We start from the raw sequence: 144179 nt of genomic DNA, 5'->3' as shown, positions 1-144179 counted from the left end.
ATAGCATAACCCCACCTCCCTTCCTATCCTGTCTATCCTTTCTGTACACGTTGTACTCCCCAAATTCCAGTTCTGCATTCCTTATTTCTATGTGACACCGCGTCTCTGATATCCCAACAATATCTGCCTTTGATGTATTGAGCAATACCTCAAATTCATCAAATTTATTTACCAAACTCCTAGCATTGCTGTACATGCAAGTATATATGCACCTGTTCCTACTCTTAGCTACCCTAACACAATCCATGTGTTTACTTGTACCGCAATGACTCCCAGCAGTCTCTTAAATATCCTGCATCTTGTTTTCCAGGCTGCTACTCATTCCAATAGAAGCAGTGCAAGAATCTCTTTCACCTCTGCCAGTGGCTACTGTTAATCTATTAGTCCTTGTATCCCCCAAGCTAGCAGTTTTCCGACCCACCTAACACTGCCTCGATTTCATCAGGAAATATTCTTGCACCCTTTCTATTTAAGTGTATCCCAACCCTGTAGAAGCAGTCTCTCCTGTTAACAAGTACAGACCAGGCTGAAAAAATTCTACCCCTTGAGCTTTGGACAATCTTTCCAGGGCTGTATTGATCGACAAGGCTCTCATCATATACTCTCTCCTATCGTGTCTGGGCAGAATTGCAGACACTTTCAAATTCAACCTTAATTCCCTTTTTCAACCTCAAATTCAACCTTTTTTCAACAGTGACCTGTAATTGTAAAGTAATTCTGCCGGTCTCCTACTCTTAATATCATTAGTGCCAACGTGTACAACAATATCACCTTTTGTGCCCTTAAAAGATGATATCCGCTCTACAACGTCATCAACCTTTGCTCCTGGCAGACATGCCCTGGTCCTGTTCCACCTATCCTTTTTACAAAGCATGTTTCCCGTTTCCCTGACAATAGTCACCAACAACTACTAGTTCCTTTGGGACCAGCGCATTCTGCCTTGTGGGTTGCAGCTGTGTTGCGTGATGACCAAGTGCAAGCTGTGGCGTTGATGTGGGCAGCTGATAGCTTTATGGGCTCCTCAATTTAGATCCTTCGAGGGCATCCACCCTGTCCTTCAAGCTCTCATATAGGTCCACAACAACGCTGAGATGTCGTCTGATTTCCTTACACTCCTTACATCGCGCAGTATCATGTCCCATACCCGATTGTCCACAAACATCATGCAAGCAGTGCATTTTAAAAGGCTGTGATTCAGAGGGCAACTGTCTCCCTCAGTTCTCCTCTGAGCCACTGCACTCTCATTAGCTTGTGCCTTTTGCTTTGCTGCTCTGGTCTGGTCTGAGTCATGATTTCGATTTAATTTCAATAAAATTTCAATTTCAGTACAAAATGATAACCCTAAACTTGTATCCCAACACAGTTATAACGCTATATATATTTTTTCAGTATCGAGTATTATCTACGAGTTCTGTTTATATAAGTTCCGTATCAAGTTATGTATTAATTAGTTACGTTTGTAATCTAATTCGTTATATGTATTTAGTTAAAAGTGCAATTAAAATGACAACGAAGTTTAACAAAATTAATAGATTTTACTGATTAATTGACAATATTATATTATATACTGTATTATATTAAGCTTACGCTATCTAGTTCGGGATATAACGTTGTATCGTATAACAAAGGCAGCAAGTTAATAACGGTAAATCTACAGACACTTAAGTATTAATTAACTTCCAAATCTCGCTGTCTCAATTCAGAATAACTAACGATCCTGACTAGGTCTATAAGCTACTTATAGAAAATAATTTGATGTATCAATTGGTCAATAGAGCGGCTAAATATGGCTAAAAACGTCTTATTCAGTGGAGCTGCAACTTGTAACACTTGGATTTGATACCCTTTCCGATACTTTTATGCAATTACAAGGCCGAGTAAAGAATAAATGCACCAGATTAATCTTAAAATCATAAAATAATGCTATACTACTAAATTTAAACCAAAAGTTTTAGAAAAACAAGAATTTCAAATCAATAAATAAGAAAATCCACTTTATTTAGCGGCTTTGAACACTTCTGTCTCCCTCTAGCCTCGTAATGATCAATATCTGCTAAGATATATAATATATAAAATATCCAGAGATTATATAATTTGAATCTAAACCAATTAAAGGTAGTTAAAAATTTTTGACTCAAAAGGAAGATCTTATAAATGTAAGCATATATTGAACATCGTTGACTCGACAGAGAACGTAATTTAATAATTAAAATAAGAATAAATATAAAGCATATCTACCGTATCCAGGACATAATATAACAACTAGTCATTATGAAATAATAATCCCTCTATTGAGGATATGGTAAAAATAAATAATAATTAATTAATTAATTAAAGTTAAGTTAAAGCAAAGAGAAACATGCAGATAGTAAGAATAAAAACGAATAGAATAGTAATAATAGAACCTGACCTCCATAAAGGCGAAAATATAGAAGTACAAATAAGAAATAGTTTCTCCTCCATCCTCAGATTACCCTAATAATTTCGGAGAAATAAGAACAAAGAGTGTAGGACAGCTTAAAGACAATACAAGATATAAGTTGTTTCTCGGGTATGCCGTATATTCTCTAGGTTTAATTCTATAAATAAATCTCCTTCACACGTTCTACTTATAATATTTTATACACAAAAAAATTATATATATTATATATTTTACATATATAATATATATATATAATATATATTAGCATTAGCATTAGTAGAGGCATTTGATGCAAGAAAGCAAGCTTATGCAGCATCAGCCAAAAAAAAAAAAAAAAACCACTTCCACTTCACCCCTCTGTTCGTTCAAAATACCTGTCCAGCTGAGCCTTAAACTTATTTAGGCTATCAACCTCCACCACAAGGGATGGAAGTCTGTTCCACCAACCAACCACCCGCTGGCTAAAGGCAAATTTCCGCACGTCTATCCTACATCTGTCTTTCCTCAATTTGAATTTATGCCCTCTCAGGTGATTATTCTGAGCTAGAGGAAGAATCCCATCAGCATTGAGCATGCTTAAACCATTCAAGGCTTTATACACCTCTCTATCAGATCTCTATCAGATCACCTCGCTGGTGCCTAGTCTCCAGACACTGTAATTTGCAAAACTTAAGCCTTTCTTCGTAAGAGCACCCCTTTGTTCCATTCACTAATCTTGTTGCCCTTCTCTGTACTCGTTCCAGCAGCTCTACATCCTTCTTGAAATGAGGCCTCCAGACCTGTATACAGTACTCTAGGTGTGGCCTGACCATCGCCTTATACAATGGAATAATCAGCTCCTAATCCCTGCTGGAAAAATTCCTGTATATCATTGACAATACTCCAGGAGCTACTCTTGCAGCCCGTCTGCACTGCTCAGAGAACTTCATATCTGCCTTCACAATCACCCCCAAGTCCCTTTCATTCTCTACCACTGTCAGTGTTGTACCACTGAGTTGATACGTTGCTCTGGGGTTGCTGTTTCCCATGTGTAGTACTTTACATTTGTCAATGTTAAACTTCATTTGCCACCTCTCAGCCCATCTGCTCAACCTTTCCAGATCCTGTTGCAGCAGCATAGTGTCAGTAGTGTCCTTGACAACCCTGCCAACCTTTGTATCGTCTGCAAACTTGGACATTAATCCCGATATACCATCATCAATATCATTTATAAATACAGAAAACAATAATGGACCCAACACTGAGCCCGGAGGGACTCCACTAATAACATCAGTCCACGATGAGCAGTGTCCATTGATTACCACTCTCTGTCTTCTCCCACTCAACCATCCCTTTATCCACAGCAGCAATTTGCCTCCAATGTCACACTGCTCCAATTTGTGCAACAGTCTTCCATGTGCAACAGTATCAAAAGCCTTTCTAAGATCCAAGTATATAATATCAAAGTTATTCCTGCATCCAGTTCTTTTGTGACTGCATCATAGTATCCAATCAAGTTGGTCAGGCAAGACTTCCCCTTAACAAAACCATGCTGTGTCTGAGCTATAACTGAAGTCTTGTCTAAATGATGCTGCAGTGCTTCTTTAACCAGTGCCTCCATTAATTTTCCTGGAACAGAAGTTAAGCTCACAGGTCTATAATTACTTGTGTCAGCCTTTGATCCTCCTTTGTGAATTGGGGTCACATTTGCACATTTCCAGTCTATGGGTACCTCCCCTGAGTCCAAGGAAGCTCTCATAATTATGGCTAAGGGTTTGCTTACTTCCTTTGCTGCCTCCTTTAATATAACTGGATAGATCCCATCCATCCCGGGTGCCTTTCTTGTGTTTATCTTCAACAGTTTCTCCTCCACTTTACTCCCAGTTATTTCAAGATTCTGTAACTTACTGCTAGAGTTGAATACATCTCTGGCATTCCCCTCGCTGAATAACTCCTCATGTGTGAATGTCGATGCAAAATATTCATTTAGTTTGTTAGCCACCTGAGCAGGATCATCAACACTTGACCCATCAATATCAAGTGGACCAATCTGATTCATCCCTTTCCTTCTAGAGTTTACATAAGTAAAGAACTCTTTGCTGTTTTTCTTTGCATCCCTTGCCAAGGATTTCTTGTAATCTGCCTTCGCCTGCCTAACCTCCTTTGTAACTTGGTTGCATATCAACTTGTATCTATCATAGGCTTCTGTGTCATGTGTTAATTTGTAAGTATCCCATGCATTTTTCTTCTCTGCCATATGCCTCATTAGTTCATCTGACAACCATTTTGGCCTAAACCTTGAACAATGTTTCTTAGTTGGTATGTAAAGCCTAGTAGCTTCCAAGATAAGTTCTTTGAATGCTTCCCATTTTGAATTTGCTGTTGGTAACATCATCAGTTGGTCCCACTGTATAGAATTTAAATACTGTCTCAGTCCATCGTAGTCGCCTTTACGGAAGCAATAACCCTTCCCTTTACCCCTAATGGTAGTTACCTCTTTGAGTAAATCCCACTTCAGCACAATGTGATCACTGCCACCAAGCGGTTCATTTATCTGCAGATTCTTAATGCATGAAGAATCACTGCTGATAATCAAATCAAGAGTATTACTCCCTCTAGTTGCCTCCTGAACATGCTGATGTAGAAAACAATCATCCAATAAATCCACAAAAGCCCTGCTAGTGTGTGAGTATCCAGTCCCCAAATTACAGTCAATATCTGGGAAATTAAAATCTCCCATTATAAGACACTGATTTACTGGCCCACTCTATTTCCGTGTACAGTTCCTTATTATACTCATCAGAGTCATTAGGCCTATAGCACACTCCTACTCTCAATTTTGATCTCCCAATGCTTATGTCACACCAAACTGACTCAACACTGCACTGTCCGGCGATGTCGACTGGCTTCACTTCCTTGGTTTTTATGGTTTTTATGTGTTTCTTAACTAATATCATAACCCCTCCCCCCTTCCTATCTTATCTATCCTTTCTGTAGACGTTGTACTCCCCAAATTGCAGTTCCGCATCCCTTATATCTGTGTGACACCACGTCTCTGATATCCCAACAATATCTGCCTTCGATGTTTTGAGCAATACCTCAAATTCATCAAATTTATTTACTAAACTCCTAGCATTGGTGTACACGCAAGTATGCCTGCACCTGTTTCTATTCTTAGCTACCCTAACACAACCCATGTGTTTACTTGTACCACAATGGCTCCCAGCAGTCTCTGAAATACCATGCATCTTGTTTTTCAGGCTTCGGCTCATTCTAATAGAAGCAGTGCAAGAATCTCTTTCACCTCTGCCAGTGGCTACTGTCAATCTATTGGTCTTTGTCTCCCCCCAAGCTAGCAGTTTTCCGACCCACCTAACACTGCCGCGATAGCATCAGCAAATATTCTTGCACCCTTTCTATTTAAGTGTATCCCATCCCTGTAGAAGCAATCTCTCCTGTTAAAAAGTACAGTCCAGGCTGAAAAAAATTCTACCCCTTGAGCCTTGCACAATCTTTCCAGGGCCGAATTGATCGACAAGGCTCTCATCATATACTCCCTCCTATCGTGTCTGGGCAGAATTGCAGACACTTACAAATTCAACCCTAATTCCTCGGCTTTTGTTCAACAGTGACCTGTACTTGTTAAGTAATTCTGCCGGTCTCCTACTCTTAATATTATTAGTGCCAACGTGTACAACTATATCACCTTTTGCGCCCTTAAAAGATGATATTCGCTCTACAACGTCATCAACCTTTGCCCCTAGCAGACATACCCTGGTCCTGTTCCACCTATCTTTTTTACAAAGCATGTTCCCCGTTTCCCTGACAATAGAGTCACCAACAACTACTAGTTCCTTCGGGACCAGCGCATTCTGCCTTGGGGGTTGTCTCTGTGTCAAGCTCTGGCGTTAATCTGGGCAGCTGAGAGCTTGATGGGCCCCTCAATTTTGTTTCTTCGAGGGCATCCACCCTGTCCTTCAAGCTCTCATATAGGCCCATAAGAACGCCGAGTTGTTTCCTGATATCGATACACTCCTTGCATCGCGCACACACAAAGACATCCCCCTTGGCAGTATCATGTCCCGTACCCGATTGCTCTGCAAACATCAAGCAAACAGTGCATTTTATAAAGCTGTGAGTCAGAGGACAACTGCCCCCCTCAGTTCTGCTCTGAGCCACAGCGCTTCCATTAGCTTGAGCCTTTTGCTTTGCTGCTCTGGTCTGAGTCATGATTCTATTAATTTATTAATTAATTATGTTATGTTATTAATTATATTACGTTTGTAATCTAAGTCGTTATATGTATTTATTTAAACGTACAATTTAACTGCTAACGAAGTTCAACTAACGCTATCTAGTACGGTATATCGAGTACGGTATCACAATGGCGGGAAAGTTAATAACGGTAGCGGTAGTTACGAACACGTGGAAACCCTTACCGATACTTTTACAAGGCCGAGTAAAGAATAAATACACCAAATTAATCAAAAGATCACAAAATAATGTTATACTACTAAATTTAAATCAAAAGTTTTAGAAAAACAATAATTTCAAATCAATAAATAAGAAAAATCCACTTAGCGGCTTGGAACCCGACCATCTCTAGTAGCCTCGTCAGCAGACTCCGTATATTATATATGATGGTAGCTATGTTGTTCTTTAACAGAATATCCAGATCCAGGAAATGGGCTGTAGTATCATTGTTATTTGTTTTCTCCAGTATGAGTTCATTGGGGTATAAGTGTCCATAATCCTTGATGAAATTAAGGCAGTTGATCACTATGAGGTCATCTATATATCTGTAGAGGTTAAGGTCCTGTGGAAATGAGATTTCTGACCAATATAGATATAGGTTGGCTATTAAGCATGAGGCAGGGCTGCCCATAGGTGTTCCATTGGTTTGTTGATACACTGTTTTACCGTCGTATACAAAATTATTGGAGATACACAAGTTCAGTAGATTGTTCCAGTAGTAGGTATTGCAGATTATATACTCTTTATATTTAGCATAAATATCTTTGAGTACTGTTTTTAGTTTGGTTTGGTTGATACTTGTAATTAGGCTGTGGAAGTCAAAGGTTTGTATATTGGTAACATTATTATTCTGAAAGAAATTTAACACTGGTAGGTTGTTGCCTATGATTCTGCTGTTATATATGATATTTAACAGTGGTTTCAGTAGTTGTTCAAGTGTTTTTTCCCGGTTTGTGTACATTAATGCCATTGTATTTTTGCCATAGGCCGATTGTACATTATACGCGCCAGTATATATTCGTTTAATTGTAGATTGCCATCGATTAATGGTGTTTTTCATACATAAGTGTTAGTGTTCATACAAATTTGTAATCAAGTTAACCTAGTTTGGTTATCTTCATTCCATATGGCCTATACATTTTGAGTTAAGATAAAAAGTATAATGCTAAATGATAATGATTTTTCATAACATTTTACTAATGAAAACATTTTATCTATAGCAAGATAATTATTAAATCTTAATTTCTGTATAAATTTATATAATAATACTAAATCTTAAAGACTGTACAAATTTATATAATAATAAAAGTATTGCATTACACCACAGAAGAACTCGCAAATCTAAAAGAATACATACATATAAACGTAATAACCACATAATATTTACTCTGTTCGTACCCGTGCATTGCTAAAACAGCTACTGGGACAACAGAAAAGTTAGAAAGAAATTAAATAAATAAATAAATTAAAACCAATATATTAGGATATTAATAATAAAAAACGAGATAAACCATCATAAAAAATTCATACATCTAGGTATTACGGTACATACATAATGGGCCTTAAATTAAATACAAAATGCACAATAAATAACAACATGGAAGCTAAAACAAATATGAATAACATGCTGTACGGGTATCACAGCATAAATGGCACCCCGGGACCAAAAATGACCACACGGGACCCGTATCTTCATAACAAAGGTCACTTAGCATACAATGCCGCCACACCACTAGGGAATAAAAACATAAGTAAAGAAACAAATAACCTTAAACAACTAAACAATGAAAATATCGGGATACACACATGCAAGAAATAAAACAACTCAAATTCAAAAAATGCAATAGCAAACTCTGTAAAACCTGTCCCAACATGCACAGCATACACCATATAAATTCTAAAGACGCACCAACATTCTGTTACACCAAAAATGTAATTTACCTAATCACATGCAGGATATGTGGGATACAATACATTGGACAAACAAGTACAGAGCTCCACCTTCGGATGAATCTTCACAGATCGCAAATAAACAAATACGATGAAAACGCCTCAAAAGACGGCAAGCAAAACAGGACAGACAAATACATCAACGAAATCGAATACAGACATTTCCAAATGGATGCCAACGCATCCATTGCCATTCTGACCATTATTAATAACAACACACAAAGAGGAATCATGGAAGATACGTTCATTCTACTATATAAATCCCTATATCCATATGGATTGAACAATCGATTCAACGGAAGGAACTTCGCATTCACCAGCCCAGAAATATGTACTTACAGCATTTTCCAGATCAGTAAAAACTGGTAATATAACGGGATTGAAAACGGAAAAATACAAGAATACAATGAAAACAACTGCAAAATACCATTAAATATCAATGATTTCGAAAAACTCCTAACAGAATGGGACACAGACCCTATAAACATTAAAAATATACACAATACACTACACTATTCTCCCTTAAAAAAAAGTAAACTTAGAGCACTTAGCAAAATATACCAAAGGCAAAAAACCCAGAACATACACCTGAACCAAATACTTGAAGACATATTTAAATTTAGAATAGGCATAAAATTCAACGAACACACTAAAAACAAACAATTAATAATAACAATAGTTACCTACCCATCAAAAACACACAAATAAAAATTAGATACAGATACACCAAGCCAATAGGACTAACTATCTGCAATTACAAAAACACCATTGATAAAATGAATGAAGAAGAACAACCATGTCACTGCCAGGAAAGTAGATATAAAAAATTCATCAATACACATTACAAGCATATAGTAACAGGAGACCTCCATATCGTCGAAGACAAAACACTAAGAGAAACAATGAAAAAGGGTGTAAAATTCAGACCAAACACCCCAATTAGGCTGGAATATATAAAAAAATCAATATACACAGATCTGCTACAATTTGCATTCAAAGCCGCATACAAAAACAACGAACCTATAGAATCATTTCAAAGCTGGATAAACGCCAATACTGAAAACATATTAGACCATTTCAGGGAAAACACAACACTACAAAAACATGATAAAAATAACAAGCAATTAAATTTAAGAACTATCAACAACAAAATTAAAGAAATACAAAACAAATTCGTGATCACTAGAACTGACAAAGCAAACAATAATTTCAGTATTATTTGCAAAAGATTCTACGTTGAAGCTATTAAGGACGAACTGCATAACAATGAAACATACAAGTACATAACAATGAAACAAACATAACAATGAAACATACACGTACATAACAATGAAACAAACATAACAATGAAACATACAAGACACCAATGCAAACAGCATCAGCAAAAAAATTTTGGCCATGCATAAAAAACTTAAAATTAAAATAGACAGGATGCAATACCCCTACATATACTGGATTCCAAAATATCACAAGATGCCTACAGGAAAAAGATTCATTACTTCAGGCAAAAATAGCTACATCAGGTATACCAGTAAGATCATGGAAGATAAATTAAAAAACATCACCAAGGAAATCAAGAACACCAGAATTATCAACAACAACAAAGAATATTTGGACGACATTAAAAAACATAACAATAGTATAAAAAGTATAAACACATACGATTTCGAAAACCTCTTTTCAAGCATAGCACACGACAATCTAATAGAAGTACTACAAATATATTTCCAAAAATATCACAATATCTTACAATGCAAAAAACAATACTGGAATGACCTCACAAAAATCAGTGTCAAGGCAACTACATACTAATGGGAGGCAAAACATATATGCAATGCAAGGGGATGGCTATGGGATCCAGCAGTTCGTGCGCCATAGCTAACCTCTACCTACACCACTATGAAAGTAACATCACAGAAAATATTAAATTCTATAGATATATAGATGACGTACTCGTGATCAACTATGACAACTTTACAAATGTAGCAAAGAATACCTACCCAACAGACTTAAAAATTGAATGTACAAATCCGGATAACAACCTACAAGCTGTCTACTTAGACAGCGAAATTGCCATCAACCCAGACAAAATATATACACATCACCATGATAAAAAGAGACCATTTTAATTTCGAAACAATAAAACTCACACACTCGGAGAGTAACATAGCAAAGCATATGGCAATACAAAAACTCATCAAAACTCTGGATACAGTCTTGAAGATTTAGTATTATTATATAAATTTATACAGAAATTAAGATTTAATAATTATCTTGCTACAGATAAAATGTTTTCATTAGTAAAATGTTATGAAAAATCATTATCATTTAGCATTATACTTTTTATCTGAACTCAAAATGTATAGGCCATATGGAATGAAGATAACCAAACTAGGTTAACTTGATTACAAATTTGTATGAACACTAATACTTATATGAAAAACACCAATAATCGGTAACAATCTACAATTAAACGTGTATATATATATATATATATATAATTATTATATAATAAAATATGATAGAGTGAAAATATATCAGATTAGCAATGAGGTAGCAGGTTGAGTGAGATAAGGTGCCGTCTTCACTTAGATGGCATTAATCGGTGCTGATCTCATTAACAACCTTAAGTTATTTATAACGTTACAATTTACAAATATTCTTCGCCTAATACGGATATATATATTTGAATAACGTTTAAATATAGTTTGAAACGGAATCTTTCATAATAAAAATAAAAGGGGTACAGCATACATCAGGAGCAGCAAAAAAGCATAACCTCTACATGATGCTTGAAATATAACCATACAAATAAATTAGAATAAGGATAAAAATAATATATGTATATATTATATTTTGCTGATATTTAAAGCCATTCTCAACTCTTCAACATGGCACCTAAAAAAGCGGTTTCATGCAATATATGTCAAAAAAACAGTACGAAATTGGGTTATCTGCAAGGGAATTTGCAGTATGTTTTTTTGTGATGCGTGGTCATTCATAAAAAACTTTTCTAAATCCAGTAATTTAAAAAACAAATTCAGATGCCCTTCATGCAAAAGTGCTAACAAAGGAAGTGCAAACTTAGTCTCCTAGTCAGTATAAGCTGATTTCCCAGGATACCCCAACAGATGCTGATCTCCTTTGCAACGTTGACCATCCCTCGTCTCCCCCCGTCAATATAGTTCAATCTCCTAAACCCTCAGACCATACAAGGAAGTCAACTAAAGATGCCTCCGCCAAAACGGATGACGCTTCCTCTCTGTCCCCCCTGCCTTCAACAGCCCAAACAATGATCGCTCATCTGCTTCCCTGGAACAAATGCTGAGGAAACAATTTAGAGAAAATGAAGATATTAAACAGCATCTTTTTCGAATAGAAGATCAGCAATGTAAATTCTACCACTTGCTTCTCGAACTAAAGGCTATGGTCGAAAGCTATCCGGTGCCTCACCCTTCTTTTCATCAGGCTTCTGCAGTTCCAGTCCTCAGTCCAGATGCTGAAGAATTTGTTCCAGAAAAAACAGCTGCGCGATCCCAAAAATCAAGCTTTAGCTCTCTTTCTATCCGAGAACACAATCGTGCTTCCTCGCAACGTGTTGACACAGGCAGACAACCGATATCTACCACTATTAGTAATCAACAAAAACAGAGCAATTTGAATGTGCACTGTCAAAATGATCGCTCTGAGCATTATCTTGAAGTGCCTTTCCATAATGGCTTGCCTACAAACTCCCCAGGTTTTAAGTTTCCCCGCAGAAACAACAGATATGCAAGCGTAATAGGAACAAGAAATATGCAGTCCTCTTTTAAAATTAGAAACAGAAATAGTTCGCCGCCTAGACGTAGTAACATTTTTGTTAGCAGGCTAGACCCCAATACTACTTCCCAGCAGATGGACCAGCTACTATTAGAACTAGAAATTCCAGGTAGAGCGTTCAAAATAAGAACGAAATATCCCACATATTCCATCATTTAGAATTGAGATAAAGAATTGTGACCCACAACAAAATCTAATTCCTGATATCTGGCCAAATGGTCCACTCGTCATGCCATCCATTTTATGGAGCTATTGGAGGATCGGTCAACAACTCTAGTGAAAAGTTACCAACTAATTCTCAATCTGCTGAATTCCCTGCATAGCTAGAGAATGATACAAGGAATTCCCTGCATCATTTAACTTGCCACCTAATACATCTGTTTGCAATCATTCTTTTAACACAAATGTCCATCTCAGCATTTTTCTTCAAAATGTAAGAAGCATAACAAATAAACTGTCTACTCTTATTTCATTAATGGTTTAAGAATCGCATGACATCATATGTTTAGTTGAAACGTGGATGCAGGAATCTTTACAAGATGTTTTCCTACTGCCGAAGAATCTCAGCTACACGCCATTCATGACATCAAGAATTAATCGTAGTGGGACAGCAATAATTTTAAAATCCAATATTAAAGTTTTGAACACATACAACTCCAATACTTTCAACTTTGAAGGAATTTCCCTACTAATCCAAGTTAAGGATTCTCTGCTTCAAATCTATAATATTTATATTCCGCCTGGACCTACTGATGACATCATTAATGAAGTAATAACCTGGATCACTACTATTCTTAAGCCTCAAACTAACATCATTATAATGAGCGACTTTAACGTTCCCCTGCCCAAATATAATCTACAGATGAAGCTGCTGCCCGACTCATTTTTAGTTCTAGGAGCTAAAGAAATCAACGTCCCTGTTACAAGAGGTAATCAAGCGCATGAAAAACTTAGCAGGAACATTACATTTAATCTGACCACAAAAGTATAGAACTGCAAGCAACAATTTGCTGCGGGAATCCTCGCCCCCTCTGGAAATCACTAAAAGAATATCATCAATTAAATTCCTTCAGAAAGAAAAGTTTTTGCAGCTCTTAAAATACTATCAATGGGATTCTCTCAAAAATATTCCTATACAGGACGCCACCTTTCTTCTTATAAAATGGCTGAATCAATTGAAAACAGAGTCGGCATCCAAACTTGTTAGAATATCTTCTCACTCCAAACCTTAGTTCAAATCCCACCTGAAACCATACTTTAAAAGTAAGCGAAAATACCACAGACAGTGGAAGAAATACGGCACTTCATCAGCACACATAAAATACAAAAATAGCAGAGCTTTGTTTCAACTCCAAAAAATTCAGTCATACAAATATTATGTTATGTCCACGCTAAAGCACAATAAAAGAGCACTTTCTACAAAAACAACAGCTACCTTACAGCACGATCTAGTTTCTGAATGGATAAGATGCAATATCGAAACAAGCAGATTTGACATTTTCACTTAAGGTATACAAAACAGATTTATAGCATTTAATTCTTACGAACAAGCAGACAAAGTGCAACATGATGTGTCTCCGGATCAAGCCCTGATAATTAACCAACTTGTGAACAAGAATACAGTTCAGCGTGCAGTTAACCAAATACGCCCTGATAGTAGTGAAGGTCCTGACGGCATCCCTGGTTTTATTATTAGATTGTCCAGCGTATATCTTATTGATTCGTTAGTGTATATCATTTCCAGGTGCATCTGCCAGCCATTCCTTCCAAGACAGTGGAAAACTTTCAGGATTACGCTGATTCCTAAAAAAGCTTGCAGAAATAACCATCCCGGTCATCGACCAATTGCTGTTTCGCCAATAATTACTAAAATTATTGAAAAAATCATGCTCCCATATCTTCAACATGCAATCTTCGCTAATGCACCTGTCAATATGCATTTTGGTCCTAGAGGGCGCTCCACAACAACAAGCTTAGCTGACGCCATTGTACGCATCCAAACTGCGTTTCAAGATAAGGCACAATGCGATGTATTTTATTTTGACATCAAAGGTGCTTTCGACAACATAGATCTCAAAAAAGCTTTTGAAATACTAAAAAATCATTTTCTCGTTGACACAATGATTATTTCCTATCTTCAATACAGCCTAAATCGCAGACTTCTCCTCTTCCCCACTAGTACTGACGATATTCTCGTCACAACCTCAACAGGCATTCCCCAAGGAGCCGTTCTCTCCAGTACTATATTTTCAGCATCTCTTCAACCACTTCTACAAGAAAATTCAAATATACTGGCATATGCCGATGATTTAAAGTTATTTATAATCTCCAAAGCCAGTGATGATAATGGCAAAGTTATCAATGATGCGAATTCACAGATTTGTGAAATCATCGAGTACCTGAAAGATCTCAACCTGAATATAAATGAAAACAAATCTGCTCAAATTACTTATTCCCTTCAGAAACAACCCAACCACACAGAAATAAAAATTGCAGATGTCCCAATCCCAAATGTTTACGCTCACAAAGATCTTGGAGTTGTTTTTGATAAAAATCTCTCCTTTAATGCCCACTATTTATATGTTGCTCAAAAAATTCAAAAAGCAAAATGGTTAATCGAACAAGAAACAGCAGCGATTCAAGACAGAAAAACAGTCATTAAGCATGTTCAAAGATGCATCTTTCCCATTCTGCCCTATGCTTCCGAAATCTGGTCTGGTGCTCCTCAAGTAACCGTCAAGGAATTCCTTGCCCTAGAATATTGGGTTCTTAGATAGCTCAATAGTAAGCTTCGTTTTCCCCATTCAATATCCAGGCAACGGCTTTATAAAAACCTAAAAACAAAGCCTCTGCAACATGTGATCAACGAGTCTGGAGTCATGCTTCTTGCAAAGTTAATCACCTCTGCATGCGTTTCACCAAACTTAGCCAATACAATAGCTATCCCCAACAGGGAAAATTCAAGAAACCAGCAATTCAAATCCAACCTCTCCAGGCTCAAACAAATGGACAGAATGTTCTCCAATGCATCTCTTCACCTCATAAATCATCACAACATTAATTGCAACAGGTTAATCAACTCTGAAGCCTACAGGAGTCAGATCTCCGATAAAATGAAGAAAAATAATCCAACCCAGTAATTGCAACTGAAAGCCAAATGTCCTGTTCTGCAATTTTTTTAAAATCATAACTAAAATTCCTAGCCATTGTTAATATCTATATAAAATCTGCTATGTACATATACTCGATTATTTTATGTCATTCCCGTTGTATTTTTACCTGCCCCTAGCCATGTGCTGTGATTTATTGGTCACACATACCTCACTCACAGTTATTTATTTAGAAAGGAAGATGCCCCACAATGCAGTAACATGTCCACTCACTGTAAAGCATGTCGTTTTCGAATGCCCACTATATCTAAGAGAACTAAAAACTGCTTTCTCCTTACTTTTCAAAAATTGCAATCAATTAACACTACGTAATGTTCTAGAAGATCGTCAGGATATGGATGACGTTTTTGTTTTCCTAAAATCGATTGATAAATATCACCTTGTTTGAATTTTTATCAGAATCAGCATCAGCAACAAAGATATACTAGTCAGAAATCAGAGCATTATAGCTACAGTTGCTGATGCACCAACAAACCTAACAACAACAACATGTGCTGTAATGGGTTTGCTGTATTTGCAATAAATGAATATTTATTTATTTATTTATATATACAGTATTTATATATTCAGACAGAAGAAATCATTTGTTGCATCCTGAAATGTCGCACTCACGCAGAGCTAGTTTGCTCTGCGGGGAAGCGTTGCTCATCATGGAAATAGTTTACGAATAATTCAGGCATAGAAATCATACGAAAATTTTTATTAAAAAATAATAATTAACATTTGGCTTAATATTGCCTTAGCATATTGAAGGTGTATCAACGAGAAAAAATATATATACGCTTTCTCGGAAAACCACCAATCAAAAACACTTTAATATTCCTCTCTGTGACAGATATAAATATCGACCCTAAGGTAATTGAGGAAAAAACACAAGAAAACATATAAACCCAAGCCAGTCGAGGACCGGCTTGGGTTCTTAAAACTCAAAAAGGCTTGGGATGTCGTTTTTAAAACGGCATCTAACAATCCCATGAAAGTCATATTCAGAACCATGCTAATTTCTTGCCAATGATGGGTCCAACTGATAGTTCCAAATCATATTTAGCCTTTGGAGCAGCGGAAGTATTTCCCTCACCTATGATTTCGGCTACCCTTCTACCAGAGTATAATAGTTTCTCAGCAGGACTACATGCAATAAAATTAGATTTAGGAAATCTGAATCGATACCCATCTTAAAAATACATAGTATACGGATCTTTCAGCTCAATTACAGCAATGCATAATTCTTTCTACCTGATTCGTCCTGTGTTAGACCAAATCAGAAGATGCCTATTACAAATTGAATAACGTCATCAAACAGTGACTCAGGTCATTCGTGGAAAAAGGGACATGAACTCGATGACAAAACAGCTAAAAATCCGTAAACTTTTGATTTAACCCACCCCTGTTTCAGACTCTCGCATCATACAAACAGCACGGAAAGAGTGGAAAGAGCTGAAGGAATAGGACATACATATCTGACTTACCTCCATCTACTCAGCGGAGAAGATCCTCCTCAATGTCAGAGTCGGACTAAGGTATTCCGCGTCCCAGGCAGAAAGGTTTTTCGGCGCCCTTTTACTACGGATATATAAATTTCTTGCCTCATCGTTCTTCTGTTTTTTGGCGTAGCTTCAAGATTGGCGTCCCGGGTAAGGGCCCTACTAGTCCGTGCCTCAATCCTGCACTGCTCAGTGTCTGCACTGTTCATCATATTTAACCGTGGAATATATTCTGATTGACTGCCAACAGGACAGAACATCCATCCTGCTTTCCCTCAGAAATCTGCAAGAACTGACAACGCTACAGCATATTATTGGCGACGACGCAATCATCAATCAGTTTTTCTCTTTCTAAATTCTGCATTCTAAAAGATCTGTGTAGTACAAATTAAGTGGGCAGGAGCAGCAGTGCGTAGCACGCGCTTCTTGATTAGACCAGGGTTCGAGCCCGTGACCACCAAATACGGAGGATGCGGAAAGGTCAGGGAAACACCGCGGAACAATGTGGCCTTGGTTGCTAATGCTCCTAAAAACCAAATAACAAACAAACAAACTAAGTGGTTACGCTTGAAATTTTAACGTACATTTTGGTATGAATAGGCGCACTATAGCCACAGCAACTGATGCACCTATAACACACTCTCTCTCTCTGAGAGTGACAGTTACTTTACGGAAGGTCCATTTGGTAAGGCAGAGGCGGAACATTATCGTTTAGATTATCTCGGATAGGTTAAAAGGTTTCTCTGAAATATGACAACATTGAATTCATCCTACCCGCGGGGTAACCTAGTGCTTGCAATCGTTTTCTCCCACACCGTACAAGACTCTTATCTACAATATGCTCGGCAAAATTAGCAGATTTAAATGTTTTTGATGAATTTTAATGTGAACAGTGTTACTGAAGCTGAATATTTGATGTAATATGAACGTTGATATGCAAATTTAAAGTATCCATTAGAAATCGACCTTACAACATTAGAGTCGCACATCTTACAAATTATCCATGCTCATAAAAACACGGATTGCGACTAGATCAATTCATTTCTCTTTTTTGGCTTGCTTAGTGGGATAGCCAATCTCCAATACTCAGGATGGCAAGAAGTCATTTTCGTTTAGATAATTTTTTTGTGATGGACGTTGGACGTGCCGTTGGACGACTTGAAGCGGGGAAGTAGCAACCTCCGTCTGCAATGCACTGGTTTTCGACCTTTTGTTAATATTCATATCTCTTTCTCTCTCTCAGGAGAATTTCAACCTTTTACTTCGTTATTTTGAATGGAATTCCGAACTTTTTTGGAACCGGGCGCTCTTATATTTGTACTGCTTATGTTAAAATAAGAATTTCTGAAAATAAGCAACTGTGTTAGAAATTAATCCAGATGAATATGTATTTTCCATAAAGTGCTAATATTTGGGAACCTGGATTACTTATCAGCACCTTGAATTACATCCATTGTAGCAATGCAAAGAGTGACAGAAATTAATACTAAGTTCTGCATGGTTGCCTAAATTAAAAGTTAAAATAGCAAATATTTATTTTTTTATTCAAGAACAGAATTATAAGAGTGCTTTTTGTAAGATTTGCATCCGTAAGATGCAAATCTTACTTTACGAAATATTTATTCGTGAAAGCTTGAATATTCATCCAATATTTATCGGATATTTTGGGAGAGTTTTTGAAGTATTTTTCGCACTGTCAAAATTATTACAAGTTGTATTTTTTTCGGATCATCAGGCCATTACTTTTGAAGTTTCCTTAGAGAATATCAATTCCTCTTAACTTTAATAAAGTATATCAGAGATTATTCTATACAAATTTTCAAACCAATTGGGGAGATTTATATAAAGATGCACTTAATGAAATTGTTTCATTATTTTTAAAAGCATTCCAAACTAATAGGAGATTATGTACTGCTTGCTTCCCATATGGCGTAGCGCTGAAGTCATCAGTGCCACTAAACTTAAAGAAACATCGTAAAAGTTATAAACGCTTAAAGAATCATGAATCCAAATGAAAATTTTTTCTCATAAGAGAAATTGTTTTAAGTCACTGATTATTAAATCCCGCCAAAATTACCATTCTTAATAATTACTCACCAAGAACAAAAATTCCGATATATCCCCGAGGGAAGTAAATGCCATTAAAATAAAATAATAATATTAAACTGAAATTAAGCTTTATTCAACAAGTTGCCACTTCGCCACAACATATTGCTGACTTATTTGTTATGTACTTTTCTAATATAACCTCCAGTTCTTTTGGGCAACTTTATGACATTCATTCAACCAGTTGTCTGTAAATCCAAAATCACTGTTGCCCCGAAAAAAATTAAAAAATAATTAATCTTGCGTTCCGGACGGAATACTTGTCACTTTTTGGAAACACTCTATTGATCTGTGAAGCGATTTAATTTTATATTCAATAATTTTATCTACTGTAGTTCAGATTCCACTTAAAACTTTATTATTCCTATCCACAAAAATGATCTCTATCAGAATAAAAAAAAAATTATAGCCCTTAACCATCTTAAATACTTTGCCTAAAAATAGATACTATTTTACTCCAAAACCTTTCTCTGTATTTTAACCACCCTCTCCCTCTCCTAAAATGCACAGTATCCCGCCTAGATAGATCTATTCAATTTAATGGTTTCTCTCCTGTTTATTTCAAGTTTTCCATCATCAACAACCATCATATGAAAAGGTTTAAGGATTACATTTAGTCATAATTTTCATTTGTTAAGCACGTAAAACATCGCTAAACAATCAGTAAAATTAGTTTCATTAGGCCCTTTTGTTTTCTATATCCAACTCTGAGCTTATAATCGAAATCTTCCAATAACCTTTATCATAGCTGTTTATTGAAATACAAAATGAAACCGTAAGGACTGAAGGACAGAAATTTATCTACAAAATGGACAACAGTTTTGGCAGAAACCATACTTTATTACCTGAAATACCCTTACAGGTAAAAAAGATGCCCTATAAAATCCACTTCATTTTGCTTACAGTTCAGAAATTATTAAGGCAAACATATTCCAATAACTTACCTTACTTTCTTATTAGTTAAGTATGAACTGGATCCTTTTTTTTTTGGCAATTCTAACTTTATTAAACAGCTGGAGGCGATATATCTTGCTTCCGATTCATTACCATCCATGCCACATCTCAATAAGAATATTCACTCCTTCACGTTGTTATTTGTTTTGTTTATTCTTTATTTATTGGTTTGTTTATTTTTCATTTATAGTTTATTCATTGTTTTATTCATTGAAAATAACGCTAATATTTTGCTGTTTCTTCATTCAATAGAATTGATTGCATTTAACGTTGGCTGCATTTTTGCTTTAATATCTACTTTAAATTTATCTACTTGTCGAAATGTGTTCTATTATTTTCAGTTATTTTTTTTTAATTTCAGATTGACATTTCTTTTATTTAATATTTAATGCGATTTCTTGTGCATGTGTTTTCATTTTGTCTTGTGCATGTATGACTCTGCATACTGCTAAAAAAAAATTTAAAAAATGTACATTCATTTGAAATATCTGTGGTATTGGTCATTACAATTAAATCTGTGTGTATATATATATATATATATATATATATATATATATATATATAAATTATGTACCCCGCACAACATCCTCACAAGGGGCCCTAGAACTAGTAGACGAACGAATTTTAATATTTTTTCCTATTCATGCAAAATTAAGCAACTAAAAAACATTTAACTTGTCGAAAGGAAGGTGAACTTGCTTTAATTTTATAATATGAAGTGACAACACTCAAATATGGAATATTTTATTATATTTATTTTAATTTTTAGGATTGACCAGCTATCCATGTCTGATCAATCAAATTTTATTCTGATGGCCCATTCTATTAATTAAGTACAATTTTTAAAATTCCGGCATTTTGGGGACAACGTTTGTAATTAGATTGGAAGCGAATTAAAACATAAGCACATTTTCCAGCATGATTTTCACTCATTCATTTCTATAACTCCTTGAACATAACATTAAGCATAGAAAAGCTGTGGAAAAAACAATGCCTTCAACAATAATTAGCCTATTTTCGAAGAATTAGAAAGCAACATATCCAATATCACTCTCAAGACGCTGCAAATAGTGTTTTTATAATATATTTTGTCGTGCTCAGTCATGTTTTGATCACACTGGCGATCATTTAACATTTTTTGTGACAAATTAAGTAATGCCAGAGAATAAACAACCATACAAAAACTGATCACGATTTGCACGAACTGCAATTACATTTCAGCCTTCACCAGCGTCACAAACTAGCTGATTCCTGCACACGCGATGTGAGATGTTGCTAATTAAAACCGAACTCTGCATCTCATAGCAATTGGTTTGTTGTATAATTTTATACTTGGATGTCTGTTTCTACTCAGCGATGCAATCTTTATTTAAAATATATATATCCCCAGTTTATGTACCAGACTACATTTACTTTATAAAACTTCTTGAATTTCTTCAATGAAAACTCTGATACAATTTCTTGAACTCGATCGATAAGATTCAACATTCAAGTTCACCATGAACATACATTGGAATTTACCTCGTGTTGAGCGCAGTGTATCCTGGCTACTGTCTTTTTGAAAGGGCCTGAGTTCAGTTCTCGTCAATACAGAGGAGCCCCCCCCCTTAAGGGCTATTTTTACTCCTCGGCTAAGTTAGCGAATTCTGGAGCACAACTTCGTACCAGTTAAGACGTCCAGTGCATGCAATTCTTGACGAATACTATTCCTAATTTTAAAAGAAAAAAATTGTGAGCAGCTGTCAAAATGTGAGTTTGAAAAAGCAGAACTGCTGTTTTCCACTGTACTTATTCAATTTTCAATGTACTCGTCCTCCATTATTATGTAGCAAAACATTAATTCAAGTCGCATTATTTTTAATGGAAGAAAAAACGTGTAACGAGAATAACACTCGTCAAATTCAAAAGTGAAGTTAACCATGTTGTAACATTGTATCTTAAACTCCCCACCCAAATTCCCAGTTTGTAAGATTAGAATCAGGTGTTTACTGAATCACATAAATTACGGACTTCTTATTGAATAAATAAAAATAGCTCAAAATAACGTTTTTTCCAAACTAACTGTCGATTTTCATTCATTAACCAAATGTTTTTTTAAAAATATCCCACATTTCATAATGAGATATATTTTTATACTCAGATATATTACAAGATATTTTAGAATGTGTGCTATTAAATGTTAGGTGTTATAACTACAATAGTGATAAAGAAACAGCCAAAAAAATTACCCGCCTCATCAGTTCATTTCCCAAGAATTTGTCTAGTTGTTACTTGAACTCATTCAAAATAAACACCTCCACAACAATGGATTGAAGCCCGTTCCAGGAATGAACCACCCGTTGACTGAAGGTAGACTTACGCACAAATTCTGCAAGCATCCTTCTTCATGCGTATAATCTGAGAAAGAGGAAGAATCCCATCAGCATTCAATATGCTCAAGCAATTCAAAGCCTTAAACACCTCAATCAGATTACCTCGTCTCCAGATGGTGCAATTTGAAGAACTGAAGCCTTTCTTGGTAAGAGAATCCCCTTTCTTCCCCTCACCAATCTCGTTGCCCTTCTCTGCTCCGTTCGAGCAGATTTACATCTTTCCTAAAATGAAGCCTCCAGACCTGTATACAGTAGTGAAGGTGCGACCTAACCATGGCCTTGCACAAGGCGATAATCACTACCTAAACCTGTTAGGAATGTTTCTATACATCTTGGAAAAAAACCTGAGCTGTTTTGGCAGCCTGTCTGCAGTACTCAGAGAACTACATATCTCACTGCGCAAGTACTTCCAGGTTTTTTCGTTTTGCACTACGCTGAGTATCACAATTGGTATGCAAATCTGGGATAACTGATACCCTTATGCAGTACCTTGCATTTGTCAATTTCTTCCACTGCCATATATCAGCCCAACGGCCTATTTTTCCTAGATCTTGTTGCAATAGATGACCTTGATTACTGTCATTAACCATCCTGCCAAACTTTGTATCACCTGCAAACTTAGACATTAATCTGGATATACCTTCATCCATTTCATTAATAATATTGAAAAAACAATGGGCCCAGCACTGAACCCCGGGGAATCCACTACAAACATTAGTTTTAATAATGTATTTCTTCATATAAATTACTAATATTACAATAAAACAAACTCGATTCCTCCTCAAGATTTTCCGAATGATATATTTTTCAATCAGTAAACTCAAGTCCAATTTATTCAATGCTATTGAAATAAATAAACGTTGCATCTTAAAGTTCTATCTCCAAAGAAAAAAGTATCTTATTTATATTATTTCGATCATTTTTGTTGAGATAATCGACTTAGAAAATAAAAACACTGAATGTTCGAATATGGACTGATTGCTTATTAGAATACACGTCACACTGTGCGGAACTCAATTATCTAACATTATTCTAATGTCCTCACACTGCTTACAATAGTGAGCATCCCAACTGCGAAATTGATATTCAATTGCGTAATTTTCTAATCAAGTTTTTTTTTTTTTTTTTTATTTTGGTAGTTGTTGGCGCATCGGCTTCTGTGGCCATATTGCACCTCCCAAGGTTTTTTTTTTTTGCAGTACTTTGATCCAAGCCCGAGGCGGGAATCGAACCCGCGACCTTTGGGTTGCCAGGCAGGTACTTTACCCACTCGGCTAGCCCGGTCGGCTCTAATCAAGTATTAATCAGTTTAATTTTGGTTAATATTGGGCTCTCGATTCCTCCCTGGGTTTTCCGAAAATATATATTTGGAGACACAAAATTCCACGGTCAAAATCTTGGACCTCCAATTATTCCGGCCATATTCAAGAACGGTTTTATTATTTTATAACAAATCAAATGTATGTGTAAAGAAAATAAAAATGTTGAATAGAACTTAGAATTTGTAAAAACACTATTCATAAATTAATGTAACCAACCACATTACATTCAGCTACGGCTAGCTAAAGACTAACAGATTGAATCATATTTGTAACGGCGCAAATATAAACTTATTATTATCCTACAGAAAATCTTAAAATAAAAAAATACTGAATCTAAATATCTATTGCTTAATAGTTGGTGGCAATTTAAATTGCATATGTTACTAGCCTAGTGACCTGGATATCGCACAATTTTGCTTTCATCAGATCCAGAATTTTAACGCACAACGAATAAAAGCGAAAGAATCCATTATAGATTAAATGTATGCCAATTCTCTCGTTATTTGCATATCTTCTAATACAATTTTCTGTCGAAAGGCCCCTTATTCAAACTTTAACAATATCTTCGAACTTACTTGCAGGGGACTATTTGGATAGTTAAATTTCAAACTGAAAAACGATGATAGAGGATTGAAGGGGGATATTTGAACGCAGATAATAAAATCTGACAGATTTGTAGTACATTATTGCAGCTGGTGCACGGGGAGCTTTCCGCTGCCTTGAAAGATCGATACCCTAATCTCGGTGTTAGAACTCTTAGGTCCAACTTAAGGACATAAGATTCCGTTATCAACGGCTCCGTCTAACTTGTTAATATATTTTTAAATTTAATAGCATCATTAAACAGGCGAATTCGCTATGCATTTAAATAGGTGAGTGCACTGTCAGGCTGGTTTGAAGCTTATTAACAGCAGAACTGTGGTCTCTGTTAGGCCATAATCCTGCTGAAATGAGTGAATGGTGCATTTTGTCTTGGTGAAGAGACAATCAGGGCGGTGCATGGAAGATAACTTCCATGTTAAGCACACAACAACAACAGCTATGAACATTCCCCTTTAAAATGCGCTGTAGAGACTGTCTTTTATAGTTTGAGCTTCATTTTGTGTGTGTGTGTCTAGAAATAACAGAGGTTATCATTTTGATTTGCAATTGAAATCGTGTTATTCCAAAGAAAAAGAAAAAACACTTTTTTTTACACTTCCATTAGGTTTATGCTACTTTATCTCAGAAATTTTACTAAAATGTAAAGTTTTGATTTTAAGAAGTTAGCAACAGAAGTTAGTTAACAGAATTCACTAAAATATAAAACTGTACAGCTAATTATAGTAAACTTGAGTTTACAGGAAGCGTGAATTTGGACAAATGAAAGAGGCAAGAAGTGTTAGAAAACTTCTTTACTTTAATTTTAATGAGTAATAAATGCTCTCAAAAATGAGAATTTATTATGTGCACAGAAAAGGGTGACACTTTTGAAAGATATTCGAAAACCAAGCAGATTTTAGAGAATACCCAGCTGAACGGATAGGTGAAACTTTAAACATCACAATTTTGTAACGTATATTCAACAGTCGTAATTTCAAAACACGTGACCTCCTGCATATCACATCTTTTGTTATCCTGTTATCCGAAGTGCATTTTTCATAGTAAAAAACGTGCAAAAGAGAAATCGCACAGAACAGCGGATCTTCCTCGTCAGAGTATAGGCTAACCTGTACTTTCATATTTTGAAGGAATGTTTCAATTTTGCGCCTATATGTTAGCATGCTATAATAAGCTTAAAGCACATATCCAGGACAGAAATCTAAAGCGGGGAGGACGCATTTACACGTCTAGCTTATTATAAACAATCATTTTAGCACGTTTTTATTTTCAAAAGAGGAAATTAAAGTATATAACATCATATGAAAATCACACACACAGACGAAGTGAGGAGGTAATTAATATGATATGTTTAGTGAGAAAACAAACACATCAATTAGAATTATTTTATTTCATAGAAGGTATACATTCAGTGGTTTTGTGCAAATGTCTTATAAATATCATGTCTGTACCGAAATTACAGTTTTGATGAAACAAAAAAAAATTACATGGTTTTTACATTTCACCGAAATTGATCTGTTTGGCGAATACATCAGCAGTGGCAAATATCTCAACAGACAGGGTGTGCATTCATTCAGGCGTTTTATTATTATTATTATTTTCTTCAGAGCACCAGTGTCGCAAGCTGTGCATAGGAGCACATCACAGAATCCTGAAGAAAAGAAATGAACGAAAAATTTATGAAAAATCGGCATTGTAAAATTTCTGTAGTTATTTATTGCTAATCAACTTGACTGGATATTACCACCCCCCCCTCCCACTAAATGTTAGACTTGTCTTCACACCCACAGAGTATATATTTTTCATTTCAATGTCCCTCATATTGTGAAACACAACGTTCTCTGAGCAGTACTGTATTGTGAACCCTACTCTTTAAATTAAGGAAGTGGAGAAACTTTACATTGAGCAATAGTTGGTGCGATAGCTATGTAGTAGTATCACCCTTTTTTTTTTTATTCTGTTCGATTATAAGAAATAATTTCGCTGTGCGGGTCCCAGTCTTGTTTTGCGTTTTGCTGGGTACTATGATAACCTGCGGGTCCTCTAGAGCGTTATGCTCTTTATACATGTGATAAAGTTCAATTAACCAAATATATGATATCAAAATTATTTTTCATACAGTTCCTTTGTTACTGCATCGGAGTAATCAATCAAATTGGTCAGGCAAGATTTCCCTTTAACAAACTCATGCTGTGTCTGAAGTATAACTACAGGTTTTTTTTAGATGATCTTGCAATACTTCCTTAATCAGTGACTTCATTATATTCCCTGGAACAGAAGTTAAGCTAACATGTCTGTAAATACCCATATCACGTTTTGATCTTCTTTGTGAATTTGGGATACAGTTGCATATCTCCGGTCCACGGGGAATTTCCCTGAATCAAACGATGCTCGCATATACAGTTTGAATATACTCCTTAAGAAAAAATCAAATCACGAACCGTTAATTTAATTTCATTTATAATATCACCTATTGTACATTTTGGACTTCCTGATGTATTTGCACGAGTATTTCCTGTTTTTAAACACGGAGCCCAAAATCTTATACCTTTTTTTTTAAATGAAAAGAGCAATGTGCAATAGACAAGCCCAACAAGATAATCTTCCAAAATCTAATAAAATCGTTCCCCTCTGGCGCTATAGAAAAGCGATTTAGTAAAAATAAATTACGGCTCTCTCAGAGCGAATTGTAACAGGTTTAATAAATATACATAAAAACATACAAAGCTTTCGGTTGGTTAGACAACCTTCTTCAGTTGAAACAAAAGCATAAAATGACAGTTAGAATGGAGGCGTGTACTGCCAATCTGGTACGTGAAGCGCGTGGCTAATTTGTTTGAGGTTGAAGTCTGTGGCTGTGACGTATGTGGACGTGGCCAGCGCTTGTCAATGGACAGGACTATTGCTTCGGTGGTAGGGTGGACCGAAAGCTTTGTATGTTTCGATGTATATTTATTAAACCTGTTACAATTCGCTCTGAGAAAGTCGTAATTTATTTTTACTAAGTATGAATCCGGAGCGCATAGGCCTTTTTAACCAGAAAGGCGATTGCAACTAGCAATCAATTGAATAAATAAATAAATAACATATTTTGTCCTGCACTTTATGCCGAGTTTCTAAGTAGGGATCCTCTGTTTAACCACTTCATGCCATATTTTCTAATAAATATGATTAATAGAAACCCCGGAAACAATGATTCTGCATCTCGCAATTAAGCAGACTCACCACAGACATGACACAGTGATATCTCATACACATAAAAGTATTAATATCCTTTTCGTTTAAAGAGTGTGCTGCAATAAAAACGTACATAAATGCGTCTTTATTGCACAGTATCTGATCAGAACAAATACACTTTCCTGTTAGAGAACAAAAGTTTTACAAGTTTGGAAAATATAACAATATTAACATAAAACATACGATTGTATTAAAAATAATTTTAAAAAATAGGAATTGGAAATATTAATTTGGAAAAAATATTGAAAAATGAATAGACATTTAAAAAAAAAACTAACGTAAAGCAGAAACTATATGTAGTTCTTAGTTGCTGGTAAGTTGCATTTCCTGGGTAGGACTGTTGCCATATAAAAGAAAATGTAACACTTTTAAACAACAAAGGCATTCGATAAGTGCAGGATATGTCGTGAAATGAGATGTGGGTGGTAGTACACATATTGCAGATAGAAAGAAACATACAATATAGTTCCTTGCAGATTTAGGTCTGCAATTACTGTTCATGTCAGTATTTATCTTCCCATTTTTCCACGAGACGGATTAAAGGGTCATCTGTTGTCAATATGCAGGATTCTTTGTCTGTTTTTATTCTTCACAGTCTTATACAGAACAGCATGTAGGGCTTGAACTGATAGGAGCATCTTTCTCGAGAGAAACCTGTGGGAAAGTGAAGAACGAGTCTTATGATGGTATGATGAAATTTCATTTAGTCTATTAGAACTAGTTGGTTTCATCTGTAATGGCAAATAGCCTAGTGCAGATCACAGTAGTTCACATGTGTGCAATTCTTTGTTTGTGGGGAGATGCAGTTTGTATTTATCCATAACTTCTGCTATGGATAAATACAAACATTCGGATGAGTAAATTTTCTTTATAATTCTAACTGATGATGTCCAGATTTCAAGTGCATATAATATTATGGAATAAATGTTTAAATCGACGAATCTCCGTATTATCCCATCCCTGCCCTTACAGGGATGGGATACACTTAAATAGAAAGGGTACAAGAACATTTGCTGATGCTATCGAGGCAGTGTTAGGTGGGTCGGAAAACTGCTAGCTTGGGAGGGGGGGGGATTCACAGATTAAAAGGTTAAAAGTAGCCGCAAGCAGAGGTGAAGGTGATTCTTGCACAACTTCTATTAGAATAAGTAGCGACCTGGAGCGAGGGGTGCCGGGGGTTTCAGGGACTGATGGCAGTCATCGTGAAATAGGTGGGTATATATGGGATGTGTTAGGGTAACAAGGAATAGGCATAGGAGCATGTATGCTTGCATGTATACCAATGCTAGAAGTATAGTAAATAAATTTGATGAATTTGAAGTGTTGGTCAAGACATCAAAGGCGGATATTGTTAGGATAGCAGAGACGTGGTGTCACACAGATATAAGGAATGCAGAACTGCAATTTGGGGAGTACAATGTGTACAGAAAGAATAGACAGGATAGGAAGGGAGGTGTTCTGCTGTTAATTAAGAAAAACATAAAATCAAAAGAGGTGCACCCAGTTGATATAGATGAACAGTGCACTGTTGAGTCAGTTTGGTGTGGCATAAGCACTGCGAAAGCAAAAATAAGAGTAGGAGTGTATTATAGGCCTAATGAGTACAATGAACGATTGTACAGAGAAATAGTGGGCTAATAAATCGGAATGTCTTATAATGGAGGATTTTAACTTCCCAGATACTGACTGGAACTTGTGGGTTGGTCACTCACACACTAGTCAGACTTTTGTGGATTTATTGGATGATTGTTTTCTGCAGCAGCGTGTTCGAGAGGCAACCAGAGAGGGTAATACTCTTGAACTGGTTATCAGCAGTGATCATTCGTGTATTAAGAATTTGCAGACAAAGGAACCACTAGGTGGCAGTGATCACAATGTACTGATGTGGGATTTACTTTCCTTTGCCCCTGATGGTAATTAAATCTTTATGCCATCAAGGGCAAAGGAAAGGGTTTTTGCTTCCTTAAAGGTGACTACAGTGGTCTCCAACAGTTTTTAAATTCTGTACAGTGGGATCAACTGACGATGTTACCAACAGTAAATTCTAAGTGGGAAGCATTCAAGGAATTAATCGTGGATGGTACTGAAAGTTTCATATCTATTAAGAAATATTGTTCAAGGTTTAGGCCTAAACGGTTATCAAATCAACTAATGAAACGCGTGACAGAGAAGAAAACTGCATGCGATGCATATAAATTATCAAGCGACTCAGAAGCCTATGGCAGATATAAGCTAGTCTGTAATCAGGTCACAAAGGAGGTTAGGCAGGCGAAGGCAGATTACGAGAACTCCTTGGCAAATGATGCTAAGAAAAACAGCAAGGATTTCTTTACTTATATAAACTCTAAAAGGAAGGGGATTAATCTGATTGGTCCACTTGATATCGATGGTTCGACTGCTGATGATCCTGTTCAGATAGCAAGCAAACTGAATGAGTATTTTGCATCTACATTCACTCATGAGGAGTTAATAAAGGTTTAAAAATGGCAGAAGGTTATCAAATTGTAGCAGGGTGCTTAATGATTTTGTAATAACTGAGAGCAAAATGGAGGAGAAATTGTTGAAGTTAAACATAAGAAAGGCACCTGGGGTGGATGGGATCTATCCAGTTATATTAAAGGAGGCGGCAAAGCAACTAAGCAAACCCTTAGACATAATTATGAGAGCATCCTTGGACTCAGGGTAGGTTCCCACGGACTGGAGATGTGCAAATGTATCCCCAATTCACAAAGGGGAATCGAAGGGTAACACGAGTAATTACAGACCAGTTAGTTTAACTTCTGTTCCGGGTAAAATAATGGAGTCAGTGGTTAAAGATGAATTGCAGGATCATCTAGACAAGACTGCAGCAATAATTCAGACACAGCATGGGTTTGCTTAGTGAAAGTCTTGTCTGACAAATTTGATCGGTTATTATGATGTGGTTACAAAGGATCCGAATGCAAAAACTAATTTTGATATCATATATTTGGATTTCAGGAAAGCTTTTGACACTGTTGCGAATGGAAGACTATTGTACAAATTGGAGCAGAATGGTATTAAGGGTAAGTTGCTACAATGGATAAAAGGATGGTTAAGTGGGAGAAGACAGAGGGTGGTAATCAATGGGTGCTGCTCTTCGTGGACTAATGTTATTAGTGGAGTCCCACAGGGTTCGGTGTTGGGTACTCTGTTGTTTTGTATATTTATCAATGATATTGATGAAGGTATATCAGGATTAGTGTCGAAGTTTGCAGATGATACAAAGTTTGCAGGGTTGTTAATGACAGTAATGGCAGTGTGCTATTGCAACAGGATCTAGATAATTTGGGCAGATGGACTAAGAAGTGGCAACTGAAGTTTAACCTTGACAAATGCAAAGTACTGCATATGGGTAGAAGTAACCCTAGAGAAACGTACCAACTGTGTGGTACTACACTTAAGGTGGTAGAAAATGAAAAAGACCTGGCAGTAATTGTGCAGTCAGATAGGAAGTTTTCTGAGCAATGCTGACAGGCTGCCAGGGCAGGTCATGGGGTTTTGTCAATGATATATAGGAATTTTGCTAGCAGGGAGAAGGAGGTGATTGTCCCTCTGTATAAGGCAATGGTCAGGCCGCGCTTTGAGTACTGCGTACAGGCCTGTCTGGAGGCCTCATTTTAGGAAGGATGTAGATTTGCGTGAGCGTGTACAGAGAAGGGCAACAAGATTGGTGAGAGGAATGAAGGGATCCGCTTACCAAGAAAGGCTTCAGTTCTGAAAATTGCAGTGGCTGGAGACTAGGCACCTGCGCGGTGATCTGATTGAGGTGTATAAAGCCTTGAATGGGTTGAGCACGCTGAATTCTGATGGGATCCTTCCACTTGTTCAGATTACGAACCTAAGGGGGTATAAATTCAAATTAAGAAAGGACAGATGTAGAATAGATGTGAGGGAATTTGCCTTTAGCCAGCGGGTGGTTAATTGCTGGAACAAACTTCCATCTGTCGTTGTGGAAGTTGATAGGTTAAATAAATTTGAGGAGGAACTGGACAGGCATTTGGAGGGAATGGTGTGATATTTTTTTTTTTTTTTTTTTTTTTTTTTGGCTGATGCTGCATAAGCTCATACACTTGCGTTCTTGCATCACATGTCCCTACTACTACTACTACTACTACTACTGGATTGCGTTTATGAAACAGCTGCTCTTTTTCCACCTAAACTCGTAGCGTCTAGCTGAAGTTTTTCTTTGTAGATGTAAAGTTAGTTTAGGTTCTAATGTCATAAGTAATTCAATATGCAACTGCTTTTTGAAGGAAAAAGTGTCTGGGAAGAATTAGCTGGATTGGTGAATAGTGGGAAGCTGTTAAAATACTTTTGAAAACTTGCTAAGTTCTTGATTTAATGCTTTTTGACTTATAAAGTGGGATCGTCTTTCTCATTTAATCTGGGTTCAACTTTTAGGTTATCCGCACAACAAATAATGTCCATTCTGTCTTGTTAGTGTTTATGTTAATAACCAGTTAAATGTTCTCATGGAAGAAGGAGGGGGAGAGGGGAACTGTTGAAAAATAAACAGTTTCATTTACCATAAATGTTCCTCCTTTTCTCAATTGATTGCCTTCTATCAAAAGATAATTCTGAAACAGAGTAGTTATCTGGTCTTTTCTACGAATATCCCATTTATTTCGATATTAAATCATTCTTGATTTAAAGCTTTGTAAGGGAACAGACAGACAGATCAATCTTGTATATGAAATATTGAGTTGTACAGTATAGTGGATTCCTGGTACAAACACATCTACACTGACAGTCAAATAAACTGCATCACCTGCAAAATTTTCCTCCCAAAAGAAGTACTACAATTGAAATAATTGTCCCTATAGACTGAAAATTTGTTAGACATTGATGTAAAATGATTATGCATTTTATTGATATGAAAATAAATTAAAGAAAAAACTTTACATGTTTAATCTCAGAAATACATTGCAGGCCTTTCACGAATGCCTTTTTTATGAATTTTAAATTAACATTATAGGGTTGTGATACCATTGAGACTTCCCTAACAGTTATAAGTAGTACATTATCGCCCCTTCTCCCAATATCTTTATTCTTGATTTAAAGCTTCTGTCGGCGTGCTGTGGTCCAAATCTTGATATAATGATTTATTTTTTCTTGAATAATATTTTTTTTCAATGTTATCTTGCTTCATGGCTTTTCAGCAGTAATATTCTGTCCCATCAAAATACTCCAGTTTTCAATCTGGGTCAAATCCAGATTATTTCCTGGCTCTGATAAGAATTGTATATTGTATTGCGTGAACTTATTTACAAAAAAAATGATAAAATAGTCGGTGTTAAAAACAAGTTAAAATTAGCATACTATAAATTGTTTTAAATGATTTTGAAATGTTGTATTAACTTTATATGCAGTGTGGCAAGGCCTAGAGTCATGTTGGAAACCACCATTTTCTATTTCTTGAGAGAAGTTTCTGATGAAGTGCAGAAGAGCCTTCTTTAAAAGTTTTGCGTAATAGTCACCATTAACATTACGATTTACAAAATGTATTCCGCCCACTCCTTTGCTCATTATGCGTCCTCAAACCATCTTCCAGAGGAAACTTTACTCTTGACTGAATACAGTCAGAGTGACAAGCTTCGTTAGATTTCCGCCAAATATGGCATTTATTTATCCGATTAGTGGAGATTAAATTTGAGTTCATCAGACAATGTTACAGATTTCCATAGCTCAATTGTCCAATTAGCATGTTCTTTAGCCGAAGTTAGTCGATTTCTGCTCACGGATTTTATCAGTAAGGGCTTCTTACGAGGTCGATATACTTTCAAACCACTCATCTGGTATTCATCGGTCAGTTCTATCACATGCATTTCCCGCAGTATCTTCCATCCACACGGATTTTATGTCTGTGGATCATGCACAACTATCATTGGGCGTAGAAGATTCAACTTCTGTTCTGTGCTGCAGTTCTGTTCCGTTTCAGATTTTATTTATACAACACTGTTCTCACGTTTCTTTGACTGATTACAGCCAACGTTTGCAGCTATATGACGATTATAAAAGTTCTCCTTAACATGAGCAATAATTTTAATAACCTTTCTTTCTTGGAATTAAAGTGAAGGCAGATAACAGCAGAATGCTTATAATATATAAACAAAATGATGCATTACACTGAAATATTTCAAAAATGATGATGCAACATCACCCTTCTTTTACGGTGTGATGTCATAGAGTGTTCAGATGACGTAATGTTACATATAGAGTGATTTATTAAGGAAATATTAATCTTTAAGAGGGTTATGCAATTTATGTAGTTGCCACTGTGTACACACACACACACACACACACACACACACACAGAGAGAGAGAGAGAGAGAGACTTACCATAACCATAATTTCTGTATGAAAATCAAGTTCGGGCAGTCCGGATTTTATCACTGTACTGCAGAAATAAAATGATAATATAAATGCTTTCGTATAAACAATTTCCATTAGTTAAAAAATCAATTCAAATTTATTGTCAAAGTAGAATAACAGCTATTTTGTTATTCCCATTTTGAGAAAAAATAGTTGTGAACACTAATTAATTTTTTTGTGATTAAATTAATTTAAATGAAATTATTTTTGTCTGAAAACAGTTTTACAACAATTTGTTCTATTGAAGTTATTTTATATTGAAATCGTAGACATTTGAATACAGACAAATCTCGTAGAAATTTCTACAGACAAATTCTGAAGGCAGTTCGCCTTCAGAATTTTTTGACCGTAGTCATTTCGAAATTTACAAAGAAATAAGAATACGTACAGTGCAGTTACTCAACCTAATTCATGTTAATTAACAGTTCAGTATTGAGATCGAGCTGCTCTATTATATAAGCGACTGTCTGTAAAATTATATTTAAGTGAAGACAATATTTAGTTAAATATGCTTCATCGTTGATTCACAAATTTTAACGAATGCCTCCACACAATTTCCTTATATATTTAAACAAGCTAATGAGTGTATTCAATAGGTAGTATTCATTTGCGCATTCTCCTCCAGGAGGATCAGTTCGTAATTCATATATGGATTTAAGGGTGGAGGATGACATTGTATCATCCAACTTAGTATTAAAAGTGGAAAGCAATGTAAGAAAACCAAGTTATACGCTACTATACAGGGTATCTCGAAAATACATGGCATAACTTCAGGAATGAGTTCCTCATATGTAGACAATAAAAATATTTTATATCAACATAGTTCCGGAAATGCTTGGTTCCCGAGTTATTAACCAGAATGTCTTATCACCCTCAGGTGATTTCCTTCATCACAAGGTACTCACAGAATCTGGTGGTTTTCCATTCCAACCATGTACTTAAACAAGGAGCAAGCGGTTATGCCCTTTATGTACGGTTTGGCAGATGGCAATGCTCTGGAGGCTCGTCGTTTGTACCACGAAATGCTCCCAGAACGAAGATGTCCAGACAGGAAAACGTTTGAAGGTATCCATCGTCGCCTTTGCCTTTGTGAACATGGGACCTTTACACCTCGTATTGCTGACAGAGGACGACTAAGATCTATAATTCCTGAAGTAGAGGAGTAGATTTTGGATGTTCTGCATGCCACTCCTGGAATCAGCACACGAAGAACAGCAATGCAACTGGCTGTTCAACGTTCGACTATTTGGAGAGTGTTGCGAGAACACAAACTGTATCTTTACCATCCGCAACGGATACGACGATGCCAACGGGAATTTGGCATTGTCTTCGCCAGTCCACGAGACGTCGATGTGAGGGCTGTATTCAGGCAGAAGGTGGACATTTTGAACAATTACCATAAGGTGATGTGAACAGTTAAGTGTCATAGACAGACCTTAAAAACTCGGAAACCGAGCATTTCCCGAACTATGTTGATTTAAAATATTTTTATTGTCTACATATGAGGAACTCATTCCTGAAGTTATGCCATGTATTTTTGAGACACCTTGTATATAGAGAATCAGCCAGAAAAAAAAAAAAAATCTGGTATTATCTACCATTTGACCATCTCCTCTAATAGTTTGTTTCCTTCGTCCTTGAATTTAATCAGAAATTACCCACTTCCACAACACCAGATGGAAGTTTGTTCCAACACACAACTACCAGCTGGCTGAAGGCAATTTCCGCACATCTATCCTGCAATACAGGATATATATTTCCTTCTTATATTTTAATTTATGCTCTCTCACCTCAGCAAGAGAAAGAATGCCATCAGTACTGAGCTTATTCGATCCTTTAAAGGCCTTAAAAACTTCACTCAGATCTCTTCGCAATTATATTGCTGGATTTGTCCACCAGGCCTTTCTTGTATTGGAATTTTTTTGGTATCTACAAAGAACAAACATGCGACATGCTGAACGGCATTGTCTCTTTTTTTATTATTTTTTTTGACACTTTCAACTTTGGATACGATGGAATACCATACCTATAAATGAGATAAGTACAACGATAACATACGGCTCGCCTCCACGGGGCAATGAGTAACTAACAGAGTGCAACTTCTACACCCTGCTTGGCTAAGAGGCCGATCACTCAACACGAACAACATGACCCTAAACTACACAGCAGAATCATTTCTCCAATGCACTGATCGGCGAGTTTGGCAAAGTAATCTACAAAAATACTGTAGGGTTGCCATAATTTAGCTCGGTACCGCGTCCACAAGCTGTAACAAAAATGTCCTTTCTCTACATACATATTCAAATTCTGCATCCCTTCAGTCTCAGTGACGCCAAGTCTCCAATATCCTAACAATGTCTGCCTTCAACACACTAAGTGGGACTTGAAATTCATCATGAAATTATACATGCATCGTTTTTATTCCTGTAATCCAAAACAGCTCACATACATTTCTTTTTCTGGAGTTATAACCCAGGTTGGGTCTTAGCCTTCTCAATGATGTTCCACCAGTAAGCCTTTCCAGAAGTCAAACTAATTCAACTTCTTATCCGCATGATATTTAAAAACTCTTCTACGTCATCCATCCATCTTTTCCCCGGTTTTTCTCTCGCCCTCCTACCGGTAGGTTTCCATTTCGTTATACTCTTAGTAGTTCTTCTGTCATCCATTCTCATAACATGTCCTAACCAGGCAAGTTTTTAGCTCTTCACAAATCTGACGATATCCCCACCCTGAATAAGTTGGTCAAGTTCATGGTTTATTGTGATCCTCCACGATCCATCAACGTCTTGTACGGGCCAAAAAACTTTTCATAAAATTCTATGTTCGAACTTTCAAGAACTGCTCATTTTAACTAGTTAATGTTCAAGTTTCACAACCGTATGTCACAACTGGTCTAATGAAACTTTTGTATATTCTTAATTTTATATGTCTGTTCAATACTCTGGACTTCATTAGTTTTTTCACGTGCATAGAAACACCTGTTTTCACTCAGGATGCGGGACTTAATTTCATTAGTAACAGAGGTGGTCTGGTTTATCTACCAGCCTAAATAGGTGAAATTCTGAACATGTTCAAACGAGAAGCCGCTGGTTCTTAAATTTTCCATGTTATCTGCCGTTCTCCGGACTTTCATATATTTTGGTTTCTCTTCGTTTATCCTCTTCTTTGTGCTTCACTATCCAGGCATTGTTTCCTCCAGTGCTCCTTTAGTTCAACTGATAATAGCAACATCATCAGCATATGCTCAGATCTGCACTGTCTTTGTGCCTGTGTCCAATCACCTCTAATTTTCTGACAGCCACATCTAAAACCAAGTTAAATAACACAGTAGAAAGTGCATCGTCTTGTCTAACACCAGCGTTAATGTCAAAGGGAGTCGTAAACTGGTTGTCAATTCTCACCAGTGCTTCGGAGCCAGCCAGGGTTGCTCTTATGAACCTAACTTTCGCTTGAACTATTTTTGGATATTTTGACTGGTGCTTTCATATCAGATTTTTCGAAATGTTATCTAGAAGAAACATTGTAGCACTTGTATTTTATTATATAATTAAAGTAGTACATTTAATCGCGCTTCTCAACCCAACAAAGAAACGTCATTTAACATATCATTCGCATTGTTCTAACCATTTGGAAAGCAGTTCTTCTGTCCACAGCAGAGAGGACAGCATACTTTTCCTGCGCCACAATCTCTGTCTTCAGAACACTTGGGAGGCGTCCGTTTGCTGGGACACGCATTTGGATAACACAAAGATAGAGGACACATTCCTAAGAAATAAATAACTTTATGTAAATAATTTCTTTTATTCTTTAAACTTGATAATAATTTTCCCTTCAAAATGAGTCAAATCGACATTTACATTCGGGAAACAAATTTAATAGAAAGAGCGCACACTCGGTGAATTGAAAGTACATTGTGTTCTTTTTTTTTTTTTTTATGTGTAAACATCATTGGCGGCACCTACTAAATTTCGAACCGAAGTAATATCAATTCATCACGATTTTGCGACGTGGAAATGACGTTTCATAACAAAGAAAACGGAGTGGGGCGAGGATATCGTGCAAAGGATCATGGGAGGTGATCTTGGATTGCTCAGAGCTGGCATAAACCAGCTGGTTACAGAAAAATATCTATGATTCGGGGCATACCATTTAGTTGCTTTAGTGTAACCATTGCTACCCGTGGCAGGAACCTTTTGGTAACCAGAGAAATTAATATATTTTGAAGGCAGTGATCCCGGATGCGCTCAGAGCTGGTATAAACATCTGAGCTGGACCGGTCAAGAATACATGTATGAAAGTAGAGTGTACGTGTGTTTAGTTTCAAACGGCACCAGGGGTTTCCCCAATCTCCGCGTGCTATACATTGTGGGCGTGAAACAGAACACTGTCAATGCCAGAGATTTAAGTGTATGGATTTTGTATATGTGTAGTGTCGTGTACCGTTGTTCCTCTAGGCATTTAGCCGCTGGGCCCCTAATGAGACCCAACGTTGTCCACACTCTGCCTCGTGGAGGCAGACCAGGTACACCACTATTATAGTTATTTACTCTGGCAGGTCCTGCCACCTAATTTCCTGAGATTTCAGTGGCTAGGACTTTAAAAAAATAAATAAATAAAAATAAATAAATAATAAAATAAAATAATAATAAATAAAAAAATAATAATAAAATAAAATAATAATAAATAAAAAAATAATAATAAAATAATAATAAATAAAAATAAAAAACCGTTATAGACAGGAGTCAGCCAAAAGGAGTACTATTTATGCGAATAGATGTTAAGTGGGTGTAGGGCTCAAGCAGTTTAACAATGGTTCAGACACTAGTAATTATTAGTTAGAGAGAGGGGTGGGGAGTCTGAAGGCTGGGGGAAAAGACAGAAATAAGGGGTCCATAGAGAAGGTGACCGCCAAATCAGTGGAGCAGGCCCATGACCCACCAGAGAGAAGAGAGGGGCGGCGAGGGGAGGAGGAGTCCCCAGAAGTTACCTCCCTCCCGTTCGGGGAGTGGAGACAAAGGGCCACGCAAGGGAGCGTGGCTAAAAAAAAAAAAAAAACACTGCAGGGAAGGAAGGGAGGGAAAAAAAAGTCTCCTCCCTCTCCTGCCAGGGGTTTGATAATTAAAAGTGAATACGGTTAGAGCACCCTATTCAGATCGCACAATAGCATTTGGCAGTAGAGGTGCGATCTCTCTGGTTGTTCCAGTCTGATCCCAGCAGGGATCAGACCAATTATGAGGTCATTCGTGGGATAAATCCTATCCGTGCAGTCCAGTGTGTGGAGTCCGTCTGTGGTTTGTGAGGTCCGTGGTATTAATCTTGAGCGGATTCCTTCGCTACCTTGGGTTAGGTCCTGAGAGTTCTTTATTATGCTAGTTCAGTCCCAAAGGAAAGTCTTGTATCTGGGTGAGAGCCAGTTTGGTTGGGTCGAACGATGGTTAGTTTTGTCGTGGTGCCTGTTCTTGATCCCTGTAGATAGCAATAAGTGTCCTCCTTCGGGTGAACAGTCCCTGGGGGAATTTTGTCAACTCCTCTTGTGAGTCAAACAGGTTTGATTCCCTGTTGCGAGGGAAGTAAGTCAGTTTTGTCGTCAGGAGGCAGCGGAGATCCTCATTTTTCACAGTTGTACATTATGTGAGACCATGTCTCCACTTCCCCACAGACACAGCGGGGATCGTTCACTAATTTAAAACTGTTTAGTTTGGCATTCAGGGCCCTATGACCTGTTAAAAGATACGTTGTGTACAGTCCAGGGTGAAACCATGATGGTTCTTTTGGGTATAATCTTCCGACATTAGGCAGAAATTTCCTCGTTATTTCCCCTTTTGTGGATTCTGACCACCTGTCCTGCCAGGCCTGATGCAGGTGGGTGGCGAATTTTGTTTTCTCTCTTTTCAGGTTTCCTGTATGGTCAATGAAGTGGCCCAGGAAGGTGCAGGGAAGCCCTTTTGCGAGATGCTGCACCATGGCACAACGCACCACCTCAAGATCAAGGGGGAGTGCTTCCGCCAGAACCTGCACAGCATGTGTACTCACAGTGCAGCAGGCCCGTGTAATAGAGAGGAGTATTGTCCGTCTGTTAACTGCAGTAGTTGCTTTCTGGAACCAGACGGGTGACGCGTAAGTTATGGCTGGTATAAATGTCGTTTTGTAATACAGTTCCAAGATGTGCCTCTTGAGTCCCCAATCCCTTTTAGCTATTCTTGCAACGGGGGCAGAATATCTCCTGATTTTCTCTCGGATATATTTCAAGTGTGGATTGAAAGATTGGTTCCTGTCCAGTATGACTCCTAGGTATTTCATCTCACCTAGTAGTTTGATAGTTGTGTTTTCTACTTTAATTTGCCGTGGTCTACGGAGATTTAATGTTCCTTTCAGTAGCATTGAGGAGGTTTTTCCCGGTGGGATCTTCATCCACTCTTAAAGAATTTGAATTGCTATTTGCCTGTGTTTCTAATTGAAGTCGATTGTCTGCGGCAACAGTTAGTATCAGGTCATCTGCGAATGCCTGTGAGTGGACTTCCCCCAAGTCGAAGGCCAGAAACTCATCCAATACCATACTCCAGAGGAGCGGTCCCAGTACCGAGCCCTGGGGGCAGCCCCTGTAAACAGGCCTGGTCAGTTTCTTGTACGGAGTCACTACTTGTATTTTTCTCTGGGATAAATATGACTTCATTATTTTGTAAAGGTTGATGGGTGTTTTTGCATTTCGCAGTCTAGCCAGGACGCACGGCCACCAGATGGTGTCGAACGTCCCAGCAAAATCGACCGAAATAACCAAGAAGTACTTCCTATCAAAGGCAGCAGCCGAACTCAGGAGGCTGTCGAGAGCATCCACTGTTGAGGTTCCGGGTTTAAACCCAAACTGTGTGGACATCACGAGATTTGGAGCTTCATAGTGGTGCAGGAGTCGCTTGTGAAGCATCTTTTCAAGGAGTTTACTAGCAAGTGGGAGCAAGGCAATTGGCCGGTATGATTCGGGTTGTTCGAGTGGCTTCATAGGATTTTTTAGAATTAATTTGACGTTGGCCATTTTCCAGTCGGTTGGAAAGACTCCAGTCTTCAGGCATGTGTTAAAGAGGTTTAGTAAAGTCTGCGGAGGGATGTCTACTACTTTTATAATAATTTCCGGCTCCAGAAGATCTGGGCCTGGGCATTTTTTATTCCTTATTTGTTGCGCTGCCTGTTGTATTTTTCTAGGGTAAAAGGTGGTTCTATTTGGTCTATGTGATATGCTTTATTTGCATCGCAGATCTGCAGTCGTTCTGGTAGTTGCGGGTATGCTCGTTTTTGGAAAATCACATTGAGGATGTTGATGATAGACTGTTCCCAGGTGGTGGCCAATGTGTCCGGCGGGGTGCAGGTGGAGGTCATGACCTCACCACTGGGGAACTTATTTGTAGTGACTTTGTACACCACCCCCCAGAGGTCGGCATTTCCAGTTGTGCTGGAAATAACGCGTAGTTAATTTAGTTTTAACGCGTAGTTAATAATAACGCGTAGGCAATTTAGTTTTAACTAAAGGAAATATCTGCTTTAGATCGTCATTCATCTCACTGTTTGGATGACTGTAAGAATTCCGATATAAGTTTATTCTCGCAGTCGCGTTACAAGGCTATGCAAGCCATTACCTCATGCTTCGTCAGGGTCAACGTCGTCGTTGTATTGACACATCGTCTTATATATTTCAATCGTTTTGGGAATGTCCAAGTCCGATTCATACAATTTACGATATAATATAAGATCTTCATTGTCGTCGTAGATCTTGATATATTTCATCTCAGACAGTATCTCTGTTTCCTGATTGCTAAATGGAATGTGCAGGGTTACCATCTCCCGCTTGTACTCTTTGTGATCGTCTGTCGTCATAGCTTCGATAGCGTATTATGCGTGGATGCTGCCGCTTCTTGCAGATCTCGTTGCGCTTCGTGTGTAATTTGCAATAAAGTATGACGGAGTCACATGATCCAACACGATAGTATGATTGTAACAATACAAATACTTGTATTGTTGCAATCATACTATTAAACAAATGGCTACAATCAAATGGTTTCCCATTGACCTAACCTCTTCCATACATTGATTCGATAGAGTAAGCAGCGGGTATGCGTATCCTATTTATCACTAACATTGATTCGGTAGAGGGCGTGAGCATAAATTACATAGTTCATAATTTCGGTTCTAGCTGTTCGAAATTTAGTAGGTGTGGTCAAAGATGTTTACAAATAAAACATCTTTCGGGCGTACCGGGTACACCCGCGATTTTTTTTTTTCCATTAACCAATGTCTCCACAGATAAACCAAAAAAAAAAATCGCATGTGTATCCTGTACGCACGAAAGATGTTTTATGTGTAAACATCTTTTACGACAGTCAATGTCGTCGTATGTCTACAGAACCAGCTGGTTTATACCAGCTCTGAGTACATTCAAGATCACCTCCCATGATCCTTTGCGCGATATCCTCTCCCGACTTCGTGTTTCTTTGTTATATCACGATTTTGCCACGCGAAAATCGTGACAAATTGATTTTACCACCGTCGGAAATTTAGTAGGTGCCGCCAAAGATGTTTACACATCAAAAACTAAAATTTCTGTTTATACTCCGAGACGACCACACGGTCAGAGGTTGGAATCGTATTCTACGATATTCTACAGACTTTCATGAATCGTATTCTACAATTTGTGAAGTCAATTTTCATTGATAAAATAACCTACAAAACGATTATTGTAATATGGCCTTAGTTGCTAATGCTCCTAAAAACCAAATAATAACAATAACGATTATTGTTCAGGTGAAAAATAGTTATTTATGAACAACTGATTTTGCAATTCATCGATTATTATATTAATCATTCTTCATCTTAGTGGAATTTCGGACGTCCTTTGTATTGGCCAATGAATTCGATGTGGTTTGCGACCCACGAGAAAATGTAGCCTAATTTCCTGAGCAAGAATTCCTTTAAGGACATAATTAAAAAAAAATACTTCGCCTTATTAATTTATAATAATTATTTGAATGTTATACTTGCTTCTGTAGCAATACTTTGTGTTGCAGCATCCAGTGCAACAGTACCCTTCGTAGCCGCAATCTGCATCCACTTCACATTCCGGTTTGACCCATGACGAATTTTGGGGCGGACATGCTAACCTAGGACAGTTGACTGCACCAGGGCAATGACCTGTAATGAGGAAAAGTGGTTATCAGAATATACACTGACATGTACACAATTAGAGCAGATATTTCTTTCAGTTAAATCTAAATTAACTACGTGTTATTATTTAGATTCTGTTAATTTTCGTTATTAATTCTGATTATATTAATTTTATTTATTTAGTATTGTTTTTTTTTGTGATTGACATAGTATGTACTCCTGTTCAGTATAGAACTCTTTTATACCGATAAAACTCTGCGATTAATAAATTTCAATTTCATTATTTAATAACTAAATTATTTAATTATTAAATGGCGTAATAAATTAATATTACATGTTATTTTTATAGTATAAAACAGCTTAATAGTATAATAAATTAGTAATAATATTGGTGAAAGAAAGACGGATTTTTGCTGAATGCCGAAAAATAAAGTAAGAAAGAATGAAACCATCCTCGTTTCTCTTCTCTTGTGAGTACTGATCCGAACTGACTTTGAATTTACCGAAGCTCCGCTTAATCCAGCCCTACAGATAATTTGTTTCATGTAATTTACTTAATTTCATGTCATTTACTGCCAGCAATCTGCTATATGCCTCTTTCCCTCCTTAATTTAAAATTTTGATTAGTGATTCAAGTACCATTAATATATAGGAACAGCAATTAACCACTCTTTAGTCAGATTTCTTCTAATATTATTTATTAAACAATTTCTAGCCCACATAACTGAAGTCCCTTCTAGTACGCCCTTATTTTGATATTTTCACACTTGTCTTGTTCCAGAAAAAAATCCATGATTGGACAAAGTACTGCAAGTGCTTTCATTGAATAATTTAATACCTCTTTCTGGTAGAACAAGCATTTGTTCCATAAATCGTCAGAAGAAAACCATTCTGGCAAATCTGCCTCGATCATAACTTCAAAATCCCCTTTTTCCTGAATTGTTTTTAATTCATTTCCTCAAAGTGTGTAAGATATTTTGGGATTGCTATTTTTAATTGTAAAGCCAAGGATTCTTTAGCAAAAAACGTGGCTGCCACTTATATAGCTGAAGTTCACCTGAGGGTAACTTGGATGGGCATTGCTGGGATGGCCTGGAAGATTATCCTTTAACTTTTCTGCAAATTTTCACATCATATTTACTGTATCTCTATGGCAATAATATTTAAAAGAGAGAAACAGCAGTATGCCTGTTGCTGATTTTTTAAAATGTGATTAATGATGTGGTGTTGATTTACTTCTAACCTTAGCCATTCTGAAGTGAAGCCATTTAATTTCTCCTCTTAAGCCGTTTTGGAATCTTTATACGGACTTTGTCCTTGATCAACCTAATACTCCAGCTTGTATAGCAATTTCTCATGCAAAATTAAATCTTAAAAATTCAAATAATAATGCCAAAATTGTTCCTTTACAAAAACATTGCTCTTTTCCCTGAAGAATACCACATTACTCTAGGCGCTTACCTGTATTGCCTTATTAAACATTACTGTTTTGATTTTTCCTACCACTGAAGCTAGATTGATCAGTTTGTAGTTAACCATTTCGTTCTTAGAGCTACCTTATCGACTGGCGGTGCATTGTCTATAAGGTAGCTACAAAAAATCGAATATCCCCTGAATCCAATGAATTCACTCATGATAACCCCCAATGTTTTGACGTAATTCTTCACCGCTTCGAGCAGAATAATCGTGTTATATGTCAGTTACCTCATTGTTCTTGACTGGGCTGAGAACGTTTTCTAATAATTAATCCTTTGTAATTTTCCTACCGTTGGCTATGCAGTGATCAGATTCACCAGCAGCTGTTGTTCTGGTTAACTTAATCACTGTTAAATCTGGCTTTGATATGGCTTTCATCTACAAAGATCGAGGCAAACTGCTCACTCAGTTCATCAGTTTGGTTATGGTTAACTTTCCTGCACCATTAAGTAAGCGTCCAATCCGATTTGCTCCCCTCCTCTTTCTTTATACAAGAAGAGGAAGCAACTCATACACTCTTTTAACTGAAAGATACCTTCTTTGTTCTCGTTCTTTACTGTTTTAGGCAGCGATTTCTCATAATTGGCCTTTTCCAGATCTTACGATTTAGTTATTCAATGATTCTTCTGTCTTCTTTCTCCACACGCTGTCTTACTAGTTGAAAGACATAGACATACACTGAGTCTAATTTAGGGAGGCTCCTATACACATTTAAACTCAGCCATGGGCCGATACACAGCTCTGTAAAATGCCCAGAATTATGATGTTATGTTTGAGCAGTTATTTGGATGTATTGTTTATTTGTTTCTGGCTAATTTGCTACAAGGAAGGGCTCACTATTACCAGTCTACATTATTAGGAGGCGGTCATAGCAACAAGAATTGTGGAGGATCTCAACTATCACGTACTGAATACCCAAAAAAGTTTGGAACCATTCAAGAGATATCAGAAAGGACAGCAGAAGAAGAAGGAGAAAGGCGAAAAAATTACAGGAAAGAAAACAAGTGTAAAATCTCTTTGAGAGATGCCATGAAGCATTTTTACTGTCATAGTCCGTTTTCATAAAAAAAAAAAAAAAAAAACTGAACCTTTACCTATACCGTTAAATACCGAGACCTCACTCGCCATCATCTAACACGGGGATCCCCAGACATTTAGAGAAGCGGCCACATATGAATTTTTGGAATATTTTGGGGGCCGGAGAAAATTCCTAATTACTGAAAACTGCACTCTCTGCATAACTTTAGTGTTATGCAGAGAAACACGTTTTATACCTACCATTATCTACCATCATTATCTACCATTATCTACCATTATCTACCATCATTTATACCTACCATTATCTACCATTATCTACGGATTGAAAAATAAATCGAAGGGTATGAAATATAAAATATGACAGTTTGTTTATATCAAATTTTAATTATTACTTATTTATTGTACTAATTACACAAATACAGATAGTAAAACAACAAAATTATAATTAATACGTTAATGTGGTTGTAGAGTGCGACTAAGCTTCGTAATATCGGGTTTTAAAGTAGAGTACTAGTTCCAAATCTAAAAAAAAGTCATGTAAATGCGGGTCAGTTAGATTCGTATTTTGATTTTACGTATTTAATTTTTGGAAAGGCGTTTTCACATATGCATGTAATTCGAAAATTGATGTAACATTGCTTGCAAAATTTCTGACTCAGATAATGCTGAATAAATTTGAATCAGATTTTCATTTTTAAATATTGTCTTCAATGCATCATTAGATTGAAGATCTACCAACTCTAATTGTAAATTCTCATCAACATCATTGACCGGTACGTCAAGCGGATTTTGAAAAAGTTTAAACACCTTTGAATTATTTGTAAAATCAGAAAATATATCCGCAAAATTTTCCTGAAACAAACTACGTGGTACCATAAATTCTACCTTATCACGCTGTGATTACGTCTGCTACGGTTTCTGTTTGCCAAACATATGTCCCCAAGGTGCTAAGCGAACTCGAGGTCAAGCGTTCAAATTGCGATTTTTACAGCGTCTTTCTCAGAGATAAATGTTCCTTTTAAGTTATATCGTCCTCTATCAGCAGTTCATTTATAAACTAGTTCTACACTTGCAAAGTCGCAAGTAAGAAAGGAAATTCACATTTCTTTTTTATTGCATATATTACTTTATTTATTAACCACCAACTAACTTTTCTAACTGCCTGCCTCCCCCCCCCCCTTGTGGCACTGCTCCTGCCTTCCCATGGCGGGACTGGAAACTTGCAAAGGAAAGTTAATCCCCAAAACAGAAAGGAGCTAACCTTGGAATATGACGATTATCCTGCGCTGGATTAGCCTAGGCACTCACCTAGTACTGTCAGCGATGCTGACCATGAAATTACCTATGACGGAACAAAATCAAAAAAGACTGCGTGAGGACACAGAACAACAGGAATGCCCATCATTCCTTACCTCCCATTCTTTCGAATCCCGTCGATGCCGCGTGGAACTTGAATGGACTTTTTCACTCTGTAGCTGAGTTAGTCGGTCTCAGGAGTAGATAGCAAGTTTGTTTTTTCCCCAGAAACGGGGGGGTTTTCGTCCAGCAAATCAAGCAAATCAACCAGAGAACAAACTCAATTTACGGAAAAATTACGGGTAACCCTAATATAATAATAATTTGATTTTTTATCTTACATTCTCTGTCTGTCGGGCAAATATATGAGCATTCTATCACCATTTCTTATTCAAAAATGTTTATAAAATGTGGCGTATTCACCGAAAATGGTGAGAAGACTCAGATCTGGAGACCCCTTTGTTGAAACAGCGAGTCTTACATATTCTAAGACTCTACTGAAACTAACAACGTTTGGAGGACTGCCCGTAAAAGTCACCCCACATGCAACATTAAATACCTCCTACAGCCGGTCTGCCCTAACTGTGGGTCAAAAGAACATACACAAACAGACTGTGATGCCAAAACACCGCACTGTCCGAATTGCAAAGGCGAACATCCAGCCTACTCCAAACCATGCGATATATGAAAAGCAGGGAAAAAATTCAGAAGTATAGGGCAGAACGAAAAGTTGCTTATCAAGAGGCAAAAAGTCAAATTATGCTCACTGCACCCAAAAACACATATTCAGGAGCAGCAATGCAAAAATATCAATCAACGGCAACACAAACTGACTGAAGTCGCAGTTCCCCCCAACCATATCCATTGCAGATTGGACCGATCTATGCTATTATCATCAATGAAACAGACTCCTAAGGAACAATAGGTAGTAGTCAGGGACAACAACACCCCATTCACAGTTCCACCAACTACAACACATAGACCAACAGATGCTACAAAGCTGAAAACTGCTTCAGCTCCAAATAGGAACACAAACAATATCACATTAGTAAACATGGAAACTGATAATAATGCCGACCTAAATGAAACTATTCTAGACCTTCACGCAGAAGATGACAGGGACACCGGACGCCCAATCTTTCCAAGAAGAGAGAAAGTGAAGCTCAATCGCCACAAATAGTCTGGGAATAAAAAAGAATCATCCTCAAGTAACAAAACCTAATAATTAATCATACCTGTATAGTTCCATTCCTCTACAGTTACTGCGAATTCTCCTACAGTTTCATTGTATGGAACTGTAGGGGAACCCCTATCTGTTTATTGGATGACGTCAATGGACACCATCCATTGTGGGGTTCTCTCAGTGCAGATAGACGAGGACAATTCAGTGAAATGCTCGTTGACAGTCAAACCTAACTATACTGACTCGCCAACTTACATCCATCTCACTACAAGTACACCCTCTGCAATAGATCTCTCCATCTGCTCTCTCCGACCCTCTTTCCTAGTATTGAGTGGATGGCCCTTGACAATTCGCTCAACAGTGATCACTTCCCGTTAATATTTAAAATTCAAACAGCACATTCCATAATTTCAGAAAACCACATAAAATGGAAATTTTCCAAAGCAAATTGGGCAAAATTCACTTCCCGTGTGTCCTTTGATGATCAGATCATTGAAACCTGTCCTGTCGACAAAGTTACCTATAACACTACAAGACAAATACTAGCAGCCGCATCTACTGCGATTCCACAATCACAGTCAGCCATCCATGCAGCCATAAATTATTCGTGGTACGAAGAGTGTAAGTGTGCAAAAAAATAAAAAAAACCGAGTGTGGAATCTGTTTCGCAAACGTCCCACCACCGTTAATCCTATAAACTGCATGAGACTTAGAGCCAAGGCCCGTCACATTAGGAAGAAAGCTAAAAGAGCCTCTTGGATTCGATTTGCAAGCTCGACTAATAAAATACTGATACAAGAATAACATGGAGAAAAATAAAACAGCTAAATTTAAAATTTTCTCCATTATCCTTCCCACTTTCAACTGGAATGGGCAGAAGCTTTCTACTCCAGGAGATATTGCGAATGCCCTAGGACCTATCTTTTCACAGTTCTCTGCCTCGATAGCATATGATTGATCATTCCAGAAGATAAAATTATTAGCCAAAAAATCCCAACTGAACCTTAGACCTACATATTCTTTACCCTACAATCAACCACTCACAATGCTTGAACTTGAAGAAGCCATATCTACCTAAAAAAAAAAAAACAACAATGGTGCACACCCCGACGAAATATAATACATAATGCTCCAACACTTAGATAATAAATCAATGTCTTCGCTGCTGACCCTTTTCGATCACATCTTCCTTGAACTTTATTTACCCAGTTCCTGGCATAACTCCTATATACTGGCAATTATCAAACTAGGGAAAGATCGTTCTATTCCTTAAAAGTATAGACCATTTCTCTCACCAACTGCTTTTTCCCTCTGGAAAAAATAATTCACTGTCGACTCACATAGTATTTTGACTCCAAATTCTGATCTCTGATAATCAATTTGGTTCCAGAAAAAAATCGATTAGCCCTAGATCTAAACTACGTCAACTTCGAAACAAACATCAGGAATGCATTCATCCGTAATGAGCATCTTGCCATGGTATACCTTGACATAACACCTTCGAACATGGTCTTTTGGTATCCTGAGAGATTGCTGTTGTTGTTTGTTATTAGGAGTATTAGCAACTAAGGCCATATTGCTCCGGGGATATGCGGTGGTCATTCTCTGACCTTTCCGCATCCTCCGTATTTGGTGGGCACGGGCTCGAACCCCGGTCTAATCAAGAAGCGTGTGCTACGCACTGCTGCTCCTGCCCACCTGGTCCTGAGAGATCTGTATTCCCTTGACCTAGGAGGCCACTTACCGTATTTCATACAGAACTTCCTTCAGCACAGGTCCTTTCAAGTTCGATACCGACAGGTCCTCTCCCAAACATATATATACATGAAGAACAGTCCCACAAGGTTCTGTTCTCAGTCCCACTTTATTCTCAATCAGAACAAATCACATGACTAAAATATTCCTAACATTGTGAATTCAAATCTTTATGTCAATGATCATTGCCAAAAATTGCTGGAGAGGTCTTCATCCTGCAGTGAATTAAAAATGGCTGATGATAATGATGGATGCACAGAATGGGTAACGACTATCTTGTCCGAAATCGAAAGTAGTTCACTTTTGTAACAAACTATGATGTATCTAGATCCAGAGCTACACTTAACAAATCATCGTATCTCATTTGTGTACAACATTCGTCTCCTTGGCCTGATTTTCGATAGTAAATTGAACTTCGTGGAATACATTAAATACGTGTATACGTTGTACGTTATATACATATTTCGTGGAATACGTATGGAAGTCTTGCCAGAAAAAATGAACATACTCAGAATTATTTCTTCAACATCCTGGGTTGTAGATTGATACACGTTACTTCATTTCTTTGGACCTTAATCAGATCTCGCCTTGATTATGGTGCCCCGGTGTATGATTCTGCTAGGGAGAGCATGCTAGCACGGCTTACCCCTATTCAACATTGCACCCTGAGAATTGTTATAGACGATTATAGGACTTCGCCAGATCTAGAATCAAACCAAATCTTTACATTGATGCCAATTTATGATGCCAGATCTATATAGAACCAAATCTTTACATTGATGCCAATTTATGATGCCAGATCTATATAGAACCAAATCTTTACATTAATGCCCATGAATTTTCCCTACGCCTCACAAGAAAGATGTTATTTCTCAACTATACAACTAAAATTCAAAGTCTACCTACCCATTCCATTAGGTCGATACCTAATTATCCTCAGTTGACAATGTACTGTTAGACATAAACTCAGGGGAGGTCAGCCTACTGCTATCAGATTTCAGGCTTTATCACAAACTTGGAATATTCATCCTGACAAAGTTCTTCAAGCTCCAAACATTCCGAATCCCCCATGATCCTCTATTAAACCATCCTGTGAGAGTTATTTCCTAAACTAGGAAAAGCATTCCCTTGCAAATGTCCACATACAACTCCATATTGTCCACGTACAATATTTTATGCATTTTACAAAAATTGGGTCAAAGTCTCAAAATGGAGTGGGTGCCGCAACCATCTTCCCTCATAAAAACTTCTCCATACCCCTTCCCACTGAAAGCAGCAGCTATACAGCCGAATAATGCGCAGTCAGACTAGCAATAAAAAATATTCTCCATCAATCAATCAATCTATCCAAAAAGGCATGATATATACTGACTCTCAGAGTGTGCTTATAGCTTTACAGAACATCTCTTCATGAGAATAGATCCTTAATAAAGTTCATAAAATCAAACTGTTGCATATCCAATAACTCCAGTGAGTGGTCAACTTCTGCTGTATTCCAGGCCATGCTGGGATACACCTTAATCCCTCCATCTGATGGAGAACGTTAAGGAGACAATGAGGATAGTGGAGCCGGGCTCTCGGGCGGAGCCTGAACACAAGATTTTCAATTTGAGGGGATCTAAACTCCCAGTCAGAAGTTATGCCAGGGTGCACATGTTACGTAAGGTGACCATTCGAACCCACGGAGCTACGTTAAATTTGTATAGAGTATGGATTTTGAAATTGTAAAGGGCTTCCCGGCAATTTTATTGAGCCACGGGAGCACAAAGTATTCTAGGCTGAGATATTTTATAATATATTCTTGTTTAGTGTACTTTGTACATCACTTCCCACCAAGTCTCATTTGGCTTTCTGCCAAAGCTTAAAGGATCCCTGACACTCTACCATATCATAGGTAACGATGCTTATCTGCTGGGGGTTTTCCGCTTTATTAAACAGACAAAATTATGTGATCGTTTTTGACTGATGTTATAGCAGTCACGATGCGTGTGTAACATTCCTACTGTGGATAGGTGCAATATGGCCACGTAGCCCTTGCACCGAAAAACTGCAACAATCAAACATATGATACTAAGAGCACCGGGAGTGTTGATCAGGTCCAGAACATCCTTCTTCAGAGCACCGGGAGTGTTGATCAGGTCCAGAACATCCTTCTTCAGATCACCGGGAGTGTTGATCAGGTCCAGAACATCCTTCTTCAGATCACCGGGAGTGTTGATCAGGTCCAGAACATCCTTCTTCAGATCACCGAGAGTGTTGATCAGGTCCAGAACATCCTTCTTCAGAGCACCGGGAGTGTTGATCAGGTCCAGAACATCCTTCTTCAGAGCACCTTTCTTAGCATGCTCATATAAATATCAAAATGTAAAGTAGTTGATTTAAAACTTTTGTCTCTCGTGGTGAGTTTCAGAGTTTCTCTTGTCATTAAGGAAACTAAAATTGCTAATAACAAGGCATTCACCAAATTGAAATAACACATTATTATTATAGAAAAGAATGTAGTTTTACCTTCGTGAGTAGCACACTTCGTATAATCACAGTCCTTCCTATACCGTGTGGAAAAGACCTGAATTCTAATCCCATCAATGACGCTAGGGGTTTTTATGGGTCATTTCACAAGGTGGCTGAGTCAATTGGTCTCAGCCGAGGCTAGCATGACTAAAACCTTGGGTTTTTCGTTCAGAAAATCGACTACAAACGACAAGCAATTTACCAGACATTATTAAACCGATCTTGAAACCTTGCCCTCTGTAGGGTGGTTCTCAATAAAGAACAAGAAACAGCAGACTTCTCAAGCGTTACTTAACCGAAGTTCAAAACGTCATCTCGTTTTGAGTGATTTCACAATATGCGATGTTATAATAATGATGCCCAACATACAAATTTCAGTTTAGTTTAAAATTCAACTATTAAGAAATCTGCATGTACACAATTCTGTCTTATTCCTTCGTGTTATTCATATTAATTCATGTAATATTTACAGTAACGGAGCTAATACTTTAAAAGAAAACTGGAAGGAGAATAAACATTCATATTTATATAGAAATATAAAAGCAAGTTAATACAAAAATGAAAATGAACAAATTTGATATTATTCATTGGTCAATCGTTGACCAATATCAATCGCTGACATATTACTCGTTGCTGAGAACTGGAAATAAAACTCTAAATCAATTAGTGCATAGCTGTGTTATTATCCTTTGGAATAAATACCAAATATGATCGTTTATAATCCATACCACATTAACTAAATAAATTAGATTACCTACCTTCAGGGTTGTAACAATAACTTCGACAGCAGTCTCGGCAGCATTTGCCTCCAGGGCCACATTCATAGTCTGACCTGCATGTGAGGTTAGGAGCACATTTTATAAGGGTGCAGTCTCTAACCTCACAGGAATCTGAAATAAAAGAAATATTTCAATAAGGTTCTGGAGGATTCAATGTAATAAACGTTTCATTAAGATACGAAAGAGATTTTGTCCCTGTTACTCATAATTACATAATTGGAGCAACATTTCTGTCTTTGATGTAAAGCTTTAAAATCATGTAATCCCGCTATCATGTCAACTGGCCCTTCACGGCCAGTTGACATGATAGCGGGATAGACATGGATAATTTAGGAAATGACATGGATATAACAAAATAACATTGATAAATAAATCGCAAGAATGCAACATTCTTAGTTAAGTATACCAGCCTTAATTAGTGATAATTATTTATCAACCCGTTAACACTGAATTCAGTGTTAGCTTATACTCAGCCAGTTTCTATAATCAAAGTGTTTTATTGCACTAGTGGTGAAGCTCGCTCTAATTTTTTTAAGAGATTGAATTTTGCTTTGTATGTAGAGAAAAATGCATGGGAAAATTGCGTTGATTGATTTTGCTTTCGGAGAAAAGTATATAAAGTATAGAGTATATATACTTTATATACTTTTCACTCTCATGTTCCTAGAATCCGTTGTGTACAAACTGGGCCTTGTGAGATAGCATATTATCTTGGTGGTGGAATTCCTTTGTAGATGAATGGATACAGTACAGCCATGGAGGGATGCGCCTGTCCAGAACTATTTTCCGGGTAAACAGCAGAATCCAAAATTTTGCCCAACTTAACTTTGTTTTATCTCAAAGTTTAGTCTGAATACCAAATGTCGTGTTGTCTCAAGGGATCCAAAATATTCATCACGAAAAATCCCACCACGATCCGTCACTCTTCACCTAGTAGGATGGGTCCATAAACTCATGCTATTTTCACTATATTTTGGTCATTACTAGGACCAAATTTGATTGATTGCAGCTTTCATGTTACTCTGAACAAGAAAAGTCTTTTTCGGCCTTTTGGTATCAACGAGCTGTTTCTGACCAGGATTTTCCGAGGACTGCCGTTGGCTGGATGTTTTATGGTTAATTAGCTCAATTTCGATACACCCAAGCCACAGCCGTACCTTAAAACCCAAGCAGAGTTTCTTCCTGAGGTACTCATCGGTATGAGTACCTCAGAACTCCAAAATTCACTTAAATCTTTTCTCATGCCTATCTCCTCTCTGAATTTCATCCAAACAACATCCCTCATATACCTGATAAAGCGGAAGTCAAATTCAGAGCCCCTTGGAATCATTATATTCCAGGGTCAATGTTACAACAACTAAATAGTCTAAGGCCTACTTGATGGAACAATTGCCAGTTATTTTTTCCGGTTAACACTGAACAAAGCACTGCTTTACTATGTAGTAGACTTTGGCAATTAACGTACTCTTACATGACCAAATGCAGTTATTTCAAGCAAACAGGAGGGAGGAGTCCTTCACTCAGTCAAGCACTGTCCGAGTGAAGCACTATCCACGCCTGTAATATTTCACTTCAAAGCACATAAATATTGATGCCAATATGCACTTACCCGGAACTTCGCGGTAACAGTGCTTTCGACCACAACATCCAAGACAACATAAATATCCTTCGTCACATTCACTGTCTGCTTTACATTCGGGAAGACCTGATTTGAAACAAGGGTACGTTGGACAGGTAAACCTCGGGCAACCTGAAAGAATGTAAATATTGTTTAAATAAAATGTTCACAGATCCAGGGAGCACATTTATATTTATTCTTAATATAAATATTTATGAGTATTTGATAATATTTTCTTTAAATCAAGCAAGATTCATGAGCTCTTATAAGCGTTCTCATGAATTTTACATATTTCATTGGGATTAGCACACGCTTAATCGAAGGATGGTGAAACTTTTCCTGCGTACCAAATATAAGCCGAAACAAAAAAAAAATTACAATTTTCGCATTCCATAGAAAAAAATTAAACAAATTTAGTAACTGCTCTTTAATGATAAAAAAAATGATACTGCCATACATGTACAGAGTGGCTGATAGACCATAAAAAAAAAAATACTTTTTGTAGTATTTTATAATCCTGGGCGAGAGCATGCAGATATAGTTCACTTTCTTTGAATCTAACTGAATGTTATAGTGTGTTTATGCCAATTCACCACCTCACAAAGACTATGTTTCTAAGTTAAGATTTGTCAAACTTCCCAGATTAAAGCTTGTTGTAAAGAAGAGCAATCTGTAAGATCCAAATCTTTAGCAGAGTGATGACGTTTGGGAGGAACAAGTTTTACTGAAGTCATTATTCAGTTTGTGCAACAGAGAGAAGACATAACCTGCTATGCTGATGATATTAAGCTACAGACACAGATTAACCCCGGTGAACATATCTCAAACGTCAATGAAAAGATCAATCGAAAGTTACACGACTTGGGATCTAATCTCCACCAATTTGGACTACTGATTAACCCTCCAAAATCAGCCCAAATTGTCTTTTCTCTTAAACACCAATCCACGTAAGTCCATGTTGTTGTTGTTGTTTTAGGATTTTATGGCGCATTAGCATCTAAGGCTATAATGCGCCAAGTCAAAAAGGTGTAAAATATAAAAGTATAATATTATAATTGTTTATATATTATTGTAAAGGAGTATACGATATAAAAAGTTTATAAAGCATAAAACGATAAAACATTCTACATATAATTATTTAGATTAATAATTTGTAAAAACTTAAAAATAGCTGACATGTTGTCATTGTCTGATAAAATTTGTCTGAGTGTATAACGCTCAGGACTGAAGTCCAAGTTTCTCTAGACGGTATTCTCCTTTCAGTGGTCAATATGCATACGGACATAGGAGTCGTCTTCGATTATAAACTGACCTTCAACCCCCACATTAACAAGCTCATAACGAAATTCTGCCAAATGCGCTGGACTACTAAACAACAACAGCTCCACGTTAAAGATCAGGATGTGACTCGTTGTAACGTATACACTTCTGTATAATCAGTACTGTTATATGCCTCAGAAATCTGGACATCTGCAGTCCTCACCAACATCCAGCGCGTGTATGCTTCCGAATACTGGCTCCTTTGTTGGATTACACATAAACATCGTCGTACACCACAGCAAAGAAGAACTGCGATGGCAACCGCACTAAAGTTTGCCCTACTGCCACATCTTGTAATGGAAAGACGCCTCGTCCTAACTGATAAAGACTACCGAAATAATCTCTGAGCCAAACATCTGTGAACTGTGCGACTGGCGAATCCCTCAACCCGGACTGAGGTCAGCTCCCACACTTATAGTCCACCCTAATAGACTAGCCGTTAGTGGCCGTTTTCGCCCCAGGCAGATGCTCATCACAGTCAAAGCAATGTACGATGACTTCTACAAATCTTCCAAGGATCGGAAATACTGGAGACAGAACCTTGATGACTTAACTTCAACCTGGTAAACTGCATGGTAGTGTGGGAAGTATAATAAAGTCCAAAATTATAATGTCTGTATAGTATTGTAAATAATCTCAGAAGTAAATTGTCCACCAACCCCTGCCATTGCTGCTGTGAAGGGTATATTGCATATATCACTTTTGTATGCAATAAAGATTATATACATATATAAAAACCAGCAAAGCAGACCACAAAAATGGAGGTAGCCTTATGCGAATACGCCGACTATGCCGTATCCAATACGCTCCAAAATCTATAGAGACATCCCTTGGAATAGCGCACGTTCTCGGAGACTTCCAGAGAGAGAGAGAGAGAGAGAGAGAGAGAGAAGAAGAAGATTGTCTGCAATTGTCAGTTGCATATGCTGAGATTGTTTAAATCCATTCATATGTCAATATAAAATATCGTGGATTATAAAATTTCTATGGAAAGAAGAGAGAGAGAGAGAGAGAGAGAGAGAGAGAGAGAGAGAGAGAGAGAGAGAGAGAGAGAGAGAGAGAGAGAGAGAGAGAATACTGTTAATGTAGAATTAGGTTAAGAGTCTGTATGATATTGTTACTGACTTTTCTTCAGAAAAGTCTGAAGAAAAGGTAATCAATGATTGTATGACGAATCGTTTGATTGAATCGGTCGCTGTCAGATAGCTCTACAGTGCTACGGACAATATATTTCGATCAACTACAGGAGCATTGAGCAAATATGCGTAGTAGGGTTATTCGTACCGCATTAAAAGCTTCATGATACATTCAGCAGAAATCTTCTTTTAAATACATGTTCTGAAATCTTTGGAGTGCAGATATTAGACTATGTTTATGACAGCCTCGGGTAATTTTATCATTTTGGAGGGAATGACTAGTCATGCATGGCTTTAAGCAGCTGATTCTTTGCACGTCACCCAGTCCTGTTTCAAAGAATATGAGACAGCTGGACGTATATTTATTCTGATTAAGAGTTCGCATCAATAAATTCGATTCGTTCCAAACCGTGTAAATTTATCAATATAAATGATCAGTAATTTTGGCCCTTGAAGTACCATCTGAATTTTTTGGACCTTGCATATTCGTAGCATAGTTAAAATACTATTATTAGAAGAGGCATTTCAAATGAGTCAAGATTAGCCTATATTGTACTTCCCTGTATGAAATTAAAGGCATTTATCCTCAAAAGCTCTTAAAAATTACTCTAAAAATTTTTCTACTACGAACTAAAACACTTACCGCCTCCTTGGATTGCAGGGATGTAAATAATGAAGAGCATCCATAATTTCTGCATGATTATCTATGTGATGATCAAAACAGAAAGACATTTTATATTCATGAACTTTGCTAATGGATTGTAACATTGAACAAAGGAAAAAAATTATATATTTTTTAAAATACTAAGAATATAAAAGCCATTGTTCAAATATTTATCTGCATTCTACAGTGTTTGATATATTTACTTGTAATTAGTAATACTGTTATTACTATGTAATCACCTTTTAGTTCATAATTTATTTTAAGGCCCGAAACAAAAATGTAGAGAACACATGTTGCTTCAATAGAAGCAACATATGTTCTCTACAACATGTGTTCTCTACAATGTCAAACGAACACTAGATAAGTAATGAGATGCCTTGTACTTAGTCCCTGCACCTTCATTATGATGGATTGTAACAATTGCTTCTTTCAGTACATTATAGGAGTGGTAGGATGGCATTCATCTGGGTGGGCCTTTCCACTTTGTGAGAAAATTGTTGTCGGGCCTTCAATTTTTACCCAAGTTATTGTACTAATAGACGAGCAGTCGAAGAATTTTGCAATTATTTCCTGATTTAAAGCCTCACGAAGTTTGGCGTCGAAGTTTAATATCGTGTGGACAATATTTAAGATATAATGTGAAACTTTATATCTAAATATCTAATTTAAATATTAAATAAGAATGCCTTACCAACGTTGACTTTGTTCTCCACTGTTGACAATCGTTCTGCCGTGGCGTTGTCAATTTTTGCTCAATACCTCGCGAGTATGGCGAGAGGATGTTCTAATACTGTAATTTAGTCCCTACATGTTGTAAATGTAAACGCTGATGTTGCAAAATGATCTCTCATTCGGTTAATAACTCCCCGTCACGAAGTTTTGTGTGTTAGAGCAAAGAAGTAATATCCATTTCATTAACAAAACGTATTCCAATCGTTAAGGGGATCTGCTCCCCATCCTGCCAGGTGTCAGGAATATTTTTACGAGCATCGTGTTTGTAATACATGGACAATTGCAACAACTCTCAATTAGAAGTTGAACTTTCCCCAGTCTGGTTAAAGTCAGTTGAAAACTCAGTCTAAGTTCAAATATTGACCCGCACATCGGTTTAATAACCAATTAATGTAAACATCCGTTTCAAAGTTCAAAGTGATGTTTTCACATTTTAAATAGCAATTTGAATTTAATTTAAACAGGTTTTCAAATTCTTTCACTTCGGGAAAACTTTGTTTCTTCCTTAAATATGATACCTCTGGATATGTTTCTCCTTTTTCTTATTTAGGAGTAAAATTTCAAAAAAAAAAAACTGTATTCATGATTAGTAATATTAACTTTAACAGAATTAAAAATTAAGTTTTTGGTGAGAAACTTCCATTAAATTATTTTTGTTTAATTTTTCAAAATAAATAACACATTTTAGAAAGGGTTTATTATATTAAGCAGGCAGAATAAAAGTACAATTTAAAGCCTTGAAATATTTTTTAAATATATTTCAAAATATATCGCAATAAATAAAAACATGAACATTATGTCAAAATAACAATTTCATGTTATCTGCAGGCCCAACAGGAGTTTACTGCGAAATTATTGTGGCATGCTTATTTCCATTCGTCCAAAACGTTTCTGAATCTTTAATAGATCCAGTTCATTAAGATTTTTGGTTTGAATATCTCCATGCTCGCCCAATTCAAAGTGGAATTTGAATTTGTGTCATTGGAATTTTTTGAAAAGGTGCATATTTTAGTGATATATTTACCTCAAAGTAATTATCTAACTACGAAGTTCAAATAATATGAGTAAGAAGCAAAAATGCTGTGTGCATCTTTGTACAGCACATTAGTAGTTACTTTCAGATTTTCTTTTCTATTTTTTTTTTTTTTTTTTTGAGACGTGACTTTGCTATCCAGTCCATGCCAGTGTAACGTAATAACTCGAAAACTTTAAAATAGGACAAAAAGAATTTAGCTGTTTGTGTTGAATGCCCGTTACCCTACAAATGAACTTATATTTATAATCCATAAGTGTTGGAAACATTCAGGTGAAAGAGAAAGCAGTAGAATGTCCATGTACTTCTCAAAATATCCCGGACCATTTTAACTAGCAGAAATCTGTGGTGATGATCAACAACTTCTTTGATTTCATACTACCTAGTAACTGGGAACAAGATAATTCTGAACAATGGTCAAGCGTTTAAAGTTGGCTTGGACCTTAGAAGATGAAATTTATAACACGATTTGAAGGTGTCGCGGAATTCCAAATTTAATCTCCACTCCATTTCCAGCGATGATAAAAGGAACCCATCGATATCATTTTCTATAAGCAGAAAACTGTGGCAGCCTGGAACGTAATCCAACCTCTTCAGCTGTTGGTGCTGGCAGAATACTGCTGTTTCGGCTGGCAGAATACTGCTGTTTCGGCTGGAGGTGCCTTGGTTCGTATATCATTGGTCTTAGTTACCATTGCTGGGTATGAAGTTCGAGGTTAGTTTGGAGTCGTGCGACTCTTTCAAATCGTGTTATCAAGCCAGTTCATTTCTGAAGTCCAAGATTAGCTGGAAGATATGACATTCTTCTGAATTCCCGGCCATTTTAACCAGCAGAAATTTCTTGCTAGTTGCTAGCAGTTAGCTAGCAATTTTCTAATTGCAAGAAAATTCTCTTTCTAATTCTGGCCTTGAATTCATACACCAGTAGTGTTCAATTTTTTTTCGGTGCACAATAAAGGGTGTTTATTTATTTTGAACGCAGTGCACTCTTTCAACACATATTTTCTCATAATGGAATATCTGTTAGGTGAGACGACGTACAAAAACCTTTTGAATACCAACGCTAGAAAAGCATTTCAGACCATCTTCAGGAGGTCAGAGGAGAGAAGTATCCCGACAGCATCATATGCTGTCGGGATACTTCTCTCTTCTGACTTCTTGGTGACCACTTCTGCATTGCTTGATGTGTTGTTTCTTCTCTCATCCTTCTTCTTGTCCGTAGTCACACTCCGTTTGTTGCCAGTTTATGCCAGATACCTAACGGTCCCACAGAGATACATTCCGGCCTCTTCACTGCTATCGATTTTTAAACCAAAGACCATATACACTGTCGTTTACTGAAGACGTAAAAACCCTGATCCCCATCCAGAGAAGAGCACACCTCACTACGATCACAGAAGAAAGAACAATGCACTCGCCTGACTAGCCCGCTATCTCAAACAATTTGGATTGAAAATTAACCTGACAAATTCTGAGTGCATTCTCTACTCTTTGAAGAGAGCCGCGACCAATTTCATCCCCATGCTCGGTAGAGCTGTGATTTCCGCTGTACTTTTTCACTCATATTTTACGTATCATTTGCGACACAAAAATGATATTCAATCCTTGCTTCAGCAAACTTGTCAATTTTCTTGAGTGTCTCAGTGGACAGCGCAGCAACATCTCCAAAAAGCCAGAACAATAAAATATATTTTGTTGCTGTGGCGTTTTAGGGATGTTACATACAAATATCTTTTATTGATAGCAATACGAATTTCTTTTTTCTTTACAATTTGTTTGGAAAAAAGTTTGAAACTTATTAAAATATTTCAAACATTCTGTTGAACAAAGTCATATACGCATGCGTCCAAATCTGACTGGTTACGGAGCTGTGGATGTTAAAAATTGGCTATGGAGTTTTAAATGGATCAAAAAATACATAAGAATGAGCACACACACTTAGTATAAGCTCTTTCTTATATTCCGGGACGACTACCACGTCAGTGAAGTTTACAATAAATCAATCAATACATATATTAATCGTATTTAGCAGTCACAGACTTGAACCCCAGTCCGACCCGAAGAACGTATGCTACTGGACTCGTGTTCTCGGCCACTCGGCTACAAACATTTTAGTATGTACGTCTCTGCTGATATTTAAATATTTTTATTATTATTTTTTATTATTTTTTTTTACCATTGAAGACTTCGAAGCCATTTATTTTTTATATATAATTCAAACGGCAATATTTCTATACCTGTTAAGAACCGGTTTCTGACTGTCTTCATTTTTTCTTGACCGCAGAATACGAATACTTTTCTGGTACTTGGAACGCCGTGTACGGTATAATGAATACATATATGAAATATTTACATACGCCGCCCTACTGCAAATCGTGGGACACCCCCGTGAGTGCAGAAAATTGGTTGCGAAATAATTAACTCTATACCGACGATTTTGGCATCAGTAAGGCTCAGTAGTTAGTTGATCAGACTTACAAATTTCATTTTCAATATGTACGATAAAATTTGAGTGAATGAAGAAAGATTGTTGAATTCCGGTTTGGTTTATACCTTCTCAGAAGTGCCCGTAAAACACAACGCTTCGTAGAATTTTTTTTTTTTTTTTTATTACTGGATTTTTTCTTCCTTTCTTTTTTTTTTTCAGGGATTTTAGCATGTTATTTGGGACTGTTTAGCTTGATGGCGTCCGGTGTAGGATGATCAGTGTATCATTTTTGATCAGAACAGCACAGTGCAAAGTTACAAGCGGATCTTGTGTTGGATTATTTTATAGCAGCTGTATTCACGATAGCGGCCACGAATGAATTCCAAATTAAATTCTTGTTAATACTCCAACATGACCACTAGGTCACAGTATTTTATAATTTGAAAAAAACTATAAAAAACAATGAAAATGAAAACCAAAAAAAACAAACAAACTTATATTTGTTCGTTTTATATTGTCGCTCTTAATAATTATAGTCTTCACCTTTTCAACTTTCATAATGACCGAATTTTATTAATTATACTGCGCAATGAAAGAAAAACAAACTGCATCACACACGTTCTCTAACCATTAAGCTTTACTTTAAACGCATTTCCTTTCTCCACAGCAGAAAGAACCGCATTTTTTTCCTTTGCCTCAATCAGCGTCTTTCGAACAATTGGACTTGGGTTTCTTGGCACATCCTGTAATGCAAGGAAATTTAGGGCAACTTCCTAAGGAATAAAGAACAGAAGATAAATAATTGCTTATTACTTACCTCCTTAAATTCGTTTTATTTTTTATTGAGGGATGGGAGGGAGAAAGAGATTCAAGAAATCTTACACGAAATGGAGCGAAAATTTGTTTATCCATTCCTAAACATTTCATGCTCTCTCTCTCTCTCTCTCTCTCTCTCTCTCTCTCTCTCTCTTTTCATAGTTTCGTTTGTCTATCTATCCACCTATAATTCTGTTTATATGTAGAAAGTTGTGTTTTTTGTATTTTACTTATCAAAAAAACAAGAATTTATTTAATTATAATCAATAAACAATAATAAAAAACAAATACAAGTGTCTCGATAAATAACTACAACCTTATTAATTTTAATAATTCATTTGGGTTCGCTCACTTCTGTAGCAGTACACGTTGCAGCATGCAGGGCAACAGATGTCTTTGTCATTTCAGTCTTTATTCGTTAAGCAGTCCTCTTGAAAATTTGGAGCCTTCGTGGGACAAAGTATTCTGTAACAAGAAAGTGGTGGGCAATAATAAAAAAGATACGCAATTATCAGAATACTCACGAAATAAGCACAAACAGTGGATACATTGCCATTTCACCATTCAATTTTACACGTTAAGAGTTCCAGTATATACATTAAAATGTTTACACCTGCTAACCTGCAGACTTACTCTTAAAACCATTCTTAAACGTAATGTAATATCCCCTAGACTTAGATTTTGTCTAATATATTTTATATTACAAAAAGTTAATGTCCCGAAGCACAGGTCTGAGCTGCAGAGAATTTCTAGCAACAGCTAAACAAGGTGGGGGGGGGAGGAAATTGTAAATTACAGTGTCGCCACCCCATAAACCGAACAAAGATTTTATGGGATCACCTAGACTGTCAAGTCTGTAAAGTCTCATCATCTTCACAAAATTTGTGGGAAACCTTAGAACAATCTTAATCTTAATGTATATCGCTTAGAACAATCTTAATCGAGGCAGTATTATAAAATTAATCCCCAGAATGCCACGTGCTCTGTCAGGCAGTGATAATATCTCGTCAAAGACATTTTGATGAAAAATCAGTATATTTGTTGCAACTTTTTCGATGCTTAATAAAAAAAAAATCTAAAAAAATACTTTTTAGTGAGTTGTTGGTTTTTTTTTATGTTAAACCACAAATTGTCGTAGCTAAAAAACCAACGAAATTGTTATCATTCATTTTGATTCCAAACTTTTAGGGGGGGAAGTGTATATATTCTAAGCGCCCGTTGTGTTTCAAATGCCTCTCCCACCCATCTGCCCGCTCACACTAATAAATTTTTACACCTTCGTAGCCATGTGGGCAGTAGCAGCAGTGTGTAGCACACGCTTCTTGTTTAAACCGGGGTTCGAGCCCATAACCACCAAATACGGATGGAGAATGCGGAAAGGTCAGGGAATGACCACCGCATATCCCCGGAGCAATATGGACTTAGTTGCTAAAGCTCCTAAAAACCAAATAACTAGCTAACACTAATAAATTTAATTTATTATTTTAATAAACAAATGTATTAAAATATTATTTTTAATAAATTTATTTAAATTTCTGTAATCCTCTGTTTTACATTTGTGTCCCGGTGTGTGTTTTGCGTCAAATATGGAGACTTCATAACGGGGTCTTTTGGTGGATAACTGTTGTTAGCTACAGATGGGTTGTGCGTTATACGAAAATGTGCGTTTTATTTATTTTTTCCCTGTTTTTTTTTAAAGTATACCGTGATAACTTTCGTTCCTTTTATAAGTTGGTAGATTGAAAGGAAGAGAATAGGAAATGAGCTAACAAACCGGGAATTGGAACTACGGAAAACACCGAAGATACCTTAAAAATAAAAAGAAGTACTCACTGTTGAAAAGCTTATTATTTCAATGACTTCGCCAAGGGTCTACCGTCGAAACCACAGGAAAGACAGGAAGAAGTAAGGCCTCTGTTTCTGACATGAAATATACTTAGCATGTGCTAGAAACGGTGAACCAATTTTGAACTTAGTTGTAGCAGAAGTAAGGCATAAAAGTAAAGGTAAAGCTATCACCCAAGATAAAGCTAAAGATAAAGATATCAGCCTGCATCTGTTATCAGATGCAGGTGACCAGCAGATTTTGATCTGCAGTGGAAGTTTATAATTCAGTGTTTCAAATGAGGAGCCTTTCCACTAGATGTGCTAATTTAAATGAGCTCATTTAATTTTAAAAAGTCCTTAAAATTATTAGAAATATTGGGCATTTAAAGAAAGTGAAATTTAATTTATTGATTGATTTATTATATAATTGGCACAAACGTTTAGGGGAGGTAGGTAACATCTAAAGGATTGTGAATCGCATAGGAACCCATAACCAGAAAGGTCACCGTAAGTCGGTACACGGCGCTATTCATCAGTCAGCGGGAGGGAAAATTTCTGGTTTACTCATTCAAGCACTAGTCCCCCCCACGAAGAGCATGCATCGATATACTGCGAGCTGGCAGACAGGCACCTAGTGTATGGATTAGCAGAGGGCCCAAACGGTGTGCGTCCCCATGCGGCACAACATCGCTTCGCAATAAATGTGTGGGCAGGTATAGTCGGTGCATACCTGTTACCATCCCGCATGAACTCCGCTAAATATCGGATCTTTCTTGAACAAGTTCTACCAGGGTTACTTGACAATGTTCCAGCAAATGTGAGACGCAACATTTGGTTTCACCATGACGGAGTGCCTGCCCATTATGGAAGGTGTGTTCGTGACCATTTGAACAGGCGTTTTGGGCGTCGATGGATTGGCCGTGGTGGACCCGTTCCCTGGCCTGGCCCCCACACTCAACTGATTTATCGAGTCTTGATTTCTTTCTGTGGGGGCCCTCAAATCTATCGTATATGACTCGCCTCTGGAGAAGGAAATGGATCTCGTGGCGAGACTCGTCTGCGCTGCTGCTACTGTCAAAGAAACTCCAGGTTTGTTCGACCGTGTCCGCCAATCCATGCTGCCTAGGTGTCACGCATGCATCGCGTCTCATGGTGGAACCTTCGAGGATTTGTTGTAACATCATGAAATACATCCATCTCGTACTCCATTGTTAATATTATGTCAAATAAATGTTTGCCACTAATTACTGTCTTGTGTCATTTCTGCTTCTTTGTGCCTCTGCTACTACTTTCCCGTGACGTTTCCGGTTATGGGTTCCTATGCGATTCACATTCCTTTAGATGTTACCTATCTTCTCTAAATGTTTTGTACCAATATTTTTGAGACACAGAAACAACTAAACCACATAGAAATTAAAACTGGAAATGTTTCAATTCCCATCGTATATGCTCACAAAGACCTAGGAGTTGTTTTTGATAAAAAATCTTTCATTTAATTCTCACTATGTTGCTAAAAAAATTCAAAAATCAAAATGGCTGATCAAGCAAGAAACAGCGGCGATTCAAGATAGAAAAACAGTCATAAACCATGTTCAGAGATGCATTTTTCCCATTCTGTCTTATGCCTCCGAAACCTGGTCTGGAGCTCCTCAAGTTACCGTAAAAAAATTCCTTGCCCTAGAGTATTGGGTTCTTAGATGGCTGAACAATAAACTTCGTTTTCCCCGTAAAATATCCAGGCAACGGCTTTATAAAGACTTAAAAACAAAGCCTGTGCAACAGATGATCAGTGTCTGAAGTCATGCTTCTTGCAAAGTTAATTACTTCTGCAACCAATTCTCCAAATTTAGACAACATAATAGTTCCCACCAACAGAGAAAATTCAAGAAACCAACAATAATTCAAATCTAAACTCTCCAGACTAAAACAAATGGACAGGATGTTCCCCAATGCATCCCTTCACCTCATAAATTATCACAACATTGATTGTAAGAGGTTGCTCAACTCTGAAGCCTACACATTTCCAATCAAATTATGAGAAATACAAACAGCTGCCTGCCTGTAACCCGGTAACTGCATTCGAGAGCCAAATGTGATGTTCTGCAATATATATTTTTGATCATTATAATTCATATTCGTTGTTAATGTATATATAGAATAACCTATACATTGTGTTTCAGTTAAACGTTTCGGAACTTCTAAGAGGGGTAGGGTACATCCTGACAACTCGAAATCATATAGCAATGTGGGGTCGGAAATGCTTTCCTGAAGCGGTGTTGTACACAGAAGTGAGAAATCGTTTTAATAATACATGAAAAGAAGCAAAAGGTACATGGATTAAAGTAAGTGTTCGAAGTTTCTTCCACGGGCTACAATGCACGCCTCACATCTCCGACGCATGGACATCCGAACATTCTGGAATACTCCAGGCGAATTTCGAATTTCTTCGGCAGCTACTGCGATTCTTGCAACCAGCTCCTCAGCATTGTCAACAGGGGTGTCATAAACTAGCGATTTCACATGACCGTGAAAATTCCTTCACAAGGGAAGGAATTTTCAACACGCATAACGACCATATCTGGGCGGTCGAGAACCCGCATGCAATACGACGTCGTGCAGCACAGATTCGATTTTCGGTCAATGTATGGGCCGGTATTATGGGAGATCACCTCATCGGACCTTACCTGTTACCGTGTCGTCTAACCGGACCTATCTACTTGATCTTTCTGCAGCAAGTATTGCCACAACTTTTGAGAGATGAACAGATTTCTGCATCGACGCAACAGACAATGTGGTTCCAACACGATGGAGCCCCTGCCCATTATAGCGGAGATGTTCGTAACTACCTGGATGTCACATTTGGTCAACAGTGGATCGGACGTGGTGGTCCCGTGCGTTGGCCTGCTCGGTCACCCGACCTATCATGTCTTGATTTTTATTTCTGGGGTCATATGAAATCGCTAGTTTATGACACCCCTGTTGACAATGCTGAGGAGCTGGTTGCAAGAATCGCAGTAGCTGCCGAAGAAATTCGAAATTCGCCTGGAGTATTCCAGAATGTTCGGATGTCCATGCGTCGGAGATGTGAGGCGTGCATTGTAGCCCGTGGAAGAAACTTCGAACACTTACTTTAATCCATGTACCTTTTGCTTCTTTTCATGTATTATTAAAACGATTTCTCACTTACGGTCTCTTTTCTTTTTATGGTGCTTCTGTGTACAACACCGCTTCAGGAAAGCATTTCCGACCCCACATTGCTATATGATTTCGAGTTGTCAGGATGTACCCTACCCCTCTTAGAAGTTCTGAAACGTTTAACTGAAACACCCTGTATATTTTTTTATATATATATTTGTCTCCTTTGTACTGAATTTATGCCCCTAGCCTAGTGCTGTGATGGGCTTGCTGTAGTTGCAATAAATGAAAATTTATTATTATTTTAATATTAATTTACTAGCCGATGGAACTGATAATGTGATACCCAGATACTCTGCAATCTTAAACAATTATGGATTTGAACATACCTTAATTGGAATAACTAGGCAACAAAGGATGGAGGGTAATAGAACAGTCAGCTCTTGTTTGGACCACCTAATTACAAATATCAAGTTGAAGTATGCTAATTCCTACATACTATTAAATCAACTTTCAGATCACAGAACATGTATACTAATAGTAGATATGTATTCAAAACAACACCCATGTGAAGAAAAAAAAATTAACAAATGCTATGAAGAAAAATTATTTATCAACAGGGAAACTGAAACAGAACATAGAAAACATGTTAATACAAGAGCAAGCATCTTACACAACAAATGTAAATGTTTTTTTCAAATAAGATAATACAAATGAAAAACAATTCGAGGTTTAATACCGAGAGAAACGTTAATCACACAGCCAACAACACAAACACTGGGAGTAGCAGGATTAAGCTTAGGAAACCTTGGATGACAAAAGAAATAGAAGAACTAATGGTACAAAGGGATAAATATTACAGGCAGTATAGAAATTGTCCATCAAAGAAAGAACATTATCACAATTATAAAACACTCAGAAATAAAGTGACAGGTATGATAAAAAAGCAAAAAAACACTTATTACAATCATCTATTCATGGATAAGCAGATAACACAAAAGGATAAATGGAGCATTATAAAATAACATGTTAAGTACAAGGAAGAAAAAGTCAAGGGGAAACCAAATTAAAACACTATTAGAACAGATTTCTGGTGCAAACAAACAATATGAGGCTGCAAATAGGTTTGCCAAAGCTGTATTAGATCTCAACAGATATTTAATACATTATTGCCAAGATTCCTTTACTCAACAAGACAGGCTTCCTCAGATAATGAACTCTTGTGTAGTCTTAGCTCCACATTATACTGAGATTCTTAAAATTATAGAACAATTAAAGAACAAAAATCTTACGGACTGGACTGTATTACAGTAACCGAGGTAAAGAGAAACAAAGAACAGTTCTCTGTTCTCTTGGTAGAGCTAATAGCACGGATGTTAGAGTCGGGAAGCTATCCTACACATTTACTCTCATTTAAGATAACTCCTATATATAAAAAGGGACCACCTGATGACTTTTGCAATTACAGACCAATAACAATACAGTCAATTTTAAATAAGATAATAGAAAATTATATATTTTTCCATATAAGCAAATATTTACATCAATATGGACTGTTAAACAACTCTCTATTCTGATATCAGAAGGGCCAGAGCACACAGACATTATTAGAGAACTTAATAGACTCTCTAAACTTACATTTAAACAACAATAACTTCATATTGATTTTATTTAAAGATTTGACCAAAGTATATGACCTAATTTATATCCCAATATTGCAACAGAAATTAATGAAATATGGTATAAGGGGAAGACTCAATCAACTCCTAGCAAATTATTTAACCAAGAGAAAAATAACAGTAGAAGTAGAAAATACAAAGGGAAAATCTTATAATGTAAAGAAAGGAGTACCTCAGGGCACACATGCTGGGCCAATCATGTTCAACATCTATATAAATGACATATTCAAAGTAATTAAGAACTCCTTTATAAAAATTTATGCAGATGATATAATCTTATATACAATAGGAAAGGACCTAACAAAAATGGCGAATGATTTACAACAGGATGTAATACATTTACAATCTTGGCTGCACGATAATAAATTAGCACTCAGCTTTGAAAAAACTAAATTTTTGGTAATAAGGCCTCCTCATCAAACCTTGGACATTCAACCCTCTATCAAATTGCATAAACATGATTGCCTACATGAACAGAATTTCCAGAATTGCGAATGTCTAACTGTGGAAGAAGTCTCAAATCATTGTTACCTTGGGTTATGGATCGACTACAGTCTAAGTTGGATAATGCACATAACAAACCTGTACAAAAAAATGAGATTTTATGTGTACTTTTTCTACTACATTAAGAATAAGTTAAATCTTAGAACAAAAGTAACCTTATATTATGCATTAGTGGACTCCCAACTCAATTATTTAGTAAATATATGGGCACGAGCAAATAAAACAGAAATAAGGGCAATAGACAACTTAATGAATAGGATTCTGAAACTTTTAATGGGGACAAACTCTTGGAATGACCTGAATAAGAGAAGGCAATTTTTGTTGAAACATAAAATATTGTATCCAGTTCAAAAACTGAAGTTAAATCTATTCTTAAAAAATCTTAACACTATTTTTGAAGAGTCGAATCTGCAAAGAAATGTCTCACATAATTTAAGGAACCCAAAAGCAATTACTTTGCCTCACCCTAGGATACTAAATAGATTTGGAGATAGGCACACAATGAATGTAATAAACAACTTGTTGGCTAGCATTAATTTCAGGCTCAGGAGAAGTTATCCCATCTCCAAATTAAAATTCCTAATAAGGAAATTCTTGATACTCAATGACACAGTAGATTAGAATTGATATGCAGATAAACTACCTCTGTTTACAGTGTGGAATATACTATGTGTAGTGACTTCATAGTCTTTTCTGTAAGATAACAAATTTGTACAAAACTTGTAAAGGAAGAACTACAACTTGTTGTCAAGAAATTTACTTTTCTTAACAAGTTCATTTATTGTAAACGAATTCTCTTAATAAATAAAATTGTATTGTATTATATGGGAAGAATTCCTTAACTGCACTCTTTGCTCTCTTCTTTATTCCTTATCCCCACTCTTTGCTCTCTCCCAGAGCGAGTAAAGATAATATAGTGAAAATTATACTTCGCTTAATAAAACTCCTTTCTCCTTCAGAAAACGATTAACATAATTCAAACGTGGAAGACCAACATGGAACAGAACATCAGATCAGTGTTCCGCAAATTCTTTCCAAAATAAGAAATTGCGTGACTCGATGAGAGTTTAAAAGATGAACTTGAGTCGGAAATTAATGAAATACTTTTAACTATTTTTGCTAAAAAAGTTCAAAGCCTAGAAAATATGGACTGAGATCGTCTACGATTATCTCAGTACCAGAATAGAATCTGAAAGGGCGTTTTCTGCCGCTAATCAAATACTGTATGTACCAAAATTAGATCCATTTTAAACGAACATTCTATTGATTGCTTATGTTTCTTAAGAACTCGCTTTATTCGGACAGATAGTGTGGATGCTTAAACATAACTAAACTTTGCAGTAACAGTATGTATTTCTTTGTTTTTAGAATAACTGTATTTTAATAAATTTTTTCAGAATATTTATTTTTGCAATAAAAGTTTATTTAAAACATGAATTCAAGTAATTACAGTACTTGTTTTTTTTTCTTTACTTTATTGCACCTAATTGTCATCAAAATTTATTGAGAAAAACGTTTGTTTTTTGAATACCAGTATTAATAGCGGTATTCCGGTTTCATAAATTAAAAATACCGAAATTCAGGTATTAAGATTTTGACTGGTATTGTAAGCCCTAGATGGAGACATTAAGTTTTGACCTTCAATTAAATCTGCTACTCTGGGTGCTAACAATCTCTCAAATAGTTTGCGAAGGTTTGCCAAAAGCGAGATGGGTCTGTATGCTTTGGGATCAGATTTATTTTTGTCAGGTTTGTGAATAATTTTATTCAAAGCTACCTTCCAGAGCTAAAGAAAAATCCCCTCATTTGTTGTTGTACATAAAAGTATTTCTGGAAAGATTTCAGCAACGTTAAGAATTACAACATTTTGCACACAATCTAAACCTGGAATATTTTGGCTATTTATTTTTTTAGGGCCAGCTTTAGCCCGGGAAGAGTGAAGAGATCCGTTTCCTGTGAGGAGTGGTAGATTGAGTTGCTATTTATCTATTCCTAATAGATAAATTGTTCTGGAGTTTCTGTGGTGACATCGTCTAGGGAAGCAAGCGATCCAGGATGGCGTTAACTGAGTCATTCCAGTTAGTCACTTCTGTATCGTTGTTCAGTAAAGTGTTGTACAGGTCACCAGACTGTTTTAAGGTGGACATGTGTTTTTTGAAGGGCGGCTCCTAGAACATCTGTTCAACTCCGCCTCGTATCTCTGTGAAGAACAGTACCACTACAAATGGCCAGATATGTGTGTGTGATTTAGGTTTGTGTGTATTATATGTGTGTTCTGTTGTTGTGTCTGGCCGCTTGGCTACCCAGACGCATCAGTCACCTGGAGAGATGATTCTGGGCACTCGTCCAAACAAAGGGGAGGTGGGCCACTCCAAATAAAATAAAAATCGTCTCAAAAGACACTCTGACTAACCGGATGTTGCCAAAAGGTGAGCCAGGTTCCTCCAGGGGCCCATTCCAGAGGAAGAGGGGAAAAAAGACAGAGAGAGAGAGAGAGAGAGAGAAGCTACACTAGTGAAGAGCGAAAAAAAAGTACACTAGTAGAGAGCGCGAAGATAAAATGAGAAAATTTTAAAAAATAATAATAGAAATAAAATAACAAAAATAAATAAATAAAATAAAAACGAAAATAATTTATTAAAACAATTTTAGATTAATAAAATAAATTTTTAAACTGCTGTCTGGGGATCCCCATTCGTAGCCTGGGTTTTTCTGAAGAGGCTTTCCTGCGCATAAATGCTTGTCGAGAAGCTCTAGATGGCAGGATCTCTGGTGTCTATAGCAGAATATTCAGTTGGTTTTCAGTGACATAGATGGTATTTGCTAGTTCTTGCTTCAGGTCCTCGTAGAGAACGCACTTGAAGAGAAGGTGGAACCAATTCTTATTGGGGCCACAGTAGCAAACGTCTATGGGTATTAGACCGAGTTGAAAGAGCTTCTCTTTCAATGAGCCATGCCCAGTGATTAGGAATGATGTCTGAAGAGTTAGAAAGAGCCACTTCTGCGCTGACTTAGAGGAGGGGAAAGTCACATCCAGCTGGAATCTCTTTGTAACTGCTCCTTTTGTGGAAGTTTGCCATCTTTTCTGCCAGATGTTTGTCACATCATTATAACAGCGTGTTCTCTCTGCTCTGGTCAGTGTCCAGGTTTAGCTCAATGTCCAAGATCTTGGTCAGAATTTTCTTGTTGATTCTAACGGTCAGGCCACGGAAGATTACATACAGGTCTAGTGGAAGGTTTCCAGCTAAGACCTGGATAGCAGCAGTAGATACTATCCTGCATACCCTATGGATAGCCAGAAGCATTGTCCATTGTATAGAGCCTAATTTGCCTATCAATTGCCTATACCAAGCACCTGCAGCATACGACACGACCGGAAGGAAGACGGCTTTATAGTACAACTGAAGCGACCGCTTGGACAGGCCCCATTCGTTCCTGGTGATTCTCATGATTGAGCCTGAAATTTTTTTAACTTTGGAGCTGAGATGGATGAGATGGGGTGAAAGCTGCTTAATTTATGATCAAGAACCACCCCTAGCACAGTGATCTCTGTGACAATACGGAGTTGTAGCCCAGAAACCTTAACTTGCAGAGGCCGCCTGAAGTCGAGCTTATTTTTAAAGAGCATCATTTTGGTCTTGCTTGGATTTATCTGCAGTTCATTTAGGGCGGCCCAGGAAGAGAGGTACTCAAGGACCCGATTAGCGTTGTCTTCTGTGGCTTTGCGAGAGCGGCCGGACACCAAGATTGTGAGGTCGTACGCAAAAGCAACAATCTTGGTATTGGCAAAGGAGACTGTTTTGGGGTGCGATATGCCGAAATTTTCTTTTAATGAATGAGATATCTTAAGTGTGCGACACCCTTGGTCAATTGAGAACTAAAAACTGTGCTGCAGGAAGAATGTAATTTTTATTCTATAGACATCCAGCATGGTTCACCGCTGCCAGGCCATTGTAGGGGATCATACAGATGTCAAGTGACCATATTTTCGAGCAACTTGTATGTGGTTCCACCTTCTCTTCGAGTGCATTCTCTACGAGGACCTGAAGCAAGAACTAGCAAATACCATCTCTGTCACTGAAAACCAACTGAATATTCTGCTACAGACACTAGAGACCCTGGTTGCCTTCCAGAGCAATTTCTGTAATGTGATCACTTTAGAAATTCTTATACAACTCCGATAAATGTCTCTTATACCTGTCCTAAGTTTCTCGATATCTCTTCATTTTATCATTATTCTGTGGCACACCACAATATCCAATTTTGTTCACTTCATCTGATTTTTTGCTGGTTTTTGTTTTTTTTTTTTTTTTTTGTATACAGATTTGATCGCGGAACACAATACTACATCCTCGCAAGGGCCCTAGTCTGGTAAATCAAATTTAAGTCTGATGACCCGCTGTATTAATTTAATATAGTTTTTAAAATTCTGGGCATTTTGCGGAGGAGTCAGTAATTAGATTGGAAGTGATTTAAAACATAAACACATTTTCCAGAACAATTTTCGTTCATTCATTTCTATAATTTCTTGAACATGTCGTTCAGCATAGAGAAGCTGTGGCAAAAGCAGTCTTCAAAAATAATTAACCGATTCTCGAATAATTGAAAAGCAGCATATCCTACATCACTCAAAACGTTTCAGGCAGTGTTTTCTAACATATTTCGTCATGCTCGATCATCTTTTGATCACGATGGCGATCACTTAACATTTTTGTGACAAATTAAGTAATGTCAGTGAATAAACAGCCATACTAAAACTGGTCACGGCTTGCGCGAACGGCAATCATATTTCAGCCGTCGCCGAATTTGAGCCTTCACCAGCATCACAAACTAGCCGATTCCTGCAAACGGGATTTGGGATATTACTAATGAAAACCGAATTCCCTGCATCTCATAGTTGTATAGCAATTGGTTTTTTGTATAATTTTATACTTGAATATCTGTTTCTACTCAGAGATAGTCTTTATTAAAAAAACAAAACAAAACACTGATATCTCCAGTTTATATACCAGACTATATTTACTTTATAAAATTGTGCACACACAAACTATTCTCTTTCCAAAAACCTTAAATTCAAAACTACTGAATCTAATTCCTTACTATTTGGTAAATTCATATTGCATATGTTGCTAGCCAACTGACCTGGAGATGGCTAAATTTTTCTTTTATCAGTTCCACAGTTTTAACGCGCAACGAATAAAACCGAAATAATCCGTTGCACATTAAGTGTATGCCACTTCACTCATTATTTGCAATTATCTGCTAATATCATTTTCTGTCACAAGACTCCATCATTCAAACTCTAACAATATCTTCGAACTTACTTGAAGGGGACTATTTGGATAATTAAATTACAAACTGAAAAACGATGGTACAGGATTCAAGGGGGACACTTAAACGCACAAAATAAAATCTTACAGATTTGTAGCGCGTTATTGCAGCAGGTGCACGCGCACGAGGAGCTTTCCGCTCCTTTAAAAGATCGCGGTGCTAGAGCTTAGTCTTATGTTCAACTTAAGGACAATTTCCGTTATCAACGGTTCCGTCTGAATTGTTAATATGGTGCATTCTCTCGTCTGGCTTATCATAATCAATCATTTCAGTAAGTTTTTAGTTTCAAAAAACTTCCGAGGAAATTAAAAGTATATAACATCACACATAAATAACATCATATATGTAAATATATAACATCGCATGAAAACAAACCACAGACTATGTGAGGAGGTTTTACAGGAATATTTAACAATTTTATACCGTTCACTGATTGATATGGTATGTTTGGTGAGAAAATAAACAAATGAATTTATCTTATTTTATTTCATGGAAGGTATACACAAAGCATGTTCGTTCAGATTTCATATGAATATCGCGACTGTACCGAAATTACTGTTCTGATGCAAACAAAATCCGTTTGGTGAATACATCAGCAGTTGCGAGTATCCCAAAAGAAAGGGTGTGCATCCATTAAGGCGTTTTATTTATTTATTCTTTATTCTCTTCAGAGCACCAGTGTCGCAAGTTGTGCATAGGAAGACATCATCAAATCCTGGAAAGAAAGAAAAGTAAATGAACGAGTAATTTATGAAAAATCGTCAAGGAAAAATTTCTTTAGTTATTTATTGCAAATCAACTCGACTAGACACTACCACCCCACTCCCACTAAATGGCACACTTGTTTTCACGTCCACAAGGTATATAGTATTCATTTCAATGTCCCTCATACGATTCCTCATTTCAATGTCCCTTATATGATTCCTCATTTCAATGTCCCTCATACGATTCGTCATTTCAATGTCCCTCATTCAAACTTTAACAATATCTTCGAACTTACTTGCAGGGCACTGTTTGGAGAGTTAAATTACAAACTGAAAAACGATGGTACAGAATTCAAGGGGGCGGGGGGACTTGAACGCAGAAAATAAAATCTGACAGATTTGAAGTGCATTATTGCGCTACAAATCATGTGAAATACAACGTTCTCTGAGCAATACTCTATTGTGAACCCTACTCTTTGGATTAGCGAGATGGAGAAAATTTACACTGAGCAATAGGTCGTGCGACAGCTACGCAGTATCACCATTTTTCTTTCTGTTTTTTTTTTTTTCATTCTGGTAGAATAGAGGAAGTAATTTGACGGTGCGGATCTCAGTCTTGTTCTGCGTTTTTCTGGGTTTTAGGATAATCTGCGGGTTTTCCAGAACGACGTTATGCTCTTTATGCATGTGGTAAAGTTTAATTAACCCTGAACATCTGGTTATTATTATTATTAATACTAATTTATTTCCGAATAAATGTCCCTTTTCAGCTAAGCAGCTAGAAGACGCGAGTTACATACAGAAATTAAATAATGATAGACAAATGCATTGTGTACAGAGCCCAGATACAATGCACAGCCTTAAGCAGCCTCTGGTAAAGATACAACATACAACAAAGCGTGGATTGAGCAGCATCTCCGAGAGTCCACGTAGAGCATGACGAGGGCAAACATGTCTCCAAGAGTGGAAGATCGATAGGTTTTATCCTTGCAGAGCTTCTCAACCTCTATGGATAACCTATTCAATATCTGTAAGGAGTTACGTGGAAACATTGTCCAAAGATGACATGCTACGCAGCTTCGTTCTGTATGGGAATGCGTTGGTCTGGCATCTTTTTCTATCTGACGGTCTAGCGATGATATCCCAGATGTCAGGTGAGCTTAGTTTTCCGGATAGAAGCTGAGAGAGGATAAGAGTTAGTTAGTTAGTTATTTTGGAGCATTAGCAACTAAGGCCATATTGCTCCGGGATATGCGGTGGTCATTTCCTGACCTTTCCGCATCCTCCGTATTTGGTGGTGACGGGCTCGAACCCCGGTCTAATCAAGAAGCGTGTGCTACGCACTGCTGCTCCTTCCCATCCGGCTACGGAGGCGCCTGGAAGCTGAGAGAGGATAAGAAGGTTCCTAGAGATGATGTGATACCTCCAAGGAAGCATATTAAGATTGGTGAGTAGAACAGATTTTAAGATTGTAGGTGTTAGACCGGCAATCTTATTTAGCCATTTAAAAACACTGTATTCCAGGGATAGGAATCTGGCTTGGTATGATGAGGGTGCAGAGGACCACATAATCGAGGCATATAAAGGAATTGGAATTGTGCATCGAAGAATGTATTTGATGATAAGTTGCGGGTTATGTAAGTTGGAGATCTCCTGTTTTACTGCCCATAAAGCCGCATATGTTTTCATTCTAGTGGTATTAAAGTGAAGCAAGAAGGTGAGGTTGGGCCACCTTATGTTAGGTGACTTTTTTAACTGGGAAGTTCGCTATAATGATGTTCACATTGTTGATATTTCTCTTTTTGGTGATAGAGGGTTGTAAGATTTTCTCCCTGTTGATGGAGAGCCCAATCGCATGAAGTTAATTTTCCAGTTCACGTAGCTGTCGGTTGGAGCTCACGGTGATAGACTGGGGGCATTTTGTGACGATGAAAAACTTTATAACACCTGCGTAGGTTGTAAAGTTTTCATGATTTGTTAGGAAGGGCACTACAGGATCACTGCGTATGATGCGGCGGTAGATGCGGAATTTACTGAGTATATTTCGCATCTGTAAAACACAGCTAGTCCCCACATTCGTGATATTTTGATCAGCGTGATCTCTTACTTCTTTTAGGCTGCAGTTTACAGACAGAGTTAGTTGCAATGTCCTTCTTTCTATATGGAGCAGTTTTATTTAGACTACTTCTAATTGCCTCCGAAACAGAAGCGTGTGCTTCAGAACTTCAAACGTATTGTCCCGTATTCTCCAAAGTGTCTTAATTTCTAATTTTTAAATATTCATTTATTTTTCAATGAAAGAAAACAAGCCTAACACTTCCTTTGTGACAACTATCTTTAAAATCTTTTATTCATTAGTCCATAGAATTCTTTACATTCAGAATAATTTATAACATTAGAACTTACCGTTTTCCGAGCTCATGTTAGCTAAATTCTTTGTTACCAGTCTCAGTCCAAAGTCAAAAAATAAATATATACATAAAATAATAATAAAAAGAATTAATAAATAAATAACAACAGCATTATTAAATGTATCTTTGTTTATCAAGCACGTGGAAATAGTATACTGTAATTCTCATGAATTCTCGCATTCGTATAATAGTATCACCGGACAAATCAGCGATGAGTCAATCACCATCATCTTAACTTTTCGAAAAATTTACTTGAGAATTTCAAATTTGAACGCCCTTTGCGCTTAATTTAAATTGGTAACCTTGTCAGGTGATATTAGTATGCATATTAGCAGCAGTATATGATGCAAAAAAGCAAGCCTATACAGCATCAGTCAAAAATAAAATCCATTTCAACTATTCATTCTCTCCAATACTTTGTCAAAGAAGAACAGGACAAACTATTTCAAACGAGCCATATCCACACCAAAGATGGACGCAGCATCTGTTTTGTAACCTAACGCAATTCGCAGTATAGGTGGAAAGTTAGTTTAGGTTCGAACAGTACAACTAACTTAACATGCAACTGCCTTTTGAGGGAAAAAGCCTCTGGGAGGACATGGAGGAATAGACGGATAGTTGGAGGCTGTTAAAATACTCGCATTCAACTATTGCTACTTGCAAAGTTCTTGATTTATTGTTTTTTTTTTTTTTTTTTTTTTTTTTTAATTTATAAAGCCGAATTGTTTTCTCGCTTATAAGAGTTAAATTTTTATGTTATCCGCAAAACCAATTATACCAATTCAGACTTGTTAGTGTATGTGTCAATAACAACATCGAGCCATGATGATGAAGAGGTTGAAGAAATGTACACTGAAATTGAGAGTCTTATAGATGAGCAGAAAACCCACTACACTATTATTATGGGGGACTTCAATGCTAAGGTTGGAAAAAGGCAAAACAGTGCAGAAAGAGGAACTATAGGAAATTTTGGAATTGGTGAAAGAAATAAAGGAGGTGAAAGACTTGTGGAATTTGCAGAATCTCAAGGACTGTCAGTAATGAACACTTTTTTCAAGAAACGGGTGAACAGAAAGTGGACATGGAAGAGTCCAAATGGATTAACAACTAATGAAATCGACTTCATCCTCACTAACAGAAGATATATTGTGAATGATGTTACCGTCCTGAATAAGGTAAATGTTGGAAGTGATCACAGAATGGTAAGATGTACACTTGATATAGATGTAGGAAAGGAAAGGAAAAAACTGACTCGAGTAAATAATACAAAGGTCTTTGAAATAACAGAGGAGGAGAAAAAGCAGTATGTACTGGAACTTAAGAACAAGTTTGAGCTTCTGCAGACTGCTCAGGACCAAGATATCGACGAGGAAAATTACAACTTTCTGAAAGTGATAAAGCCCAAGAAACCTATAGGGAAACAGAAATCCAAAGAAGAAAAAATTAGTCAAGAAACACTTGTCATGATGAACCAAAGACGACAAATGAAGAGCAAGAAAAACACTGACAGGGAGAAAATTGAGTATACTGAGTTATGCAAAGCCATTAGAAAGAGACTCAGAGAGGACATAAGAAGATTTAACACAAGAAAAGTAGAACAAGCATTAAGGGAAAACAAAGGATTTAAATCAGCAGCCATGAGCAGTAATACAGAAAGACAAATGATACTGAAACTGAAGAATAGCGATGGTGTACTTATAAACAGCAGAGAAGGCATAATTCAAATAGCAGAAGACTACTATAGAGAATTATACAAGGAGCGAGGGAATGATACCAGCAGTGGGGAAGATGGATTGCAAAGTAGCAACACATACGACATACCCGATATTCTTCCTGATGAGGTAGAACATGCATTGAAGAAAATGAAGAATCGGAAGGCCCCGGGGGAAGATGAGGTTACTGTAGAGTTGTTAAAATTGGGAGGAAGAGACATAACACAAAAACTGGCAAGGCTCTTCACAAAGTGCATTAGAAAAGGTGTGATGCCTAAGCAGTGGAATAATGCAATCATAGTTTTGCTGCATAAGAAAGGAGATAAATCAGAAATTGGAAATTATAGACCAATTAGCTTGTTATCCCATATCTACAAGTTGTTCACAAAGGTCATTACTAACAGATTAGAAAGAATACTTGATCAGAATCAACCGAAAGGGCAAGCTGGCTTTAGGACAGGATTCTCAACTATGGATCACCTTCACGTAATATCACAGCTAATGGAGAAAGCAAATGAATATAAAACAACCATTATGCCTGGTATTTGTGGATTATAAAAAGGCATTTGACTCCATACAGCATAAGGCAATGTTTCGGGCACTGGAAAGACAAGGCATAGATACTCCATATATTATGATTTTGAAGAAAATATATGAGAGTGCCACATCCTTTATTAGACTAGACAAAGACAGTAGCAAATTTAAAATCGAGAAAGGAGTTCGACAAGGAGACACAATATCTCCAAAGCTGTTTACTGCTGCCCTTGAGGAAGCTTTCAGAAGATTAGACTGGTCGCAGAAAGGATTCAATATGAACGGAGAGTACCTAAACCATTTACGATTTGCAGATGACATTGTGGTCATAAGCCACGATCCCAAAGAATTAGAGGAAAATCTTAATCAGTTATGCACAGTTAGTAAGGATTTTGGATTAAAGATGAATATGGCTAAAACAAAAGTAATGATGAACAAGTATGCCACGGAAAGGGAAATAATGATTGAAGGAGCAGTAATTGAAAAGGTGGAGTCATATACTTATCTGGGACAAGTTATTAGCTGTAATAATGATAAATGGCTGGAAGTCAAGAGAAGAATAAATTTTGGATGGATAGCATTCAGGAAATATAGTCACATACTGAAGAGCAATATCCCAGTTTGTCTGAAACGTAAAATAATGAATCAATGTATACTCCCCACCATGACTTATGGAAGTGAAACTTGGGCACTCACCAAAAGAATGGAAGAGAAGCTAAGAACTACACAGGGAAGAATGGAACGAATTATATTGGGAATCAGACTGTTAGATAAGAAGAGAAACACATGGATTAGGCGTCAAACTCAAGTAAAGGACATTCTTATCAAAACTAAAGAACTAAAATGGTCTTGGGCAGGACACATAGCTCGAAGACATGATGACAGATGGACTAAGAAAATAACAGAATGTTACCCAAGAGGAGCTAGAAGAAAACCTGGAAGACAAAGGCGGAGAGGGATAGATGAAATTCATGAGTTTTTGGTTAGTAAATGGATGGCCAGTGCTCAAAACAGAAGGAACTGGAAAGTTGCTGGAGAGGCCTTCATCCTGCAGTGGATTGAAAATGGCTGATGATGATGTGTCAATAACAAGTGGAATTTTCTCCAAGAAGAAGGAACTGGAGAGGGGAGCTTCGAAAAAAGAAACATAGCAGTTCCATTTAGTATAAACGTTCCTCCATTTCTCAAGTAATTAATTGAGAAATGGAGGAGCGCAACCGGTTTCTTTTGATGGAAGGCAATTACCTTCCATGCGGTACCGTTTCGAAGCTTAATGACTTCTCGTCGGTGGGTGGGAGGTTACGCTATTGTTGCAATAGTGACAACCCAGTTATGATGGAGTTAAACTTCATAACTGGGTTGAGTAATACTGCAGTGGGGTTCATAACTGGGTTGTCACTATTGACACAACAGAGTACCTGCCCACCCACCGATGAGAAGCCAATAAGCATCGAACCGGTGTCGTCTGGGTGGTGGTATCTGCTGAGAATAAGTAACATGAGTATTCTACACTAGTAATATTACTTAAATAGTAGTGTAACATAAGCATTCTCCACTAGAAGCGTTACTTATTGAAAACAGTACAATACCTCGGCACCTCGTTGTGAAGGTATTGAAATATGAGATATAATCAAACGATGCATTAAAAATACCTTTGCAGTAGAAATGATATGCGTGCGTGGGTGCGCACGTGTGTGCGTGTGCATTACCCACGCATAAATAAATTCCTTCATTTTTCTTCTTGATTTAATGCGTTGTTAGGGGAAAAGACAGTAAGATCAATCTTGTTTCTAAAATGTTGGGTTATACAGCATAATGGATTCCCAAACACGTATACACTGATGGCAACATAAACTGCATCACCTGTGAAATTTCCCTCCCAAAACGAATACTACAATTGAAATAATTGTCGCTACAGACTGCAAATTTGTTAGACATTGATGTGAAATGATTATGTATTTTATTGATATGAAAATAAATTAAAGAAAAGAAAACTTACATGCATTCATTTACAAATAATCTCTGAAATACAATTCAAGTCTTTATGAGAATGCTTTTTTTATTAATTTTAAATTCGCAATATGCAATCCATTGGAAAAAAATAGGGTTGTGATAGCATTAGGACTTCTCTAACAATTACAGTATTAGTACATTACTGACTCCAGGAGTTTTAATTATTGATTGCACCTGTCCGGCATGTGTGTGGATCAAATCTTGATACAATCTACTTAGTTCATAAAACCAGACATTAATAATGATTTCTTTCAATGTTATCTCGCTTGATGGCTTTTAGGAGTAGCGTTCAAATCGGAATTATTTCCTGGCCCTCATAAGGGCCTAAATTATAGCATTGCATGAATTTCTTTAAAAATGTCCCCGAATGCCAAGCAACAGTGAGAACAATTTTCTCTGAGGGCTCTTTCGAAGCGACAAAGTTTAATTTCCTTTCTAGTGTCCTTTCTCTTTTGTTTACCTCAAGTGGTTCTATGCTTCAAGTGTTAAAGTAAGAACCCAGAAAGAAAACTACCTTTCTTTATTAAATGTATATGTATATATATATTAATTACTAACAAACTCTACTATAACCGCTTAGTCAGGTCACTGGTGTCACCGCTCCTGCCTCCACGTTGCGGGACCGGTAACCTGGGAGAAGAAAGACCCTCTGCCAGGGCTAAATGGAGCGAACATGGAATTTGATAATCTCCCCCAATTGAGCCTCGACGCCCATGTTCAAAAATAAATGATACTGACCATGACACATCACAGTCCAAAAGACTGCAGACTGAGGACAGGAATTCTAATCTTTCCTTATTTTCCACTCCTTGTCAAACAAATTCATGAGTACGCTCTCTCCATTTCTGATACAGAAATACTTGGAAAGCTCATCAGGTTCGCCTAAAATGGTGAAAAGACTTATATCCGAAGATTTACTAATAGAAAGTGAGAATCGTAAGCAATCAGAGACTCTGCTGAACCTCTCAACCTTTGGTAGTATTCCCATGCAAGTTGCCCCACATGCAACACTAAATACCTCCAAAGAGATAATTGCTGAATGGGACTTCATTATTGTCACAGAAGATGAACTGGTCCAAGAGTAAAAAAAAACAAAGTGACACAAGCTAAGCGAATTATGATTAGAAAAGAATGGTCAGCTTGTTTCCACGCGGAACATCATTCTAACGTTTGATCATTCACACCAAATTTACCATCGAGTGTTAAAGCCGGCTATCTCAATTGCAAGATCCTACATTCTTAATCCCATCAGGTGTTATAAGTGCGAAAGGTTTGGGCACCCTCAGCCCATCTGTCGAGGGGATTAAGTATTTCTGAACTGTGGGTCAAAATCCCACACACAAACAGAATGTGATGCTGAAACATTACATTGTCCGAAGTGTCAAAGCCAACACCCCGCTTGTTCATGCCCCTGTGAACTATGGAAAACAATGAAAAATATTCAAATATACAAAGTAGAGCGGAAAGTTACTTACCAGGAGGCAAAGAAGCAAATTATGCTTTACTACACCAAAATATACCTATACAACAACAGCAAAGAAATTCCAGTCAGCAGCCACTCAAACTGACGTGTCAGTTTCCCCAACCATGTCTATGGCAGGTTGGGCCAGAGAAATACTCTCAACCTCACAGCAATCTACTAAGAAACAACATGCTATAGAGCGTGCCAACAACACACCAATTACAGTACCGCCAACTACATCGTAGTCTTCCTCAAAAAACAGTAAAAACTAAAACAGCAGTCCCAATTCAGAAAACCCGGCCAGATTTAACAAATGTGGATAAAAACATCAACCCGGATGAGCCAATCTTAGACTGTACGCAGAGACGATATGGACACAGGACGACCTATCTTCTCGAAAAAAGAAAGAATAAAATTAGAGAGGAGAGACGAAAACAGACTGGACCTAAAAGACAAATTGAATCAAACCCAACTGCTAAAAACAAATAATGGATCACATCGTACAGTGGAACTGTAGAGTCCTACATAGCAACATTGATGATATCTGTGACCTAGTCCAACAGTATAGTCCGGTAAGCATATGTTTGCAAGAAACTAATTTACCTCCGCAAGTAATTCCAAAAATCAAGAACTATACTATATCAGCATAATAGAAATAACAATAACACTTGGCGTGGAGGTGTGTGGCATTCTTATAAGCTCAAGAATCTGTACTAACGCATTTCACTGCAGGCCTCAGAAGTATTTGCAATACGTGTCTCCTTAGGAATCATGCTAACAATAGTTTCAGTCTACCTATCACCACTAAAGAATATACTTGTAATGACTTAGAACTTCTGCTGCAGATCCCTGCTCCCTTTTGTTTATTAAGGGATTTTAATGTACACCACCCACTCCGGGACTTCCCACATACAGACGAGAAAAAATTCTGGAATTGCAGCTTTACAAATATAATCTAACACTGTTGAAGATGCTCACATTCATTTCGCTACTAGAACAACTACAGCTATAGAATTAACAATCTGCTCTCCAACGGTGTATCCACTCATCCACTAAACAGTGACCATTATCCGATAATTTGTGAAATCCAAAAAACTGGAATCCCTCAGGCAAATAATACCCGCTTAAAATGGAAATTTTCCAAGGCTGTTTGGAAATTGTTTGCTTCTAATATCTCATTCGACGTTGAAATTATCAGACATCAATCCATCGATGATGCCACACAACACATCAAACTCAGATTCTAAATGCCACAACCAAGGAGATACCCAAAATCCGTACTCGTTCTTTTAAACATGCCAATTTGTAGTGGAGTGATGCGTACCAACTTGCCAAAAAAGAGAAAAACCGGGCATGGAACCTGTTTCGAAAATACAAAACAACGGAGAACCTTATAAATTTCAAAAAAAAACTTAAAGCAAAAGCAAGATTTGTAAGGAAAAACGCTAAAAACGATTCTTGGATCCAGTTTGCCTCTACTATAACGAAGAATACCAATAGCAGAATAATCTGGAATAAAATAATAATAATAAAAAGAATTGTAGATTTCTACCAGTATCCTCTACAATACTGAAATGGGCAAGACTTATCATCTACAGTTGAAATACGAGTAGTTCTGGCAGAAAAATTTGCACAAATCTCAGATATGCATACGATCCTTTCAGTAACATAAAACAAAGACTGATAAATGCAAATTAAATTTCAACACAAGATTAACACTCCCATGTAATCAATCCTTTAAACTTTTGGAGCTATAGGACGCTCTGAACAAATCAATAAATGGGGAATCAGGTCCTAATGGGATTCATTACCTCATGTAGACAAAAAAGCATTAAATTCCCTAACTCTGAATAGGATCTTCTCCGGAAGCCACTATCCTCACACCTGGTGACATTCAACAGTGCTGGCTTTTCTTTAATCTAGAAAAGATCAGAGGAATCCATGCAACTATAGACCAATATCGCTTACCACTTGCTTGGGCAAGACATTAGAATAGATGGTACAAAATAGACTTGTATGGTACATAGAGTCAAATTCAGTCAACAGTTGTAATCAATACGGCTTCCGCAAAAAACGGTTCACATTAGGCCTAATAGTAAAATGCCATACGAAGTGTAACATATTGAGTGTAAAGGAACATCTCATCGTTGTGCCTAGATATTGAAAAAGAATTTGATACCACCTGGCGCTATGGTATTCTACAAGACCTGTATGCCATAGGACTCAAAGGTCGACTCCCAATGAAAATAGAGTTCAAGTGAATTATCGTAATGCTTTTTCAGAATCTCATATCCAAAGAGAAGGTGTACCTCAAGGATCGGTACTCAGTGCTACTCACTTTGCTCTTGGAATAAACAATTTAGCGCACAACATTTTGGGTAACATGGACATCTATCTTTATGCTGACGACCTTGCAATATCTTGCTATTCACAGAATATGAGTTCCATTGAAAGACAACTGCAACTTGCAATAAACAAAATAGTGTTAGGTACTTCGCGTAATGGTTATTTTCTATCAACTAAAACTACAGTCATTCACTTTTGTAAAAAAAAAAAACGTCAGCTACATCCAGAACTCCAATTTTCACTGGGAAATCAACCGATACCAATCACCAGCAATAACCTAATTCTTGGGCATGACGTGTGACACCAAACTGACATTTCAGAAACATATCTACAAACAGGAACTGTCTGTATAAAAAAAACTGAATTTACTTAGTCATATCATCTATGACATGGTGAGCTGATCGTTATACTCTACTCCATCTATACCGAGCTTTAATGAGATCTCGATTAGATTGTGGTGCTCCAGTTTATGACTCTGCTCGAAAGACAGTACAACATAGTACGCTCAGGATTGCTCTTGGAGCATTCAGGACTTCGCCAGTCCATAGACTATATATATATATATATATATATATATATTAAGGATAATATAAAGAGCCATATATATAATATATATATATAATATATATATATATATATATATTAAGGATAATATAAAGAGCCATTGGAATAAGTAAATCAATCCAATAATAATACCATCAGGGATCTAAGAAAACGCAAAAAAATATATATATATTATCGCATTTTACCGACAATCTAGATGACTTCAACTGGATTTATTAGGGCAATCCGAGGACGTAGGAGAAACTATTTCTTATCTATACCACTATTTTTCGCCTTTATGGAGATCAGGTTCTATTATTCCTACTCCTTTACTTTTTCTTCTTACTATCTGCATGTTTTCTCTATGCGTTAATTTAATTATTTATTTATTTTTACCGTATCCATCACATAGGGGGCACCACATATTATTTTGACGACTATTACATTATGTCCTAGATACGGTCAATATGTAGTATTTATTATTATTATTATTAGCCATATGGTGCAAGGAAGCCTGTGGCTTTTGCTGCACCAGCCAAAAACAAAAAAAAAAAAAAAAAAAAATTCTGAGTTACCCCTGAGAGAGAGAGAGAAGAGGGAGGGGGTCAGAAATAGAAGGGAATCACCAAGAAAGAGAAGAATGATGATATCCAGCTCAGGACCCTGGGTGCGCCAAGCCCATACTCACCAGATGTGAGCCCCTAGGGGTAAATATATATTTAATCTTATTGTAATCATTAAATTACGTTCTCTGTCGGGTCAACGATGATTAATATATGCTTACATTTATATTTTACTTATATTTCTTACCTTTGATTCTAATATTTCTAAATTTTTTAACTTTTATTATCTTCTTTCGATTTATTTATATTCGATTTACATCCGGCCTATTCTGGTTTATATTTGGTTAGATTTAAATTACTTAGCATATATTGATCATCACAGAAACAAAGAACTTCTTGTCGTTTTTTGCCTTCATTCTGGGTGGTTGGCCCCAGTTGAAGTCATCTAGATTGTCGGTAAAAAGCGATAATATATATATATATATATTATTTATTTATTTATTTTTTTTTTTTTGCGTTTTCTTAGATCCCTGATGGTATTATTATCGGATTGATTTACTTATTCCAATGGCTCTTTATATTATCCTTAATATTCTATAGACATTATGGGTGTATTGCATGATTGCTTGCAACTGCATTGACTCATAAATATTATTTACATATTAGTTACAGTTATTGTCGTTTTAGCTTTCTTTCTTTATTTTTTATCAATAATTATATATATATATATATATATATATATACACACACCAATGAACCTCCACTCCACCTTCTAAGAAGCATGCAGTAATTATAAATATATATATATATACCAATGAACCTCCACTCCACCTTCTAAGAAGCATGCTGCTCCTCAACTATGCGGTCAAAATAAATAACCTCCCATCTCATCCTATCTGGTCACACTTCTACGATCCTCAATGGGTAAATCCTTTTAGAAATAAACCTCATGAAAACAAACCTGCAAGAATCCGCCTACAAGAACTAATTCAGCAGTGGAATATGCATTTGACTAATCCTCATCAAGACAGAAATCTTGCAACATACATGGATAGCGTGTATACCTTCATGTGATGATTACTTCCAATGTTGGGGGAAACATTCCCTGAATAATCAAACTTTTCAGAAACTACATGCAACCCACTCCTTGGCTAATGCACAAACTCTGCAAATTGATGCTGACGGTTCCAAAAGTGACACAGCTGTGGAAGGTACAGTGGTTCTATCAACATCAACAGTCTCTGTCTCATTACCTCAGGAACGCAGTATTTTCAATGCAGATCTATGTGCCATTAAGATGGGCTTGACCATGATTGCGAATAACTCCACTCAGAAGACTATAACCTATACATGCTCTTTGAGAGCTGTGACAGCCCTCCATAGCAATTCTCGCTCTCCACATCCATTTATAAATCAAATAACAACTCAGATACCGGATCTTCATAAAAATAGGCAGAACGTCAGTTTCTGTTGGATCCCAGGGCACACAGGAATACCAAGAAATGAGCATGCAGATAAAGCAGGCGGAAATTCCGCGACAATGAAAATATCTGGATTCCTTACACAGACTATAAACTAATCATACGCCGAATATGAGAGTGAAAAATTAACAGAAATTAGCATAACCAGTTAAATAACACGTTACGAAATATAAAGAAGAAACCACAGTTGTGTAAATCTAGTTACCGCTCGAACAGACAAGAAGAGGTTGTACATTCCAGAGCACGTATTGAACATACCCACCTTACGCATCTCTATTTATTGCAAGCAAATAATCCCGCACTATGCTTGCACTCTGATTCACCACTAACTGTGAAACATATTCTTATAGAGTTCGATCATTATCAGTCTGCCAGATTTACATCATTCCGTTCCCCCTGTAACTTGAATGAATCTCTTCAACCAAGACATTATTGGAAACAAGTCGAATTTATCTGAATTTTTCCACTATCTAAAACAGATTAATATATATCTGTTTTAGATAGTGGAAAACAGCGGATAGCACACCAGTATATATATATATATATATATATATCTGATAATTAAAATAAATATGATATTTAAATAAAATCATCAGCCAGTAGTACGGCAATAATGCAGAGCGAAATGAAACGCAAAATAATATAAATAAACAAACAGGGAAGGGAAAGTAGAGATAATAGGACAAAAAGGTAGTCGATAATCCCCTATATAATTTAGTCAATTAAGTCATTAAACCCAATTAATAAAAAACGATATAAATTTAAATAATGCCAATTATAAATAATTTAGCGGTACCGCCCTTGAAGGTACCAGTTCCAAAAGACGTGAAATATCACCAAAAAGGGTTAAAGACATTACCAAAAAATTGACCACGAGGCCAATAATGGTCATGGAATCGCTGCATTTCAATCGTCATACAAATCATCGCAAAGGCAGAAATATCGAAGAACCAAACCACCCCTCCATTCTCCGATAGATCAACCAATGCAGAGGATTTGCATGGCGGTGGTCCTTATGCAGCGAAAAATAATCTATAGAACAGACAGCACTCTTGATCAGAGCCACACCACTGACATGATGCAAGCTTAACCAGCTTATATAATAAAAAGGAAAAGAATAGATGGCGGCACAGGTGCTGCTTATTTAGCATATCAACCCACTACTACCACTAATTTATATTATGTGAGGTAAAAGTTAGGTAAAAGTAATAAAAATAAATAAATATGGCTATGTAGCTATCATTAGAGGCAGCAAATGCACATCCTCCACATGATGCCTAATTATATCTGATAATTAAAATAAATATGATATTTAAATAAAATCATCAGCCAGTAGTACGGCAATAATGCAGAGCGAAATGAAACGCAAAATAATATAAATAAACAAACAGGGAAGGGAAAGTAGTGGGTTGTTATGCTAAATAAGCAGCACCTGTGCCGCCATCTATTCTTTTCCTTTTTATTATATAAGCTGGTTAAGCTTGCATCATGTCAGTGGTGTGGCTCTGATCAAGAGTGCTGTCTGTTCTATAGATTATTTTTCGCTGCATAAGGACCACCGCCATGCAAATCCTCTGCATTGGTTGATCTATCTGAGAATGGAGGGGTGGTTTGGTTCTTCGATATTTCTGCCTTTGCGATGATTTGTATGACGATTGAAATGCAGCGATTCCATGACCATTATTGGCCTCGTGGTCCTCTGTCGATATGGGGCATGATGGTCAGTCTATTATTTTGATATTTTAGTTTTTTGGTAGTGTCTTTAACCCTTTTTGGTGATATTTCACGTCTTTTGGAACTGGTACCTTCAAGGGCGGTACCGCTAAATTATTTATAATTGGCATTATTTAAATTTATATCGTTTTTTATTAATTGGGTTTAATGACTTAATTGACTAAATTATATAGGGGATTATCGACTACCTTTTTGTCCTATTATCTCTACTTTCCCTTCCCTGTTTGTTTATTTTATATTATTTTGCGTTTCATTTCGCTCTGCATTATTGCCGTACTACTGGCTGATGATTTTATTCAAATATCATATTTATTTTAATTATCAGATATAATTAGGCATCATGTGGAGGATGTGCATTTGCTGCCTCTAATGATAGCTACATAGCCATATTTATTTATTTTTATTACTTTTACCTAACTTTTACCTCACATAATATATATATATATATATATATATATATATATATATACTGGTGTGAAAAACCTAAGGACCAACACTCTTCTAAAGGTTACAACCACAAAATCTTTACTTAAGGCACTCTTTACCGATGAGTAGATTCAGTCTCAGCAGCGATTCAGGACGTCAGCTAATCTGGCGAGAGGTTGGCACACGGTATCTCCCCGCAAACATCACTGAAAGGGATCTATATTGTTCTCGTCTGGGGAGGCGTTATCTTGGATGAAAATAAACAACTACAGATACTGTAAGGCGGTACTCTAACCTGTGCACGCTACTGTACTGAGGGAATCCTTCCCCATGTGGTTCCGTTCCGAGGTGCCATTGGTCCCGAGTTCGTGTTAATGGATGACAACGCCACACTCCATCGCACTGCAGCTGTGATATACTTTTGGAAAGTGAGGACATTGTTCGTATGGATTGGCCTGCCCGTTTCCAACGATCTAAATCCCATCGAACACATATGGGAGGCTGTGTGGAGACGCCTAGCGGCAGGTCCACCCACCAGAAATATAATGTTCATCAGCTGAAGATGGCGCTGACAAAGGAACGGATGATGTTACCACAACAGGCGGTGCAAAGCCTGCATCGACATTAGGGGTAGCCATATCTTCTACTGAGGACCACCTCTTCCCTTTTTTCCATCTTTGGCACTGATGCATCTGTATCATGGCAGCCAGTGCTATATTGCCATTTTTGAATACAGTCTCTCTGTACCGTTTTGTTTCCGTTGTTGTTTCCTTCGTCATTTTTGTACCTCACGAGGTTCCTTTGGTGTGCCTTTCCCATATCCAAGCCACTCTTTTGTGAAGCTACAGGTGAAAACCTGACTGGTCCTTAAATTTTGCATGACAGTGTATTAAATGATTATGAAATGTTGTACTAACCTTATGTGCAGTCTGCAATCATGTTGGAAACCATGATTTTCTCTTCTTTGAAAGAAGTCTCTGAAGACAGGTAGAATCAGTTGTTGTGAATGTTTAGAGCATAGATAATTCCAGGAAGAACTGAACAAACTATTAGAGGGGATGAATGGGCTGGTGCTGTGGAAATCTGATGGAATCTCTCTCTATATATATAATACTAATATATATATATATATATATTAGTAATGGCCGCATGGTGCAAGAAAGCCTATGGCTTATGCTGCACCAGCCAAAAAAAAAAAAAAAAAATCCGAACAAAACAATGATAAAAACAAAACAAAAAAAATAATAATAAATTTAAAAAAAAGGAAATTAAACCTATTATCCTATGCGCTTCCCTTCTTAAAAGTTTTGTGTAATAGTCGCCATTAACATTACAAAATGTATATTCGCCCACTGTTTTGCTCGTTATGCATCCACAAACCATCTTCCAGTGGACACTTTACTGTTGATTTAATGAAGTCAGGCTTCGTTAGATCACCGCGGAATGTGTCATTTACCTATCTGATCAGTGAAGATTAAATTTGGGTTCATCAGAGAACATTGCAGATTCCCATTGCTCAATTTTCCAATTAGCATATTCTTTAGCTGAGGTTAGTCGTGTTCTTGCTCATGGATTTTGTCAGTAAGGGCTTCTTCCGAGATCGATATGCTTTCAAACCATTCATCCCATGTCTTCATCTGACAATTTTATCACTTGCATTTACTCAAGTATCTTCCTTCTACGTGGAGTTTAGGTCCGTGGATCATGCACAACGATCATGGATGCATAAACGATTTTAACTCTGTCCTGTGCCAAAGTACTTTTCCGTTTCAGATTTTCTTTGGACAACGCCGTTCTCACATTTCTTTGACTGATTACAACCAACTTTTGCAGCTAATATGACGACTAGAAAAGCTCTCTTTAACACGACCAATAACTTTAACAACTTTTCTTTCTTGAAATTAACCAAGTGTAGGCCATATTCAGCACGCTATGAAACTGGGATTGCGAAGTGGTCACCAACACGGTAGGTTGGGAGACCTAGGTCTGGTGGTGGAAGAGCTTCTTAAAAGCTAACGAGAGCAATCACAACCTCACACAGTGAAGGTTATTATCTACAGCGAAGGCAAGGGGAATCTATCCTGTTACTTTTTTCTTTTCCCAAGAAAACCAATGATGAGCAGTTAAAGAAGAATTAGAGTAACTGGCAATTCTGGGATCAACAATGCATATAGGCAATGTGATTTGAGGCCCGGCAGGGAAAGTAGCAATGATTTCCAGGCCATTAGCAAGCGAAATCCCTATTTTGGAACTGGAACATGGAATGTACGCACTATGCTACAGAATGGAAAACTAGAGAATGTTAAAAGAGGAATAAACTAGATGTTTTTGGATTGGCTGAAACCCGTTGGAAAGATGCAGGAGAATTCCTCAGCGGAGAATATAAAATAATACATTCAGAAAGTGATAAAGGTCAGGGGGGCGTTGCAATTATTACGTCAAAACGTTTTTTATCGTGCTTGACAGATGTGGAAACAATCAGTAATAGGATAATAATGACCCGTCCTGCAGCAGCTCCAGTTGATATTGTGATAATACAAGTTTACACCCCTACATCAAACAGCAATGAAGATACAGTAGAAGAGATCTATAAACAATTGGAAGAACTTCTGAGAAAAAACAAAATCAAATGATGATATAATGGGAGACTGGAATGCAGTTGTGGGAGAAAAAAGAGAAGGAAATATTGTTGGAGATTTCGGGCTAGGAGCAAGAAATTTGAAGGACAACGACTAATTGATTTCTGTAGTCAATAAAGATTTGTAGTAGCCAACATTTGGTTTCAGGCGCTACTACGACGTAGGTATACGTGGAAAAATCCTGGATATTCTCGTAGATATCAGTTAGACTACATTCTGTGAAACAAAGATATCGCAATCAGGTAAAAAAGCCATGTCTTTTCCAGGAGCAGATGTGGTCAGTGACCATTCAATGGTGAAAATGATAACAGAACTAAAGCTACAGAAAATTAAGGGAAAGAAAATAAATAATAAATGGAACCTAGAAAAACTAAAGAATGAAGAAATAAGAATACTGTTCCAGAATACTACAAACAGCTATAATGAGATAAATAAGGAAGGTATGATAAATAATATTGACCAGATGTGAAATAACATTAAAGAAACTATAAACAAAGCAGCTCATACATTTCTGGGAAATGGAAACAAGGCGAAAAGAAAACCATGGATAACAGAAGACATCCTTCAAATGACGGATCAAAGAAGAATCTTCAAAAATATGAAAACAAAAGATTGAAAAAATAATTACCGTGCTCTCAAGAATGAAATTAATAGAGAATGCAGAAAAGCAAAAGATAAATGCTGGATAGAACAATGCCAAGAAATCGAAACCTTAATGCAGTATGGACGAACAGATAGGACCTACAAGAAAATTACAGAAATAACAAGAAAATATAATGTAATTCGCTCCAGAGCAATCAGGAATGAAAAGCATAATGCAATTCTCGATGCAAAAGAACAAGAGACATGGAGAAAGTATATAGAGGATTTATACATGGAACCATGTATTTACACTTGAAATATGATGAGGAAGGAGAACCACAAAATTTAAAACAAGATCAAATATTAAAAGGAGAATTTGAGCTAGCTTTAAAGTTACGTCCTAACAACAAAGCTCCTGATGTAGATAATATTACAGCAGAATTAATAAAGAACAGTGGAGATCAAGTCAAGCAATCACTAATTGAATTGATTGTGAAAGCATGTAATGAAGGAAAATGGCCAGAAGAAAATTGTACAACTGTCATGGTACCAATACCAAAAAAATCTTCACCAACCAAATGCAAAGACTACAGAACCACAGCCTCATATCACATGCATCAAAAATTCTCTTAAAAATCATGAAAATACGAATAGAATCCTTCATCGAACGCTTTTTAGAGGATACACGATATGGGTTCAGAAAGAACTTATCTACAAGAGAAGCAATAGGAACTTTAAGATTCTTAGGCGAAAGAATGATAAACAATGGTAGGAATCTGTATGTGTGCTTTATTGACTATGCAAAAGCATTTTACATGGTAATTTGGAATGAACTTTTTCCTCTACTAGAAAACATGTGATGTCCACGAAGATTAATTAGGCTAATATTTGACTTGTATAAAAGAAAAAAGGCTATCATCAGTTTAAACGGAGAATTGACAGAAACAGCAAAAATAGGGAGAGGGTAAGGCAAGGATGCCAGGGTTATTTAATATATTTGCAGAATTAATAGTGAAAGAAGTATTTGATGGTAAAAGTTAGGTATAAAGATAGGCGAAAGAACACTTAGCACAATCAGGTTTGCAGATGATCAGGTAATCCTTGCAGGTAGCCCAAGAATGTTATCCAATATGCTAAAACAGTTAACTAAGAAAGTGAAGAAATGTGGAATGAAAATTAACACTAAAAAACAAAGATTATGATGATAAGTAAAAAGGCAAAACAATTTCACATTGAAACTGAAGGAGAAAAAAATAGAACAGGTAACAAAATTCAAATGTCTAGGACAGATTATAACACAAGATTCATCTTGCCACAGTGAAATCGGTTCAAGAATTGCGATGACAAAACAAGCATTTAGAGGTAAAATCTCTGTACTAAGTCAAAGAAACATGTCACTAGACTTAAGCAAAAGAATTATGAAAACATACATTTGGTAAATTGCTTTGCATTCAGCAGAGTCAAATTAATTCAAAACCAACTTGAAACAACTAGAGGCTTTTGAGAAGTGGTGTTGGCGAAGAATGGTGGACAGAAAAAATTAGTAATAACATAATTTTACAGCGTGGAGGAGAAGAAAGAGAATTGCTAAGAAGAATCAGAAGACAACGGCTACAATGGATCGGACACACCATGAGGCATAGAGGGATGTTACTGGATGTGCTGGAAGGCAAAATACCGAAAAACGAAAACAAGGAAGACCAAGAAACACCATAATAAATACAATTCTGAAGGAAACTGGGCTTCGAAGCTATGCAGAAGTGAAACACCTAACACAAGACCTGGAGAAATGGAAACAGCTCATCAAAGAGGCAAACCAGTCGATAGACTGGTACACTGAAGAAGAAGATGAAGGCCTACCGTTGCTGAATGAAAGTGCAGGCAGACAGCAGTAGGATGCTTATATAAACAAGATGATGCGTTGCACTCTAATATTACAAAAATTATTTTTCAATAGCACACTGCTTTTACGGGATGATTTAATCATATTTCCTATACAGGGAGTTATTTAAAAAATATTAAACTTTAAGAGAGTGATGCAATTTATTTTGTGGCTACTGCGTGTGCACACACACACACACACACACACACACACACACACACACACACACACATACATACAGATTGAGAGAGAAATTTACTTACCATAACCATACTTTCTTTATAAATATCACTTTGCGACAATCCAGATTTGATCATTGTACTGCAGAAACAAAAATGATAATATAAATGATTTCGTATAAACAATTTGCGTCAGTTAAACAAAACCAGTTGAAATTTATTGTCAGAATCGAATGACATCAGATATCACACTGAAATTACTAAACTTCCCATTTTGAGAAAAAAAAATATGTTCAGCACACCAATTAAATTTGTGGTTAAAGCAATTTAAATGAAATTATTTTTGTCTGAAACCAGCTTTACAACAATTTATATAAAATACAACAATTTATATAAAATACCATGAATAGAAATCTTATCAGAACTAAGAACACAAAATTCTGAAGGCACTTTTCGCCTTCACAGATTTGTGTCCGTGGTCAGTTCAAAATTTAAAAAGAAATGAGAATGCAAACTAAGTTAGGCAAACTAACGTTCATTAAAATGAAATTAACTTAGTTCATGTTAATTAACAGTCCTGTGCTCAGAAAGAGCTGTTTATTATAAGACTGTATATACAAATCTAAATGAATACGATATTTTGTTAAATATACTTCATAGTTGATTTACTATTTTTAAGAAATACCTCCGCACAGTTTCCTTAGGTATTTAAACAAGTTAATTCAAGTCAATTTAGGTATTTGTACAAGTTAAACAAGTATTCAAAAGTCCTGATGGTATTCACTTGCGCATTCTCTTCCAGAAGGATCACTTTGTAATTCGTGTAAGGATTTGAGGGTGGAGGGCGACTTTGTATTATTGAAATTAGTATTAACAGTAAAAAGTAATGCAGGGAAACCAAGTTGTTGCCCAACTGTATATACCGTTATAAAATAAGCTTATAAAATAATAAATAAAATAAGAGTGGTTATAAAATAAGTTTCTCTATTCAGGAGACCCCCTACGGTCAAAACGGTTAGAGATAGCGCTGTAAAAATCGGTGGGTATGTTAGATAGGGAATGGTGAAGCGATTTATAGAAGAAAAAAATTAGTTCAAATTTCCTCCATCAGGGGAGAAATTGGTACTGTAAACATGAGATGGAACACTTAACTTGGGATTAGATTTTAATATCAGAACTTGTGGAAATCTACACATATTGTTCTATGTGCTTTCCTTCACTTGAGATGCCATTCGGAAAACGGAGGCGCCTACGTAGCCAGGTGGGAAGGAGCAGCAGTAGCTAGAAAACGCTTCTTGGTTAGACCGGGATTCGAGCCCGTCACCACCAAATACGGAGGATGCGGATAGGTCAGGGAATAACCACCGGATATCCCGGAGCAATATACCCTTAGTTGCTAATGCTCCAAATAACAAACAAACAACAAGCACGCCCAACATAGATGCTCGGAAAACGGAAGACTGCGTGCGACACCGCGTAGCATCTCACTGGGGATGTTGGCTACATGCTGTTTAATGCTTGTTTTCAAATCGACAAGCGTCTGTATGGTAAACTCTGTCTTTCAGGTATTCTCATAACCAGAAATCAGAGGAATTGAGATATGAAAGTGTACCGGAAAAACTGTAAATATCCAGTTGTTTTTGCCCGGATCAGAAAAAAATTTTTAAACTACATAAATAAATAAAGCCAGTGGTATAAGCATTCTTTGCATTCGTATTGTTTATACCATATTTTGCATTTATCTGGAATTTTCAAGAAAATGGCATTTTCTCTTCAGCCTATACAATTAGAACAGCTAATTCTGCAGGTTGCTCAGAAATGGACATTTTCTTGTTTGTCTTTAGTTTTTGAAAGAGATTTTTGCATTGAACGACACAGTGTCATGAATATAGTGAAGAGCACCCTTTTATTCGCAGCATTTTCGTGAAATTTAGAAACTGTACCGGAAAAACTGGAAATATCCAGTTGTGTTTGCCCCGGATCAGAGAAAAATCTTAAATTTATAATTACAAAATATGGTATAAACAATACAAATGCAAGGAATGCTAGATACCACTTGCTGGATTTATTTATTTGGAATTTTCAAGAAAATGGCATTTTCAATTCAGCCTATAGAATTAGAAAAGTTAATTCTGTAGGTTGCTCAGGAATGGGAATTTTCTTGTTTCCTTTAGTTTTTGAAAGAGATTTTTCCATTAAACGACAGGGTGTGAAGAATATAGTCAGAAGCACTCTTTTATTTTCAGCATTTACGTGAAATTTAGCAACTGTACCGGAAAAACTGGAAATATCCAGTTGTTTTTGCCCGGATCAGAGAAAAATCTTAAACTTTATAATTACTCAATATGGTATAAATAATATGAATGGAAAGAATGCTAGATACCACTGGCTTTATTTATTTATCTCGAAATTTCAAGAAAATGGCGTTTTCCCCTCAGCCTACAGAATTAGAAAAGTTAATTCTATAGGTTGCTCAGAAATGGGCATTTTCTTGTTTCCCTTTAGATTTTGAAAGCGATTTTTACTTTAAATGACAGATAGTGAAGTGCTTTGTCAGGAATACTGTTTTATTTGCATCATTTGCTTGATAATTGCAAACTAGACTGGAAAAATCCAATTGTTTTTGCCCGGATCAGAGAAAAATCTTAAATTTATAATTACAAAATATGGTATAAACAATACGAATGCAAAGAATGCTAGATACCACTGGCTTTATTTATTTATTTGGAATTTTCAAGAAAATGGCATTTTCTACTCAGCCAGAATTTTCTACACAGAATTAGAAGTTAATTCTGTAGGTTGCTCAGGAATGGGCATTTTGTAGTTTCACTTTAGTTTTAGAAAGAGATTTTTCCTTTAAACGACAGGATGTGAAATTTATTTCACACCCTGTCGTTTAATGGAAAATGTGTTTTATTTTCAGCAGTTTAGTGAAATTTAGAAACTGTACCGGAAAAACTGGAAATATCCAGTTGTTTTTGCTCGGATCAGAGAAAAATCTTATACTTTATAATTACTCAATATGGTATAAATAATACGAATGGAAAGAATGTTAGATACCACTGACTTTATTTATATTTCCCGAATTTTCAAGAAAATGGCGTTTTCCCCTCAGTCTATATAAAATTAGAAAAGCTAATTCTGTAGGTTGCTCAGAAATGGGCAGTTTATAGTTTCCCTTTAGTTTTTGAAAGCGATTTTTGAATTAAACGATAGCAGCCGAAGAGTTTAGTTAGAAATAGCCTTTTATTCGCAGCATTTTCTTGAAATTTAGAAACCGTACCGGAAAAACTGAAAATATCCAGTTGTTTTTGCTCGGATGAGAAAAAAAAAATCTTAAACTATATAAATGCAAAATATGGTGTAAACAATACAAATGCAAGAAATGCTATAATACCACTGGCTTTATTTATTTATCTCGAATTTTCAAGAAAGGGGCGTGATCCCCTCAGCGTATAGAATTTGAAAAGTTAATTCGGTATGTTGCTCATAGAAATGGGCATTTTCTTGTTTCCCTTTAGTTTTTGAAAGCGGTTTTTACTTTAAATAACAGGAACTGAAGTGCTAAGTCAGGAATACTGTTTTATTTGCAGCATTTGCGTGATAATTGCTAACTAGACCGGAAAAAATTGGAAATATCCAGTTGTTTTTGCCCGGATCAGAAAAAATCTTAAACTATATAAATGCCAAATATGGTATAAACAATATAAATGCAAAGAATGCTATATACCACTGGCTTTATTTATTTATCTGGAATTTTCAAGAAAATGGCGTTTTCCCTACAGCCTATAGAATTAGACCAGTTAATTCTGAAGGTTGCTCAGAAATAGGCATTTTCTTGTTTGTCTTTAGTTTTTGAAAGAGATTTTTGCATTGAACGACACGGTATCATGAATATAGTGAAGATCACCCTTTTATTCCCAGCATTTTCGTGAAATTTAGAAACTGTACCGGAAAAACTGGAAATATCCAGTTGTTTTTGTTCCGGATCAGAGAAAAATCTTAAATTTATAATTACAAAATATGGTATAAACAACACGAATGCAAGGAATCCTAGATACCACTGGCTTTATTTATTTATTTGGAATTTTCAAGAAAATGGCATTTTCATCTCAGCCTATAGAATTAGAAAAGTTAATTCTGTATGTTGCTCAGGAATGGAAATTTTGTAGTTTCCCTTTAGTTTTAGAAAGAGATTTTTCCATTAAAGGACAGGGTGTGAAGAATATAGTCAGAAGCACTCTTTTATTTTCAGCATTTTCGTAAAATTTAGAAACTGTACCGGAAAAACTCAAAATATCCATTTGTTTTTGCCCGGATCAGAGAAAAATCTTAAACTTTATAATTACTCAATATGGTATAAATAATACGAGTGGAAAGAATGCTAGATACCACTGGCTTTAAATATTTATCTGGAATTTTCAAGAAAATGGCGTTTTCCCCTTAGCCTATAGAATTAGGAAAGTGAATTCTGTAGGTTGCTCAGAAATGGGCATTTTATAGTTTCCCTTCCATTTTTGAAAGAAATTTTTCCATTAAACGACAGGGTGTGAAAAATATAGTCAGGACCACTTTCATTTTCAGCATTTCGTGAAATTTAGAAACTGTACTGGAAAAACTGGAAATATGCGGTTGTTTTTGCCAAGGTCAGAAAAAAATCTTAAATTTTTATTATAAAATATGATATAAACAATATGAATTCAAGGGATGCTAGATACCACTGGTTTTAATTATTTATCTCGAATTTTCAAGAAAGTGGCGTTTTTCCCTCAACCTTTAGAATTAGAAAAGTTTATTCTGTAGGTTGCTCAGAAATGGGCATTTTCTAATTTCCCTTTCGTTTTTGAAAGAAATTTTTGAATTAAACGTCAGAGACTGAAGAGATTAGTCAGGAATACCCTTTTATTCGCAGAATTTTCATGAAATTTAGAAACTGTTCCGGAAAAACTGTAAATATCTGTTTGTTTTTGCCCGGGTCAGAGAAAAATCCTAAACTTTATAATTACAAAATGTGGTATTCAAAGTATTCAAAGTATTCTTGTGAGTTTAATGACGGTCACCAAGGTTTCCCTTATACCCGTCGAAGTTTAGGCAAGAGCGCCAAAGCCGGCATGAAAAAAAAAAAAAAAAAAGAGAGATTAAAAGTAAGAAAGAGCTCAAAAGGATAGGATCATGTAAATAGTGTAATGTATTGTGTCTTGTTCTGTTGTTATGAATGCCGGCACCTGGCTTTAGCAGCAGGGGGCTGAGAGCGAAGAGATGCTCCAACCCCCCACTCCCGTCCCTAGCCACGAGGAGGCAGCCAGGAACTACTATAAGGAAGCTACGTAGATTGAATAACTTTTTACTAGTTGGAAAGAAGTAAAGAAAAAGGAAGCGTTTTTAGAAGACATAAAGAGTAATAAAATATACAAAAGTTCGCATGAGAGCTGACAGTAAGAACCATGCAGATTAAAAGAGTAAGAAAACAGGCTAGGGGAGGAAGGGAACAAAAGGAAAAGAAATTTCAAATAAATTTCGAACCAACTCCCTGGGGAAACAAACAATAATCCACTTGCAAAAATATTATGGTCTACAGTAAACTCATTACCGAGACCAAAAACAAAATAAGTGTTAATCTATAACTAGTATTTAACAGCCCAGCTGAGGGAAACCAAAACTTGTGGCAACCCCCAGCCAGGAAAATAACAAAATCAAAATTATATACAAGATCACAATTGGGCAAGTCCAGCTAGGGAGACCAAGGACATCTATGGCCTCACCAAACCAGACAAACAAAAACAATTACCTATAAGTAGGACTCCCGCAAACAAAATTTACATTTACATCAATAATTTCAAACCAAGTCCTGGATGGCTATAATTTAGAATATTATGATGATTTGCTATGCAGACACAAAAATTCAATCAAAATATACAACATGTACATCAAAGCTGGAAACACCAAGTCCTGAATGGCCAAACGCCAGCGTAATTAATAAACCTAATTAAGTTATTTACATATTCTATAATTAGAAACAGTATCAACAGCAAACAAACCAAGTCCTGGATGGCCGTGACGAACTGTTGATAGAAAAGAAACTGCAGAGCAAATCAAAAGAATTAACAACCATAACTGGGGAGTCCAAAATTATCAAATCTAAAGAAATGACTTAATTTAAAATATATACATTAATTGAAGATCAAGACTAAAACTAAGAATAACATATATAAATAAGTTATACTGTGAACCCCAGGGAGAAGGCAAATATCTAAAACATAATATCTGAATATGATAAACTGTTTAACTTAGAACCAGGAAGACAAAGTATTTAAACTAGATTAAAACTAAACTTTTAACTGATTAAGAGTTACAACAAAGAGTAACATAAATCTTTATCAAATATTACCGTTAATAGAGGTGTTCAATGTATTCTAGTCAGTGCCAAACTGAGTCTTCGCCCTAGCAGCAGCCAAGGCAGCAAGGTAAACCGGACAACTATGATCACGGAAAGAATGGCTGGCATCTTTCTTTCTAGCCAAACAGTTTGCGCAAGCAACAGGAGCAGCAGAAGAAGGGCATAAGGAAGCCTGATGTCCCGTAAGGCCGCAATGTCCGCAAGAGGAGGTTTTCTGTCTGCAATAGCGGGCAATATGCCCGTATTGCAAACAGTTAACACAACGAGTAGTAATGAAGAAATCCTTTATGGTGTGGGAAGCACATTCAAAGTAGATACGGCCCGTAAGATCAAGAAAACATTTTCGCAGCCGAGGAGAAACATCTAAAACCCAATGAAGATTGTTTTTATTTATTGCCTTCATTTTGAAGCGCAATTTAATTTCATTATTGAATTCTGCTAAGGATACTTTTGAACTTAATAAATTTCTAGAAAAGATATCACTAAAAAGACCTTCTTCAGTGGCATCCTTAGGCACATCGTAAAGAACCATTGTTGGACTTCGTTTTCTGGGAAGAGAAGCTTTAAGATGTAGATCCCGTAATTTTGTACAATTTCGAAGAAGGTCAGCATCTTTAGAGGAAGCAGTTTCGATGGCAACACCACGATCTCTGATTGTTTTAATAGATTTAATTCTAATATTATCTGTTTTAAGTTCCTGACGTAAGGCAGAACGAACCTCCTCACTCACAACAAAGGGACAATTTTCATCAATCTTAACAAGGACGACATGTTTCTTTGAGTCTAAAGCAACAGGGTGCAAATTATCAACAACAGGAGTTTTAGAAATTGTTATAGGCTTCCTAAAAGGATCAGAGAAAGTTTCCTGTGAAGTGAAAAGAGAATTTAATTTTGCAGCTATAACTTCAACTTGTTCAGTTAAAGAATTTAATTTGGAATACAGAGCTGTTAGATGAGCATCACTGGCCGCAGAAGGACTGCCCTCAATAACTGGATTCTCTAAGGTAGTAAGTTTTTCATTAAGTTTTGAAAGTTGACAGTCTTTAGTAAGAACTAATTCTTTAAGACGCAATAATTCTTGCGAGTGATCCTGAAAGGAATTCAATTTTGTTTCCAAGGAAGAAATAATTGTGGTTTTAGAATCAAGTTGTGTAACTAGATCATTATTTTGGAGGGCAAGCTCATTACACTTAGCAAGCGAGGATTGTACTAACACACCAAGCTGTTTGACTTGATCGTCCTTCTGACTGCAAGATTCCGAAAGTTGCTTATTCTACAAGATGATCGTCTAAGGCATTAGCCACCACATCTATTATGTCATCAAAGTTACTAAATTGTTTCAACACGTGAGTAAGAATTTGTGGTTTTGGAATATATTTTCCCAGTGTAGAATTATATTGTTCCTTGGCAAACTCGTAACCCTTTTTAAGATTACCAGGAGTATCCAGATCAAATCGTCTGTCAGCAACAGAAGGAGAGGCCACCGCAGAGGAGGCATCAACAAAATGTGGTATAAATAATATGAAGCAAGCAATGCTAGATAACACTGGCTTTATTTATTTTTTCTTGAATTTTGAAGAAAATGGCATTTTCAACTCAGCCTATAGAATTAGAAAAGTTAATTCTGTAGGTTGCTCAGAAATGGGCATTTTCTAGTTTCCCTTTAGTTTTTGAAAGAGATATTTGCATTGAACGACACGGTGTCATGAATATAGTCAGAAGCACTCTTTTATTCGCAGCATTTTCGTGAAATTTAAAAACGCTACAGGAAAAACTGGAAATATCCAGTTGTTTTTGCCCGTATCAGAAAAAAATCTTAAACTATATAAATGCAAAATATGGTATAAACAATACGAATGCAAGGAATGCTAGATTCTACTGGCTTTATTTATTTATCTGGAATTTTGAAGAAAATGGCATTTTCAACTCAGCTTATAGAATTAGAAAAGTTAATTCTTTAGTTTGCTCAGGAATGGGCATTTTCTAGTTTTCCTTTAGTTTTTGAAAGCGGTTTTTACTTTAAACGGCAGGAACTGAAGAGTTTAGTCAGGAATACTGTTTTTATTTTTCGCAGCATTTGCGTGATAATTGCAAAATAGACCTGAAAAAAAACTCGAAAAGCCCAGTGGTTTTTGCCTGGATCAGAGAAAAATCTTAGAACTCTATAAATGCAAAATTTATTATAAACAACACGAGTGCAAGAAACTCTAGATGACAGTTGATTCATTTATTTTTCTGGAATTTTTCAAGAAAACGGCGTTTTCCATTCAACCTGTAAAATTACCAAAGTTAAATCTATAGGGTGATCGGAAATGTGGATTTTCTTGTTTCTCTTTAGTTATTGAAAACAATTTTGGTTTTACTCATGAGGAATGAGTGGAAGTGTCACGAAAACTCTTTGTAAATGAAACATTCAGTGCAAATAGCTTTGGAAGCGATCTTTGATACCGCTCTGTACTGTTCAACGTATTTTGCAAAAGTTAGTTCTTTAGGTTGCTCAGAAATTGGCATTTTCTGATTTCCCCTAAGATTTTGCAAGAAATTTCGGTGTTATTCGAAGCTGACTTAGTATCAAAGTCAGGAAATCTCCTTCGTTGCATGATATTTTGTAAATTTTACGAAAAGGGCATTTTCCGATCAACCTCTAGAATTAGACAAGTTAGTTCTTTAGGTTGCTCGGAAATATGAGTTTTGCTACTATTTCTGGTTCTCAAAGGTATTGCTGTCTTCAGATGTGTAGTCTACAACGACAGTGACACCACTGTTTCAAATTGCGGCGTTCGGCAACTTCCACGGTCTCGTAGCGTGTAGTTTAGGTATATAAGATTCGACGGAGTCTTGATATGTACACCTGCCGCCAATTCATTCAGCAACGCGGCTAGCCAGCTGGGCACGATTCGCTTCTCTCTCTCTCTGTCATAGCAGAGATAAGAAGAACAAAACTGAAGCCAACACGAACGCGACATTGCTGTTTTTTCAACCGTACAAATTTGTGAAGTTACCGGACGACTTTCTCGTGCAGCGGAAAGCTGCGGCTTACTTTCTGTGAGAGTTACGGTTTATTTTTACCGAAGTTCAAGTTGATCATTCTATTGACCTTCGCACTCGTATATATGAGGGGAGTGGTTCTTCGGAACGGAGTGAAGCGTAACGCACTGACACAGGTTGGGTAGAATGAGTGCGATGCACGGCCTGGCGTATCTGTGTTGTTTTGCGTTTCCTCTAGTGCTCCCCGTACCGTTCGCGAAGTAGTGCCTGTTGGTCTACACAGCTGACCCTGCACAGTGGCAACCCCGACCAGACTGGCGGGTACTGTGCTAACTGGGTTCAAATTTCCAATTAATGAGTTTGCTGCCATTTCGAATTCCTCACATTTGTGTGTGGAGAACGCGAGCTGGTTTCACGAACCGCCCCACAGAGTGAAACCAGGCCAACGATCGCGGGGACGAAGTCCCTGCGCCTGGCTTGACTCTAATCTGTTAAGTCGAAGAAACATGAAAGGTAAAGCGTAAGTGGGAGGTCGCCTGGCGGCCGCCAAGGAAAGACCACTACTTTCAATGTTTTTTCAAACTGCGTTAAAGGGGAGAGGAATTCCTCGGGTTAATCCCTTTGGGGAACGCTGTAAACATGCTGAATTCCATTGCTATCCAGTTCAGATTGGGAGTCAGGCAGTCAGTCACCTGCGAAAATGAACAGCGGGTGTCCTGAGGTTAGCACCGCGAGGACAGAAACCTCGCGGAAGCAAGAACGCAAAAGCTAGCCAGAAAAAGCCGCGAAAGCGGAATTATGCCGACCTCTTAGTTTTAAGACATTTAAGCTAAGAGGTGTCTAGAAGAGTCCTTGCAGGGGCTTCAGGGGACCGTGCGTAAATCGCGCGGTCGCCGATAAGGATATCCTCGCCTTTGGCTTTAAGACGTAAAGCTAGAGGTGGCAAGAAGACGTCTTGCCGGGATACTGGCTCTTGGTGGCCGAGCGTAGTAGTGACGCCACCCTCTGTTTCCCTTCATGAAATGCGGGGAATGAGCTGGACTAATGAAGAACAATCTGACCTTTGGCTTTACGAGGTAAAGCGACATGTGGCAAGAGAGGTCTTGCTGGGGTACAGGCGTAAGGCGGCTGATCGTAGTAGCGACGTTGCCTGTTAGCCATTTTATGCCGGATCCGTAGAGCAGGGTGAAGGCGAAAATCGCTTTAAGAATGGTTAATTATGACCTAGGATGACTACTCGTTGCGAAAATGCTCCTGCTCAGTAAGAAAGGAAAAGCAGGTTTAAATTCATGTGCTTGGTGAAGGGGATTATGACTGAACGCCTTTAGGTCAAGAATCCCATGTACTGCAATCGCTGCGTTAGTAATTCTGCTCAGTACGAGAGGAACGGCAGGTCTGGATGATTGATCCAGAGGGGTTATGACTGAACGCCTTTAGGTCAGAATCCTATCTACCGCAACGATGCCAATCCTGCCTTGCGAACTGGAAGGCCTTCCAAAGCAGGTCGTTGCCTTCGTACCTTCTGGGCACGAGGCAAATGGAAGGAGCCACCAGAACGAAATCATGGCAGCCGTTGAGACCATGCGGCTGCTGCTTTCATGGTCGTGCCGTTCAGGTGTGACGTGCAGGCAGACATCGTCTGAGGACGGTGATGATCTGGGAATCTTGCGGAGAAGAGCGGTGACTATACTGCACTCGGGGGAGCATTCCTTTGATCAGGGGGTTGCCCGGTCGGACAAATCCCCTTTATTTGGAGCATTTCCGTGCCCTCCTCCGATTGTCATATTCTCTGAAGAATATAACAAGGGGAGGAGGGCATGGAAATGCTCCAAATCTTTAGTGGGAGCATTTCTGTGCCCTCCTCCGATTGTTGTTGTATTCTCTACTTGAACTCAATGAGGGGAGATACCCTACTGCGGTGCTTCATCACTGAAGCAGAGTGATTTTTTCCAAGAGTACAAAGGACACGGAAATGCTCACTCCACGATAAGAATATTCCATTGTTATCGGGGAATGAGCATTTCTATGTCCCTCGTGCTCTGGGAAAAATCACTCTGCATCAGTGATGAATTCTAGCTGTTAAGCAGCATAACAAAACGCTCGCAGTTTCCTTTTTCCCGAATTAGGAGGAATATCACATGAGAATGTAAGTGGGGGCAGAGCCTCAGATGTGAAGAGAGCTGCGAGCAAAGGGAGAATGCGTCGACGTAATAACGTAAAGACACCATCCGTAACTTGTGGTTGAGAGAAGTTATGCAGTGATTATAAGATCGCAGTATGAAGACGAAAAGAAGTCATAGGGGATTCTCTAAGAAATTTGCACGCCGTCTGCGCAGACATTGTGAAGTTATGGCAGTTTTATTCACGGGCCATGAGTTTATCGAGAGAGAGGATGAAGTAGGCACTATGGAATTAGCCAGGATGGTTTTGGGGTCTTGTGGAAGCCAAGGTTTCCCATCTCCCCATTTCAGAAAATGTTTGGATTTTTGGTTGTTGCAGCTGTCTGAACCACATTACCGCGACAGAGCTGGGAATAGAAAACAAAGCTTATATACTTCTTTATGAGGATGAAGGTAGCCGTGTTAATATTTAAAATGGCAATCCAACAAGGAGGGGTGATTAGGGGTTCTTATTCAGTAAAAGTGCGCGGCTCCATTGATATTACATTTTTAATTAATTAAATAATTTTTTAATAAGCGGCAAAAAGATTCTACAAACAAAATAACGCAAATATTTTTATTTTTTTTTAAAGTATTGATTTATACGTTAGAATCGGGTTGTTGCTCTTTGACCCTTTTATCCATGTATTCCCACACACAAACGCAACGGGGGCGTAGTGTCAAGCACTTTTTACGGGGTCTGCATTAGCTCTTGATGTCTCTATCTGAAGGTCTAAACCATTCACTAAACTCTAAACGTGTTTGGTGAATCATTACCAGATATATAGAATAGAATAAAATCTTTAATCGCACTGTAAGAGATATACAATTAATCTCATCACGCCGTGGTGGTGGTGCCAGCGGTTTACAAACATTATAACATTGAGCACACCGACTTTTCAAAAATATTATTACCAAATTAAAGAATTGTTCACTATATTGATCTAAGGTGCGTGCCTTAGGGATTTTAGTCTTTTATTATCTAATTAAAAACATGAGTAAACATTATTGATCAATTAGATAATATGAAGAGTTAATTCACAAATGTATCACAAGACAATCTCAAGACCTTCATCTCAGACTGTCTTGCAATGCGCAGATTCATATTTGTAAATTATGTACGTTTGTGGAATCAGAGATCAGCGTAAATGGTATCAACTACATTTAAATACATTGAAACAATACAATCTATTTAGTAAACAAAACATGCCTAACAACAAAAGTTATGAGAAAAATAATCGTTTCCCGAGTCTGGCTACACCGATCACAATTTGAAAGAAAAAAGAAAGTGCTCCACCCTCAATCTTTGCTACACGAAATTCCAACCTACCTACCCTTTTTCCTTACATACCGATTTCAAGTGAAATATACTTTCAAAAATTAATTCCTGTCAAATATGCTGAATTAGCCACCAGTGTTTAATAAGAAATAAGAAATGAATTTAATTTAAGTCTAATAGTGTTAAAGCCACACAATTATTCTTTTCTTTTTTCTGGTGAAAACTAGTGGTGTAAACACGTTTAGCTCCTGACAAAGAGCATTTGGAAAATGAGGCCATCTAGCGAACTAATCTATTAAAAATGACAATACAGTACAACACATACAGTACAGTATTATCCCTTCTAATGTCAAAAGTAATAATAATAATAATTTAATGTAATAAAATAATACGAATTTATATAATAAAATCGTGGAATTTTCAAAACCTCCTAAAATAACAGTCGAAATATTATTTATGGAAAAAAAATCATTTTTTTTTCCCATTAATAATATTTCGACTGTTCATAAAGGGTGGAAAAGGCTCAAATTCAAATTCCATCAGACAAAAATAAGTTTTATATATATACCTGCGTATACAGGGTGTCTCAAAAATACACGACATAACTTCAGGATTGAGTTCCTGTAGACAATAAAAATATTTTATATCAACATAGTTCCGGAAATGCTTGGTTCCCGAGTTATTAACCGGAATGTCTTATCTCCCTCAGGTTATTTCCTTCATCACAAGGTACTGACAGAATCTGGTGGTTTTCCTTTCCGAACATGTACTAAAATCAGGAGCAAGCGGATATGCACTTTATGTACGGTAAGGGGGACGGCAATGGTCTGGAGGCTCGTCGTTTGTACCACGAAAGGTTCCCAGAACGAAGATGTCCAGACAGGAAGAGGTTTGAAGGTATCCATCGCCGCCTTTGTGAACATGGGACGTTTACACCTCGTGCTGCCGACAGAGGACGACCAAGATCTACGACTCCTGAAGTAGAGGAGGAGATTGTGGATTTGTGCATGCCGCTCCAGCACAAGCGGAATAGCAGTGCAACTGGCTCTTTAACGTTCGACTATTTGGAGAACGTTGCGAGAACACCAACTGTATCCTTACCATCTGCAACGGGTACAGGCCTCATCACCAGCATATTATGCCAGGTGACAAGATCAGCATGTTATGCCAGATGCCAACATAACATGCCAGGAATTTGGCATCGTCTTCGCGAGTCCATGTGTCCAGTTGATGTGAGGCCTGTATTCAGACAGAAGGTGGACATTTCGAACAATTACTGTAAGCTGATGTGAACAGTTAAGTGTCATAGACAGGCTTTCGAAACTCGGAAAACAAGCATTTCCGGAACTATGTCGATATAAAATATTTTTATTGTCTACATACGAGGAACTCATTCCTGAAGTTATGCCGTGTATTTTTGAAACACCTTGCATATATTATTTTTTTCATAATGCGGCCAAAATTAGTAACTGGAAGGCAAGGGTGTGTGATTTTTATCCCGAAAATAGCTCAGTTGATCTCAGGTGAATGTAGTACACGGAATGGACAGAAATCATGGGACATCTACCTAGTATCCATTTTTCTCCCCGATAAGGGTAGTCGCACGGTGAGGCATTGAACCCACAAGTTCAAGACAGCGTTCCACAGGTATTTCCAACCATGCTTGCTGCACCGCTGTCCATAATTCGGCCGCATTCCTGGGTGAAGGAGCCAAATCTCGAACGGACCTTTCCACAGAATCCCAAAGATGCTCCTCAGGGTTATGTCGGGTGAAGGGGGAGGCCATTCCATGGTGATAAAATCTGCGGAATGCTTTTCGAACCATGTACTAGTCACCAAGGCTCTGTGGAGAGGGGCACTGTCCTGTTAGAGGAGTCCATTGCCCTGTGGGTGCACGATGACCACGAAGGGATGCAAATGATCTAAAAGGATGGACACGTAACCCGAACCTTTCAGAGATGTGTCTGGACGTACCAGAGGTCCCAACGTGTGCCAGTTGAAGTCGCCACAGATCATTACCGACCGCACCTGCCTGAACAGTTTCTTGTTGACATGACGGATGCATAGCTTCGTGCGGTTTGCGCCATTTAGGCACCCTCCCGTCTGCTCGAAATAACTAGAAACGGTACTCATCGGACCGGGAGCCCCGTCTCCAATCATCCAATATGCAGTGCCGATGTTCTTTCGCCCAGTTGAGGCGTAGAGTCCTGTGTCCTGGTGTTATCAATGGATGGTCTCATGACGGTCTTGGTGGAGACCTTTTTGACATCTCCCTTGTTGAAGTCGGCGGTGATTTGTGCTACAGTCACTGCCTCGTTGAGTGAAACAATGCGAGACAGACGTCGACCGGCACGTTCATCCACCACCTTTCTTCGGCCACAGCCCTGCACTGCACAATCATATTCTCCACTGCAGTGATCGGTGTGTTGGGCACAATACCTCACAAACGTACATGTTTGTTACCATCATTTGGTTCGGGACCGCGCCCACAAGCAGTAACAAAAAATATCCTTTCTGTGCACACATATTCAAGTTCTGCATCCCTTAGGTCTGAGTAACACTCTCTCCAATATCAAAACAACAAATGTCTGCATTCAATAACTTAAGCAGTACTTCGAATCCATCATATTTACTCTGCCCATAGAGTAATGTACATGCAGGGATACATGCAACCGTTTTTACTCTTATAACCCTGGCATAGCTCATGTATTTGTTCGTTCCATGAGGATCCCAAACAGTCCTTGAAACCCTTACAACTTGCTTTTCAAGCTGCTGCGCTTCCAATAGCAGAAGTGCACGAATCGGTTACGCTGTTTTGCGGCTACTGTTAAACTGTTAGTCTGTATATCCCTAAACTAGCAGTTTTCTGATACATCTACCAACACTAACCCGATGGCATCAGCAAATATTCTTGTACCATTTCCGTTTTTAAGTGTGTCCAATCTCCCTAAAGAACAGTCTCTCTCTCTCTCTCTCTCTCTCTCTCTCTCTCTCTCTCTCTCTCTCTCTCTCTCTCTGAGACCATTCTGTGAAAATTGGGTAAAAAAATCCTCAATTTTTTCAGCATGGCTCATGGGATAGATACATTCTGCCCATGAGCCTTGCAGTCTTTCCAAGGCTATATTGATTTCAAAGGCACTCATCACACAATACTCCCTTCTGTCGTGTCTGCTCAAAATTGCAGACACTTGCAATTTCATTCCGCGATTTTCTCTCAAAATTGCCCTGTTGAGTAAACTCTAAGATCCCTTATTCTTAATATCACTTGTATCATCGTGTACAACAATATCACCTTCTATTCCAATTTTTCACTTTTCCAATCAATTGACCTATCTTGATTCTTAATTCTTCTATCTTCTGCTGAAGTCTTCTTTCCCAAGACAAGCTGGTAGTTCTTCTGTTTTCGAATCTTCTGCTGCTGGTCTCTCTTTTCTCTTCCATCAATCCTAGTGGCTGCTATGGCAGCACAATATACGGCTGTCTGAATGGCCTCCAGTGTTGGACCATCTTTGTCGAGGAAATGTGGTATTTGCCGATTGAGGTGGTCTGTGTCTCTCCACAAGTTCTATTGCGCCTCTGTTTCGGTATCACGTGTGCCTAGTGAGGTCCATTCCTTAGAATTCTGTTAGGGCCTTCTTCCATTCGTTTTCTATTGTGCATATCATGACCTCGACTCTTTCCACTTCAGCTGTGTGGGTTGTATTTCTTCTTGCTCTTCCTCCTCTGGTTCGGTTATGATATGTTCTTCCTCTCTGGTTCTGTACTGACCATATTCTTTATCCTTTGTAGTTGATCGCTCACGTCCTTCTTGATTTTTTCCAAATTGCAAGAGCTATCAGTTTCTTCGTAACGATGGTCCTTCTCTGGTCCGCTATTCACAGAAATCGTTCCAACCACTTGGTATGTAGTTTCGCCCTGTACGTTGTCATCTCGGTCGCTAGCTTAGTTATTTCGTAGTATGTTTGCATGATGGACGTATTCATTTCGATGCTCCAATACGTTGGCGTTTTCTTCCTTCCTGGGTGGTCACTAGCACAGTTGCGCAGTAAGCACTTCCATTTGGTTCGACTGGATGATCTTGTTCTTCTCTTGTGTTAGCCCTACGGGGGACAGCACCAATATTATTATTATTATTATTTTTCCTGATTGGGGTACCAGCTCGCGACGGGTTTTGCTACCAAGTACACAGGGTGGTTGTTTTCATGTCTGGTGTTGCTGTTGGTCGAGGAAATCTCTGACTATTCTACAGGTGTTCAGGATTGCGACTTTCTGGAGTTACTTTTAGGTGTTCGCTGGGAAATCTGTTGCTGCTAGGCTGTTATGTAGGTCTTTGGCACCATACCGGCGGTTGACACGATGATTAGGATGGTCGTTTCTTGTTGAATATGCCGCATCTCTTTGATCTTCTGTCTTAGGTTTGTGTACTTCCTTAGTTTTATTATTATTGTTGTTGTTCCTCTTATATTATTTCTCCCTAATTGGGAAATTCCACTCCGTGACAGGTACTGCTACCAAGTACAGGCTGGTTGTAATTTCCGGTGTTACTGTCGGCCGAGGAAATCTCTGACTATCCTATAGGTGTTCAGGATTGCGACTTTCTGGAGTTCCTTGTAGGTGTTCTCTGGGAGACCTATTACTGCTAGGCTGATATGTAGAGTCTTTGGCACCATACCGGTGGTTGACACGATGATTGGGATGGCTAATACTTCTTGCATATGCCACATCTCCTTGATCTCATGTCTCAGGTTCGTGTACTTCCTAATTTTTTCCTCATGGGTTTTCTGGAAATTGCTAGTGTTGGGCACCGCTATGTCAATCAGGTAGGTAGCCTTTTCCATCTTGTCCACAAGGGTTATGTCCTGTGTGTTGTGCGGGATGATCTTATCCGTTATTATGGCGCGATCCCAGTACAGCTTGTGAGTTCGGGTCTCTAGTACTGCCTGAGGTTCGTACTTGTAGTATGGTACACTTTCTTTGGTGAACTAGTGTTCCCTCGCTAGCTTCTGATGTATTATCCTGGCTAACTGGTCATGTCTATGCGTGTACTCAGTCTGGGTGATCACCTTGCACCCTGCGGTGATGTGTTGGATCGTTTCTGAGGCCAGGTGGCATCGTCGACATGTGTCATCTGACATTCCGGGCTCCTTTGCGATGTATTTTCTATATGTTCTGGTGTTGATTACCTGGTCTTGGATGGCCAGCATGAATCCTTCAGTCTCAGGGAAGAGCGCCCCGCTCGTGAGCCATACATTGGAAGCAATGTTATCGATGTGATCTTGATGGAGGTCATTGTAGCATCTTTCATGGAGTGTCTTCTTTGCCCATCTTTCTAACTTCGTTTCTTGTACCGTCTGGGCGGAAAGGGTTTCCTCGCTTAGGTTGAGTGGGGTAAACCACTTATCTATCTTCCTTATGGCCTGGTGCAGTGGTGCTGTGTTGTTCTCGAAGTAATCCTTCAGGTTAACTATCGCTGTTTTCTGTTGTTCTATCAGGTCTATCAAGCCCCTTCCTCCCTCTTTCCGAGGTATTGTTATTCTCTCCACTGCTGACTTCGGGTGGTGTTGGCGACTCTTGGTCATCATTGTCCTTGTCTTTAGAATGATGTCTTCTACCTCGGTGTTAGTCCAATCTATGACCCCGAATGTGTATATTAGTACTGGAGCTGCCTGTGTGTTTATGGTTTTAACTGTTTTCCCTCCGTTCAATTTTACTTTCAGAAGGCTTCTGAGTCTTTGATGATATTTTTCGGTCAGGCACTTCTTGATTTCGTTGTGTTCTAACTGCTCAGCCTGCATCATCCCTAGGTATTTGTAGGTCTCTCCTTCTGCCATAGCTTCGATCTCTTTACCAGTCAGCAGCTGGAAGTTTCGGCCAACCAATTATTATTTAGTTTATTTAACAAACACCCCTGTATGGAAATTATCTAGAAGGGTGGCCCATACATACATCCAACAAAACGTTTTAGAGATTAACACAGAATAAAAATATCACAAAATACATAAAATAAATGAAAAAAAAAAATTACATAGATACAAAAATCAATAGATATATAGAAAATTTACAAATTTCATAGTCATTTACACTAAGAATGGAATCTGAAAGTCATTCTCTTGACAAAAAAAAAAAAAAAAAGAAAGAAAACATCGCCAGTCCTATAAGAGTCTTTTGAAGGCCTATTATAGCGTCAGTACAGATTTTTATGAGTTCATGGTCACTTGAATCTTTTTCTATGAGCATTCTTCTTTCTTTAACTACGTTCTTCATTATATTTGCAGGTTAGTAAACTGATCCGCTGCATTGAGTTTCCTGTAAGTTCTCTCGTTACAATACCTGTCCGGGTTTATTTTTGGAGTCTCTAAAGAGCTCCAGAGTATTGGCAGCAAATATTCGCCTTAATCCGTCCGTGTTATGGAGAGCACTACGGAGACGACGAGGGTAGTGAAAGCGGGCTCAGGTGCAAGACCACAAGATTTTCAATTTGAGGGGTATCTAAACTCCCAGTCAGAACTTGTGCTAGAGTGCAGATGTTACGTACGCTGACCCTCTGAAACCACAGATCTACGTATGCAGTATGGATTTTGAAATTGTAAATGGCTTACCGGCAAGCCTATTCAACCACCGAAACACCCAGTATTCCAGCCTGAGAAGCTTTCTGATATAAGCATTTTAGGCAGATTTTGCCTGCGTGCATTCTCTGTGTTCTGCTGGGAGGCTGAATGCTCAAAGGGTCCCTCTTTTTAATAATTTCTTCAAGGATATCCACCTGTTCCTCCATTGCATTGATCCTGTTTCTCAGACCCTCATATAAACTTATCAGAAGGTTGACTTATCGCCAGAGGTCGCCTCTCTCTCTCTCTCTCTCTCTCTCTCTCTCTCTCTCTCTCTCTCTCTCTCTCTCTCTCTGCAAAGAAATCACTCAAAGTACGTGGCCGTATATGTCCCACGAGGGAAATTTCCCCCAAAAACGCCGCAAGTAGCACAATGGATGTAGCTATGATTCGCGAGAGAATCGCCGTTATCCTCTCTTGAGCAAAGCATTCCACTGGGTTTCTTTGAGCTCTTGTTACAGGCATGATTCTAGTAAAATTTAATTAAATACTAAAATTATTTCAAGAACTAATAGTAAGTATAACAAAGCACTTTATAACAAGATTATGTTAGAAAACTAAATACCCTCCTAAATATCGCTGCTGCCTTTCTAATTTCTTCATTAAAACGAAAAATATATCAACCTACTTCATTTCTATAAATAAAATGCTACTATGATGCACTACACTGCAATTTACTGCCCTCGTCAGTAGCACAGTTGATATAATCACCAGGTGGGAAAACTCGAATTCGAATCCCATCAAAGATGCGAAGGTTTTTTTGTGGGCGTTTAACACAACACGGCTGACTTAATGGTCTCACGAAAGAGCATAATTTTTTTTCCTCGAAACTCGAGTTTTCGTCCGAAATAGACCACAGAACCCAGCAGTTTACAGATATAATATATACACGGCAGAGTATGGCCTGATTTGCCCTGGTCGCCTAAAATCCTACAAAATAAAATCAAATAATCATAGTTTGGTTTTATTTGATTTATAAACAAAATATATCATAGTAAATACGGAGAATCCTATCCATAGTTGCGCTGATGATAGCACATTGCATCCCACCTAATAGTGTAAGAAACCTTGCCCTGTACAAACAGTTTCAACCTCTCGAATATCCGCTATTATCTTTAAGGATATCCACGAATATCCTTAAATGCTGATCTCCAGGTAATTATCCAGTGGAGCAAACATAAATTAGTTGATTTCAATCCTTCTACCACTCAGTCCTGTCTTATATCTCCCAAAAACGATTCTTCTGCTCCTATGCTTATCTTCAAGGTCATATACACTGTGCTGCCACTTTATTAGGTACACCCCTGCTGTGCACACAAATGGTTTGTCCCACAACGTTGCAAGTCACATGACCACAGTTGTGGATATAAATGCAGCAGAACGACCTTTCTAGTATCAGTTAATCGTACAAACCGTAGCAAGAATGGAGAAAAGAAGTGCTCTAACAGACTTCAAACGTTGTATGGTAGTGTGCAAGACGTGCTGGACAAAGCATCTCTGAAACGGCAGTTCTCCTGAACTTTTCTCGCACCACAGTTTCGAGGGTGTATCCAGAATGGTGCAACGAACAGAAAACATCCTCTCAACGGCACTCCTGTGGAAGAAAATCGCTTGTTGATGAGAGAGCTCAGAGGAGAATGGCAAGAATTGTGCAAGCAAACAGACGGGCCACAATGTCGCACATCATGTCAGAATACAACCTTGGTGCGCAGAACAAAATATCGCAACGGGCCACTAGTCGCTATTTGTGGCGAATGGGCTACAACAGCCGACGGCCACATCGGGTACCTTTGTTATCAATGAAGAACAAGAGAGCACGCCTCCTGTGGGTACAGCAACACCAGCACTGGTCTATCGAGGATTGGAAAACAGTTGCTTGGTCTGACGAGTCGAAGTTCCTGGTGCATCATGTTGATGAAAGCTCAGAATTTGGCGAAAACAACATCAATCTATGGACCTGTCATATCTGACGACTACTGTGCAAAGTGGTGGGGGCAGTGTTATGGTGTGGCGAATGTTTTCTTTGATGGGTCCATTGGTACCCATAGATTCACGTCTGAATGCCACATCGTACCTAAACATCGTTGCTGACCAAGTGCATCCGTTCATGTTGCAAATTTATCCTCACTCAGATGGTTAATTTCAGTAATATAATGTCCAGGTGCACGAAGACCGAATCACTATTGAATGGTTCCAGGAGCATGACAATGACTTTTCCTTGCTGCATTGGCCCGCTCAGTCTTCGCATCTCAATCCTATTGATATTTGGGATGAGCTGAAAAGGGCTGTTCTCTGCAGGTCTACACCTCCATCGAATCTCAATGAACTGCGTGACATACTCATGTCTACATGGTACTCCATTCTTGCACAACGTTTTCAGCATTCAATCCATGCCTAGACGAATTCAGACTGTTTTGAAGACTAAAGGAGGCTCAACACGCTACTAGGTAGTTGTACCTAATAAAGTGGCAGCACAGTGTATATCTCTGTTGGGGATTACCCTGACTTCTAATCTCTCTGGTCATAAGCACATTACAAATATTGCTTCCTCTGCATCTAAAAAACTGGGTTCGCTCTTTCGCCTGCAAAAGAGAAAACCAGGCCTTAGTTTTCTTCTGAGCAGCTGTTCACTTTGTACAATTCACAAATCTACCCTACCATGGAATATTGTTCCCACATCTGGGACTGTTTCCCCAAAACCTCTCTCAGGCTTCTAGATTCCATTCAAAAGAAGGAAGTTAGGTTATTTAACGACTCATCTCTAACAGAGTCTCTCCACTCTCTGTCTCATAGACGTTCTGTTTCTGCTTCATGCCCTTTCTATAGATACTTCCACGGACACTGTTCTTCTGAATTGGCTTCTATAATTCCCGCTCTCTCTTCCAAAGCAGTCCGAGCACGTGCCGCAACCAGTAAACATCATTTTACTGTCCAACTTCAAACTCACACAAACAACTTTTCTTCTTCTTCGTTTATTCATTCAACTTCCGTTTTCTGTACCACCCTTCCTTCATACGTATTTCCTGAAAATACAATCTACAGAAATTCAAGTCAAATATCACCAAGTTTCTTCTTTCATCTGCTCAACCTTCAGTCAATGCACGATATTAAGTACTGTTGGTTCTAATAACTCTCTTGTTTGGGCTTTTCATTAAAAAATAATAGCAACCACTCTACTAACTTCTATAATTACATCGCAATGGAAACGTCGTAAATTTTCCAGAGAGTAGTTTTTATTTAGATTAGATTTTTATTAGAGTAGCTTATATTTTTTACATTGTTCTTTTGTAAAGAGTTTCAAAATGTTTCAAATCTTCAAGATTTGAAAATTTGCATTAATCGGATTTAAATAAAAGAAAAACTAATTTTTTGATACATATTATTCTAACCATTTTGAATGCAACTCTTCTGTCCACAGCAAAAAGTACAGCATATTTCTCCTGTGCCACAATCATTGTCTTCGGAACAATTGGACTCCGGTGTAGTGGTACATTCACCTGAGCATCTTACTAGAGGACAATTTCCTAAGTAATAAATAAGAAAAACCAAATAAATTTCCATTATTTACCACTTTAAACTTCATTTATACTCTGCTGAAAATAGAAAGAGAGAGAGACGGACGGGCATTCAATAACTAACGTGAAAAGTATTTTCTGAGTACATGGAGTCCAATTTGTTTATCTGCTTCCGTTATGAACCATGCAGCAGTGGTGCTCCATAAAGCAACAAAGCTGATGACTAAGCATCTGATAGGAACCAAACTTAATTTTCATTTAAAAAACTTTTCCAGAAATGAAATCGTCTGAATTTGAGCTTTCTTGGAATGTACCAAGAATTCACGTGTTTTATGGGTTGTGCTTCTTGCTGTCGGTAATTTTTTTTTTTAATTTTAATATATTTTTTTATCTAATAAGCTTATCTGATGATATGGGTCAAAGTAATGCTTGTTTCTTCTTCCAGTGACGTAACTCTCTGAGGGCGCTTCCGTAGCCAGGTAGGAAGGAGCAGTAGTGCGTAGCACCCGCTTCTTGTTTAGACCGGGGTTCGAGCCCGTCATCATCAAATACGGAGGATGCGGAAAGTCAGGGAATGACCACCGCACTTCCCGGAGCAATATGGCCTTATTTGCTAATGCTCCTTAAAAAAAAAAAACCAAACCAAACCAACTCTCTGAGGAGCTGTTTGTGACCACAAACAAATTCCTCTAACTGTATCGATCTTTTGCTCTACAACCGGCATGTTCTGTCATGCCCAGAAGTTCACTGATCCCATCCTTCCACCTAGTTGCAGGTCTTCCTCTGCTCCTCTTCTGGCGCCTCCGTAGCCAGGTGGGAAGGAGCAGCAGTGCGTAGCACACGCTTCTTGATTAGACCGGGGTTCGAACTCGTCATCACCAAATATGGAGGATGCGGAAAGGTCAGGGAATGACCACCGCATATCCTGGAGCAATATGGCCATAGTTGCTAATGCTCCTAAAAACAAACAACAAACAAGCTCCTATTCTCCTCCATTTTTCCTTCCATTATATTCTTCAACAGAGAGTTTTCCCTCCTTGCTATGTGTCCAAAAATGTGAGTTTTCTTTTGTTAATATTATGAAGAAGAATTTTATGCCTGTTAGTTGTATTCAATATCCACTAATTTGTTCTTCGGTCAATGTACGAAATGCAGCTTTCTCCTGTAACACCACATTTCAAATGCCTCATTTTTTTCCCCTTTCAACTCTTTTCATATTCCATCCTTCACAACCATAAGTGGCAATTGGAAAAATTAACGAATCAATGATTCTCAGGTTCAGGAGAGATAACTCCATAATTTCGATATATCACTGACCAACGATTTAGAAATTTCTTGTCGTCTCTTTACATCATTGGAGCAGTCACCACTTTTATTTATTCTTGACCCTAAGTAATCAAATTTATTACAAGTCTTCAATATTAAAATTAAAAGTCTTGCCCATTAACCTTCACTGCACTGGAACAGAGGTTATCCCCAATCACCATTATTTTAGTTTTACTCACATTCAGAAACAGTCCTTTTTTTCTTACTCGCTACACATACTCTCCTTAGCGTTTCTTTAAGATGATCCTTGGAATTGCAAATCAGCACAGTATCATCTGCATAACGAAGGTTGTTTAACTTTAGTCCTCCAATTTTTATGCCAGTGTCTAAATCTTCCAAAGCTTTATGCACAATATCTTCAGCCTAAAGATTAAAAGGTGAGGTGACAAAATGCAGCCTTGCATTTACCGATTTTGAAAAGTCTGTTTCCAACGTTGCTTCTTACAGTTCCTTCTTGTTACTGGTACAGTACCTTAATCAGCTGAATTACAGAATGTGGATTGGGAATCTCATATTAGTCATCGTTTCCCCATGTGGAACACAATCAGATGCTTTGAATAATCTATAAAACACAAAACGACTGGAACATTGAATTCTTAGAATTTTTCAATTGTCAGTCGTGGACTTCAGATTTGACCTCTTGTTGCTCTGCCCTTTCTGAAATCTGCTTGCTCTTCTGGCATTTCTTATTCAAGTTTTCTTGAAATTATACTTAGTTTATTGCTGCAACAGCCGATGTTGGCAAGATGTTCTGAGGAAAGCAAAGTTCCAAATGAGCGGAAAGATAAAGCTAGGGGAAATCATCCTAAATAATTCCAAAGGTGTGTCAGGGTAGTAAATTATTGAAAAATAGTGAGTTTGAACTGTGTCTGCAGTAATACCAAGAGCGTTGTCAATAAAATGGCTGAACTCCTGGTTAGAACAACTAATGCGAGAATAATAGAACTAACAGAAAACTGGTGCACCCGGAATTTCGGGATGACGAGTTATATTATGGTATGTATATTTAGGAAATATACGGAAGATAGAAGGGATGGTGCAGTCATACTTCTGATCAAGAGCGGCCTGAGAGCGAAGAGAGCCTTTGCTGAGTCAGAAATTATTTCTGCAGCATGGAATCTCTGTGGTATGAGTTAGTTGGAAGCAGAAATATAATTTCTGCAGATGAAGATGAAGTGTGATCATCAATGTGTCGGACTGATTGGAATAAGTGGAAGTAAAACTCACTATGGGGAATTTTTTTAAAACAAACTAGATGATTATTATTTATATTAGAATGTTAGAGAAAATATTATGAGTGAGAATATTCTTGATGACATCATTATTCAAGAATCACATGACATCATAAGGCTTAACGTAAAGGATCCCTTGACGTGTAGAATTCCTGCAGTGGTTAGTTGGAAGATAATGGTAAAGGCACGAGATTTAATTTCAGTAGAGGCGACTTTGACAATTTAAAGCGCAATATTGTCTCTATTAACATTTAATCAATGGCATACCATTAAAGCAAAAATCAGAGAAACCTGGAAATCATACATACCATTAAGAAAATATTGCTCCAGGAAGATGCCGAAATGTATGAATGTACACTGGTATGCAAAACTAAAGGACCAACACTATTTCTAAAGGTCACAACCACAAATCATTACTTAAGGTACTCTTTACTAATGAGAGTAGATTCAATCTCAGCAGAGATTCTGGAAGTCAATTAATCTGGCGAGAGGTTGGCACACGGTATCACTCCCGCAAACATCACTGAAAAGGATCGATATGGTGCTCGAGGTGTTTTCTTCTGGGGAGGCGTTATCTTGGATGGACATACACAACTCCAGATACTGGAAGGCGGTACTGTAACCGATGCACGCTACTGTACTGAGGTAATCCTTCCCACGTGCATCTGTTCGGAGGTGCCATTGGCCCCGAGTTCGTGTTTATGGATAATAACGCAACACCCCGTTGCAATGCAGCTGTGATATGCTTTTCGAAAGTGAGGACATTGTTCCTATGGATTGGCTCCCGTTCCACAGATCTAAATCCCGTCAAACGCATATGGGACACTCTGTAGAGACGCCTAGCGGCACGTCCACACCCACCAGAAAATGTTCACCAACTGAAGATGGCGCTGACACAGGAATTGACTATGTTACCGCAAGAACTTATCAACAACATTGTCCTAAATATGGACAGGCGGTGCAAAGCCTCCATCGACATTAGGGGTTGCTGTATCTCCTACTGAGGACCACCTCTCCCTTTGTTCCATATATGGCAGTGATGCATCTGTATTATGGCAGCCAGTGCTGCGTTGCCATTTTTGAATAAAGTCCCTCTGTATCATTTTGTTTCTGTTGTTGTTGTTGTGTCCGTGTTGTTTCCTTCATCATTTCTGTACCTCGAGAGGTTCCTTTGATATGCTTTTCCCATATCCAGGTCACTCCTATGAGAAGCTTAAGGTGAAAACCAGACTGGTCCTTAAATTTTGCACACCAGTGTATTAATTGCCGCGCTAATAGAGCAGAAAAAAATAGCATGGGATAGGTACAGTGTGACAAAAAGTACTGAAACCTATAACAGCTAGGAGTTGATCTGTAATACACTGGTAGCCAAAAACAGAACACGTAGACGTTTTGATGCAACTCGTGAAGGTTGAGATAAAGGGGAAGATAATTTGTTCCTTCGCCGCTTGAGCCCTATATGCAGTGGCGATTTCGTGTGTGAAAAGAAAATCTGGGCCAACCGTATCCTTAAAAAGTCACACATACTTTCGAAGATCTTTCTCGGTACATTTCCGCAGTTACCGTATCCCTATTAAAAACATAAAGAGGGGTGCGGGCGTTGATCACTATTCCGCCCCACACGAAAACAAAGCCTCCACTGTAGGTGATCCTTACTTTGATGTTGGAGGGAAGGTAATGTATTTCTCGTTGTCTCTAGATGGAGTAATGTCTGCAATCAGTTTTTAGAGTAAAACGGAACTCATCGGAGAAAAGAACTGTATCCCTTTTGTCCGAGCTCACAGTCACATGTTCTTATAGCACCAGTTTCAACGAGGACTGCAGTGGTTTTGGCTTAATCGTAAGAAAAATCGCTGGCTTCCGTTTGAACAGTTTACTTGAATTGAGCCTACTTAAAGCATGTTCTGGTTGACGTAGCCTTCGGGGAAACTTGGCCAACTCTTCTTCTTTTCTTCCATAGCGCAAAGACCACACACAAAACACACACACACACACACACACACACACATGCTACCTACACCTGCGACTGCCTGGCTTATGAGGGCATCCTTGGAATATATATATATATATATATATATATATATATATATATATATATATATATATATATATATAGAGAGAGAGAGAGAGAGAGAGAGATTCCATCAGATTTCCACAGCACCAGCTTGTTCCAGATGCTGCAATTTGCAGAACCGATCCCTTTCTTGCCAAGCACACAACTTCTTTCTCCTCACTAATCCTGTTGTCCTTCTGTGCACCCGTTCCCCTTATCTCTGCTAGCAGAACTGCTGTATATCATTGACAAAACCCCATGAGTTATCATGCAGCCCGTCTCCACTGTTCAAAGAACTTCATATCCAACTGTACAATTATCTCCAGGTCTTTTTCACTTTCCACTACTCTCAGTGTAGTATCACATAGTTAATAACTTTATTATATGTTACCCATATGCAGTACTGTACTTTGCATTTCTGAAGGTTAAACTTCAATTGCCATTTTTCAGCACATCTCCCCAACTTTTCCAGATTCTGTTGAACTAGCATAGCGTCATTTTTGTCATTTACCACCCTGCCAACCTATGGATTATCTGAAAACTTGAACATTAAGTCTGATATGCCTTCATCAATATCGATAAATATAGAAAACAACGATGGGCCGAACACCGAACTCTCATGGTCTCCACCAATAAGATTAGTCCACGAGGGGAGTGTCCATTGATCACTACTCGGTCTTTTCCCACTCAACCATCCCTATATGCCGCACTGCTCCAATTTGCACCGCATTCTTTTATGTGAAGTCTTTTAGTTCCCGATTTCATTGACAGTCTGAATTCAGTGGTAGGGAATATCTTAGAGGCAATTCAGTTAGAAATGGCATTTTGAAGGAAGGACATTAACATGGTTATGTTAAGAGAAAATCATGTTTAACTAACCTAGTAAACCATTTTGACTCAGTTATTCATAAGCTGGATTTGGGGAACAATTTCGACATAGTTTATTTGGATTTTAGCAAATCATTTGACTCAGTCCCTCATGAAAATTTACTGTTGGGATTACTAGAAAGATTCTAAGGTGTAATGCGGAGTGGCTGCAAAACAGAAGACAGAGGGTTCTGATTAATTGGTATTCTCCAAAGTAGTATAATGTCAGAAGTGAAGTCTCCCAAGGTTCAGTTCTTAGACCACCTTTCTTTTTGATTTTCAGTAAAGAACGACATCGACGGGATAGAAGGCATTATGTCAAAAGGTTTATATGACATAAAGATTGTTAGAGTGGTTAATGATCATTGCTAAGCAGCTGTCCTTCAGGATAACCTGCTCAGGCTTGAATAATGGTCAGAAAAATGGCAGCATTGTTTTAACGCTGTAAAATGCAAGATCTTACACTTGGGAAATAGCAAACCCAAAATAAATTGTACGCTTCGTAGGGAAGAATTAAAAACAATAGAGGAAGAAACGGATCCGGGAGTGGAGATATGGGCAGATATGATGTTTTCTGAGCAGCGTAAACAGATAGCCAGGAAAACGCATGGTGTCCAATTGATAATTTATCGAATATTATCCTGTACAGATAGGGAAGGTTACAGTCCCACTGTATAAGGCAATTGTAAGACCGTATTCGGAAGATTGTGACCAAATATGGAGATTTCATCTAAAGAAAGACATTGAGCTTCTCGAATGGGTCAAAATACGGGCAAGTGGTAAGGCGAGATCGACAAAATAGCAACCGTAAGAGGAAAGACTCCGATAATGTGGGCTACAAAGCTTGGCAACGGGACACCTCAGAGGTGAACTGATTGAAGTTCACAAGGCTCTGAGAGGAGTTAGTAAAATGAATGGAGGAGGAATTTTCACCGCTTTAAAGAAGTCAATAACTAGGGGCCATAAATTAAAATTACAGGAGAAGAGGTTTAGATTATAACAAGTTTTTTCTTTTAGCCAGTTGTTTATTGATTGTTGGAAAAAAATGATTCTGCAATTAATTGAGGCTGACAGTTTGAAGAAATTGTATGGTTAACTGGATAGATACCGACATGAGTAGGGAAGTAGATAATTTGTTGTTTCTTATTCTTTTTTTACACTCTTTGGCTAGTCCAAATACAAAAAATAAAAGGAATATTTAAAATGTGCTGCTATGTTTTTTACAATTAAAAAAAAATATTAGTTTTACTGAAAAATAAAAAAAATAACGTCGACCTAAAATATAAAGATAAAACTTTTGGACTTTAAAATTTTTCAGTTTAATAATTAAATATCCATTTATTGCAAATACAGTAAGCTATCACAGCATTAGGGGCATAAATTCGGTACAAAGGAAATAAATATAAAAACAATACGTAGCAGAATTCATATATACCTTAACAATGAATAGGAATTATAATGATTAAAAATGCATATATTTATTTATTTATTTATTTTTATTATTATTATTATATATATATTTTTTCATTTTGTTAATGATTTTATTTCGTCCAATATTGTAGTTGGCTTTCATTTTTAAATGATATTTCACATAATTCGGAAAAGGGTTCTGGGGCGCCATTAAATTATCTTCAATTGGATTCTTTATAAGTTATTACGTAATATGGTAACTTTTGGCTTGTTCTAAATTATTTTAGGAACGTTTCCCTCTGCAATACCCTTTATTCCTTCCCTTTATGTTATCTTATGATATTTGGTTTATTTTATTTTTTCTCATTTGGTTTGTCATGCCACTGGCATTGAATTTATTATTTTAGTTTGTGTTTTAAGAAATATGCGCTGGTTCAGGTTAATGCTGCCCCAATGCTTGCTATTCGTACTTTTAAATTTAATTTCCCCCAATTTTCTTAATATTATAATTAGTCAATTTATTTTACAAGGTAGTAGCGAGTCGGTTAGTTAACGCACGCTCATACTGCCCTCTCTTCTAATTTCTCTTATATATTTCGGTTCAACAGCTACTGTGTCAGTCGTGTGGTGTTGCCAAGTGAGTGCTATTTTTCTGCGATAATTTCTCAGTGCATGAGGACCAACATTATTCAAATCCATTGCCTCCCATTTTCCTAATGATTTTATTTGGTCCAATGTTGTACTTGGTTTTCGTTTTTAAGTGAAATTTGACATAATTTGGAAAGGGGTGCCATTAAATTATCTTCTAAATTATAAGTTGTTACGTAATATTGTAAATTTTTCGCTCGTTTTAAGTTATTTTAGGAACGTTTCCTCCTGCAATACCCATTCTCCCTTCATGTTATCTTATGATGTATGGTTTGTCTTATTTTCGCTCATTTGGTTTGCCACGCTACTGGCATTGAATTGCAGAACATCACATTTGGCTTTCGGATGAATTGACGGGGTTGCAGGCAGGCTGCTGGTTTTATTTCTCGTCATTTGATTGGAAATCTGACTCCTGTAGGCTTCCGAGTTGAGTAACTGCTTGCAATCAATGTCGTGATAATATTATCAGGTGAAGGGATGCATTTGTGAACGTTCTGCCCATTTGTTTGAGTCTGAAGAGTTTGGATTTGAATTGTTGATTTCTTGAATTATTTTTCTCTGTTGGGGGATCTGCTAATTTGGCGAATCGCTTGCAGGGGATTTTAACGTTGCAAGAAGCATGACTTCCGAAAGTTGATCATCTGTCTGCAAAAACCGTTAAACGATGGAATATTTCGAGCAAGCGCACGCGAATATATTTATGCTTATTATAATACACTGCTCGACAAAATGAACAGAACAGAAAGTTTTTCATGATGAAGCCGAATATTTCATATAATATGCAGCCTGGCAGGCAAATTCCGAGTATCCAATAGAAATCAATTCCCACCTTACAGAGCCTATAAAAACAATAATTGAGAACACATTACTTCATTTCCATTTTTGGCTTGCTCAGTTGGAATAACCATATGTTCAGTACTCGGAATGTCAAGTCATCGTCTTTTAGCTGATTCTTTCACAAGACCGGACAGTTGGATGACTTGATGCCGGGCAATCGCAGGCGAATATGGCACATTGGCTTAACGTGTCACGCTGTATCGTCTCGGCAGTATGGAAGCAGTTTCAGAGAGAGCAACCGTTACAAGAGATGTCCAAGGTGACCCCAGAGCTACGTCAACAAGAACAGACTGCGCTGCTATCTGACTCTAACAACAAGACAGAACTCTACGATGTCCTGTAATCAACTGTCTCTTGAGGTTGCTGCGGCCACAGATGAAAATATTTCCAACCGGCCTGTGTTGTTGTATAGTTTGAGCATCAGCAAACATGGTGATATTGCTCGGTGTATACCGTCTGTAAATTGCTTGTGTTCGATTTTGTTTTGCTGGACGGAACTCCCAAGTTTCAGGGAGAAAAAACCGTACTGCTCTCGCCTGAGACCGACTAACTCAACGTTGTGAAAGTTCTTCAAATTCCTCACGTCAACGATGGAACTAACTTCGGTCTTTTTCACCTGATGTGTAGAGAACTGCAATTCTTCCAACTGGTTTATCCACGAGGTTACCGGACTGGGTTAACAAGGCTCAGTTCAAGTGGACTCTACGCATGGAAGCCAGTAGTTTTTAGCCCATTAGACCCAAACCACGGCAGGGCTCATCGAATCCGGTGCCATGAACATGCGAATCCTGAATGATGAGTATAGGTCTGTTCTGAGTACCGTCTTAGCCTACAAACAGATTATAAACGTTATTTCATCTGGAAGCAAAGAAAAATGCGGTACTTTCTCTCCAACAGCGGAGAAAGGGACACTTACGATGGAGGCGATATTCTCATGTGAGGCGGAGTAACGAACAACGCCCCCCCTCCCTTTATGTTTTTCAGTATGGGTACTGTAAATGCACAGTGGTACCGAGGACAGATCCTCGAACCCTATTTGGGAGTTTAGAGATATGGTTGGTCAGATTTTCATGCACGACAATGCCACTGCACATAGAGCTCAAGTGGCGGAGGACTATCTTGAAATTGAAAATATCCAACGCCTGCCGTGGCCAGCACGACCGCTAATCGTTAATCCGATCGAACATGTCTGGGACTCGCTTGGGAAACGCATCGCACGCCAACAGCAAACTCCTCTGTGATTTGGTGTGGTGAGGTAAGGTCTACGCTAATGGGATTTAGTGGCACAGAATCTTATGGTCACCCTTATATCCCCGTCAAACCTAACAGCTGTCAGGCCTGTTTAGCCGTTGGAGGGAATGATACGCCGTACTGAAGTCATGTGACCAAATTTTCCAGAATTTTCTATCGATTTCTGTAATGTGTTTTTTGATAATTCTTATAGAATCCTAAATGTCCCTTATACCTGTCCGAAGTTTTTTCCCTGTCGCCACATTTCATCGTTATTCTATGGTAAGCGTCCGTAACATTTCCCTCCCCCCAATTCCATCCCAAACTACACGAGCTGTATCACGTTTTGTGCGTGTTCTGTTAATTTTGTCGAGCAGTGTATTAACATAATATCATATACGCAGTTGTCATCGTAACCCTTGGGTGCAGACCATAGGAATTCTTTACATAAGTCCATGATTTCTCCGTCCGCAGAATTCCCTAAATTAACTTAGCATTGGTGTGAATATATAGAAATTATTTAAAACAGTGGTTCCCAAAGGTGGGCAATACCGCCCCTAGGGGAAATTGGGTGAGCTAAGAGGAAAGGAGGTGGCCTCACAGAGCGCATTGATTGCTTATTTACGATTGATCAGGCGAAACACCTTCCTCGCTTCGCATTTGAAGTTTTACCGCTGTTATGGTTTTCAAAGCCGTTTCCTTTGGTCACTTTGTATTTACGATTTAGTCTTAATGTGATAGACAATTGTTGATAATTGAAGTAGATTTTCTTATAAATTAGTTATCGTGCATCTGTGGTAGGTGAAGATTTGTGCATGTTTGGCAAGTAGTTAAATGCAAATATTTTATGCTGGCTTTAGTGTGGTCATTAACTTCTCTCCAAGCAAAAAAATCGACTGTACGTTATTAAAAGTGGGATTTAACACTCCTGTAAGTGACTTTAAACCAGACGTTGAGGAAATTGGTATAACTTCAAGCACATCAATCTCATTTAAGAATGTATCGAACAGTGAAGTAGTTATTAAATGTAGTCTTGCTAAATGACTATTAGATTTTTTAAAGCTGGTATCACTGGATCAGGTTCATACATTTTTATGAATAAATTAAGCCGAAAAGTTAATTAATTGCAACTAATTGTTACTGCTTTGAATTTTATTGCGTTACTTCCTTAGTGGGTCATGCAAACAGCTTTTACTAAAGTAACTTTAGTATGGCAACATTTCGTGAGTTATGGAAATTCGCTAAACAAGGATAAATAAAACATGGATAATTTAATTTTATTTCTAAACAGCAGACCTTAACTTTCATCTGCGTGCGCCTCTCCTGAAGGAAATCTGTTACCACATGTTTTCCATATTCGATAAGGGAAATTAAAGTAACACTGTTTCAAAATAATATGCTGCGCAACTTCGGTAACAGTCGGAATGAGCTTCCCTTTAAAGCTAGAGAAAGTGTGGTGTCTTTCTTTATAATTTAAATGCTGTGGAGAAATTAAACTAGCTAATTAAAAACTAGAAACTATCGCAAGCTAATTTCGTTTCTCCCCTTTTATTATAGTTAGACTTAAGCAAGATAAAAAAAAAAAAAAATTGTGTGCCAAGAACGCATAGCGGAAGTTAAGTGAGACTTCTTTAGGACTAACATTTATTACTTGACCGACGATCCCTTATTGACCGTATGAATTCCGCAGGCGACGAATCGGCATGAATGGGAGCCTCAGAGATTTGAGACGTTACCAAATCTAGTTCGGCAAGTGCTGTGGCATCGGATGATATTTAAAGCCATTTGACTTCGATAGAGCCGGAATCACTTTGTTCTTGACAGAGCCACGTCAGCTGTCACAGGTCGACATTTGACTTGCATCCTCATTTGGAAATGCTGTTTGAAGAAGATCGTGATCTCGAACTGCTACAATCTTCACTTCGTGTTTGAACGAAAGCCGATCACACACGGAACAAACTGAACCGAAATCATTATCCAGGAATGTAAGTTCTCCTGTTGTTATTACGCCCGTTACGTGTTGAACGATTTGATGGAATACTTCTGGCAGTCGGTTTTGTCTTCATCGTTTTCATTTGAGGTATCAACTTTTGACTCCTTCCAAACTCACTTCTAACATTTCTGCGAAGATGTAAGGCTCAGAAGATGTGGATGGATCTTCTCTGGCTTTCTTGTTTAACTCCATCGCACGCTGTCGAAACAGTTTAAATCTCTCTCCTTTGTACTCAATGGTGGTGGTCGTCGCATTGCATGTACACGTTCTTTACTCCTTACAACCTCACTATTAGTCTTCGACATGTTAAATTATAAATTCTCTTCTATCGAAATTCTTATTAAATAAGGTGGAGAATGAGAAAAGAAATAGCATGACGCAATCAGTAGGGGGTTCTCATTGGGTAATGCGTCGCTCGTGCCTGGCACGGAGTGGTACAATTGTGGGGGTGAATCATTTCGTGTCGCATTTTCTGACGATTTTTGTCAATCCACGGGCACATTTTACGTCAGCGTGCGCTATATGCCTTACAACGTTCACTACGGTGGAATCCCGCTTTACGATTGGTTCACTGTGCAATCAAATGGCTTTGCAATGGACATTCCATAACAAAATATCATTCATTATATGATATGTAGTAAGCTCCGGTCATTGTAATCACTTTTACGAATTGAATTTTAATTCTGTTAACGGCGATTCTAATAAGCGAAATTAGGAGGAATATTATCCACAGGCCATAAAAGTAAATGTATGAAGTACAATTTACACTTTATTACCTTACCAATTAACAACATTAAATGATACGTGAAAATCGGAAGAATAATTTCCACAGGTTAGCAAAAGAAAAGGCAAAAAGTGAATTAGATTGGGTATTTACGTGTAGTCGCCATTGGTAGTCACCCTGCCAATTACTAACTGGGCCTGACGCTGCTTAATTTCGGTGATCGCATGAGATCCGGGGAATTTAACCTAGTACGGTAGCTGGCTGTACAGAGTGCCTGTAATGCGTTTACTTTTGTGAATGGTCGCGTTTTTTGCAAATCCACGAACGCAAGTTATTCCCATCAGAAAATTGCCTGAAGTTTCACTTTAAAAAAAAAAAAGCCAACTGCAGCCATTATCAATCCAATGGAGGATGGAAGCCTCCTCAACGATTCATGTCGAGGTAAATGGACCATAATCTGCCACGCTAGTCCAATGCGGATTGGAAAATCGACTGTATTTAGCAGTCAGGGGCTTGAACCCGGGTTCATTCAAAGAGCGTATGCTACTGCACTCCTGCTCTTCACTACTCTGCTGCGGAGGTGTTTAGGTGAGGAATACATGTTTATTCCTGTCGAAAATCTGTTTTCATCGTGAGAAACAGGAAAACCATCAGTAGAATACAATTTAGAGATGTCTGTAAACCGCATTCTAGATTGGGATCGTGTTCTAAGTTATTCACGAATCGTATTCTACCATTCGAAAAGTCCGTTTTCGTTGATCAATCGGCGAATACCTATAAAACGATTATTGATCTGATCAGCTGAAATGTAGTTGTTTATGAACAACTATTTCTACAAATAAGCGATTATTACATTAATAGTTCATCTTGTTAGTGGAAATTCGGACGTCTTTTGTACTGGCCCATGAATTCGATGTTGTTTGCAACCCACGAGATAATTCTGTCTAAATGTATGTGTTAGCCCGAGCAAGAATTCCTTTTTAAATACAATATTAAAAAAAAAAAAAAAAGCCGTCACCTTATTTATTTGTAATAAGTATTTAAATGTTATACTTGCTTCTGTAGCAATACTTTGTGTTGCAGCATCCAGTGCAACAGTACCCTTCGTAATCGCAATCTGCATCCACTTCACATTCCGGCTTCACCCGTGACGCATCTTGGAGAGGACATGGTATCCTAGGACAGTTGACTACAGCAGGGCAATGAACTGTAATGAGGAAAAGTGGTTATCAGAATTCAGTTACAAATAAATTAAATACGCCGCGTTATTATTTCGATTTTATTTATTCTGATTCTATTAAATTTATTTGCGATTAACAGTTTATTCTAATGTGGTCGTATATAGAGGGTATTCATACCAATAAAACTGCGGAATCAAATTTAATTTTAATTATTAAATGGTTTAATAAATTAATATTACAAATTATTTTTAATTAATAATGCAGTAACTTAATAGTGTAATTAATTAAATTAGTAATAATATTGGCCTATGATGTAAGTAGTTTCTGCTTAATTAATTAACCTAAAAATAGGGTTTTACCACCCTCGTTTCTCTTCACCTGTGAGTGGTGATCTGAACTGGACTTTCAATTCCCTGGAGCATCGGCTTCCTGCGGCCCCACAGGTAAGTTATTTCATGTAATTAACTTTCTGTTAAAGGAAAACAGCCTGCAATCCGCTATATGCATCTTTCCCCTCAACTGCTGTTCTGGTAAACTTTAGCACTAGTAAATGTGAGATGAAAGCCATATCAACAAAGATCTATGTCAGCTACTTAATCATTTCATCAGCTTGGTTATTGATAACTTTCCCGCATCAATCAGCAAGCGTCAAATCCGATTTGCTCCTTTCCTCTTTTCTTTGTACATGATGGGAGGAAGCAAATCGTACTCCTTTATCTGAGTGATACTCTCTGTTCTCGTTCTTACTATCTTAGGCAGCAATTTCTCATAATTGGCCTTTTCCAGCCTAACACTTTTTTGCAATTTAGTTTTCCTACATGTAGAGAGGGCTGTATTGGAGGGTATACGCCATATACCCTCTGGAATTCGATCAATATGCACCGTATACTCTGCTTTTCTAATATTCAAAGTGTATATGAATCTGCTAATCTTGCGACTACAGCACTGCATGTAGACATATACAGCATCTAATTTAGGGAAGCTTCAAAACATTCCAACTTCGCCATGGGGCATTGTGATGACGGAGACTTTTGTAACACGTACAGAAGTGTGTTATGTTTATGCAGTGTGTTTAGTGTTTTTTTCTGCCAATTTGCTACCTGGAAGGCAATCACCAGGAAAGTCTACCTACTGCCCGTCAGCACCATTAGCAAGGGGTTATCTATACTGAGACGTCATTCGCCATCATCCACCGTATCATTCTGTGATCACTCCCCGCTAACGGTTCCTGCGTTGCCAGATGTATTATACTATCAGGACTGTGATAATATCATAAATATCGCCAAACGTATACGAATCAGGTCCAGAACATCCTTGTTCCAAACACCTCTCCAGCATGTTCATATAAATATCAAACACGTACAGTAGCTGATTTAAACATCATGCTCCCTTAGTGTTTCTCTTGTCAATAAGGAAATTAAAATTGCTATTAACAAGGCATTAACTAATCTGAAATAAAATATTATTATAGAAAATAGTTTCTACCTTCCTGGATAGCACACATCGCATTCCTTTCCATATCGTGTGGAAAAGACCTGAATTCTAATCCCATCAATGACGCTAGGAGTTTTTATGGGTCTTTTCACAACGTGACTGAGTCAATTGGTCTCAGCCGAGGGTAGCATGGCTTTTCCTGCTGAAAACTCTGGGTTTTCGTCCAGCAAATCGACTACAAACAACAAGAAATTTACAGACATTATTAAACCAACCTTGAAACGATCTGGCGCTCAATAAAGAACAAGTAACAGTGGACTTCTCGAGTGTTACTTAACTGAAGTATAAGAGAACGTCATCTCGTTGTGAGTGATTTCACAATGTGATGTTATAATAATAATGCCCAACATACAAATTTCAGTTTGTTTTAAAATTCGCATTCACACAACTGTCTTATTCCTTCGTATTCTTGAATCATCTAATAATTCCAGTAAAAGGACCGACTTTAAAACAATACTGGGGAGAGGAATAACATTCTATATTTTATAGAAAAATAAAAGTAACTTAATACTAAAAGTAAAATGAACAGATGAGATTATTCATTGTATTACTCGATGCTGAGAACTGGAAAGAAAACTAAATCATTCAGTGAGTACCTGTGTTATTATCCTTTGGAATAAATACCAAATATGATCGTTTAGAATCCATACCACATTAACTAAATAAATTAGATTACCTACCTTCAGGGTTGTAATAGTAACTTCGACAGCAGTCTCGGCAGCATTTGCCTCCGGGGCCACATTCATAGTCTGAATTGCATGTGAAGTTAGGAGCACATTTTATAAAGGAAGTTAGGAGCACATTTCATAAAGGTGCAGTCCCTAACCTCACAGGAATTTGAAATAAAAGAAATATTTCAATAAAGTTCTGGCGAATTCATATGTAATAAGATGAGAGATTTTTCATTGAGATACGAGAGACTTTACCACTATTACTCATAATTGGAGTAATAGTAATTCTAAGTCTTCGATGACATAACCGGCTCTTCAAGGCCAGTTATGACATGATAGCGTGCATAATAGACATGGATAAATTAATAAAATGACATGGACATAACAAAATGACATCGATAACTACATCGCAGGTAAAGAATGCAAGCTTCTCAGTACCCGCTTTGAATTGGTTAATTATTTATCGAGCAGGTGAATATTTCTTCAGAGGACTAAAACTGTCATATGTCAAACTGCATTTCTAAATATTCATGTATCACTCTTTGATATATGATTAGGTGTGGTCCCCTAAAGAAATGCTGATTATGTATTTTTAGCTAGAATGAGATTGTTTTTTCAGCCCCCTTTCTTGAGCCTATAACCAAAGTATTCCACCCTTATCTGATTACTTCATATATTAATCTAATCATTTTTTACTTTACAGTTCCCTTCTCTTTAATTGGCTATCCAATTCAGCCTATAATTTGGTTTAATTCATTATATCATATAGTATATTCTTTCTTTCTTTTTCAAGCCTTCAGTATCTCCAATTTCTGCTCTCCTGTCAGTTTTCGTATTTTGTGTAATTTACGCCTCTTATTTTGTAATTTACGCAATAGACTTATTACTTCTTATGTAATTTCAATAGACTTATTACTTCTTCCTCACACACGCACACACGAAGATTGAAAAGCAATTATAGAGCATGAAAGTTATAAAGTCTCAATTTCGAATTAGAATTGAAAAAAATATAAATGAATACTGAAATTCTGTGTCAATCTAATAGTAATTTCTTCACGAAATTCTTAAATATTGTTTATTTCATTCATACATTGCACGTTCAGGTTAATTTAAATAAAAACTGAAGCCTGCTCTTATTTTAAACCCATGATACTAATAAGATTAATATAGGTTTAAACCATCTTAAGATTCCTCAGCTGGTCTCGACATTTTATCAATTTTTTAAATTTATTTTTCAAAATTTCTTATTGTCAGATTAAAGAAAGGTAACATATACAAACTCGGATAAACAGAAATTTCCATAAGGCCTCAAACTTATGGAAATTTCTTATTAGGGCAGTGGAGCTTCCCTGTCTGATGTTGGCCATAAGACATGCACAGCACTAAGTGCACTTATTCTACAAGACACGGCTGCCTTGTAGAATTTGTTGCTTCTTGGAGCAATTGTTGCACACTTTCTCAGTCCACCGCTTGGAAATGGAAAAACATCCGATGATGAAGGAACTGATCAGAAAAATAAACGGAGAATGCGACTCAAGTAAAATGAAAGCAAATCTTTCAAATGTAGATATCCTAGAATGGGGTTAATACAGTATTATTCATAACAGTAAGTTGACGATGAGGTAGTTTTAAGTAGCAGTTTTTACTTCGTTTTTATACTCTTGTGGGCCCAGATGCAGAACTTTAATTTTCTTGTACCCTATCGTAAATTTTATTCATTCGATGTGTCAGGAAGTTTGGGACTCATTGATTCGTTCCAGATCAGAATCCACTGAATTTATTTTTTATTGGAGTTCCTCCACCTAGGATTTTTGAATCTGTGGGACAATAACAGAACGAAGCAGGCTTTTCTGCCAAGTTCGAGCCGCCCCTTCAGGCAGCTTCTATTGTTGCTGAACAGGAGAAAAAAGATCTGAAAATCTGCATTAATGAAAACTAATTACTCACTCTTATGCATGAAGGCACACCTAAGAAAAGTTTTTTTTTTTTTTTTTTTTTCTTCCCGTCCCTTTTGAAAACACAAAAGGTCAGCAACTCAGAAACAAGCATTTCCAAACACGTATTTAAAAGAATTTTCGGGAAGTATAACCAGTCCTGTAATTGGAAAAAATCCTGAATAAACTAGTTTTTATTATTTATAATAATCATATCAGTGGTTTATGGTGTTACTATTAACATTCTGCCTTTTTGATTTACTTTAGATGAAAAACCAATCACAAGATTAACAATTTTGTTTACAAACATTACAGCAATAAGCAAGAATTTTCTTGAGGTTTACAGTGAATTCTTACTTCATTAGGCACACCTGCCTAACAGCGAGGAGGACTTTCCCTTCAGAACTGCCTAAATTCTTCATGACACTAAATGTGTCGAAAGTGTGCCACATGGATGATGATTCAATTGCTTGTTGCCGTAAACTTGGCTGTTCGCAGATCTCTAACTGAAGTGATCGTTCGGCCTCATCTCAAAGGCGCTCAGTTAGACTGAAATTTGTGGACTCTGCCATCTCAGTAGGGTGAATTTACTCTCATTCCTAGAATCCATTCTATGCAATTTGGGTCTTAAGATAGCGTATTATCTTGCTAGTTGAATTCCTTTGCAGATGAAATATACTCTGCTGGTCAGACTAATTTTCAGATAACCAGTGGAATTCAAATTTTGCCCAACTTAATTGTTTTATTTAACAATTAAGTTGGGCTTAAGTTGGGTTAACAATTTTATTGTTTAACCTTGTTTTATCTCAAAGTTTGGTCTAAATACCAAACTTTGTGACGACTTAAGGGATCCAAAATATGCCCAACGAAAACAACCACCATAGTCCTTCACAGCTGACACCTGGCAGGATGGGTGCATAAACTCGTGATATTTTCATCATATTTTTGTCCTTGTACCAGGTTGTTATTTCACTGACTGTAGCTAACATGTTACTCTTAACAAATCAATTTTTGTAAGCCTCCGTTGGCCTTTAGCATCAACGAGCTGTTTCTTACCAGGATTATCAGAGAACTGCCGTTGGCTGGATGTTATTAGTTCAATTTCGATGCACCCAAGACACAATCGTACCTTAAACCCCAGAAGACTTTGTTCCTGAGGTACTCATTAGCATTAGTTGAGGCAAGATTATACAGCATCAGCCAAAAAACAAAACTTGCCATTTCGCCCATCCGGTCACTCCAAATGTTTGTTCAGCCTTAAATTTATGTAAGCTATCGAGTTACACACATCTATTCTAAAACTGCCTTTCCTCAATTTGAATCTGCTCCCTCAGGTTCTTAGTCTGAGCAAACGGAAGTATCCCGTCAGCATTTAGCCTGCTCAAACCATTCAAAGCCTTATACACCTCAATCAGATCGCCCCGCAGGTGCCTAGTCTCCAGATGCTGCAACTTGCAGACTTGAGCCTTTCTTCGTAAGTGCATCTCTTTGTTCCTCTAACCAATCTTGTTGCCCTTCTCTGTATTCGTTCTAGTAACTCTACATCCTTCCTAAAATGAGGCCTCCAGATCTCTATTTAGTACTCAAGGTGTGGTCTGACCATTTCCTTATACGTGGATATATAAGTGGATAATCACCTTGCCTCTGCTAGAAAAATTCCTAGATATCATTGACAAAACTCCATGACCTGCTCTGGCAGCCCGTCTTCACTGCTCAGAACCTTCATATTTGACTGCACAATTACTCCCAGGTCTTTTTTATTCTCGATCTCTTAGTGTAGTACCACACAGTTGGTACGTTTCTCTTGGGTTACTGCTATTCACTTGTAGTACTTTGCATTTGTCAATGTTAAACTTCAGTTGCCACTTCTCAGCCAATCTGCCTAAATTTTCTAGATCGTGTTTCAGTAGCATACTGTCTTTAGTGTCATTAACAACCCTGCCAACCTTTGTATCATCTGAAAACCTGGACATTAAGCCTGATATACCTTCATTGATAAATACATAAATGAACGATGGGCCGAGCACCAAACCCTGTGGGACTTCACTAATAACATTAGTCCACGTAGAACAGTGTCCATTTATTACCACTTTCTGTCGTCTCCCACTCAACCATCCCTTTATCTATTGTAGCAACTTTCCCTTAATGCTATACCGCTCCAATCAGTACAGCAGTCTTCCATGTGCAACAGTGTCAAAAGGTTTCCTGAAATCCAAGTATATGATATCAAAATTACTTTTTGCATCCAATTCCTTCGTGACCACATTGTAGTATTCAAATAAATTGGTCAGGCAAGACTTCCCCTTAACAAACCCATACTGTGTCTGAAATATCACTGCAGTCTGGTCTAGATGATCCTATATCACCTCTTTAACCAGCGACTCCATTATTTTCCTCCGAACAGAAATCAAAATATCAGGTCTATAATTATTTGTGTGACCCTATGAACCCTGTTTTCCATTCGGGAACACCGATGATCAAATTGAATTATTTCCAACGAAGGGGGGGAGCGCTTCACTCAGTTGATATGGTTGAGTGAAGCACTACCTCCGCCTTTAATATTTCACTTCAAATGCAGTGACAGAGTTATTTTAAGAAAATAACAAGCATGAGTATCAATTTGCATGCCCGGAAATCTTTCGCCGAGTGCCGATGTTTCAGAGGAATGAGTATCATGAAGACCACCACCAGAAGTGAAGCAGACCATAAAAATGGAGGTAGCCTTACGTAAATACGCCAACTATGACGGATCCGATACGCTCCATAATCTAGACATGCCTTGGAAATTGGAATGGTGCTTTCTCGGAGAGTTCTAGCTAAGAGAGAGAGAGAGCGAGAGAGAAGATTGTCTGCAATGACTATGAGGAGGAACAGAAAGAGGCTTTCGGCAAAATCAGCTATACCTTTTGATTGGATAAATGTACTGATTATCATTCCTAATGGTCCATACGAGGATATAGAGTAGGCTGTACCATTAGAAGTAAGGAAAAATGGAGAATTGATTGATTTATTTAGCTGACGTGAAGATGAGGTTAATTTTACTTGAGAGTGAATGTGAGAAATGAAAGAGTACAAAGTGAGCAACGAGTTTCTGTGAACTACTGACATTGGTATTAGATAGTTTTGAAAAAACTAATTCTTATTTTCTAAATAAAAATAAGAAAATTATTGTAATTGGGAAAGGGAATTTTTTTTCTTTTCTAAGTGTCAGTTGCAGATGCCGAGATGGTTTAAATCCATCCATTCATATAAAAAATATGATTTGTAAAATTTCTCTACAGAGAGAGAACGAGAATAGTGTTAATGTAGAATTAAGTTAAGAGTCTGTAAGATATTAATTCATCCTAGGATTGAGAGTATTCTTACGTTGTAAGAAACATTGATGAAAATGGTTCATGGAGAAAGGTTCTGTATTTAATACATTTATGCATGTATAAAAATATTTATACGATTGAGGCTAGGACGAAAGAGTAAGTGGTATATAAAATCATGGATCGATAAATATAGTTGGAAATGATCAGGATTATGTGGAAATTTAAAAAGAAAGCATTTTTCATTTTTCATATTCATTTTGGAATTCATTTTTCATATTCCTTGTATTATTCACTTGAATGGTGAACGTGTAATAAATATTCTGTTTAAAATTAATGATAGTATCCTGATTCAGGAGAAAATCACTACCTATTTTGAGAAGTTAGATACATACTGGGGTAAAATATAATATAATCCTCCTTATCTGGAAGAATTCTAATAGTAACTGCAGTCAGGTGGGTAAGAAGTGGATCTTCGAGTGGTGGAAAAATAAATTGTAAAGAAAATTAATCCTTTTTCTTTAATGTTGTAAAGAAAAAGGATTATACAACAGTCATCTTTTAGTTCAAGGTAAATGTGTTTTACGTTACTTTTTTTAATGAGATCCATATTTCTGAAATTGCGGTCATATACGCTTACCCCTTTTACTAACATTACTCTCACGCGCCGTCGTGGAAAAACATTACAGTTGAAATGAATGTACATATAAGAAAACACGCTCCGCAAATCCTGGCCTCAACAGATAATCAGTTACTGCATCTTCTGTACATGCCATGGATTGCCTTTTTGTTACTATTTATATCTTATTCATAGTCTGAAAGCATTGAATTAAGCAATATTTTTAGCCTCTGTAGGTCCGAGTGTGATGTGGAGTTTACTTACAAAGATCCACCAACATTCTGTACTACAGACGTTTAGGCGGTCTTTCTGAGAGTTGGAAAGTTATTAATCTTAAATAAATTTGATTTATCCAGAAATCGTATATTGAAGTTCAGAACACAAATCTGCGAGGTGCGTTATGGAAGGTGCGATCATCGATTGACGTTTCAGAAAAGTCTGAAGAAAAGTTAATCCATGATCGAATCGATCCCTTTCAGATAGCTTTATGGTGCTCCTCTATTTATGCTGCGGTACTGCAAAAGTCTCCTTTTAAACAAATGTTCTGAAACCTTTGTAACGCATATATTAGACATTCGTTTATGATAGCCTCGAATAATTTGACCATTTTGGAAGGATGTCTAGTCATGCATGGATTTAAGCAATTGATTCTTTGAACGTTATCCTGTCCTGTTGCAAAGAGAATGAGACACCTGCATGAGTATTTATCAAGAAATTCGAGTAGTTTCAAACCGTGTAATTTTAGCCCTTGAAGTAAAATCTGAATTTTCTGGACTTTGCATATTCATAGAGAAGTTGTATAGGCATGGAGAGAGAAGCGATAAACTATGACTATTATTAGATGAGGCATTTCAAATGAGTCAAGATGGGCCTATATTGTAGTGTCTTGTATGGAATTAAATAAATGTACTCTCAAAAGCTAACAATTACTGTAAAAAATATTTTGCTAATCACTGAAAACACTTACTGCCTCCTTGGATTGCAGGGACGTAAAGAATGAAGAGCATCCATAATTTCTGCATGATTATCTAAAGTGATAATCAAACAAGTTTATTTTATATTCATAAACTGTGCTGCATTGAAAAAGAAATTATTTTATTTTAAAATACTAAGGATATGAAAGGCATTGTTAAAATAAATATCCGCATTCTACAATGTTTAATATATTTACTCCTACTTAATACTTGATTACTACGTAATCATCTTTTAGTTCATAATTTTTATGACAAATTCATTTTAAGGCGCCAAACACATTGATTCAATAGAAGCAATAGCAAATAAACACGAGATAAGTTATCAGATGCCTAATCCCTGCCCCTTCATTGATGGATTGTAGATGTTTGCAAGCTTTAATTTTAAGAAAGTTGCACCAAATACGGAGGTGACCGAAAAATTGACTGCCAAGAAAATTACCCCAATTCTACTTAAATCCTCTACTTCCAGACTAGTCAGAACGATACATTTTTTTGATTCCCGTCTAGGAATTTCTAGTCTTTTTCAATCGAGTTAGTCAGTCAGCCGAAGGGAATAGTGTTTTCCCCATTCAAGATGATTTTCAGCCTGCACATCAACTTGGACCCCGAACACACGCTTTCAGGCTAGATTACTGCAGGAGTGTCATCGCAGGCGTTGAAGTAGGACTGGGTTTGTAGTCCCAATACTGCAATTCCCCATCTAATAAGTTGGACACGCGATTATTGTCATTCTGTTGAACATGGTTGAAATTTTTAAGAAGTTCACAGAAATAAACGTTCCTGCTAGATTGGGTTGTTTATAATAAAATACAATAACAGAAAAAGATTACGCTTTTGTATAAATGTGCATATGGTATTTTTGCATTTAGGTACTATAAAACTGTACTATAGTAGTGCGGTATTTTTCTTTGTTATTGTATTTTATTACTCGAATACTATTTATTCAAATCAATTTATTCAGTTCAGAGAGAATTAATTACCAAAGTAGTTTTGCAAGTGTCAAAGAAACCTTTACAACGATAAGTGGAAAAGTACTCTTCTCAAAATTATAATTTCAATGGTTACTAAAATGCGAAAATTTACGTTGTTGATTAAAGGCGGTGGGAACCTGATAAAATGAACCGATTTTAATATTGCTAAAATCAAAAAGCATTAAAAATACACTATCAAAGAGAAAAATCTTATTGCGCTTCCAAGAAAAAAGCAGAGGCGTATCGACCTACATGACGATTTAGACAAAACAAGGCACTGAAGAAATCAACGAAGGTAATGTATTGAGATAAGGACATTAAGTGGTATTCAGCATTTCGCCATTTTCACAGTGCAATTACAGTTATAATGGTAGCCAATTGATAATATACAACTTGATATATAAGTACCTCATATTCAAGTTAACTCTATTTTATTTTTTTGGACTCACGCTGTAAAAAACAAAAGACCTTTTTCAATTTGACCTCCGAGGCCTTCGGTGCCTGTGCGCAACGGGCCATCTTTATATATGCTAAATATGACTGGAAATTGTGGATATGACACTAAAAAAATAAATATATTTCTTCTCTTGATCAAATACTAAAGCACAACATCGACCTACCCAATCTTAGTAAGAGAACATATTTACTGCAATATAGAAAAATGGTACACATCAGGCTGCAGCTGTAATTTCCTGTCACGGCACTTTGGCCAGAAATTAACATTATAAACCTTGTCACCTCTATCGGAGAATAAAACAGAACGCCCCCAATTTAAATCTGAAGGATGGCAGATGTTTTAGTAGTAGTGGCATGTGATGCAAGAAATCAAGTGCATGAGCTTATGCAGCATCAGCCAAAAAAAAAAAAAAAAAAAAAATCACACCATTCCCTCCAAATGCCTGTCCAGTTCTTCCTTAAATTTATTTAACCTATCAACTTCCACAACGACAGATGGAAGTTTGTTCCACCAACCAACCACCCGCTGGCTATAGGCAAATTTCCGCACATCTATTCTACATCTGTCCTTTCTTAATTTGAATTTATACCCCCTTAGGTTCGTAATCTGAACAA

General features: G+C 37.4%; 1 protein-coding gene across 1 annotated transcript; it reads right to left on the bottom strand.

The window, feature by feature from the left end:
- Positions 1 to 76096: 76096 nt before the first annotated feature.
- Positions 76097 to 142186, bottom strand: LOC150076589 (uncharacterized). The gene is made up of 5 exons (XM_090388014.1): positions 142131 to 142186; positions 133011 to 133160; positions 119508 to 119642; positions 96772 to 96829; positions 76097 to 76191 (listed from the first exon to the last, which is right to left on the bottom strand). The coding sequence occupies exons 1-4, from the start codon at positions 142183 to 142185 to the stop codon at positions 96822 to 96824; spliced, it is 348 nt and encodes a 115-aa protein (XP_090244140.1). The 5' UTR covers position 142186; the 3' UTR covers positions 76097 to 76191; positions 96772 to 96821.
- Positions 142187 to 144179: the final 1993 nt, after the last annotated feature.

This window comes from Mastigoproctus giganteus, chromosome 13 (assembly GCF_048544385.1).
Source record: "Mastigoproctus giganteus isolate SK-2022 chromosome 13, ASM4854438v1, whole genome shotgun sequence".
NCBI classification, from domain to species: domain Eukaryota; kingdom Metazoa; phylum Arthropoda; class Arachnida; order Uropygi; family Thelyphonidae; genus Mastigoproctus; species Mastigoproctus giganteus.
This window is presented reverse-complemented; position numbering and strand designations above follow the sequence as displayed.

Excerpts from the sequence above, each read along its gene's own strand:
- LOC150076589 (XM_090388014.1), bottom strand. The coding sequence starts at position 142,185 with ATGCAGAAATTATGGATGCTCTTCATTCTTTACGTCCCTGCAATCCAA. Across the intron at positions 133,161-142,130 it reads CCCTGCAATCCAAGGAGGCA|TTCATTGCCCTGCTGTAGTC; the intron begins GTAAGTGTTTTC and ends TCCTCATTACAG. Across the intron at positions 119,643-133,010 it reads CACAAAGTATTGCTACAGAA|GAAATTGTCCTCTAGTAAGA; the intron begins GCAAGTATAACA and ends TTTATTACTTAG.